The sequence below is a fragment of the Rattus norvegicus genome, chromosome 14 (genome assembly GCF_021556685.1).
Source record: "Rattus norvegicus strain SHRSP/BbbUtx chromosome 14, alternate assembly SHRSP_T2T, whole genome shotgun sequence".
NCBI classification, from domain to species: Eukaryota; Metazoa; Chordata; class Mammalia; order Rodentia; family Muridae; genus Rattus; species Rattus norvegicus.
Genome location: NC_141547.1, coordinates 87,243,058 through 87,377,500, shown reverse-complemented (window position 1 = coordinate 87,377,500; position 134,443 = coordinate 87,243,058). Strand labels below are relative to the sequence as shown.

Sequence of the window (134,443 nt, the reverse complement as noted above, 5' to 3'; positions counted from 1 at the left end):
ATGTTACAGCTTATGTGTTAGCCTGGAAATTGAGATTCCTTCGCCCTTAATGCTGGCCACCATGACAGCTCTCGGCCTGGTGCCTGAGCTCTCTGTTCTCAGTTGCTATCTCTCTACTTCCACTGTCTGCTGTCTTCCAGCCTTGGCTACCTTTTTTTTTTAAAAATCTTTATTAACTTGAGTATTTCTTATTTACATTTCGATTGTTATTCCTCTTCCTGCTTTCCGGGCCAACATCTCCCTAACCCCTCCTCTTCTATATGGGCTTCCCCTCCCCATCCACCCCCCATTACCACCCTCCCCCCAACAATCCCATTCACTGGGGGTTCAGTCTTGGCAGGACCCAGGGCTTCCCCTTACACTGGTGCCCTTACTAGGCTATTCATTGCTACCTATGAGGTTGGAGCCCAGGGTCAGTCCATGTATAGTCTTTGGGTAGTCAGCCTTGGCTACTTTTAAAGCATCTGTTTGCTGTCAAGCAGCCCATTCACAGCCATGCTTGCTGATAGCTTTCACTATTACAACTGCTTTAACATCTACTCTTATCAGCGCTTCCTACGTGTGTTGCTTTTTGTCTTTATACGAGCAGCTCAGCCCACCCTGTCGTTTTGGACCCTAATGTCACATCACCAGGAGGGACGGTACCAGGGAGAATCTCTCAGCCACTTGGCTAAGAAAGCTGACCCTCTTGTCCGGACAGCTGAAGATTGCATTTTTCAGATCCATCACAGTCTTGCCTCCTTACACCAGATAAATCATCCCTCTGCTAGGTTGTGACCTAGGTGGAAATGGTACAGAGTCATCTAGAGTTCACCAAGGCTCGAAATAGCCAAAAGTCTGGTACAAACTGTTTCAAACAGGCCTGGCTCAGGCTGTGCCTTCAGCTGCTGCAACTGCTGTGTTATTCTCAAGGGGTCTGTGGAGTGTGTTCAGGATGACCGATGCTGGCACCAGGGTAGCCTGGCTGGCTGTTTGACTGACAGTCTCTTAGAAGGGGGAGTCCAAGAACTACTAATGGGAAATGGGAAGTCAGATTTCTCAATGCCCCAGCGTCTTTGCTTATTTATAGGAAAGCAAACATCAAGAGTGCTTATAATAAGAACATAGCATTTTGGCCAATGATGGTTTAAAGATAATTTTAAGGATGCTTCTCACCTGCCCAGCATTCCAGGGAGTGGTGGGTCTTCTTCACTTGTCATACAGATTTTTGGCTTTGGTTTCTGAGATTTTGGTCAGGAAATTTTACCATCCCAAGTTTGTGTCAGCTTCATTCACCACAACCATTTCAAATTTCTTCTCTTTGCTCAGAAGAGTTTGAAAGAGCTAATTCTCCAGATTAAATATTTTGAATGTTGCCCAGAGCTGGGTGGGAGTCCCAAGGGTTTGTTTCATGGGGTGCTGTATCACTAACCAGGAAGGTATGGGGCACAGTGTAATCTTCCAACAGACAACAGAAGACAAGAATTTGCAAAGTGTCTTTGTCAGGATTAAGCTACACATCAAGTTGCTTTGAAAGCTGGATTTTTCTTCTTTGGGAAGGTGGAGTGTGATTTTTGCACTACCCTGCCTAAGCTCTGGGATCAAGCCTTGCTATCAGCCGCCTCCTAGCTTCCCTTGAATCCATGGATAAAAGACACAAACACATAGTTGTTCATTTTCAACTTGCCTTCTTGGCACAATTTCTGGGCGTTTCTATCTCCCACCTAGGAAAATGTGCCCTTACCTTAGCTCTGCACCTCTCACCTACCCTAAACTTTAGTCCAATCTAACACCTGCTAAATGTCTCTGACCACCTGCCTACAGAAGCAACGTGTGTGGCCACTCAGTTTTGAGATCTCACATGGCTCGCCATCCCTTCTCCATCAGAAGCATGGAGAAGCTCTCCTCTCTTCCCTTGTGTCTCTCTGCTTCTTCTAGGGACTCAGAAGTCTCACCTATCCCTTCCGGCCAGCAATTGGCCCATGGCTTCCTTTACTGAAAGATCAAGAATTGGACAATAGGACCATAGCATCAGAATCACCTCTATTAGAAGAATTTCTTCTAAGCAGGTATGTTAGGGTCAAAACCACACAAGTGTAGGGGTGGAAGCTGCTGTCTCACTCATGACAGCTGAAGCTCTTTCAACTGATTCTTCTGTTTCAAAAAGGAAACAAACCTGAGTGGTTGAGTCACTCTGACTCAGCTTTTCAGGTAACCCAGAACCAACTTCCTCAATATAATAGTAAATTCTTCATGGAAGGCACTCCTACTGGCCAATTTTTAAAGAGATATGTATGGAAGATGCCTGATTTTGAGCTTAGCATGCTCAGAAATATGTCTGCTTTACATGTTTGTCCTATATGAATATACATATGTTTTCTGACAAAAGTCCTTTGTTTTGTGCTTTCTGGGACACACTTGTTTAGGAGTTCAGACAGTGACCCTTGCTTCAGTTTTCTCTCCTCATTGTGTTCAATGGCCTTGCACTGGCTAAGGGATGGCCTGTTCTCTTCTGGTACAAAGGACTGATGGTGTCTGATGAAAATTGCAGCTCTAATCATGGTCTTTATAAATGGTGATGTAATGACCAATTTTGTTTACCTGTTCTTTCAAAGGCCAAAATCTTTGTAAAAGAACTTATAGATTTGGATGAACCTGTGATCAAAATGTCCTCTGAACTTTGTCATCTCTCTGATTAGTGCTAGCACCTGTACCTTAAACACCTGTCACTGTGCCCTGCCCCCATATCTAGTGATCTTCCTAGATTTCACGGAGCACTGTGAAGCCTCAGTGTATACCTAACCCTATTTAAATTGTATTGCCTGTTTGCAGACCCTCATGTCTGTAGATTTTATCTTCTTAAATATTTTTCTGGTTAATATTTTATTTTTTTTGGCTTTGAAGATGGTTCCCATGTATTCCTTCCAGAAATATCCATAGTCCTCTATTGTAAACATTTCATAGCTGTTTGATTGACATCTCCTTTTATAACATTTCATTCAAAAATATTTTCAGGAGAACTTCTGCCCTAGAATATCTTATAAAAATTATTCTTCTTAGTCTAAGATAAAATTCTTTGGAGTACAAATCAGTGAGTATAGACTTCTCATTCCAGTGTTTGAATATCATTTGTGCTTTCATTATTGGTTAGTTGAGTGTATTTTTCCCTTTATAGTAGACATGGGGTCAAACAGCCTCATAATGGTGAAAAAGCATATAACTGTAATTTCAACATTGTCTATTAGTTTTCCATAGCATAAAAAGTAACTGGGATCATCAACTTGTTGTAGGCTTAGAGTTTTGAAAATCTACTTTAATAAGAGTTCCCAAATGCTTCACTGCCCTACCCACTCCACCTTTTAGCCCACTGTTCAAAGGTAGAGGAGAAAAGATGTGACCCCATTTAGTAGTAGTTCTTTGGAGCAATTTCAATCTCCATTGTCAGGATACCAGCAGCCCAGGTAAGTAGTGTCAGGACACCAAACATAATCCATAGTGGTGGTACAATTCAACAGAACCAACCAGGTATCTGCTTGACTGGAACCAGCCAGGATGCCAGAAGTTCTCTGTGGTGCTTTCATAATAAAGTGGAGATGCGAGACCAATGAAGCACTGCAAGGCTAGCTATGCAAGCACCCAGTCACTATCCAATTGAGTCCTAGTTATACTTTCTTGAAACATCATGTGTCCTTTCACGCATCTTGCCTCAGCAAAACACCACATGAATCTGCATCACATGACACAACCAGGAACTTCCACTTCAACTTGTAAAGAAATAAAAGCTCATTTTGACCCATGGTTTTGGAGGATCTAATCTATGATCAGTTGGTGTGCGGGCAGATGAGAGAAGGAGGAGGAGCAAAACTACTCGTGTCTCAAGCTGGAGAGAACAGAGATTGAGGAGGGTGCCTAATGCCTCATTATCTTCTTTAAGACGCATGGCAATGACTTCAAAACACCTCACTAGTCCCTAGCTCTTACAGGTCTAGTCATTCCTCATTAGCACTATTCTGGGGACAAGTCTTTAACTCATGGGCTTTTTGAAACCTTTGAGAAGGGGCCTTGTTGGGTTGTCATTTAGATGTTCATTAACATGCCCATCTATAAACTTTGTGACATTGTGAGAAACTTAGCTACTTCAGTCTCCAGTTTCCTCTGTGTGCTCTTCCTCCTCTCCAGTGAAGACACTGAAGATTTTAATAGACGAGGTAATAGGACTGGTAAAGAAACCTTATTTATATAAGACAAAATATTTAAATATTTGGTAATATCTTAAATAATCCCTAATTTTTAGTTTATATATAAACACCTTTGTATTAGATTAACAGACATAAAAACCTTCAAGACTTGTTTGCTAACTGTACATTTAGAAATATTTCTAACCAGAGGACCTTACTTCACAGACCTCTTTTGTATAAATTATAACCTTCTGCGCTCACCTGTCACATTTCACAGCATGGAAATTAAATCTTACATGCATAAGTGAATGTAAACAATGGTTCCATGGACAAGAGTTCTCTGGGGTGTCTGTACCAGTTTGCTCAGGCTGCTGTAACAGTTACCCATGAACCATGTGACTTAAACAACTGGTCTCGATTGTCTCTTGTTTCTGAAGGTTGAGAGTGGGAGACCAAGGTAGGGGCAGGTTGGGTCCTTCCAAAGCCTTGCCTCCAGGCTTGGGGATAGCCATCTTCCCCAGTGTCTCCTCACATTCTCTCAACTATCCACACCTCTGTGTCAGAATCCCCTCTTTGTAGTGGATTAAAACCATAAAAGTAAAAGATAAAAACCCTATTTTAGTTTGATTCCTGCTGACAAGACCCTTCTCAAAGTCCAAAGCAGTTGGACCTCAACATCAAAGGTTAACCTACAACAGGATCTCCATTTTACCAATAATGAGGTTTACTTTCTTCAACATTGTACTTGTATAGATATTTAAAAGGGTCTCTAACATGTAACTTTAAGATTATTTATTTTTCAATGATAGGAAGAATGCATTGATACTTACAATGATAACCAAGCAAGAAATATCTGTTCTGCTGGGTCACAAATGTAAGCCTGAGAATCTACTGACTGTTTTCATCAATAAACATGATAGGATAGCCTTACTTGAGAGTGAATTCAGGGTTGTTTGAGGCAGGTAGGCCCTCTGCTCTTTGCTTTCTATTGTTTTTGATGCTGTGGTTTCTGCCTTCTTCTATCCCTGTTTGGTTTGGGCAAGGTTTACTGAGTTGTTTCCTCCTCTTGAAGATGCAGACAGGAAAGGTAGAAAGGAATGCAAATACCCGTTGTCTTCTTCTTGGGTGGATGGAGCTTTCTCACTAGTGAATTGAAGGCAGGGGAGCCTAAGACAACAACCTACATGTTTCTGCTGATGTGGGGCCCCACAAGGCCTTGTTAGATGTTCTAGTGAGTTACAGAGAAGTAGGCAGACAGATCAAAGCTGATCCTCTCTTTGCCTGACTGTTGGATATTGGAAGTTCGCCTCACTCAGAGACAACCTTGCTTTCAGCCGCCCTCCTGGAACGCAGTGTATAACTCACTTCACCCTCATCTAAGGTCCCAGATGCAGGATGAAGCCTCCCAGGGAACAAGACTATGTTACAGCCTGCGTTCTCTACAAAGGGGGAGGCTGTCACTTGTTCCTATTATGAGAATGGAGTTGAAGCAGTCAGCTTTCTTCTCACGTGGTAGAACCAGGGAAATTCTGATGGGAAAACTTGCACTTGGGGAAAGGGTCTTAGAGCCCATACTCCATGTCACCACACACTGCCTGGTAGGAGTGATGCAAATCAAAGAGAGTAGAGTTTAGGCCAATATCTTCTTGTGATTCTTTTTGCTTTATTTTCTGTATTCGTACACTAAAACATCTGGGATTAACCCTAAAAGGCATGGCTATTGCCTCGATGGACAAGCCACCTATGTGGGAGTTTTTCAAGTGGAATCTATGTATACCAATGAGTTCTTCTCCCTGAGATGCTCACACAACCACTCTGCAGCTGCCTGTTCAGGGTTCCATGCTCTGTAACCAGGCTGGCCCCTGAAATGTCAATTATGCTCTGCATTCCTCAGCTTCTTTCTCCAGTAGAAACCACAGCAAAGGTCACTGTTCAGACCTGCTGCCCTCTCTCTGCTGCCTGACTAGGTGCTAATATCCCACAGTGGCCTTGAGTGACCAGTACTGGTCCTTCTTTTATTAATGGACACACATAGTTTATCTTCAATGGCAATTGTCTCCTGACCTGTTGATCTCATTGTACAGTTTCTGGTAATATACTATAGTTTACAACCTCAGCATACTAGAATTACAGGACATCACTAAGGCCATGTGTCCAGAAAGTACCAGGGCTTGGTCAGGTATGCTGCCTGTCTTCAGGGACTCTCTCACCCCTCTAGTTTCTTTCTCCGAGGACACTCAAGGATTCCTTAAAAGGACTTTTGGACTTCTTTACTCCTGTAGATCCATTCAGCCTCCTGGCTATCACAGAAGTTGGCAGATTGTTTTGTGTTTATTACATCAGTGTTTTCCTAGCTTAATCAAGGTGGGAATGAAGTCATTTTACGGATGGCCCCAGATAAACCTCTCTGGAGGTAGAAATGTCCCAGAGTCTCCCTCACAGAGAAGGCTATCATCTAAAGTGTAGAGACACCCAGCTTGAGATTCTCAGGAGATCACAAGTGATTTCCTAGGTAAATCACTGAGATGTGAGCACAGAGTACATTTTTTATTTTCCCAGCTCTCTGTTCCCATCAGTATGTAGCTTGATGTTTTCAAATAAACACAAGCCTGGAGTAAGTAGTAAAGATTGCGGTGTGACTGCAGTGTGCCCCACCCCTATGTTAGAGGAACTCTGTCACCTATGTTTACTCAGGGGAAGTAATCTTGTAAACATGCTACGGAATAGAACATCTCATGTTCCCAGAACCATCAAGAATAGGGGCTGGGGATTTGGCTCAGTGGTTAGAGCGCTTGCCTAACAAGCGCAAGGCCCTGGGTTCGGTCCCCAGCTCCGGAAAAAAGAACCAAAAAAAAAAAAAGAATAAAAGCAAGTGTGTGTTTTCTTCTCTAACCACCTTCCAACCAAGAAAGAGTGTTGAAATCTCGCCCTCATTATCGCCCACATTGAGGCTGGCTCTGAGAATCATTAACCCTTTCCAGGGAGAAAATCTATCCAAGGGCTGTTGCAGCTCATGTCAGTATGTGGAGCCATCAGTCAAGTCCTAAAGAAGCCAGAGGACTTTTAGGTTTATGAGGAAATTAATTTTGTTCATATAGAGATAAACCTTTGAGTAAATGTTTTAAAAAATGAAAACAGTGAATTATTTTTGCACATAAAAGTGCCCGAATTTTGGTTGCTTGTAGATATCCAGGTGGCATGGGGGCTGGAAAGTGAGATTCTAGAGGGGGAAGATATACCAGCTTATCATTTAGTTAAATAACCAGAACCTAGTTATTGTAGGTCTCCTTGGTGCTGGTAATAGCGGAGAAACCCGGCATCAGGTGTTCTAATGTGGTTGATAAGATGTATGCACATTGAAAATGAAATGTCACGATGAAGCATTTCTTGTTATCTCATTAGATGTCTTTCCTAGAAATCCTTCAACATTTCAGTTCTCAGATAAATGACTTTGCAATCTCATGATTCTGACACAGTGGGAGTCTCCAAGTTGAAAACAGAAAGTGTCCAAAGGGTCTAGTTTCCTTTTCTTCTTCCTTACCATCCACTCTTCCTCCTCCTTCCCTTAAACAGAAACACAATTTCCCATACATGTGACTAATATAACCTAATTAAAACACTAATTGGGAGCTATGTTAGGAAGAGAACAAGAGAGCCAACATGTGGGTGTTTTTAGGAGAAGTGTCCAGTGTTCGGGCAGACAAATTATACATGTGAAAGTGTAGGGTGACCATTATCAATGAGCATGGCAGGGTAATTAACTGACAGTGTTTGAGATCTTCAAGTGCCATGTAATATCAGGGGTATACTTACAGTAGCCTATTGCTTTCTTTTTATATATTCTTTATTTGTAACCTTTAAGGCTGTGGGATTTCCTTGAGAATGGAGGTTCCTGACTCGACCTGCATATTGCAGTGCATTTGTTATCTTGACTGAAGAGCAACTAACTCTCTGGTAACAGGAGGGTGCTGGCTTGCATATACCAGTGCTGTCCTGAGGTCTAAGGCACAGCCTGCTTATGCTACATCTTCACAGACATCCTTGGGGATGCTAATGTTCCTCCGTAGGAGGGAAATTGCTCTTCTCCCAGGAACGACAGAGGATGACCGACCATTGTACAGAACAAATGAGGAACTGTGACCATTCTAGAGGCATTATTTTCTGGTTCTTTTTCCTTGTGTCTCCTGAATAGAGTAAGATGTGTAAATTAGAAACAGGCTGTGGCCCCTGCAGTCAGCTGGGCAGAGTTTCATGAACAGAAGATTTAGAGCACTTTAAAGATGCGCTCTGAATTCTGCTGGGAATTAGTTTTCATTAAACTCTAGATTGGGCTCATTTCATTGCTCAGCCTCAAGATGCAGGGGAAAAAAAAGACAATAAAGGATTTAAATTTAAGTGATTTTCTGCAATTAAAGTCTTCTGGAATTTTAAAAAGCCCCAATTATATTGACATTTGCCAAATATAAATGTATTTTCCATTGACTTAGCCAAGAGAAGCTAGATGGGCCATCAGATCATCAGATTCTCATGGAGCTGGTGGTGGCTTTGTGGTCCCCACCTTGGGAACCAGGGCTAGCCCTTCAACTGCTGGTGGCACAGCAGGACCTTTAGAAACTTTCTTTGGAGAGAAATGTCCTGTTGGCAGGTCTACTGTAGTAAACTCATGCTCTCAAACCTGACAGAAGTGGTCAGGTACCTGGATGGCTTTCCCACAAAGGGTTAATCGTCCTCCCAGCAAAGTCCGGCCTCAATGTTTCCTCTAATCATGGAAGATAACCAGGAAGTTCTTATATCTGCCACCATCCCAATGCTGGAGCTAAGGGCACAATAAACAAGCCCCAGGGTTCTCCAGAGCCTGCCCAGGCAGAGGTAGGAGGTGTGAAAGCCTGCCTGTGGCACAGCCCTCCACAGGATTCCACTCCACTGCACTGTAACCTGCTTTGAAACTTTACACACACCGTTGGGTCCTTCCATGTCTCTGTCTTCCAAATGTATAAAATGGGCGTGTGTGTACGTGTGCGTGCGTGCGTGCGTGTGTGCATGTGTGTGTGTGTGTGTGTTATAAAGTAGTTCGCAACATTTTGGAAACATTTAGAACTCATGCACATAAGCACAGACTGTCACCTGGTGCCCACTACCACTGTAGGACTGCGGAGGTACAATGGATGAGATGGCTTATTCGAGACTCTTACAAGGGTGACTGATTCTGACTAACGTGCTACAGCAGGAATGCTGCCTGGCTGTCTTGGGATGGAAGGATCAAAAGATGTCAGGAAACCTGGGTGTTTGAATGGTCAAGGAATTTGACTTGTCTTTACTTCCTTTCTGGATGGCAGGCCAAGTTCAAATAGACCACTGCTTAGAAAATCAACCATGAGTTGTGATTTCATTTTGTTTGCTTTTGTTCATTGTGCTCCGCTTTATATATTCATTTAATATTATTTTTTTCATAAAATATATTCTGATTACAGTTCTCCCTCCCCCATTTCTCCCAAGTCTTCCCTCCCTCCCCACCCACCTAACTCTATACACTTTTTTCTCTTTTTAAAACAAACAAACAAACAAACAAACAAACAACAAGAAACACACCTTGAAAAAATAAAACTAAACCTAAAACACACACACACACACACACACATGCACGCACGCACGCACGCACACACACACGCACGCGTGCACTGAAAGCCACAATATACAAGCAGAAGACCAATAAGACAAAAATGACCAAATGAAGCCATAAACACAGATGTTAAAAAAAAACTTCCTTTGAATTCATTTCGTGTTGGCTGACGACTCCTGGTCATGGAGCCTACCTCAAGGCGTGGTTAATGTGTTCAGAGACATTCCATTGGAGAAAACTAATTCTTTCTCTGCAAGCAGGTACCAACTGCAGATAGCTTCTTGATTAAAGATAAGGGTATTCTGTTTGTTTGAACTTACTGATGTCTGCAACTACAGGAGGGGAAGTCCAAGGCTCTGGGTTTCATTTGGCACTCTTAATAAGTTAGTATCTATTTTTATTTAGCCTTTTCGCATTACAAAACTTTCAACAATAGATACTTTTGTCCATTTTTATGTATGTGGGATCTGTGTTGCATGGTATAATATCCTAAAATCAAAACCCCTAGGAACAGAGTTTAAGAAGTCATTTCTTTTTAAAACTTCACTTTCATAGTCCTCATACACACAACAACAATGGCAGTGGTCAAGTGGGTGAGAAAATATAGATTACTTTGAAGCATTTATTTCCAAGTTAAGGAGATTACAGTATGGGTGAAGGAAAGTTTCAATCAAGAGAAAAACGGATACATTAAAATGGAAATTTATATTGTATTTATTATAAATCTATTCTCCCTTCTCTTCTAGGTGATATTGGGCGACAGGACACTTGGGTGCTAACACTACACACTGTAACGAAGAGGCTTGTGACCAGGCTGTAGAAACCAGATGGAAAGAGAAGTCCGAACTTCAGGAGCAATGGCCACCATAGCAGCTGAGCAAAGAGTTCGAAGCTACCAAGCGCGGTTTGTCTCGTCACAATCTCCACCTTCAGGGGTGAAGCAAGAAACTAACTCCTCTGTAGCTAGAGAAACAGAGGCTCTTGGACATCCAGGAGAAATGATAGCCTGTGCCTCTTTTGTCTGCATTTACAAACATGTAACAGAGTAAAATAATTGAAGACCTTTTTGGGTCCTATAAAAGATGTGACGTTCTTGCTGACAAGCTGCCTTGAAACCCATTCTGCTGATGCCGAAGAGAACACGCTCCTCACGGTGCAGCACAGGTCTTGCCTCTGCTCATCCCTAGCTGAGAGCCCGTGGAGGCTCGTCTGGTTCTGACCAAGCAAAATTAGTACGGATGTGGTGTTATCACGGCACTGAGAGAACTTCACAGGATTAGTCCAGGGTGGACCAGTGAGGAGAGCAAGGAAGGTTCCATCAATCCCTGTTATAGTTGAAGTAACTTCGTTTTCCTCTTAAGTTACCCCTAAAGGTAAAATGATCCAGTCCATGTGAGATCCGACGTTGCCATCTCCCAATTATCTTCTTTAGCTCCATTAGCAGCAAACCATGCGTTTACTTCCCCAATACTCTGACTTCCAGGGAGCTCCCGTTCTTTCAGATGACACCTTGAGGGTTGACCCCCACTCTGTTATAACTCAGATTTTGTTTCTGTCTCCAGAATTGGGACATGATTCGTCATGTAGCTGTAGCTATTAATAAAGTTTCAGGCTGGAGACAGTTTTCCTCCGTTTTAGTAAATAAAACAAAAAGGAAAGAAGCAAGCCCGAGAGGCCACACCCCGGCCTCTACACAGACTCCGTGTGCTCTAATTCTTTGATTTGCGCTCAGGCTTCCTGTCATTGTTACCTAGAAACTTCCCGTGAAATGGACAGTAAAGCCTTTTAGGGCTGAATATGGCAAGGTGCTGTCACTGGAGTCTTTCCATTCTGTACTTGGTTGTCCTTCATCCCGACCTTGGAGGGGTTCTACTCTATGAGGGACTGACACCCAGAAGTATTGCCTGAACTCTGTGTGAAGAGAGCACCATATGCAATCCATTTTGTTGTTTGAAGGGCTTCCTAATGAGATACAGCATGGCTGGGAATGCTGGTACAGGTTCCTCATTTGCATGGACTATTTAGTCAAAAGCTAAGGGATAAAATTGGAAACGAGCACTCCCTAGGGTAATCACGGTTTTTATTTATCCTGGAGGCCACTGGGCATCAAAGAGCAGCTATATCCGAGCTGTTTCTAAATCGGGAAGACAGTTCGTGACTCTCTTCACAGGAGATGTTATGGTCAAACCCTGGAGATTGCTGGTCAGCTGAGTCAGATCTTCTCTCTCCACAAATAGGGCATAAATATTCTTCCTTCACAGAAGCAGAGTGAAATCGTAAATGGAACTAGTATACAGACACATGGTGACATAGTTAAAAAGAAAGGCTGTGCAACTACCTTTTCCCCAGCACTTACAGGTGCGTCCATTGGGTCTTTTCTGTAGCCTTCCATTATTTATGTGTCTGAGTGATTTGCCTGCATGTTCATATGTGCACCACACACATACCTGGTGTTTGCAGAGATAAAAAGGGGGTATCGGAGTCCCTGGGACTAAGTCTATGGATGGTTGTGGGCCATTAAATCCAGATGTTCTGCAAGGCGGCAAGTGCTCTGAACAGCTGAATTCTTCCTCCAGCTGCCATTCGTCCTCATCTTTCAGTGAACAAATAAATCTGAATATACTAATCTACAATGCAGTATGTGGGGAAGAACAGGGCTTGGTCTCATGTTCCAGTTCAAGAAAGAGCATATAATCAGAACAGATATACACATTGTGATCAGTGTTTATGGTGCAGATGTACTGTATACCGCGAGGAAATCATCCACGAGACACACACTGTTGGGTAGAGCACCGGCAAGGAGCAAAAAGGGGGGCCTAACCTCTCTGGGTTAGAGGGCTTTCATGGCAAAAATTTGGAAAAAGTTCTCAACTATGAAGATGAGACAACTGAAGTTCAACTGTTTCTTCACAGTCTGTGTGGGTCTCTGGGGATGTGAGCATCTGTACCAAGGCCCTGCTGCTGATGCCAGCCGAGTGTTACTCCTCACTGTGTGGAGACACCCTGGGCAGGAGTTCCTGGCCTTTGGAAGTAGTGTCTGGGGGGCAGAGCTTAGGAGAGGAGGCTTCTGGACTGCTCCGTCTGTCAGGCAGTTTTCTTTTTTCTCAGGACTAGCTCTCCAAGGAAAGACAGAAAGACAACACGAAATATCTTCTTTTTCTTTTCCATGCTTCCAACAGGACTAATTTACTATGCATTTTCTATTTTTAATAAAGCCAACACTGTCTAAGATTTCGCTGGTATGTTGCTTCGGCTCAAAATCTCTCCCAGGTATTTGTATTTCATGGTTTACTCTCAGCAGCGTGGTTCAATTGGACACTTTTGCTCAGTGACTGATTTCTCTGAGGTATGCAGAATGCCACTTAATCTCATTGACTGTAAATTAAAAGGTTTTATACTGTTGCATGATATGCATCTTCAAGTTTAATGACATGGGATTATATTTGATACTGACTATTAGTTGTGCTTTTATAAAAGGAATTAATTTTATTTTATGTATCCGAGTGTTTTGCCTGCATGTGTGGATGCACACTGTGCTCTTCGTCAAGTAGATAACTGAAACAACAACACAAACATATACATATGATAGATAGATAGATAGATAGATAGATAGATAGATAGATAGATAGATAGACAGACCGACCGACAGACCGATAGACCGACAGACAGTTGAGAAGAGAAGATGCATGGATAATCTGAGTTTGTGTCTAGAGTCCCAAAGAAAATTTTACCAATTCAGTCTAATATTAGACACACCAGTGACATTTGCTTTGCTGCTTCTCTTTCTGAAAGACGTCAGCAGGGTATTGGTGGGGTGCTGGGCATGGGACCCATTTGTGTTCTCATGTACCATTTTCTGGTATGAGTTGGCTGTCAGCTTTGCAGAGTCCCTGTGTACATTCTGTCATCAGGGATCCATAGGAACTTCGATGTGACTCTCAGTTTCTGTGGGCCTCACTCCTAGAGTCTTTTATCAGCAACTCTGTCTCTCTGTCCAGAATATGAACATTTCCCAGGTGTTTATTTCTGTAGCCTGCTCCCAAGGCTTCTAGAAATCCTAATGATGGTCCAATGTCCTCTCTCTCCAGATAAACATCATGAACACTGCTTGTGCCCCACTGCTAGCCATGAAGCTGCCAGGCAGCTCCATTGTATTTGCAGCATTCTGTACTCCTAACGGTGCCTGTGCTATGCTTTTGTCTACACACTGCCACGTTTCCTAACATCCAGCTCTCTCCTGTCCCATCTCTCCAGTGTCTCCTCTCTTTAGCTGCTCTCTCTTCCCCTCTTATCTTTTAAGTCTCTTTTTTCTATGTGTGTTGGGTTTTTCTTGGGGTGAGGAGGTATGTGTATTTGATTTAAAAAAGTATCCTATCTATATTTTAGCTCAAACATTTAAAAATGCAGTCCTTTAAAAAATCTTTTAGAATAAATCTTACTTCACATCTAAATGTGATAAATTTTGTATTGCTCTTTAAGTTTTCATCTGTGATAGTTAATATTTAATTTTACTGGATTCATCTGAAAATTTGACTCTACTTATAAACACATTTGCCTCTTAAACTTGTTCTAATTGAATTGTATTTCTGATCATCTCAGTCCCTGGACTGACTGTGGAAGTCTTACCAGTCTGATTGATCGACAGATGCTCTTGGCTGGTGATGCTGCTATGAGCCCAGCATCCTAGAGCATGTGATCATGACGAGCACATTGGGCTGAGTTTAAACATGCATGGAAATGTGCAGTCACACTTCTGAGTTCTAATACCCTTCTTTGAAGTCAGCTTCTGAAACATTTCTAATTATAACTATGAATGTACATGGCAGAGTTTACCTTCAAAGGCAGGTAGACTCTTCCCAAAATTCATCTGGGGCCTTTTTGACTCCACAGATGTTATATTTAGGGTATGGAAAGTTCCATTACTGGCATAATTGATATCCCTGGGGAGAACAGTGCCTCCTGGAGTCACCTAGCTCCAAAGAGCTAAGAAAGGAGACTGTTCTGGGACTCATTGTGATTGGGGGTGGGGTTCAAGTGAGGGTTTCCACAAGTGGACACACTCACATGGTCTTTATTTCTCACTGATCTGGAAAGAAGAATACTGACTGGACTATCTCCTCCCCTAACCCTGCTTCCCTTATGGACAGAAGGGAAGGCAGATGGGTGCCAGCCACTGTTCTAGTTCACATAGCTGAGTGGTGATCACTACTGCAGTAAGATGCTGTGAGCATGACTCCCTTTCAATGACAAAGAAAGCACACACAGAGGACAGTGCCAGATCAGAAGAACCACAATAGTGTTTATTTTATGCTGACACCAATGTCTGTGATAGTTCTTCTTTCTCCTAGATACGGTCACAACCCTCTCAGGTAACAGAGTTCTCCCCAGTATGGCTAGAGTTGAACTTACTTTACTTGGATGTGAAATCATCAAACATGAAATAACACGTTTTCCATTATTTCAGAGCTATTTTACAATTTTTTTGGCCATGGGGAGATCTGGTGGTTTGACTGAGAAAGGTCCACATAGGCTTGTATATTTGAATGCTTAGTCATCAGGGAGTGGCACTACTTGAGAAGGATTAGGAGGTGTGGCCTTAAGGGAGTAAGTGTGTCATTGGGTCTTGGCTTTGAGGTTTCAAAAGCCCAAGCCAGACTTAGTGTCCCACTCTTCTTGCTGTTGTGGATCTGAGTGTAGAACTCTCAGTTACTTCTGCTGCTGTACTCCCTGGTGTGATGATGATAATAAACATGGCCTAGCCCCAATTAGCTGCTTGATTTTATCAGAGTTGTGGACATGGTGTCTCTTCACGGCCTGACTAAAACAGAAAACTACCACATTTTATGACTTTAGCTTGTTCTGGCTCCAATATGTGAAGCAGTAATGTCCCGAGAGCACTCGTCTAGCACAGTAGAGAACAGGATTAAAGCACCAACATTGAGTGAGGAGAATTCACAGTAGCTTCATCGTCACAAAAACCTGATTGAGTGGAGCTGTAGTTGGAAGCCATGAGGAAACAGCTCCCAGATATTAGGAGAGTATGAGACAAATGCCCAATTTTCAAACATTCTGAGTTGGTGCCGATGTATCTAAGTTAGGCTGGTTGCTCTGCAAACATCACTAGCTCATCCATGTGCTCTGAACACCCCACAGTCCTACTGCTTTTGCCCACGTGTACTCACAGTCAGATTCACATTTCTGTTCAGGCATCATCAATCTTTAGTGCCTTTCACTTCTAAAAACAAACAAACAAACAAACAAACAAACAAACAAACAAAAAACCATTCAAGAGGCAGGGCAATGAATAACTTAGTCATTTGAGTTCTCTCTAAAAGTCCAAATTTTGGTACCATTTCAAAGTTATAGTTTAAGAACCATATAATATTGCTAACACAATCACAGACAGGTCAAGGCAAATAGCATAGATAAGGATGAAATTATTAAAAAAAAAACCCACTGAAATGTTGTAGTCATAGTGAAGCCATTCTAAGAATGGAGGTTGACATTTAGAAACTAACAATACAATGTACACAACAGTAAGCAGAAGAGAGCCAGGTGTTATGGCCTGAAATCTCAGCACTTGAGGCAGAGGCAGAGGCAGAGGCAGAGGCAGAGGCAGAGGCAGAGGCAGAGGCAGAGGCAGAGGCAGAGGCAGAGGCAGAGGCAGAGGCAGAGGCAGAGGCAGAGGCAGAGGCAGAGGCCAGAGGCCAGAGGGCAGAAGGTAGAAGGCAGAAGGCAGAAGGCAGAAGGCAGAAGGCAGAAGGCAGAGGCCAGAGGCCAGAGGCCAGAGGGCAGAGGCAGGTGGATCTTTGTGATTTAGAGGCCAATCTGTTCTATATAGTAACTTCCCAGCCAGAGAGAAGCACATCTAATAGAAATAAATACCCATTGCATGTTTTAAAATGTGTAACTAAGACTTTAAAATATCAAACACAACTCTTTTAAAATAGGGTTCACAAAATTCTATAGTAAGCATCATACTGAAATTTAAAACATTTATGGTCAGGAAAATGAAGCAAAAATGACTCATAAATTTTTTTTTATCCAGCATGGAGCTGGAAGTCTAATAAGACAGCAAAGTATGTCTTTTATGAAACCAGATGTCAGTGACTTTTTAACTTAGGTATACCACAGTGCATTCTCTTAAACTCTTATACAAAAGTTTCTATTGTTCTGATTCCTTGCCAACATTTGGATTTGTCAATATTTTAAATTAGTTATTCTTGTTAATGCTGTAACTCAGGAATATCTGATTTTGCATTTGCTAATATCTAATGAGCTTGGGTACATGTTGAATTCATTTTCTATGTACTTCCTTCACTTGACATGTTCTGGCCTCATGTATAGTTTTCCTGTGTATACTTTACCATGGATGCATAAGTTTGTTTTGCATTCTGGATACATTGTCTTTGCTGCTTTTATGGCAAAAGGGATATCCTCCCACTCTGGCTTGCTTTTCCATTACCCTTTCCTTGTTTAAATGAGAAGAAGTTCTTAATTTAATGTGGTCAAATTTATTGTTTTTTCTTCCATGAACTTCTCTTTGTGCTCTGTTTAAAATGTTTCCACTTCTCCAGGGTCATAGGGACAGTTTCACTGATGCCATGCACAGAAGCCATTGTTCTGAATTTCAATCCATATCCATAGCCCTCTGTGCTGTCCACTGCTTAGAATCTTCTTCTTATGTTTATTTGTCTCAGTGTATTCTGCTTTATTCACAGCTCTTTCTTGTCTGGACAGGTATAGCCTGCCCTAGTGAATAAATGCTCTCTGTACTTTAAGCCCAAAGTGTCATTGGCATGGGCGGAGAGCTACAGGCTGCAGAAGCTGGACCTGCAGTGCAACGCCACCCAAGAGATCAAATTTCATCATGTTTCCCATGTTAATCAAATATTTTGGTTGAAACGAACCTTCAGTCTAACTACAATGCACTGAGTGACTCAGAAGACAAAATGCCAACTTTATGTGTAGACTGACTTCATCTTCCATCATACTTCAAAAGTATTCTATGTTCCTCTAAGATGTTCACCAGTTGCTGCTGTGAGGTCCTGTGGGAAGAGCTCACTCCCCATGTTTTACCACATGTGTGATTTAGGATTCTCTAAAGCCACAGAATTTACAGAATGAATCTCTATGCATAAGGGGAATTTATTGGAATGCCTTATAGAATGCAGCTGGTCTTCTGTATAAGCTGGAATCCTGAAGAAATAGGCTGCAATAGATGTGCCAGCAAGTGACTGCAAGCAGGCAAACAAGTGTGAGTCTTCCTGCTTCCATTGTCCTTATGTTAAAGGAGTGTGTGTTGATCAGGATTAAGAGTGTGTGTAATGCTCACGTGTGCTAACCTCAAGATCTGGAGAAAGAGCTCGTGTCTTCCAACCTCAAGAACAAGGTCACAGGTATGCCCTCCATTTCTGGATTGTAGTTTATTCCAAATATAGTCAAGATGACAACTAAGAATAGCCATCAGGTCCTGTTTCTCTCTGCGAGGGAAGGCTTAGTTTCTTCACAGTCATAGCAGGCACATATAAGGATGACTCTTGTTGCCGAGTCAGAGGAGAGTCATAACTGACCACACTCTAGACACAGACTCACAGTGCTTAGCATGCATGTGATCCGTGGGTGAGTGGCTAAAGGGCCATTCTTTCTGCTGTGGTGCTTAAAGCTAATGCATTTTAGAATGACAAACTATTCAAAGGATAGTATGTGCTTCAAAGGAGAAGAAACAACAGGATAAAAACCATGCCCGTGCTTCAGGGTTGCAAGCCTCGTATCCAGCTAAATGATTGTTAAATAGTTTTTCACTGAAGTCCAGAAACAATTAACTCATAAAAAGGAAAGGTGTGTTTTGATTCCTAGTTTTGGAGACTTTAGTCCATGGTCCATTGCTGTGAGCCTGAGCCCAGGTAGCAAAACCATGGAGTCTTATGGGTTTGGTTTAATGTTTTTGTATTATGTTAGTCTGAGTCTCCAAAATCATATGAGAATCCATATATCTGATGTAAGACACTGAGGAAACTATGTTCCCAGTTGAGTTTGATTGGTAAATATAGTTGTCAGTGGTCAATGACTAGGCAGATAGACAGAGGGGGGACTTTTAGGATTCCCAGGCAAGGGACCAAGGGAAGAAGAAGAAAGAGACATGAAGGAGAGGAGACATCACACCTGAGAGAGTGTAGACAGAGAGCATAGTCTTTGTATTAGCTGGGAGATTGAGGCCCAAGAGGGCTCATGTCTGGCTTTAGGGCAGCAAAGATAAAATGTAGATTTTTAGTAAATAATAACTCAGGAATATTGGAGGGGACTAGATTAGTCATGTGGAGGTTAGGAAGTAGCCCAGTCATTGGGCTGTTTTAGACATATCAAAATATAAAGGCTATGTCTCTCATTTGAAAATATAGAACGTTGGGAGTTGGTAGCAGGAACATGCCACCATAGCTGCCAGGATCACTTGACTAACAATAATTAGATATGGCTACAGATGGTGACCAATGTGTAAGTGAGAACTCACTCTTTAAACTTAGTTGGAAATTCCCAAATGGAAAACACGCACCATGCCTTAAGATTAGGAGGTGAGGAGAATTATTTTCTTAGCAGAGCTGCCAAGTTTTTGCCCATGCCACCTGAGTTTGGGACTAGGACACACACATGATAAATTGGTGCACATAATTCTGGGGTTCATGGCATGAGCTGGGACATAACTATACCCCCCAGCCGACATGGACAAAGCTGGGTTGTGGGTTCAAGATTTAGTCTGAGCCCTATTCAAAGGCTTCAAAACTACCTCAGAGAGCTTGAGCTCAGAGGTGCTGGGAGCCCCTACTATACAAAGAGATAAGCTACTCAGAAGGCAGCCTCCTACAATCAGATAAAAAAAATAAAATTTTTAAAAATCAATACTTTCATATGTAACGGGGTTCTTTGAATGTGGGCTCCATAGGAAATCTGAGATTACTTAACCTAACATATGACACATTGATAGTCTAAAAGTAAATGTACACAATAAATAAAAAATTTAATTAAAATTAAATTTAAAAGATATTAATTTAACTCATATATAGATAAAGGTGATACACACACACACATATATATTCACAGATATTAATCCACAGAATAGAGACTGAATGAAAATTGTTTATTTTTAAACATGTACAAATATTAAATAAACTTATGCCTTTGAACAAGGGCAGGGGATATCTCAACAAAAGATAAATAACTTTAAATCTCAAATTTTATGGATTTCTAAAGTTTTTGAAAACCATCTACCTATATAAGACAATCTGGACTGTTGTTGTTATATCTTAATATTTTCTTGAAAGTATTCTCACAAAGTCAGCAATATGTTTGCTATTTGACCCTTAACTCACATGTGTAATCGACTCAAGTTCTTAATGACATCAATAGAAGGACTGGCTCTAAAGCTTGTACTTTTAAACTCTTTTAAAAAATAAATTCTATATCAAAGCAAAGATAAGATTTTAGCTTAGTTACCAAATGAGATTATGACTGTATAATTCAATCTAGCTAATTCCTCCCTGTTAAATTACAACCAGTTTTAAATTCCTCATAAAGACAACTTTAGAGTAACCACTTTCAGCCCCCCACAAGTCCAGGGAATTGGGGCGACGACTCCTCCATAACTTCTTCAAGCTGTACATGGGCATTGAGATATCCTTGAGGGTAGGGGTTAGGAAGAATGAAGCAAATGCTGTAGCTGGTGTGTCCTGACTGGATCCAGCTGAAAGTCCTTGAGACCAGGAATCCAAGTAGGCACACTCTGTACAATACAACTCTTAAGACAAAAGTTTAGAATCGAGATAGCTTTTTGATTCTCCCGAATCAATTTTTTTCAGGCAGTCTACCTCTATCAAATCTAATCAGTATGACTCTGTGAGGTTTCCAGAGCCTAATCACACTTTTTAAAAACACAAAGACAAATCTTTCTCCCAAAATACTGTGTTCCTTAGTCTGTAACCAGAAAAGCTTGTATCTTGCACTCTCTCCCAAAGTAGTAATATAACCATAAAACTCAAAGTCACACCCATTATGAAGATTAAACAACTTTTTAAATACTCTATAATATCAGGAAATGAACCCAAAATTCCCATGGAGCCCACATTAAGAGAATCTGAGCTTCCTGTTGTGGTAAACATCAAAAGTAATCACAAACCCTCGCTACCTGGCATCAACGGGCCATATGGCCTTTAGCGGGATAATTCATAAAACAAACTAAATACCTTCTATCAATTCTAATACCAATAAGCAACATATCAAACCAGGACTTTAGCCCAAAGTATCTCAATCTGTCAAGCTCTCTACCTGGAGCCACAGATTTTTCTTTAACCTTAATAACCTAAATATTTATCCATCTGTTATGCTCTCTACCCGGAGCCACAGATTTTTTACTTAACCTCAATAACTTGTAAATATCACAATACTCTACTTGGAGTCAGTGACTAATTGTTCCCTATCTAAGTTCCGAACCACGGATGAAAATCCCCATGTGATTCGAGTAATCTCTTTATTCTCCTTACAACAAACTTAAACACCTTCTATCAATTCTAAAACCAATAAGCAACTTAAAACTCAGGACTTTAGCCCAAAATATATCCATCTGTTAAGCTTTCTACCCGGAGCCACAGATTTTTCTTTAACCTTAGTAACTTCTATAATATATGTCTGCACTCACTCTGCCTGGTGTTACAGACATCCATCACAACTCTCTACTTGGAGGTAGTGACTAATTTTTCCCTATCTAAGTTCTGAACCGTGGATGAAAATCCCCACCTGATTCAAGTAATCTCTTTACTCTCTTCTTTCTAAAAACAAACTTAATCACCTTTTAATAATACCTGTATTTAAGAAGTAGCTTGTGTAACTAGGATTTCAACCCAAAATTTCCATGGAGCCCATGTTAAAAAGAATATGAGTATCCTGAAAGACTTTATAAACAACTTTCTTTAGAAGCAGCTTTTAATCTCTAACTCTCTGAGCTGCCATTATTTATCACACAGCCTGGGACGTACAGCCTGCCAGCCCAGGCTGCTTCCCTCTTTCTTTGTTAAATTCCGGTGCTTAAGATATCACATGACTTAACATGGTGTCGGCCTCCTCTTACTTAGAAAATAAAAACTTACTCTCAACTCTTAGGATTACTAGTGGATTCTTGCCCATCACATTGGTTCTCCATCTGTTGTTGTAAAAATATAAAAAAAAAATTAAAAAAAAAAACGTAAGGTTGTCTTTTACCCCGCTAGGTCACACTGCAGTGCCCCAAGATATCTGCTAGATATCTTGGCAGAAATACATCCCAACTTCGCCGCGGAGGCCCAGTGTCTCCAACCACTGCACACTTTCCTACCCTGAAACCCTCACATAAATGAACACACAGAACAATAATCTTTGACCCAATTGGTAAGATATAATTGCCCACTTAAACATACAAAGCCTGGTACCATCCATTCCTTAAGAACATTGATAACAACCTGTAAACACACAGAGGGAGATCTTTACGTCAGCCTCCATTGTCCTGCCCGAGAATTTTTACATATTAATCAAGTCTAGTTTATCAATTATTCCTTTCCAAATTACACTAGTAATGTTCTCCCTAAAATAGTTACCCAAACCCTTCGTGTTTTCTCCTGTGTAGTCTTCCAGTAGCTTTATAATGTTCATTTCCAGGGAGGTCAGTGCTTTCTTTGAAGTAGGCAGAGGAACTCGTTCAGGTGCTCTTGTGCACACAGGAGTGAGTATCTCTCCTGTTTGCTGACCTACTATGATTGTGTTGTCTGCTCCTCTATTTTTGTAAGTCTCCATTTCCCGAGTTCTGGTCTATTGCTGTTTTTTCACTGACGACACACAGCCTTGGTTACTGTAACTTTACACGTAGACATTTTCTCCTTCAGTATGATCCTGGCTGTGTGCTAATATTCTCAAGATCACCTACAGGTGGTTCCTTGGGATTGTCCTGCATCTGTATGTTAAATTGAGAACAGCTGCCTGGCATCATGGCAATACTGAGTCTTCCCGTCCAGGATTTGGACATATTTCCTTTTGTTTGTTTGTCTGTTTGGTTTTTCTTCCATTTTTCATCAATTCTTTACTCTTCCACATTTATATCTTATAAACTCTTCATTGGATTTGTTTTCAACTTTCATTTTGTGGATGCCAATACAAATTATCTGTCCCATGAATTTAGCAATATTGTTAATTAATTCTTTGCTGAAATGGATTCTTTTTTTTTTTTAATGTTTTGGCCTATTTGGATGATCTTTTCTTTGTGTGGAAGACAGCTGGTAGTTTGTTACTGCCAAGAAATTTTTCTTTTTCATGTAGATATGCAAAATTGCTTATAGTATTCTTTATTGTCATTTTAACAGCCATAAAATTGAGGTGGCTTTGTTTACATTCCTGATAGCGGTAACCCGTGACTTCTCTCCATCTTTTTCTTACTTTGCCTAGAATCTCGCCATTCTTATTGGATCATCTTTTGAGTGTATGGAATTCATCTCTAGCCCACCTTGCTTAACTCCACTGACTTGTTTTCATGTTCACTGTTTCTTTTCTTGACATTGTTTTGGTTTGTTTTACAAACTTTAATCTTTTCTACTTTTCCTGGTTTCCTGAGTCAGAAACTTAAGTTCCCTACTTTAGATCTTTCTTCTTTAGCTGATGGGTTCAGTTCAAAAAGCTCCTCCCCCACCTCAACTCCTCCCCCACCTCAGCTCCTCCCATCCCCCACCTATCACACCCAACCCCCACCTCCCACCTTTCCACCCATCACCCCCACGTTGCTTCCCTCCAGCATCTACAGCTTGTATCTTTGTGATGGTTTATTTCACAATATCTTTCACTTACTCCTGGGAGTTCTTGGTCCCACGAGGTACTTAGAACTGTGTTGTTTAACTTTCAAGTATTTGGGGGTTTCCACCTCTCTTTCTGGTGCTGATTTCCAGCTGAACTCCACTGTGCTCAGGGAGCAGACAGTGTATAATTTCAGCTTTAAAATTTACTATAGTGTGCTTCGTGACCTAGAATGATTTAATGTCTGTTAGCATGTCCCATGGGCTAGAGGAGAATGAGGTGGCATTTTTTCTGGTGTTAACTGAAACACAATTGCTTAACATTGGTTTTTATTTGGTATTTTTATTTATATTTGAAGTGAGTTTATTTTAGACAGCATAGAGTGGGGTCTTTCTACTAAACTTTGATGATATGTCTTTTAATTGGCTTATATATACACCATTGGTCACTAGTTATTTCTCAATTGATTTCTTTCAACTATAAGCTCCCCCTTCTATTATTATTCTATTATTCTATTATTCTTTATTTGATTCTACATTTGTTTTCTAATCTTTTGGATATCATTTATTTATTTACCTTGCTTGCTTGGATGAGAGTCAAAACTAGGGCTTCATGTATATTGAACATTTATACTATGGCTGAGCCACACCATGCAGCCCCTTCTACAGCATCAACTATGTACTTTATACTAGCCTAGTTTCCTTATCTCTTTTTATTATATTATAGTCATTCATCTTCCACAGTCCTCTAGTGGTCCCCCTTGTGTGTGCAATATTCCTTTACCTTAACGCCAAACTCATCTTCAGATTGCATTGCCCTTCTTCAAGGGTGATGCAAGTAGCTTGCAGCAAAGCTTTCCTCATTCCTCTTGCCTGCAAATAATTAAATTTCATCTAATTATCATTATCAAGTGCAATGCTGCATTATTATTTATCAGGTTAATTAATTTTAAAAATTCTCTGCTTATTTATACCAATGCTCTTCATTTCTTCACAGAAGTCAGTGTTACTGACCCAGGTCATTTTCCTTCTCTCTGAAAGATTCCTTAAAAATCCTTTAGTATAATATTTTTTGTCTCACTCATGTCACTCAGTAAAGTGCTCAAAGTCTTAGCTAGAGGAATAGAAAAATGAAAGGTACATAAATATAAAGGAAAGATGTCAGAGTATCCCTATTTGCAGACAGCATGATAGTATGCTTAAAAGACCATAAAAGCTCTGTCAAAAAAGTCTTAGAATGGATAATAAACATGTTCATCAAAATAGCATGATACTAATAAACAAGCAAAAATGAATAGCCTTTTCCATACCAGTCACAGACTCACTGAGAAAAAACAATAACAACAAAACAAAAAGTTCCACTCAGCTTCCTGAGAAGAAAAATAATAGATATCCTAAAACAAACTGAAGAAGGTGACAGAAAGACCATCCATGCGCATGCAAAATTACTGTGAAATGGTTATTTTACCAAAACTTGCCAACAGATAACTACAGTTCGACACAATTCATGTTAAAACCCCAAATGAGGTTCCTTTCACAAACAAAAACAGAATCTCAAAATTTCTGTGGAAGCACAAATGGCCCCAGATATTCAAAGCAATCTTTAGCAGAAGGACAGATGCTGGCCGCGCCACAATATCTGTTCTCAAATTATATCGTAGAACCATAGTGACACAGACATGACAAGATTGGCATTAAAGACAGACACACAAACCAATGGGATATAATAGAAGACCTAGAAATAACTCATACAGCAACAGCACCTAACTTTTGACACTGGGGGAGAGCAACAAATGCAATCTGGCGTCACACATGTAGAGAGAAGAAAGGTCCATCTTGCCCTGAACAAAAATCAGTTTAACCTGGATCATGAACTGCAATGTAACATCTGAGACTCTGAAACAGCTAGAAGAAAACGTGAGGAAGGGGCTTCAAGATAGAAGCATAGGCAAGACCTTTCTGAACATGACTTCAATAGTAAGAAGTTCAAAGCTTTAGCATAGCACAGGGAATAATCAACAGAGTGGAGAGACAGCCTGAAGAGGGGGAAATATCATTATTGACTATACTTAAGACACAGAATTTAATTGTTGGGAATGGTTTTGTGCCCTGTGCATTAAGATGTTGATTTCTATGCCTGGACATCTCTCTGCAGTCTAGATGTTGGCATGGTCAAGCATCTCTGGTCTCAATGTTATGTAAACTTATTTTCCATCACCTCTGATTGGTTAATAAAGTTCCTATCAGCCAGTTATTTGGGAAGAAGAGAATGAGGCAGGATTTCTAATCCCAGTAAGGGTCTCCAAGTGGGTGGAGAAAGAGAGAAGCAAGAAAGGGAGATGGACCTGGTGGAGTCACCAAAAGGTTTTAATGAGAGAGCAGCCATGAGGACACACATAGACCAAAGTAAGCAAGGATAAGACCAGATGGAAAGCAATGGGGCATACGGATCTGTAGTAACAGCCTAGTTAGGTTAGACCCTGCCCAGCTTAGAGCTTGTAGCTTTTTAATAAAAATACTCAGTCTTTGTGTCTCTAGTTGGGAGCTGAAATGGGTCAGGATGGGTCTAGAAACCCCCTGTAGTTACTTAGGAGTGTAATGGTCTGAAAATCACTGAAGGAATATTCCAGACTCAGGTAGTATACAAATCAGAGCATTTATTCTGCAGAAACAACCAGCATGCATGGAGTCAAGCAGTTTTTGAAATGGCGACCCTAGACAAAGGCACCCAGGCCTTCTAACTGGGAACTGGGGGAACTCTCCAGAGGTATTGGGTAATGTAAAATCTCACTGGTGGGTGCTCGGGGGCCACAGGTAGTCAGTGGTCTATGACATGAATGTTTAACCATAGAATGACATAGCGCTGCCCAGCACAGATGGCTTGTTCTGCGATAAGGTATTTCCCCATTTTTGTGATTATCTCCAGGCTGTTCTTCGTGGGGCGGGGTTTTATGATCTTGTTCTGGATTTTATGGTCTGTTCCTGGGGCTGGTGTCTTAAGGCCTAGTTTCTGGGACTTACGGTTTGTTCCTAGAGCTGGTGCCTTAAGGCCTTCTTCTTAAAATTAGGTCCGGTCCTTAAATGGAAAAAAGTGGGGTTTTATGTCGCTCTTTCATTAGCCAAAAGGACATAAGCAACACCTTCCAGAATTACTTCAACATTTAATACCTAAAGGTGTGTGCAGAGTTGAAAATAAATACCAAAAACCCCTACTCATCCAATCAAGAAATGGGCTAATGAACTAAGCAGCGCTCTCTCTGATTCCTCCTGTCCCAAAGCAATCAGGTGTCTCATATGCCCGCCCTCAGGGATAGCGGCCCCTCTGCCACACATGCTCTACTACCTCAGTCTGAAACCCTCTGAAACTATGGGTTAGGATGGGTTTTCTACCCTTGCCTTGCTTCTACCATGTGTCCACAGTGGGACAAAGCTAACCCACACTGTACTAAACCGTAGTGAAGCTTTGTGCATCATCTGCACCCCTGTTTGGTGTCAATTGTTAACCTTGGCATATTATTTTCTTAAAGATGCATTTATTCATTATTTATGCATATGAGTACACTGCAGCTGTCTTCAGACACACCAGAAGAGGGCATCAGATCCCAATACAGATGGTTGTGAGCCACCATGTGGTTGGTGGGAATTGAACTCAGGACCTCTGGAAGAGCAGTCAGTGCTCTTAACCGCCGAGCCATCTCTCCCGCCCAACCTCAGCATATTCTTGAACGTTGTAGTCTTAATTTTTTTTCTTCACAGTTTCTTCCCTTTTTCCTTCTTCTGGTATTCTAATTATGCCCAGATTGTACATTTTCAAATTATCCCCTCTGTATTCCTTTTATTTTTTATTAGCTTCCCTCTGTTAATTATGTTTGGGAAATTTCTATTAATAGGTATTATTATGGTTTGAATATGAAATGTCCCCCAAAGGCTTGTGTGTTTGAACACTTGGTACCCAGCTGATGGTGATATTTTAGGATACTTTGGAAGCTTTGGGAGTGTGGTTTAACGAGTCAACTTTCCATGGGGGCTGGGCCTTTTAGATGATACACTCTGCTGGTTTTGACAGTCTAGATTTTTCAGTTTTCTGACCTGACAAGACAAATGCCATGGACAGAACCACCGAAGTCACCATACCATCTCCACCAGGATACTCTGAAATAAAAGAAATCTATTTTCCCGCAAATTGCTCTGTCATGGGTTTTGCTGCAGTGATCAGAAAACTAGCTACTATAATACATTCAAAATTACTGATTCATTTCTCTACCGTATCTGTTTTATTAATCGAATTTTAATTGATATATTTTAAGTAGCTTTTATTTTTGTGGCATTTTCATTTCTATGTCTGCAGTATACACATGCTCTTATATTTCCTCTGCTTTTTCCACTGGTGCTGCTGACTGTTGACATATTTGGATCTGGCTCTGACACATTTCCTCATAGTGTGACGCTTTTTACCTTTTCTCATGTCACGCCCTCTGTAGTACGTAGACAGAGAAGACAAAGTTTTCTATTCATTTGCCTTGGCTGCGGATGTGCTTGAACCCTCTATTAGCTGTAGAAGTCAGTCAATTCCTTGGGATTTATTTTAACTCTTGTCTTTGACTTTTCCAGTACATTCCTACTCAAAGTCTAGATCAGCTCTTTAAGCAGCACCTCCTTTCCACATGATGACTGAACACTGTCAGTGAGGTGGAAAAGACCTATATCTCATGACTAAGTCTCAGTGTTTTAATCTCTCCACATCCTTAGACTGTGACCTTTATACTTTTTTCCCCCATTTAAATAACGCAGGAATGCTCACAGGTTCTAGCTTGGGGGTAATAATCCTCATGTACTTTCAAGGAGGCTCTCACAAAGTTCATTTTCTTTTATTTTTACCTTGGAGACGAAGCTTTTATGGAGAGCACTATATGATTATTTACTAAAATTTTCTTTATCTCTTGTCCAAACCATGAAGGGGTCATTCTTGAATCTTGGCCATAACATCGCCAGGGTTAGGGTTACAGGCTCTAACGTTTGTCTCTCTTCAACCTCTTGATTGCTGAGAGTCCAGGGGTATAGCACTCCAATGCTTCCTTTTTTTGTTAAAACAGTGTTTAATGCGCTTAGTGTAGGGCCTGACATCAGCTCCAAACACCCAAAGACCAGGTTCTCAACACAAAGGAGATTTATTTGCTCCAGAGGGACAAAGGAAAGAGAATAAAAGGCAAAGACAGAAAGAGAAAGAGGATGAGGGAGAAGGGAGTGGGGGAACAAAGAAGAGGAGCAGAGGTATTTGTCTGGAAGCCAGACAAAGGTCTGCCTCTGGATAGAGAGGAGACAGATGTGGCCCATAGGCAAACGCCAGTTTATAAAGGTAAAAGGGAAACCCCACATTAAGATGAGATGTTTAATTTTAATTGGTCATGTCAATTAGATGAACCAAAGGAGGCTTTTGTTTGCTGCACTTCAATACTTCCATAGTTGGACCTTTGTAGTCAGCCTTAGGAGGCAGAAGTGGCCAAATAAGGGAATAGACCTTCATGGCGAGCTTCCGGAATACAATCTAATGGTTTTTTTGCAAGGCAGGGGAACTGGGGAGAAGGGCAAGGCCTGCCGTGCTCAGATTGGCTAGATTCCCTTTGCTAAGAGGCAGTATTGCTCTTTTCTTGACTATAAACAGGTCTTGGATTTGGTGGGGGAGGATTGATCTGGTGTTTTACTTCACAACTTTGAGTCAGCTCCAGAGGGCGTGCTTTCCCCTTTTGAAGCTACAAATGTGAGATTTGTGCTAATTTCTTTCTATATTCATTTCTTTCCTTCTCTAATTCTTAGAGAAAATGTTCAACAAGCATTTACTTTAGTTTCTAACATTCCTCATTAATGACTGATTCATTTGAGGAACCTCTGTTTTTTAATTTGAGTGATTTAAGTAAAGTTTGCCACAAAATTAGTCAAAAATAAGTATCTTTGGGTCTTTAAACAATTAAGTACCCTCATTTTTTTCCCAAAAACAAACAAAACCAGAAATTACCTTTGGGTAAAAACTAAAGATGGAAAATTTCAACCAGAAGAAGAATTATTTATAAAATTCAAGTGTTCTCAAATTGAAGCGTATAGTGGAAACTCTTTCCCAATTTTAATTGTATTGGCCATCCTCCCTAACGTTTATAATGGGTTACAATACCTAAAGTGGATCTGAAAAGCCAAGGACAAAATGTCGAGCAGAAAAACCACATGAAGGCTCTTAATATTTTGCTAGTTTCTGCTTCCCTTCAGGCATAGGTTGTGAAATGGAGACATCTTCTGCAGGCAGCTCGCACACCCACACGAGAGTCCCCAGCGGGCCCTAGAGAACTTTCAAGAGGTAAAAAGTTCTTTCTCTCTTCAGTAACTAAAATAAGAAAAGCTCTACTTTTTTTCTTTATAAATTGGGACACAATAAATGCCTGTGTTTGGGGATGTGTTGGTGCCACAGGCACAGGTCAGCTCAGCCTACTGTGTCTATGTCTGTGTGCAGTCTGCAGAAATAAAGGGATGGTTTTGGTTCAAAGGAGAAGCTGGTGTGCAGGGGGAAGTCTGCTTTTCTCAGACACTCTGCCACAATTCTAGTTGACCTGGAGCTTTGAGCACAGAAGTTCTTTTGCGAGCTCTAGTCTATAAGTAGATTTGGATTGTAAAAGGAAGAAACTGTTGAGTTCATAATCCACAATCATGCTTCATAACCCACAATTAATTAGCTATTCTCTTCTAGACCCTGACCTGACCTGGTTTGCTGTCCACTATCACCTTTATTATAATTTAAGGAGCTAAATATAGTCCTTCTTCTGTGAAGACAGCTATTAGCAGGTCAAGTTTTATTGACTGCTTTTAACCAATGGGATATCTCTTCTAGTCAAGAGAAAAGGCTCTCTGGGAAAGCAAACAAATGGGCTCTAAAAGGGGAAAAGACCAATTCTAACAGAGTGAGAATCGCCTCTTGAGAGATCCTCAACATCACCCTGACCTACCAGCCATGCATAGGCAGACTTAGTAATGCAACAAAGAACCAGTTCAGTCAAATGATCATGGCAAGGTCTTCTTTCTGATTGCGCCAGGACAATTCTATTAAACTTGGGGTTACACAGGTGTACTGAGTGCTGGAATCTTAGTTACTGTTGCTGTGATGTTTGGCTGGCTTACGTCAAACTAGGGCCTTCGCCGTTCGTTGCTTCTTTAGCAAAGAAGAAAAGTCCTGACAGTTTTGAACCAGAAAGTAATACCCTTCCCAGGCAAGATTTCTGCATTATCTTTGGTCCTCCTACTTCCTGATACCTGTAAATTTCTATACTTCTGAAGAGTTTGTGGGTAAGATTCTAGGGAGACAAGTAAAAATTAGTCTACTTTTCCAACCATGAGAAGATTGGATGGGTTATTTGGAAGATAGTTTTCCCTCTCTTCCTCTGTGGAAATGCATGATTTCTCATCTGCTGCCTATTTACACGTATGAAGTATGCTGCAGTTGTCTATTGCCTGAAGACAATAGTGTAGCCTGGCTCTGTCTACCTTATGATCAGTATTGGTAGACAATATAATGTGGAAAATATCCTGAACATGTCAATTTTATCGACATGATAGCCCTAGTACTCCTTAACTGCAATTGCTTCATATGGACATCACACTACTGGATCCAAATTTCTACATGTTTTCAACATGTAGAAATGGAGACCATAATCCCAGAAATCAAAAACCCAAATAAAGAGTCAAGGCAAAATGAGAATAACAAAACTGTGAATGCTGTCTAGGGAAATGGAACCTGCTAGAAATGATTCTAAAATTTACTATTGAACTCTCTGATGACCTAAAAGGAAAAAAAACATAAAAAACCTCAGACATGGACAGACAGACACACACACACACACACACACACACACACACACACATCCATGTGTATATGTAAGCAAATGTATATATGTGCACATATATGTATGTTTATAGTCATTTAGACTAGTGACAACAGTTTATCATTTTTTTTAAAAAAAAAAAACATTAGTTCCAAAGAAAATGTGAAATAATTTTTGTTAGGCTGCAGATGATGATATAGGAGAGTAAAAAGTGTGAATTTAAAACAATAATTAGGAAGATGCCTTGTGCTTGAAAGAAAGGACTTGGGACAAATTCCCCATCGGCTGAGCTTAACAAGCAAATCACAGCATCCTTTCACAGATAGCCAAGATGGTAGTCCGTTACCTTTCTAGTTCTTTGTGTTTTAGTTGGGGAAGGGAGCCCAAATTCCAGAAGGCAGGAGACAAGACAGTACAAGCATGTTGCTCTGGCACTCAGGGAGGCAGACCTGCCTGTGGCTGCAAGGGACTAGAAGGAGACTGCAAGACCACAGTTGCTCACATTGCTTTTCAGCTCTCTTTCTGAAAAGGCACAGGCTGTAGGGAGGGAGTGGGAGCAAATTTGGGGAGCAAAATTGAAGCAGCCAGAGAATCACAGATAATGGAAGATGGTTCTCCTGTTGGAGTTTTGTGCAGTTATTTGCAAAAATATATTCCCCTGTCGTAGACGATGGGGAGATGGAGAAAGCAGCCTGGACTAGCAGTTGCACTCCTCACTTGGGATTCTGTTTCTGGAGAAACTCTGTGTGAGTCTTTGATTAAAACACAATTTCTGTTTCCTTTCTCTTATGTGCCCTTCAATATAGACTCAGTTCACCTCTCTATTTCTAGCCCCATTGGTTATGTTCTAGAGTATAAGCATGTGCATAGTAAATAGATATTCATATGTCTGTTGATCGATTTGATAGGACAGCCACAGATTTATAGCACATAAGTGTGAAGGGTGAGTGTTGAATAGGACTCCCATTGACTGTGACAGGGCCATCTGTCCATTCTTTACCTCATAGCTTTTTCAGTCATAGTTGCTTTGTTAATGAATCTGTCACCAGGTATAATTGTTTTGAAGTTCAGATCTTCACCTTATGACCCTGGGGAGGTCACAATGCAGACAACATTTAGGAACACCAAGGAGTACACGGGGCATCCTGGTAGTTCAGCCAATGAAAAGACAGTCAGTCCTAAAGTAAGTTGTCAGTAAGGCAGGGGAAATGATGATCCATGCAATGCCAATAAGAAGTTTCCAGAGTGCAGTATAAAGCTGAAATCTAATTGTTAAATCCCAAATAGATTTTTAATCAAAGTTCTTTTAATCCAGGTATGTACGACACATGCAGGAAAAAACCCAATTGCCTCAGTGTAATAATGTATTTATGAGAGTGAGTATATGATTTTCATCTTATTTTCCCATTGCTCAATATTATGATCCTTCAATGGTTAGCATATTTTGAAATTTAGAAAATGTTCTAAAATTTAAATGGGGCCATAAAGTCCAAACAGGAAAAATTACCAGTTCCAACTCAAAATATTTGAAAGTTAAGAAAAGCAATAGAAAAGATGAAAAACAATCCTGATTTTTTCTGCCAATTAGCATAATTTGCCCAAAGTTGTTGGACATCACATCTTACTCTTTGGTCGGTTCCATTACTCAGCAAGAGAGATTCCCATTCCCTTCTTTTTTGACACGTTGGTTTTTCACTTGGCTCCTCCAGAATGGTCTTCTATTTGTGACTATATCTCTTAAAATCAGCCCTTTTTCTTCAGCAGGCATTCCACAGAAAGATTTTAAATACCAGCACTGCACCACTGTACAATTGCTTCTAAAATTTGTATCCACAGATCTCAGTTCTGCAAGCTCTGATGTTCCACAAGCCACTGCTCCATGATCCTTCTGTTTGTCTTTCAAATAGACACCCAAATACACCAAATTCCAGACTTCATTCTCAAGTCTAGTGCAAAGTACTGGTGGCTGAAGTCCAACCACACAGAGTCCCGTCTGGTTTCTTCCCATCAGCTCTTTAACACAGCATCACCTCTGCCGTCTGTCTATGGGTGTGTGCTGTGAGCAGCTGGAATCCCAGCCTTCCTCCTGCACATTTTAAGGCTCAGGGTTTCTTGATTACTGAAGTTATAGAAAACAGTGAGAAGAGTTGTGACTGATGTCTTGTCTATGTCACAGTACATTGGACCCATCCTATGTCCACAGTACTCATGTCTTAAAGCAGAAAACCATGATCCCATGTCCAAGATGCCCTCAGGCATTATAGAAATATATATATATATATATATATATATATATATATATATGCATAAAGTCCAATTACTACTTGATATACAGGGGTTGACAGATTAGAGTTCTGTTGTAGGCCAGTTTTGACACCGCAGATACATAGAAGAAGGCAGGAAGGTGTGGCGTTGACAGTTGGGGTTGGTGTTGATAGCAGCTGAAGGGGCTGGAAGGTGCTGATAGAGACAGTTAATTTATGAGGTCAGCACTAATAGTGCTGTTGGGAACAAAACTTAGTTGTCTGGGGCTAGGGCTGGTATGGTGAGAAAACCTGAGTTCTTTTAACTCTTTTTTTTTAAACATTTATTCTATTTATATGAGTACACTGTAGCTGTATTCAGACACACCAGAAGAGGGCACTGAATCCCATTACAGATGGTTGAAAGCCACCATATGGTTGCTGGGAATTGAACTCAGGACTTCTGGAAGAGCAACCCATGCTCTTAACCACTGAGCCATCTCTCAATGAGCCATCGAGAAAGAAAAAGGAAGGGAGAAAATCATACACACACACACACACACACACACACACACACACACACACACACACTGGATGAAGCAAAAAGGGGAATTTCCAGTGACCTTTATTTTTGCTCTAATCTTTTTATACCTTCTCAAGCAAAAGTTTTCTAGGTAAGAAAAATTTACTCATAAATAAAAAGTTACACAAGAGGGAGTTATAGCAGGATGTTGATTATAAATTCAAAGTAGTCATTTTATCTGTTTCATTTTTATAAGCTCAGTATAAGTTCAAAGCAATAGTTTTTCATGTTTGTGGACTTATTCTATCATTGTGTACACCTGTGGCCTCATCCTTGGACCTGACCTAGAATGTTTTTCCTTGATCATAAATCTGTCCCAAGCCTATTTCTTTTCCCTAGTGTAATTTATGTGCTTGTGGTGCATGAAAGCTCACTATAGTCATTTTCGTGCAGCCTTTACTTATTCTATGAGGAGAGGGCACACTCTATTCTTGATTCTAACTTTATTATAGCTTTCTTGAAAAACAACTAAAAGCATCTCTTTGAACTTTCTATCAATTATTTTAATGTCCTAAATTATTTGAATCAAATCAGGAATTCTACAAAATCATTTATTCATCTAAACAGCGTTAATCCATGAAAGTTCATCAACATGTTGATTTGCAGGAAATATGCCCAATAGGGTGGGTTAATTCCCAGGAGTCAATCATAACAGACTACAGGCAGAAAGTGACTGCCTTTCCTCAATCAGACTGTGTCAGAAAAGTGAGAATACAGCAATGGCAAGAATGGAAAGCTATATTAGAGCAAGAAACAATCCTGGAATGAAATTCCTGGGGTCTGTATTTCTTCAGAGCAAACCCATTGCAGCCATGCAAAATGATGGACCATCTTTGAGAAGTTCATTTGCTTGCCACGACCTTTTCTGCATGACTTCTGCCAGCATTTACCTTAACCTTAGAAAAGACCATGGCCACTCGATTCATTCAGTCTTGAAACTGTTAAAACTATGGGGACGCTCAGAATCAGATTTAAACCATTTACATTCTGAGGTGGCCATGAGCCCTCGGAGGCGAGTGACAGAATGCTGGGATTCAAATGTGAATTGCCACCCAGTGTGTGAGTTCATGGCCTCCAGCCTGTGGCAGAGTTTTTGGAAGCCATGAGAATTCTGCAATATGGAGCCGGAATAGCTGAAGCAGCTCACTGGGAGGCAGGCCTTAAGTATTATACCCACTTGTTTCAGTATAAGATCAGACTTTCCTGGTTTGCTATGATGTAAGAAGTAGTATGCACCTGGTACTGCTATCATGACTTCCCTGCTACGATGGGGATGTTGTGAAACCTCTGAAACAATGAACCAAAATAAATTTCTCCTACCTTCCGTTGTTATTTTCAGATAGTCTGTCACAGTGACAACAAGAACTGAAAACCCAATGTTTAAAATACGACATGGACTCTACTCTTCTCCCACCTGCTCACCATCCAAACGGGGAAGCTGAGCTTTAGCAGAAGATAAGTAGTATTTTAAAACCCCAAAGCTCAGCATCAGAGAGGTTCCTGCAGCAAATACAGAGACCCAAAGCCAGACAATATGCAGAGATTAAGAGACCACAGAACATTCAGCCCTGAACTGGATGTATGCATCAAATCCCTTCCCTCAATGTTCAGGGAACCCAGCAGAAGAGGAGAAGGACAGAGAGTATAAGGATCAGGGTGGGTGGAGGACACCAAGGAAATAAGTCCCTTAAAATCAACATCATCAAAGCACATATGAACTCATGGAACCTGAGGCCATGTGCACAGGGGTGGCATGGGGTTGTATCAGATGGGATCCTAGAGCTAAAAGAAGTGAACCACACCCGTACCCAACTGTTTTCAATTGACAACCACTTGCAAATGAAAATTTTGTTTTCTCCAAGGGAGTGTCATTGACGAAACAACTATTTTTAAGGGTAGGATGCATGTTCAGTAGTAGACAACCAATAAACAAACAAACAAACAAACAAACACCACTACCATCTTTGGAGATTCCTTCTCTCATAAACTTGTGCTAGGATATCTTAAAATCTTACTTTTTATATTTATTGGTGACTGGTCCAGCCATTGACCATGCCATGAGAGGGACTAACACTGCCTGGATGGCCAGAAACAAGAGGCAAGGCAGCCCAGAGACTGAGGATAGAACCAAACACAACTGGCAAAATAAAATGTTAATGCTGTATTCATAGATTGGCGCCTAGCCCAATTGTCATCAGAGGGGTGTCATCCAGGAACTAATAGGAGCAGACGCAGAGACTTCCCTAGCCTAGTGTTAAGTGGTGCCAGGGAAACCCCACAGAAGAGGGGGAAGAAGAATTGTAGGAGCCAGAGGAGTCAAGACTCTAGGAGAATACAGCCTACAGAACCAGCGAAGCAGGGCTGGGACTCACAGAAACTGAAGCTATAAACACAGACTCTGTGTCTGGGCTAGCTATTCTGCATACAGCTTATGGTTGGTTAGTTGGAATTCTTATGGTACTCCCAACAATGGGGGTGTGGGGTATATATAACTCTTCTCCTGTACTTGGGACCCTTTTCCTCCTATTGGGTTGCCTTGTCCAGTCTCGATATAAGGGTTTGTGTCCAGTCTTACAGTATATCTTGTTAGGCCATGTTTGGTGGATAGCCTTGGATGGCCTGCTCTACTTTTAAAAAAAAGAAAAAGAAACAGAAGAGGAGTGAGTCTGGGGGAGAGGTGATGTGGGAAGAGAGACTAGGAGAAGTGGGGGTTGGGGTATAATGTACGTAAAAAGAATAAAAGTTTAGAGGGAAGGAAGGCAAGACAGCAGCTGGAGAGTGATTCTCCCTGGGTTCCTTCAGGGCTGAGGAGAGACAGGGGTAGGGAACCAGCTAGTGTAGCACTGCTGGCCTCCTCAACCCTGCCCCGGGAGCCTCCCCTTTCCTGTCCTCCATCTTGGGAGCTGGCCAGCAACTGAAAGTCTTTCTGCTGGGAGATAGCACCTCTAGGAAGACTTCCTTAGCTATGTGTTTTGCTCAAGAGACATTTGGGAAACAGTAAAAGAAGACTATAGGACCCGATTTTCTTTTTGAGAAGGAGTACCTTACATGGATATTTGAATGCTACTCTTCAAATTTGGGATATAGGAGGGCAGACAATAGGTGATAAAATGTTGGATAAATACATTTATGGATTACAGGAATCCTCTTGGTATATGATACTACAAACTACCAAAGTTTTGAGAATTTGGAAGATTGGTATTCTGTGGTGAAGACAGTAAGTGAAGAATCAGAAACTCAGTCCCTGGTTGCTTTCGTGGGCAATAAAATTGACTTGGAGCCTATGGGAACAGTAAAACCTGATAAACACTTATGATTTTTCCAGGAAAACGGTTTTAGTAGCCATAGTGTTTCAGTCAAGACAGGAGACTCTACAGATGCTTTAACTAGGGATTGAAACATGTTGCCAGATGTTCACCAGAAAGATGAAATTAACCTATTCTTTTCCTAGTATTATAAGATTGCTATGTCACTGGCCCTTGTAATACTGAGGATTTAAACCTTTTAAAGCTTTGCCCCAGTGGTAGAGCAGTACAAACAACACACCAATTTACAACAATAAAAATCTTACTAATTTTGAATTTCTTTTGTGAGAGTCTAGGTTGAAATTTATTAAAATTTACTAATGATTCACTTTCTACTTAACCACTTATATTTTTTATTGGTTAAACAATACCATGTCCACATTCATATTAGAGACAATAATTGGTTGTTATGACTCTTGCAACTATTTGTCCAGTGTTTTGTTCATTTTTTTTCTCCATCTTTATTAACTTGGGTATTTCTTATTTACATTTCGATTGTTATTCCCCTTCCCGGTTTCTGGGCCAACATCTCCCTAACCTCTCCCCATCCCCTTGTCTATTGGTGTTCCCCTCCCCATCCTCCCCCCATTACTGCCCTCCCCCCAACAATCATTCACTGGGATTTCAGTCTTGGCAGGGCCAAGGACTTCCCCTTCTTCTGATGCTCTTACTAGGATATGCATTGCTACCTATGAGGTTGGAGCCCAGGGTCAGTCCATGTATAGTCTTTGGGTGGTGGCTTAGTCCCTGGAAGCTCTGGTTGGTTGGCATTGTTGTTCATATGGGGTCTCAAGCCCCTTCAAGCTCTTTCAGTCCTTTCTCTGATTCCTTCAACAGGGCTCCTGTTCTCAGTTCAGTGGTTTGCTGCTGGCATTCACCTATGTATTTGCTGTAATCTGGCTGTGTCTCTCAGGAGAGATCTACATCCCATTCCTGTCGGCCTATACTTCTTTGCTTCATCCATCTTATCTAGTTTGGTGGCTATATATATATGGGACACATGTGGGTCAGGCACTGAATGGGTGTTCCTTCTGCCTCTGTTCTAAGCATGTGTGCATTTCTTGCATAGAGTTGCTCCTGTATTTTCTGAGAATCAATTAAAAGGCAGTTCATTGATACAGGATAATAATTGAGGTTGCTCAAGTCCTATGTATAAAATAGCTGCTTATATAGGAACTTCGCATGCCTGTTATACACTAAATCATCTGTAGGCTACTGGTCATCCTAATTCAATGTAGTAGAACATCAACAGGTTGCTCAGAGAACAGTGACAGGGGAATGACCATTCAGTCCTGAGACAACTACTTTTTTCTGAATAGTTTTAATTCGCAGGATTGTCTGTAGACGTGGGCTGTGGACACAGAGGGCCTGACAGTTCTTCTTCCCTCTGCCCCTCTCCCTAAGACAACATTCATTAACGTCTACCTCCCCTTTGACTCCTAGCCATCCACTTTTTTCCCACAATTCCACCTCTACTTTCATGTCATACAAACATCCCTGATTTCATGTTCCAGTTAAGAGAAATGAGAGGAGACATGTGCTGTTTATCTTTCTGTCATTGAGTTAAATCATTTCAGATGATTGCCTCCAGTTGCCATCATTTTTCAGGAAAATTTTATGAGTTCTTTATAGCTGAAAAATTGCCAATTTGTATACATACTGTATTTTCCTTATTTGTTTCATGGTTGATAGGCATCTATGTGGGTTCTGTAACATAGGTATGAAGAAGAGCATTGATAGAAACACCCACGTGCAATTATCTTTGTGATATACTGACTTGGAGTTCTTCAGGTAAACACTCAAGTTTGGAACTGCACGCTCATAGGTTAAATCTATTTTTACTATCCTAGGAAACTCCACACTAATTTCAGGAGTGGTTAGATGTGTTTACATTGGCACTAGAAATGTGTAAGGGCTTTCTCATTCTCCACACCCTCCCTGGTGTTTGTACCTACTTGTTTTCTTAGTGACTGCCACTCCCAAAAGGTAAGATGGAGTCTCAACAAAGTTTTAATTTATATTTTTCTGCTGACTACTGATGTTGGACATTTTAAACACGTTTACAGTTCATTTGTAGTTCATCTTTTGAGGGCTGTTTGCTCACTAGATTAGTTCCCTCACTGAGTTTTCGAGTTTTTGATATGTAGTGTTTTGTGCTCTCTGTATACTCTTGAAACCAATTCTCTGCTGTATATATCTATCTATATCTATATCTATATCTATATCTATATCTATATCTATATCTATATCTATATCTATATCTATATCTATATCTATATCTATATCTATATCTATATCTATATCTATATCTATATCTATATCTATATCTATATCTATCTATCTATCTATATCATCTATATCTATATCTATATCTATATCTATATCTCTCTCTCTATCTCTATCTCTATCTATCTCTATCTCTATCTATCTCTATCTCTATCTATCTGTCTATCTCTATCTATCTATCTATCTATCTATCTATCTATCTATCTATCTATCTATGTATCTATCTATATCAAATACAGATGCCTATTTAGCAGAGGATTCTTTTACTTGATTTTTTCTTTTTCTCTGAAGAAAATTTCAGTATTGGGAAACCCAATTTGTTAATTTTTTAGCATTATTTCCTGAGCAACTAGAGCCCTTTCCAGACCCCCTTGTTTGTACCTGTGTCTTGAGGCATTGCCAGTTTTAGTTCTTCTAGTAAGGCCTTTGATATACTTGGAGTTATTTTTTCAATACATGGTGAGATATATGGATCTAATTTCATCTCTTTCCAAAAAGCATTACAAAGTTTGTCTTTCTAAAAGCATTTTGTGTTTATACCTTTATAAAAATCAGGTGAGTATAGCTGTCTACGTTACATAGGATTCTCTCTCCTGTCCCAGTAATTTGCTGTCTTGCTGTGGATTCATAATAAAACTTGAAGTACTTCCAGCAATGTTCTCTTGCTTGGGATTGATTTTATTATCTTGGGTCTTTTTTACTTCCATATGATTTTTTTTTAATATTTCAGAGATAGATTACATTATAATTTTGATAGGAACTCTGTTGAATTTCTAGATCGCACTTGGGAATATAACTATCCTTACAATATCGAGTCTTTCAAAACACCATCACAGGAGGCTGCCCCAAGTCTTTCATCTCCTTGGTACATTTCTTCAAAGGTATTTTATTTTATTTTTTGAGGGAATTTTGAATGGGATTATTTATATGATTTGTTTCTTAGCATACTTGCTATTGGCATGTAGAAAGACTACTAAATATTGTGTGTTAATTTTGTATCATATCACATCTCTGAAGACATTTGTGTAATGGTAAGAGTTTTATGATAGATTTCTTAGGCTTCTTTTTAATAAAGAATTAATTTATCTGCAAATAACAGTAATTTTATATCTCCTTTTCATAATTATATCCCATGGATGTTTTTTCTTTTGTCCCAATGTTGTAGTTATGACTTCAAGAACTATACTGATTTCAATGGAAACACAATATGAATTTGTTATTTCTATTTTCATCTCCAATTTTGTTCAGTTGGGTTTTCTCTTGTGCTGTTATTAGTTTCATTAAGGCTTCACGAATCATGTTACCTTTCAGAGAGCAACGCTTCCGGTAATTCTCTCTGTTTTTCCCCATTTCATTAATCTTTTCCTGGATTTCAATTGTTTCTTTTCAGGGAAGAGAGCGGATTACCCAGGAATGCAGAAATCCTGAGACCACAGCACAGCACCTTGGGCCACATCCCTGGTCTAAGGCGGAAACTGTACAGTGCCTCTGGACATAAGGATATAGGAACAGACCGCCACAGGTACCCAGGGTTCTGCTTTGCACCCAGGACCAAACTGAACTGGAAAAACAGCTCCCTGCACCCAATTCCCATAGGGGAGAGAGCTGAACACTTAGGAGTGTGGATACTTCTGAGAAGTCAGAGGAGAATACTCTCTGCCCACAGTCCAGACCCAGGAGGGAGTCACATAGTGCCAACTGTGCCCTCTGGGTGCAAGAACCTACAGGAGCAATCAGGGGCAGGACCCTTTGACTCTTTCCCACGCCTAGAGCTTAAAAACAGTCTCCAGGAGTGCCGACACACCTGAAATCAGAGCACCTTTTCTCAGGAAAGGCTGAAAGAAAACAGGAAAACAGTTCTCCAGGAGTGCTGACACAGAGGCCCACAGCTGGGTCAAGTCACTCTCAGAAACAGCAAGACGACCAAACACCAGAGACAACCCAATGACTAGAGGCAAGCGTAGGAACCTAAGCAACAGAAACCAAGACTACCTGGCATCATCAGAGCCCAGTTCTCCCACCAAAGCAAACACGGAATTTCCAAACACACCAGAAAAGCAAACTTTAGGTTTAAAATCACATTTTTTTTGATAATGATGGAGGACATTAAGAAGGACATAAAGAACTCCCTTAAAGAAATGCAGGAAAACACAAGTAAACAAGTAGAAGCCCTTAGAGAGGAAACACAAAAATCCCTGAAAGAATCACAGGAAAACACAACCAAACAGGTAAAGAATTGAAAATGGAAATAGAAACAATAAAGAAAGCACAAAGGGAGACAACCCTGAATATAGAAAACCAAAGGAAGGGACAAGGAGCTTTAGATAAAAGAATCACCAACAGAATACAAGAGATAGAAGAGAGAATCTCAGGGGCAGAAGATACCATAGAAAACATCAACACGACTGTCAAGCATAATGTAAAAAGCAAAAAGTTCCTAGTCCAAAACATACAGGAAATCTGGGACACCATGAGAAGATCAAACCTAAGGATAATAGGTATAGAAGAAAGTGAAGACTTCCAACTTAAAGGGCCAGTAAATATATTTAACAAAATTATAGAGGAAAACTTCCCTAACCAAAAGAAAGAGATGCCCATAAACATATAAGAAGCCTACAGAACTCCAAATAGATTGGACCAGAAGAGAAATTCCTCCTGTCACATAGTTAAAATACCAAACGCACAAAACAAAGAAAGAATATTAAAAGCAGTAAGGGAAAAAGGTCAAGTGACATACAAAGGCAGACCTATGAGAATTACACCAGACTTCTCACTGGAGACTATGAAAGCCAGAAGATCCTGGACAGATGTCATACAGACCCTAAGAGAACACAAATGCCAGTCCAAGTTACTGTATCCAGTAAAACTTTCAATTAACATAGATGGAGAAACCAAGATATTTCATGACAAAACCAAATTTACACAATATCTTTCTACAACTCCAGCCCTACAAAAGATAATGGATGGAAAGCTCTAATACAAGGAGAGAAACTACACTGTACGGAAATAGAATATAATTCCTTGCAATGAAACCAAAAGAGAGACAAACAAACATAATTCCACCTCTAACAATGAAAATATCAGGAACCATTATTCCTTAATATCTCTCAACATCAACAGACTCAATTCCCCAATAAAAAGACATAGACTAACAGAATGGATACATAAAGAGGACCCAGCATTTTGCTGCATGCAGGAAACACACCTCAGAGACAAAGACAGACACTACCTCAGAGTAAATGACTGGAAAACAACGTTCCAAGCAAATGGCCCAAAGAAACAAGCTGGAATTGCCATTCTAATATCAAATAAAATTGACTTTCTACCAAGAGTAATTAAAAATTATAAGGAAGGACACTTCATATTCATCAAAGGAAAAATCCACCAAGATGAACTCTCAATCCTAAGTATCTATGCTCCAAATGCAAGGGCACCTACATTCATAAAATCACCTTACTAAAGCTCAAAGCACACATTGCACCTCACACGATGATAATAGGAGATTTCAACACCCCATTCTCATCAATGGACAGATCATGGAAACAGAAGTTAAACAGAGATGTAGAGAAACTAAAAAAAGTTATGATTCAAATTGATTTAACAGATTTTTATAGAACAGTCCATCCTAAATCAAAAGGATACACCTTCTGCTCAGCACCTCATGGAACCTTCTCCAAAATTGACTATATAATCAGTCACAAAGCAGGCCTCAACAGATATAGGAAGATAGAAATAATCCCATGCATCCTATCAGATCACCATGCACTAAGACTGGTCTTCAATAACAACAATAATGACAGAAAGCCCACATATACATGGAAGTTGAACAATGCTCTCTACTCAATGACAACTTGGTCGAGGAAGAAATAAAGAAGTTAATGATTTCTTAGAATTTAATGAAAATGAAGATACAACGTTCCAAAACTTATGGGACACAATGAAAGTGGTACTAAGAGGAAAACTCATAGCTCTGAGTGCCTGCAAAAAGAAACAGGAGGGAGCATATGTCAGCAGCTTGAGAGCACACCTAAAAGCTCTAGAACAGAAATAAATAAATAAACCCAAGAAGAGTAGAAGGCAGGAAATAATCAAACTCAGAGCTGAAATCAACCAAATAGAAACAAAAAGGACTATACAAAGAATCAACAAAACCAGGAGTTGGTTCTTTGAGAAAATCAACAAGATAGATAAACCCTTAGCCAGACTAACCAGAGGTCACAGAGAGTGTATCCAAATTAACAAAATAAGAAATAAAAAGGGATACATAGCAACAGAATCTGAAGAAATTAAAAAAATCATCAGATCCTACTACAAAAGCCTATATTCAACAAAACTGTTACATCTGGAGGAAATGGACAATTTTCTAGACAGATACCAGGTACTGAAGTTAAATCAGGAACAAATAACCCATCTAAACTACCCCATAACTCCTAAAGAAATAGAAGCAGTTATTAAAAGTCTTCAAACAATGAACCTGGCTTTTTTATTTAGTGCTGGGAGAATCATCCTTGAGTAAGACATGCTATACAATGCGGGATACCTGGGCCACCAGGGAACAAGGCGGGCCTTGCTTTCAATGTGGTCAGACTTGGGAAGTGTTGTCTTAACGTATACAGTAGAGGAAAGACCACAGTGGTGTCTATACCGCTCCCCATCACTCTCTGGCACCCCTGGATGGGTGGTTTTGTTTTGAAAGAGAACAGCCAAGCACAGTGGAGCACCTCTGTAACCCCAGCACTTGAGAGGTGGGGAGGAAGGATCCTATGGAGTCTATGACTATGTCTGCTATACAATGAGTTTGAGCTGGCCTAGGCTGTTCCAGACACTTTTAAAAAAGAAAAGAGGAAAGATTACTGCACAGGCTAAGTAGATCCTCTGGGGAAATAACTTGCCCCCGATATTAAATCTAAAGATAATTTTATTTTCACATCTCTCCCCCCCACCCCAAGAAACAGCTATTTGTCTGGAAAAAAACTAACGCAAAAGTCTAATTTGTATTTTAATTCACACTTGGAAGCAGAATTTGCTAGCATGCTGAGTCATACGTGATCTGTTTGTCTCCCATGCCCTGTAGTGCATCTCTGCATTGCTACACAGGGAATCACCACATTGCCCTATTGTCCCAGCAGACAGGAACCACAGGACACCTGAGCTTCAGGCCCTGGGTGTGGGGTGGCTTTCCCCACAATGATGCTTGTGACTGTCATCTTTCATTTTTGCACATAAAGTTATGTTTGGTTTTGACTGAAATAGTGAATTAAAAGTTGCTGAAATAAATGTGTGTAGAAGCAAAAAAAAAAAAAAAAAAAAAAAAAAAAAGGTCCAACCAAAAGGTCCAGATGGGTTCAGTGCAGAATTCTATCAGACCTTCATCGAAGACCTCATACCAATACTGTCCAAACTATTCCACAAAATTGAAACAGACAGAGCACTACCAAATTCCTTCTATGAAGCCACAATTACTCTTATACCTAAACCACACAAAGACCCAACCAAGAAAGAACTTCAGACCAATTTCCCTTATGAATATCGATGCAAAAATACTCAATAAAATTCTCACAAACTGAATCCAAGAACACATCAAAATGATCATCCATCATGGTCAAGTAGGCTTCATCCCAGGGATGCAGGGATGGTTCAATATATGAAAATCCATCAATGTAATCCACTCAATAAACAAACTCAAAGAATAGAACCACACGACCATTTCATTAGATGCCGAGAAAGCATTTGACAAAATTCAACACCCCTTCATGATAAAAGTCCTGGAAAGATGAGGAATTCAAGGTCCATATCTAAACATAGTAAAAGTAATTTACAGCAAACCAGTAGTTCACATCAAACTAAATGGAGAGAAACTTGAAGCAATCCCACTAAAATCAGGGACTAGACAAGGCTGCCCACTCTCTCCCTACTTACTCAATATAGTTCTTGAAGTTCTAGCCAGAGCAATCAGACAGCAAAAGGAGGTCAAAGGGATATGAATTGGAAGGGAAGAAATCAAAATATCACTATTTGCAGATGATACGATAGTGGACTTAAGTGACCCAAAAGTTCCACCAGAGAACTACTTAACCCCAATTGTTTCTTTCCATCTACTGGTTTGGATTTAGCCTTTAAATTTTTCAATGTCAGTGCCCTTGGCCCCTTTAAGGACTGCCTTTATTGTGTCTCACAGATTTTGCTATTCTGTGTTTTCATTTTCATTTGATTCTAAATGTATTTTGATTTTTTCTTGACTATTGTGATAAACCATTGATTGTTCATCACCCTGATGCTCATTCCATTAAAAGTTTGTGCAGTTTCTATAGGTCCTTTTCCTGCTGATTCCCAATTTTGTTCTATTGTGAATAAAGAGAATATTAGAAATTATTTCAACTTCCTCGATAAGACCTGTTTTGCACACTGTTGTGTAATTTGCTTTGAAGAAAGTTCCCTGGGCTTCTGAGACAAATGCATATCTTTCAGTTTTTGGATCACAGGCTCTGTAGACGTCTGTTAGGTCCATTTGATCTATGATGTCATTTAAGTCAAACACTTGTTCTTTTTGTTATGACATAGTTTTAGTATGGTGTCGCCACTATTATTATGTTAGTTTTAATCTATTTCATTAAACTTAGTAGTATTTGTTTTATGAAATTGGATGGACCTCTGATTCAATGGATACATATTTAAAACTATCATGTTCTCTTGGTATATTCTTTAATCAATTTGTTTTGGTGTTCTTTATCTCTCCTGACTAATTCTGATTTCAAGTGTACTTTTTCAGAGATACGATAAGATATCGTATGAAACAATAAAAAACAATCTACGCTCACACTGGCTAGGCACGGACTGGCTGTCTCAGTCTGTTCCCAGCCTAGCGGACAGGCCAAGACTGTATTGTTTTCCCTTCTGTCAAAGCCTATCCCACCAAAGTTGGCTCTACTTCTCCAGAGCCCCGAAATAGCTCTCTTCTCCCCGCAGCTGGCCACTAGTTGAGGTGTGCACTCTCGAAATCCCCATGCTCTACCCTGTGGAGGTTACATTTTCCTCTAGCTCAGAGAGAAAATCCCCGAGAGAAAGAAAACACCAGACAATCTTAGTGTAACATCAACAGATAACACAATCGTTGGGCGCAGAAACTAGAATCCTAATTTCACCAACTATTCTAAGTTAGAAATCTTCCTGACCTGGTTGATATACCATCTGAACTAACAACCTCAGGTCTACATCCTGTCTGCCTTGCCACCTGCCCCTCCCCACTTCCCACCCACCTCCCGCCCCTCCCCTCCGGTCCCTTCCCCCACCCCACCGCCGCAGTCCAAAAACAAATTCCTCTGTACTACATTCCCTCCTGCCTCCCCCGACCCAGTGATTAACTTCTTGTCTGTATTATCTAATCAATTATGGGAAAATTCTGCTACATGAATAGTTTATACCATTCTTTGCCTAGCTCCATTTGCTTAGAATACCCTTTCCCGTGGTTCTAGCCTCACGTTCTATCTGCCTTTGACTGTGGGGTGGTGCTTTTCTACAGATGCTATGCCTAAATTCTATTTTCTTAGGTCCCGTTTCTAATGTGATCTGCCACTCCCTGTCTTTTATTACAGAACAGAGACCATTTTATAAAGTCGTTATTGAAAGCACACACTACTTTCTACCATTGAGTTGGTGTTGTCGTGTTTGGCGACTGTCCTCACTTACTAACTGGTGGTCTAATGTGCTTTGTTCTTTTCTGTAGCTTCATGGATGTGTATAGCTTTCGGTTCACGCTGAAGGACATCTTCGGCATCTTTTAATTGAGCTGTTTCATTAGTTATCAATTCTGTGTTCTCTGTGACCTGTTGTGTTTGTGTGGCTTCCCACAATGCTTTTAATGAGATTAATTGACTTTTTATTTTCAGCATTTTAGAGTTTTCGCTATTTTCTTCATTAAATATCAGTTTCATTTCCTGTTGTGTTGTTACCTCCCAGGTGTGTGCGGACACACATGTGTACACATGTATGGATGCCTGTGGAGACCACTTTAAGTTTTGGAATCCTCTGGAACTGGAGGTCCAGATGGTTGGGAACTGGGAACTGAACATAGGTCCTTTCCAAGAGCAGCAAGCACCCCTAACCACTGAGCTATCGTTCAGTTATTTCTTCCATTTCCTTCAATACAACCACTCTTTCAATTCTATTTTGGAATCTGATTTCATTCACTTGCACTGGAGGAGATTGTAATAGGATTAGTGGGTTCTGGAGGAGTCAAGATACCTTGAATTTTCAACTGTCTTGTGGGTTTTGTTGTTGAGACTTGCAGATCATGGTTAGGCTGTTGGCTGGGTTTTGTTTCCTCCTTCCTTCCTTCCTTCCTTCCTTCCTTCCTCCCTCCCTCCCTCCCTCCCTTTCTTCCTTTCTTCCTTTCTTTTTCTTTCTCTTCTTTTCTTTCTTCTCAAACCACTTTAATTAATTCAGTAACTGTCTTTTCAAATTTCGAGATAGTGTGAGGTTTTCTTCACCCCCTCTATACTAGTATGTTACCCACCCCCCTACTGGATGCAAGTACCATATTGGGAACCAGTTTGATAGTGTGTAGTCCATTAAGATGTTCGTTACTACAGGTATGAGAGAAAGAACAAAACTAGAATAAGTTGAGTGTTTAGTATTTGGGTGGCAGTGCAGGGGATGTAAACAGAAGGAGGGCTGGCAATGGGGCAAGAGGGGTCGTGAGGCAAGTTCTGCCGAAGGTGGAATAACAGAGAGTTAAGGAAATGCCATTAGATATCCTGAAAGTGTTCCAAGTCTCAGGAAGTTGAGGCATGAAGAATCCACACAGTAGTCTAGACTTTTATCTTTGGAAAGCTTACTAAAAGGAAAAATTAGATTGGAAAGGGGTGTAAGGAGATAGGTAGCAAAATGGCTCAGTGGGTGTTGGCTGCCACATTGGATGACCAATGTTCCAGTCCAGAATCTGTATATTAAAGGAGAGAACTGCCTCCCACGATCCTACAAGTTGTCCTTTGACTTCTACACATGTGCGGTGGCATGTGCATCTCCACACAAACACACCCAAAATAAAGGAATGAAATTTTAAAGCAAAGAGGGTATGGGGAACAGAGTAGAGCTGGCTTGTTAAATTGACAAGGGACATGAAACAACGGATAACTGTGAAGGATAACTATGAAGATAAAATGCTGGATGGAGGTTCAGTGTTGGAATGGTGTCTCATCTGACTCTTGGCTGGGGCCTGGACTCTCTTGGCATTCCTTTCCTGACTCCTCCCAGATGCCTGCTGTTTCCCTGGTTGTTTCTCCACAGGTCATGTCCTGTCAGTGAGTTGTCTTTTACAGATTGGATCAGGTCACACATGCTGCTAATGCCCTAGACTCTACTGTCATGAGCACTGGCCCTGATTCTGGATGCTCCTTCCCGGTCAGGCAGCCCACTTGGGACCTTTATCACTATCTTGTGAAATGCAGTGTAGTTCTGCCTTGTTTCCCCCTGGAGTCTATGGGTACAATCTCCTGGCACCTGTTGTCCAGCTCTCCCCGGTTTAGTTCCTGGAGGTTCTGGTAGACCATGTGCAGATGCCACTTGTCCTCTTGGATCTCCTAGTTTTATGGCTTTCTGTTCACATGTCTGAGAAATCTCTCCTCTGTAGAAGTCACTGCTATTTTTGTTGTCAGCTAATATTTATTCTAATTTTTTTTGTGAAATACTGTTTGAATAGAATATTGGGAACTAGCTTTGATAGTGTGTAGTCCATTAAGATGTTAGTTACTACAGGTATGAGAGAAAGAACAAAGCTAGAATAAGGTGTTTAGTATTCTCTGTTAGTAGGTTGTGGAACTTCTATATACCCCAAAGATAACTTTATTCTTTTATTACACCTTCTATTTTGTTAACTTTTTTTCTTGAGAATGCAATCTGGCCTTGAGTTCTCTAGGTATCTGGGGGATGACCTTGACCTACTTCTCCTGCTACCTCTCCCTCTGCAAGACTGGGGTTATATAGTGTGACACAACACTCCGTTTTATGTGGTGCTGAGGATTGAACTCATGGCTTTGTGTATGGTAGGCACGCAGTCTACCACCACTCTACTCCCTTGCTCTGGATTCTTTTGGTCTATGCTTCCTTGGCATTACCTGTAATATTTTCCTAGCAAAAGTGAAATTTTCATCTATGTGACAGAGATAAGTGCTGATAGCATTAAGCATTGTCCTTCAATGTCGTAGTTAGAACTTTGGGTCTTGAGATCAGGCTGACAGATAGCTATTCTGCTGGTTTTCATTTCTTGGCTGGTTGATACGCTTTGTTCCCCTCCTCTTCCCCAACTCTCCATAGATGGGGACTTATAGAGGTGACAAGAGAACAAAAGAAAGCAGACAGGCATCTCCAGAAGCAGAACTCTTCTATAACCAGAGCAACTGAAGGGCTGCAGGCTCTGTGGACGTGGGTTGCGCACTCATGGCCTGGGGTCCTGGGAGTTAATTGGATAGAAAAAGAGGAACTTTGGAGATGGACGATTCCATCTGCAGGTCAGCTCCCCCACAGTCTGGAAGCAGGGGATACCAGCAGGATTGCTGTGTGGATCACACGGCAGAGGCATCCACCTGTGTCCACAGATCCACAGGGGTCATCTGTTGAGTCAACTTCCCTGTCCAAAGGGCCACAGCCCGCTGGAGGCTTCCAAGTCATAAAACCACACCCTCACATTTTAACCCTTCTCAATTACTTTGTATCACTCATGATTTTTGTTTACGTATATAGTTACATTTATATTTTATTGATCAAAATTTGCATATATACACATATACATATATATGCGAAAGACATGGGCTATGAAAGAGGGAAATAGTCTAGAGGGGAAGACACAATCAGGGAGCAAGAGCAGCTGTGATGTGAGGGAGGAAATGCCAGGACTCCATTTGTGAGACTACTTCCTGCTGGCACGTAACACCTTAAAGGCTGACTGTAACAAGTCCAAGCAAAAACAGCAAACCGTTCCCAGCTCTGCTTTGCTTGCTCTCAGTTCCTGGGTATTTTTTAATTAGGACTATTTTGTTACCGTTTTTGAAGTTTTGGGTAGGCTGTGGTCTGTTCACCGTCGGGGTATGGAGAAGGGTTGGGCTTGCTGTATGTTTCCCTCTTGGGCTCTGTATTTTCGTGTCCTTGCTGTCCTCCTTCACTTTTTAAATTGACCTTTCAGGTTTTTGCTATTGCTGGCTAGAGCCCTTAATACCAACCTGCTGATTATAGATTAGTTTTTCTCTCCGTTTTCTTCCTTTCTACTTTTCTTTTCTTTTGAGCTTATACTGTAACAACAGTCTTTCTCCTTTCCCTGCCTCCAAACCCCTGTCTTCCACTTTCAGTTTGTATCTTTTAACCAGATCCCCAAGGATGGGTCTGACTTGGGGTACAGGCTGTGACCCCTTCGTTTAGTACTCTTTCTTATTGAGTCTATCCTCTTACAGGCAGCTTGACTTTTTTAAAAAAGATTTTCTGAGGTAAACTTGTCTTTTCCTTAAATTTCTTTCTGAGACCAACTAAATATATATTTTTTTAAATTTAAGTCTATTTTACCCACTTAATTTTTTTTTTCAGTTTCTGACTCAAGGCAATTTTCATAACTTGCGTGTTGCTTAGAGGGTGTGAAATTATGTTTAAAGTATTGTGCTCACATCCTGGGAAGAAGGTTCCCCGATGAGTATGTTCCCCTACTGGGCTTGGCAACACCTGTGAGGCTGATGATTTTCCAATCCCATAATGAATGAGGGACTATTGCTCGGAAAAACTATTTTACAGATGTAATTAAATTACTCAGCTGACTTCAACCTCAGTAGGCCTGTGCTAAGGAAGCCTTAAGAGGACAGAAAGGTTGCTCAGCTCTTTCCCCCTGGCTCGCAGGAAATCGAAAGCCGAGGTGCTGAAAATATGTGTGTGTTTTTCAAACTGAACAGTAGGGAGGAGGTGGAAGCATTTTGAGTGGTGTGCTGAGAGAAGGGAAGTGCTGTGCACAGTCTTGACAGTGGCAATATGGACCTTGAAGGCACTGCCTGTAGCGGCTCGGTATGAAGTGATAGGCTCCCCCGACACTGGAGAAGGCAAGATCTGAAACCAGAAGTACAGAACTCCTAGAACAAACAATCACCAATTTCGCTCTATATGTTAGGAAACAGCTTGCTGAAGGCGCCGTCTGGTTTGTTACTGTTGCTTATGGAAAGATCAGGGCCAGAAAGCTAATTGGAGGAAACGGCTGCTAAGGGGGAACCAGAACCAGATGAGGCGGTGGATCCTTGGTCTCTCTAGATGACAAAGGATGCTAAAAATAAGAAGTAGACGCTGAAAGCTTTCATCTAGAAAAGGCTTAGTATGCATGAGAATGTAGCCTTTTGCTAAAACTGCAGAATGACCAAAGATTCGCCTATTCACTGCACACAAAGAGCCCTTTCAAGAGATTAGGGGTGGGATTCTCTCAGGAAGTGTAAGCCCCTTGTCTCTCAATGACCTCGGCGGGCGCCAAAGGCTGACTCATGATTATCTTAAAAAGAATTGTGGCTATGGCTTTTGTTTAATGGAGTCTAATCCGTGGAAAACCCACAAAGTTTTTAAGAAATTATTTCATCAGAAACCAGCAAGTTTGGACAACTAGGGACCAAGAGAGGACAAAAAAGAAAAGAGACTGATAAAACTCGAGTAGCACTCTGTCTACCTTTCATGAGACCTAGAAGGGAGGCTGAGGCAGCAGGACCAACAGTTTAGGGAGGAAAAAAATCTCAGATTTTTCTAATCTGAAGCCAGCCAAAGCCCTCACTGTACCTGATGGCTTTTGTCCTGCCCTAGAGACCCTTGTCTTTTCCACTCTGTTTGTCCTACTCACTGCACCCTGGGGCTATTAAAGACATACAGACTCTAGTTTTGTAATTCACATATAGTCTTGGGAACAGGAGGTTGAAACCGGGGTAGGCACTGAACCTGACAGCAACAGCTTTGAGAATACCTTTGCTGAAAGTCAGGAAAACCAGAGAGAGTAATTGTTTCTGTGTCTTTGCCATCTCCTAAATGAGCTTTGTCTAAAGGGGATGCACTTGACTGGGAGACAGAAGCTGAGGTAGGACACCTGGACCTCTTGGCCAGGGGGGCAGCTGCACTGGTCCCCCCCTCCACATACCTCACTCCTGTTTCTGCCCGGAGTCCTTTAAAAATTCTCCTGACAGACAGCTCAATCAATGATGCCCCATTTCCATCTATACAAGAGCCACCCCCCAACCCCTGGCCCACACTCCTACCTATGAATTGATAATAAGCCTCTCTCTGAAACTCATCCTCTGTGACTTGCGAATTTAATTATTTTCATTTGGAGGACAAGAATGACCTTGGCTTAGGGAAGCTTTGACGGTCATCGGTCATCGTATTTGACCCCAAACTCCTGGAGACAGCTCTGTTCTCCAAGACACCTCACTATTCCCACGTCCAGACAAAGGACTCATTGGATTTCAGCCAGGAGCTTCTTTGGAATTCCCTCCAGATCCAATGGAGGAGCGGAATTTGGAACTCGAGCTGAGATGACAAGACACAGACTAGATGGGAAGATTTTTAACTTGGGGAGATTGAGATGGAACTTAGCTAATCCTTGCTTAGACTCCTGACCTTTAGATATTACAGATAATGAGTACTTGTTATTTGAGGCCAGTGTTGTGTGTGGTAGTTTACTCAGCATGGTAGAAATGAATTTTCCATTGCTCGTGGTTGGGCTTTAAGGGGGAACCTATTTTAGATTACTTACGTGAAACTGTATTTTCTATAGAGTTTTTTATGGACTTGATTTTTTTTTGTTTTAACTTTTTATTATTTTATTTATTTGCATGTGTATGCATGTGGGAACACATGTGCCATGACGTGTGTGTAAGTTAGAAGATAATCAAGAGGATTCTCTCTCCTTCCACACCATGGCTCCCAGGATCAAACTCTGGTTGTAAGGCTTGTGTCAGGCATCTTTACCCACTGACTTTCTATTTTTAGAATATTGTTTCTGCCTCAATCTAGTATTACTGATGCCTGCACATTACAGGTTTTCAAACAGGATAAGGAGAAACAGTTACATAACTAATCTGCTTCGTTTGTTCTGATGGGAGGAATGGTGGTGAGACCCTCTCTGACTTGGTCCCTTTCTTTTACCTTGCAGAGGTTGAATTAGCTCAACTTCTCTGCTGTGAAGTTGCCAGTGGATGTATCTTCTTTCCTTTTTGGTAAGTCTGGAAAGATATACAAAACAGATCAGCAGTGATGCGGTCAGAGAGATCCTTTTCTGATATTATTATTATTAATGTGTGTGTGTGTGTGTGTGTGTGTGTGTGTGTGTGTGTGTGTGTGTGTGTGTGTGATGTATGTGGCACATGAGTGCTACAGAGCATGCACCTAGGTCAAAGGAGAATGCCGTAGAGTTAAAGTCAGCTCTCCCTTTATTCCTGAATGTAGGTTCTGGGGATTGAACTCAGATCTCCAGCCTTGCAATGCGAGTACCTTTTCCAGCTGAACTGTCTCACCATGCAGCCCCATTCCAAGCGATTCTTATTAGTAGTTTTATTTAAAACTTGTCTCCATCGTTCATGCCTTAGTAATATAACACTGTTAACAGTAACGGTGACATTAATATTAGCTACTGGCTAATATGGGCTGCTCCTTTTTGTTTTCATTTCAGCTCATAATAAATGAGTTATGTAATAGCATACCAAACAAAATATTTTACCCAAATGATTTTACTGTGCAATAAAATTTCTTAGGTAAATATTATAATTCTCGTTTGAGATTAGTTCAGATAAATGTCAAAATTGTTGTTTCATATGTCATAAATCAAAAAGAAAATTTACTGGAAATTCAGTGAAACTCCTGGGGTAAGGGTTCATCTTCTCCTTTGATTAGCATCTCATCGTATGATGAATATGTATTAAAAGTTCACCATGGGCCCCACACTGTGGAAAGCACTACCCAAACATGATCCAGTATGGTGTTTCTCAAGGCTCCATAGAAGGAAACCTACAGTTTACAAAGGGATCACAGCACAACCAGAAAGGAAACCTATGTTTTCCATATAGAGTCTTAGGTACTCCAATTGCAACCTCTATCCTAAGCATTTGTGAACATCCTGACTATTGTCTCACAGCTGACTGGGTGAGAAAGAAGAACCTTAGCATTGCAGGACTCAGCTACAGTCAGATGACAGGAGACAAAGCAGACCATGCTAACTAGTTTCTCAAGCTGCTTTGTATGAAGTAAGAAATACAGCGACCCTTGATAGAACCTACCTTTTTGTGTGTTTTGACTTACAACGCTCTGCTCGGTTGACTGGGGATATGGTAAGTAATTTATCTACTCAATGTGTCTCTTGGGTCCTGTAAAGCCAAATTATATTCAGTTTTGGATTAGGAAAATGTTTGATTAGGCTCGGCTTCCTATTTCCTCTTCCTTGGTACATTCCACTCTGGGATTGCTCTTAACAGGAGAGTTTAAAAACAACTTTTTAAAGAGTTCCTCAGTCTGGGTCAGACCCTATTCATGGCCCTACACCTGGGATGTGGCCCACATTTACCCAACATACCAGGCCCACTTTTAACCAAGGACTTTTAAGCATCTATTTGATTACACCTACCTCTCTACTGGCATGCCCACGGCCTGAAAAAAAATCCAAATTTGTTTTCAAGACAATTCATGTTTTCCTCTTCTTGAGGCTGGTGGGACACAGACAGTATTTTCTTTTTTCTTTTGATGGAGGCATGATTTTCTTTTCTTTTCAGAAATCATTTCCATGTTGCCACTTCAGAAAGGTAAACATAAAAGAGAGGTGCAGAGAGCTGTTGACTTTGCTGTTGCGTTGAGCAGGGGCTCACTGTCGTTTCTGAGCAGAATCCAGATTGTGGCCATGGCTTTCCAGGCTGCCTAGCCGGTGGCTGTCTCCCTCTTTTAGTCCTGGCTTCTCCTTCTGGAGAACTCAGCTCATTACTAAAAGTCTCCAAAATGAACAACCTAATTTTTGTCTCGTCCTGAAGTGATATTTTAATCCTGAGTAAACAGTTATAAGGTTCAGTGATTGAATGCAGTGCAGATGTTATTAACTGGCCTCTTGAGCCTCTGAAGCATTTCATGCTTTCAAGAGACAGAGTTCAGAATTACCGAAAGCTTTTTATAAATATAAATGAATCCAGGAATATCTGGAAAAACACATTTTCTTCCTTTGAAACTTTGTTCTAGGTCTTAAAAGATAGAAAACTAATTTCTACAGAATGGTAGTTTCAAATATCTGTTTAATAAAATTCACAACCTAGGACTTGGATAGATCGGAGACTTTTTTTGTGTTTTGAGACAGGGTCTTATGTAGCCAAGGATAGCTTTGAGGTTCTGATACTCCCACCCCCATCTCCTAAGGGCTGGAATTTCCAGTGTTTACAACTACACCCAGCTTTTCCAAAAGAAAATCATTTCTTTTCCTCCTCCTGCTTCTTCTTCTTCTTCTTCTTCCTACTACAGTGTGTATCTGAGTCAAATAGAGAAACACTCAGTAGCATCAGTCGCAGTACTGGAAGGAGGGTCTCTAAGCTGCTTTCATTATTCAGGGCAAAAGATAGGGGTCACTAAATTTAGGAAGAGGGAGGACAATAATGAAGAATGGGATGTTGCGGGGGCATAGAGCTAAAGATGAAGGATGCAAGGAGGTTTCTGAGACCTCATTCATTTAGCAGCTAATGGAATGGACCACACTTTCTATGCTCCCCATGAACTGAGTTTTCTGAGCTTGACTCTGTGTTCTTCTTAGCTTTATGGGATCACTCATTCAAAGCTATTCCATTAGACGTTGAGGATCATTTACAAGATATCTTATTATGTATCCAGGAGGCCATTTTAGGTGCCCTTGGAGTTGTTATGGTCCTAACAACATCAAGAGTCTTCCATCAACATTTAAGACCAAAATCATGTGTCAAAGATTGGAGCATTGTTGCCTCAGAAATGATCACCTTCAGGATACTAGAGAGGAGCTCAGAATCATGAAGAAGTAGACCACCAATTGAAGTGTCTTCACAAGGTTAAATTTTCCTCTTGACAGGAGGGTGCAGCTGCTCACAAAATTGGAGAATCAAGCACAAAGAGAGAGGAAGGGCATTTGCTTTTTATTGTAAGCAAGGTGTTTACTATGTTTCTTTGCCATTGGCTGGGATCTGACCTCAGAGTCTTTTGGGATTGACTAGTCTATTAGGGTTCTTTAGAGGAATAGAATTGATAGAATGAATCTATGCATCTATATCTATCAATATGTATAGAAAGGGAACTTATTAGAGTGGCTTACAGGCTGTGGTCCAGCTCGTCTAACAATGGCTGTCTACCAATGAAAAGTCCAAGAATCCAGTAATTGTTTAGTGCATGAGGCTGGATGTCTCAGATGCTCTTCTGTATATGCTGGAAATTTCCAGAGAAGTAGCTTAATGCCGGTGAAGGAATGAACTTTTCATCCAGAGTGAGAGAAAGCAAGTAAGAAGACCAAACTTCTTTCTTCCCTTCTCTCTATACAGGCTGCCAGCAGAAGATGTGGCCCCGATTAAGGATCTTCCCACCTCAAAAAATCTGGATTAAAAGATCTGGTCTGCTCACTTCAAATGATCCAACAAAGAAAAAAATCCCTCACAGGTGTTCCTAGACACTTGAGTTTTAGTTAATTCCAGACACAGTCAAGTGGACAACCACAGATAGTTATCACTACTAGTTTGCAAAAGAACTGATGAAAGAAAATGAAGAGGGCAGGGGTCAACTGCTGCAATCCAGGACCTTTGTATAAACAATAGTTTTACTGAGTGAACAATATTAAAACATTTACATAAAAGTCTTACAATATGTGGGAGACAAAAATTGAATTTCTTGCTATAAAAGTTTTATAATATTTGATAGAAAAGACTCACATTTAATTTTCTTACAAATACCTACTCTTGTTTTTAAACATTCTTTTCTCCAAACTCATTGAGATGTTGGCTCTTTATTTTTGTCCCATCTTGGAATAAAAAGCTGTAATAGGGAGGGGGTGTCTATTTAATAATACTTGACTCAGTAAGCTGGAGTCAGGCCTTGAGTACAAGGAATTAATTATTTCATCTAGTTCATTAGCATGATTTAAGGTGAGCCTGCCTTTCTGGGAGGAAGGGTCCCTTGGCCAGGAAATTGACCTGGCCCCATTGGAATGTTGGGTCTGCACACAGGGCGAAACTCTCCTCTCTTCACCAAGAATGCTCTCTTAACGGGCCTTCGTTGCTGCTTTAATGCTCATATTAAATTTTCTTACTCTTATTTTTAAACATTCTTTTCTTCAAATTCACTGAAGAAACTGCTTCCCTAAAGACTAGAGTCATTTAGGAACCAAGTTAAAGATCAGAGCTCTGCAAACACCATGTTTGGCGTCTGACAAGGATGAAACTGCCAAGAGTCCCAGTGGCATTTTTTTTTGCTTCTAGTGAAGAAAGAAATAGATTATTTTGTGGTGTGTGTGTGTGTGTGTGTGTGTGTGTGTGTGTGTGTGTGTGAGAGAGAGAGAGAGAGAGAGAGAGAGAGAGAGAGAGATCTTTTTTTAACCTTACACTGCTCATTTCTACTTCCTGTCCTTTCCATACCTCTCCTTCTGAAGAGGCAAGCCTAACTTTTTCAAGCTGAATTTTGATTGTTGGGTGTGGCAGTGTGGGGGGGTTACCCCTTTGGCCTGTCTATCTAAAAGATTCAAACTATTAGATGAAGCGATAAAAGGAAGTCCTTGACTGGAGTCTGGAAAAAGATGAGAGGGAGGGGCAAAAGAGATAGTGATTAGGATGACAAGTTCCAGGCAGGGAACCAGGAGAAGCTAGAACACAAGGTATTTTTAAACATCTAATCAAAGTTCATTAAAATCTCTTGATGGGTTCATAAGAACCTCTTTTATTGGGCTCCTTATTTGTCCTCCCCTCCCCTCCCCTTCCCTCCCCTCCCCTCCTCTGCCCTCCCCTCCCCTCCCCTGTGCTCTCCTCTCCTTCCCTCCTCCCCTCACCTCTAACACTGGTTCAGTGTAATGAACCCATGATCAATTTTTAAGCCCTTTGATAGTTGTTGGAGTGGCTAAAAATCAGGGTGACATCCCTTCCAAATGATTTCCAGGTCAGAAGAGAGGTGTTTTTTTAGACATCACTTAATATTTAGATTGTAAGTTGATGTCTATATGCAATTGAGGGCTGGTACAATTTAGGTCAAGGCCATGATTAGACAGTAAAAAAATAAGGCAGGGACAAAGCTTTTATGAGGTGGGAGAGAAGGAGAAGGAGAAGGAGAAGGAGAAGGAGAAGGAGAAGGAGAAGGAGAAGGAGAAGGAGAAGAAGGAGGAGGAGGAGGAGGAGAAGGAGAAGGAGAAGAAGGAGAAGGAGAAGGAGAAGGAGAAGGAGAAGGAGAAGGAGAAGGAGAAGGAGAAGGAGAAGGAGAAGGAGGAGAAGGAGAAGGAGGAGAATCAAGACGGATACTGAGAAGGATGACCCAGATCCAGGTGAATTGGAATGTTTTTCTTTATCTTATCTTGGTGGGCGGTTTATTTCCTTATCAATTGGTTGTGAGTTCATTGTTGGGATATATTATAGATTGAGAATTTAACATATAAATCTGATTGATAAATTATAGTTTACTGAGTCATGATTTCACTGGCCGTTGGGATTGTGAGCAGAGTCCCTGGCAGGGAACCATGATAGGCCAGCCTATGCTGGACTTCTAGAGCCCTGATTTTACCTGGTAGCTGGAACCAGAGAGTTGGTGGCCAGCGGAGAGCTGCTAGGAGACATACTAACTAGGGATAAATCGTGGTTAAGTTCCATTTGGCCCCACAGGTGCTGGATCTAACACTAGAGACCAGAATGGCATCTGGTCATGCTGGAATGGCCTGTGGACTGTCTGGGTCAGAGAGTAATTGGGGGTAGCATGGAGCTGCTGAGATAAAAGTACCACATAGTGCCATGTGGCCTCAAGGGTGCCAGCACTAGCGTGGGATAAAAGTTGCAGGTTCTTTTTTAACATTTACCGCAACATTAGGTAAGTATACTAGTGGACCTATTTTTCTTGGTTGTAGGTATGTCTTATATCTGACCAACAATTTCTGCAAGAAGGAAATGATATAATTGTCTAAATAACATCTCATGTCAACTTATGCCTAACCTCTGAGGAGAGAAATCCCTTGGATTGTTAAAAAAAATCTTCTCAGTCATTTTTTCCTGCTTGGGTGATTAAGATCATACAGGTGACTGTTGTTAAGGCCAACTGAAGGAGTCTCTTGGGCTTGAGAGACTTCTCTGGCTCCTCCAGCCTTCCTTTATCAGTTGTTCCATGTGTGTCAACAGCTTCACTCAGCAGCATTAAGGAAAATTTCCAGTGTTGACCTGCCTCTCATCCGGACTGAGGGCATTCCAATTCTTATTTCCTCCATGCATGTGACACTGAAGTTAGAAGGTGGGACATAGAGTCACCCAGCAGCAGCTTGCTTATGTGACTCTAAAGGCCAGTGGAGGAGAGGATGCTGAAAAATATCTCAGGGCAAATAGAAGTGAAACAGAGCTGGGTAGTAAAATCAGCTGTGTAAGAAAAAGTAACAACCGAGAAGAAGGCAGAGGAGCAGCCATTATAAAAGGACAAAAAGAGGCGTTCTAGAACTAAGAATGGCAGCAATCTGACCTGAGAACTTTCTGGAAGGGACTGCCAAGAAGGCTCAGTGGGATGCAGTGGGTACCATTCCTGGAGGTATATGTGGCCTCACAGAAGAAACTAAATCCCAGCCCTAGGAATGTAGGTGACATCTCAGACTGGGGACTACAGACAGCTCCACCCTGGTCTCCAGGTCCACCCTGGTCTCCAGGTCCATCCTGGTCTCCAGGTCCACCCTGGTCTCCAGGTATCCTCCTCTAGCTCATTCCTGAAATGGGGTCTTGTGGCTTACATGGTCCTACAGTTTTGCATTTGCTCTGGCTTGTGTGACTTTCAGGAAGGACTTCAGGATGATTCATAGGTAGATAATGATGACTTCCTAACAACCTATGAACTTCTAGCTCTGAGGAGAGATACTTGCATGTGTTAGAGTTGTCTAATTCAACTCCCTTTTTCAGACTTCACTGGTTTAACAATGAACTGTGAGAAAAGTCTGCTAAAAGTCTACCATTGACTGGATAGCCTTCTAGGTTTTGGCAGACAACAAGGGGACTCCTTCCATTAATGGGGTTCTCCTTCTATGACCTTGTCTGGAAAATTCTAAACCCTCGCACATGCCTCTATCTGAGGAATGTCATGTAGCTTCAATTTGATTACAGGATCAATTCCTTTGTCTTGATAAAACCTGTTCAGCTAGTACCGGAGATTCCTGAAATCCTTCCCCATGCTAATGAGGCACTTCAGGTACCCTAAGTCCTCGTCCAATGACCTTTACTTATTTTGAATTTTCCTACCCTCAGTCACCTCAAACTTCATAAGGCTTGAATCACCCTAAGTAAAGTTGATCTGCCTTCTGATAGCTGGTCTTGGTATGGTTATACTATATGTACTCACAGAGCTTCTGAGCTGCCTCCCCTAACTCAATGTCTCTGCTCCCTTTGCCTGCTGATGACCCACGAGAGTGGGGAGACTCACAATGAGCAGCAGAGGGAATGTTGACCATCACTACAGGGGCATGGTCTAGACTAGAAAGCCATCCTTTGGAAAAAAAGCTACAATTCTTGTAACTGTTTAGTTTCTGTTTATAATCACAAAACAGTTCTTAGTTGGAAGGTCTAGGACTGCGATTCAACCCCTAAACTTGTTTTCTTTTTACCTCATCCTGGGGGTACTGTTTGGAGATTGCTTTCACACTGCAGCTGAAAGATTGAGTGTGCAGTCCAACATGGTCAAGTGATAATGCTGGGATTGAACCTCCTGGATATTTTTTCATGTCCCTGTTGTTAGGAGCTCTGAAGGGTGGTCTCACAGGTGAGCTTGTCCTCACATATGACACCCACCCATTCCCTTGGCCAATTGACCTAGTATCTTAAGACTAAAATGGTTCTTTTGAGGCTGCCTTTTTTGATTTTATAATTAATTTTTAAACTTTTATTTTATTTATTTATTTAGAGAGAGAGAGAGACAGAGTGTGTGTGTGTGTGTGTGTGTGTGTGTGTGTGTGTGTGTGTGTGTGTTGAGGGGAGTGGTATAACATGCCACAGCCCACGTGTGGCAGCTTAGAGGACAACTTGTGATACTTGGTCCTCTCTTTCCACCATATAGGTCCCAGAGATCAACTTCAGGTCATCAGGCTTAGAGACAAGTGCCTTTATCTACTGACTCATCCTGGCAGCCTGAGGCTGACTTCCAGACAAGAGAGATGCTTTCTACAGAGTGTCTGTGAGACAGATTTCATATTCAAGGATAGCTAAATATGGAAATAAGTTTAGTCTAGGGTCTTAACCCTTTAGGGTACCAGAGAATGGGTTCAACCAACCCCTCCCCAGGCATCCCATGAGGGTGCAGAAGAGCAAAAGACTGCAATCCCTGATTCCTTTTTGTATTACCACACATGGGTAGCTCAAGGGCTCTGTAGTCCCATGAGCCAGTTAGGCAAGAGTGGAACATCTTCATCATTTGGGGACTGCTTCCTGGGGAGAGCCAGACATAGGGAAGAGACTAGAGACTGCAGAGATGGTGAGTTGGGGGATATTCACTAGGTTCAAGAATTTTTGGTGACAATTTATGAATAAATGTTATGTGTGAGCTTGCTATAACATTTTATTTTCACTTAAAACTTACTGGGGAAGGGCAGAAATCTCACAGTGATTTATGTGTGCAAGATTCTGAATCTTCTCTCAGAAGTATATTTGATGAAACCTACTCAAATTTTGTTGAAAATTAATGCTTCTAAAAACAGTCAGCAGAAAAACCTAAGACATTGATGAAGACTTTACCAAGTACTTAGAATCCCTCTGTTCTAACAGACAGGGTCCATCCAGATTTCCTCATGCTTAGCTTCTCTGTGACCATGAAGGGCATGCCAGGTGCTACACTACATGCATTGTCAAATGGAGCTGGCAGCTGGCTTCCTCTTGTCATGTCTGGGATGGATCGGGTGTCCTGTGGAACCCATATTAGATTTTCTCACAAAGACAATAAGGGGGAGATTTATGCCAGCTGTTGAGAAATTTTCATGGTTTCCCATTCTTCGCATATAATTTTGCCATAACATTTCAGAATTTTACATAAAGGAGAAGCCTCCTGCTTATCAGATTTTTAGTTTCAGACATGGTGCAAGGGGACATAGTGATCTTGGCTGGTACACAGCCTTGAGGAGCTACCCATCTGGTTTTAGTAACATTCCACATCATGACATTTTTTTCCCTCTGGTGCTTAAACATCACTGTTTTCGAAAGTGAATCCTGGCTAGCTGAGCATTCGCTTCACCACAGACAATTTATAGGTCTCCTTCTCATGTTGAAATACAAACAAACAAAAACCAAACAAAAACAACACTCTTAAAAGAGAAGACATAAGTGCCTGAGGGGAATTCTGGGTGAAGATGGCAGCTACAATGGCAAGAGCTGTGTGTCAGACCCAGACTCAATGCTGGACTGCAGATGGGAGTTCACCTTTGATCATACATATACATATACATATACATATACATATACATATACATATACATATACATATACATATACATATACATATACATATACATATACATATACATATACATGTACATGTACATGTACATATACATATACATATATCTGTGTGTGTGGTATGTGTGTGTGTGTGGTATGTGTGTGTGTAGTATGTATGTATGTAAATGCATATATAGGACAAGCAAGATGGCTCAGTGGATAGAGACACTTATCTCCAAGATCAAAGACCTGAGTTCATAGTATGAACACAGAGAATCAACTTCCCAAAGCTGTACTTGACCTCCATAATGCACACCCACCTGGGTACACACGCCACACATGAAAGTACATGTTCATAGAATCCTTCTGTGATATTACTATTCCGTTGAAATCAGAGCACTTCCCACAGAACTATAAGGCATTTGTATTTGCAGAATTTACAGTTTTAACCAGGTTGCTGCCTCCTGGTCCAGACTTGTCCCTACATCCGTAAGCTCTGCTAGGTGCTACCCAGAAACATGCGCACACCCACAGAAAGCCTACAATATCCTTGTAGATTCTTGTTTTGTGGAACCTGGGCAGGGCATCCTGAGCTCAGGAGAGAAGGCCTCAAGAACATTGACCAGCTGTACACCCTTCAAGCTCTAGGGTGTGGGAGCTCTGATGCTCACTGAATAGATCCTCCACTTGATGGCGACAGAGACATAAGACTCCTTCTATCTGCCACCCAGCTGAGCCCAGCAAATGCCTCCCTAGGAAGACAAAAAGCCTACAGTTCAAACTTGCTTCTTTGAGGATTTTCTATGTTCTTAAACTAAACTGTTAATGAGATTTTCCTCGTTTGTAAGATTCGAGGTACCTTTGAATGAAACCAATTTTTAAATTCTAGTTCCTAACAACGTGATTATTTAATATTTGATTGTGGATAAAATAATTTTATGCTTTTCTCTCGTGGACTAGTGATGTGGTAATGTGCAGGAAAACATGTACGAAATGAAGTTTTATATTTATGTTACTGAGAATTTGTGCCACCCTTTCTGCTCGTAGCTGTTCTAGGCTTAAAAATGCTAGATTATGAAATTGTGCTGAATTCTTACATTTTCTGAAATATCAGAAATAACTATTAGACCTAAAGGGTGGTTACACCTTTCTACGTTATTTTTATTTATGTTTTAAGACATTTCACAAAGACCTAGTTATGTTTTTAAGTTTAGTCTTCAAAGTGCCAGCTCTTCCCAATGCTCCAGGAAGTTTCTGCTGAGTAGCTGAGAAACTGCGGTGACCCTGCCTTTCCTTCATATGTCACTGGTTCTGAGACCTACAGCAGCAGACCCGTCCTTGGAACATTCTAAGTCCTTTGGACCGTTGGGTTCTGAGTGATAGCACAGTGGCCATGCTCACAGTCTGCACAAAATGTGCACTTGAATCTGTTCAAAGGGCATAGGCTACTCCGTTCATTCCTCTTGCTTTTTTTTTTTAAAATGCAGGTTATTTGTGTTTTTCTGAAAATGTCACCAAAGCTATCCTATTCTTCTGTTGTTGAGAAACCCTACGGTTCGAGATACATGGTCTAAACCAACACCATTGCCATGTCTTATTCATAAAGCAGATATTATAAAATAAAGGTCGACTTAAAGCAATTCCCACACCATCCCTCCCCTACAATGTGCAGTCTAGTCTGATTTTCAAAGACAGATTCCTATCAAATTCTTTTTTGGGTTCTGGAAAATAGCATAAGGCAGGACACTATTTATTAAAGATGTCTGAAGTGAAGAAAGGAAATAGAATGGCTTTCAGTGTTTCTTGTGCTCCTTAGAGAAAGAATTGTGCTTGTCAACGAAAGGCACAAACCTTGGTATCAGCAGGGTTGTCTCGTGTATGGTGAGGAGTGTGTAACCCCCCCCCCCCTTTAAAGCTGGATCCCAAGGCCAGTACCTGTGATGCTGAGCTTTTCCCTTGTGTTGATGTCAGAGCTCCAGCTGCTCTAGTAATAACATCCACCCCTCAAAAAAAAAAAACCCAAAAAACAAAAAACAAAACAAATAGCAAATATTCCTACAGAGAGAATGGAAAAGTTCCCAATTGTCCCTTTCAGGCATTAACAGCCTGGGGGAAATGTACCTAGGCATAAAGAACACAGAATCTTGTTGAGTGATTCTCTCTCTCTCTCTCTCTCTCTCTCTCTCTCTCTCTCTCTCTCATTTCTATCTTGAGAACAATTTTATCGGAGTTTAAAAGAAAAAAACCCAGGGCAAGTAATAAGTCTCAGCAGATGCCCAGAGGAGGAAAGTGGTGAAAAAAAAAACAAAGAAAAGAGACAGAAAGGCAAGTATGCTGTTTAAATAAAGACAGCATGGAGATCAAAAACACGCTGGACAACAGCCATTTGGAGCTTCAGAGGAGAAAGACTAAGGAAGCCCAGGGTAGCAGAAAAATCACACTTAGTATGCCATCCATCCTAGCACTTGGAAGACACTGGCAGGAGAATCCCTGTGAGTTTGAGGCTAGATACATAGTGAGTTACAGACCAACAAAGGGCTACACAGTGATACCTTGTCTTCAAATGGAGAGCAAGGGAGAGATAGGAAAGTGACTAGGCACTGGAAATTGTGAAATCTCACTGAATGGCCCTTACAACTAGCATTTATCCTGATGCTTTCTTGTACTGAAAGCCAGTAGGTGAGCACAGCCTTAATCCCTTCATGAAGAAGGGGAGGGGGACAGAGAGCAGTAGCAGCTGCCATGCCTAGTCCCTTAAGAAGGGAGGGGGACAGAGAGCAGCAGGGGCTGCTGTTCCCTGTGCTCCTTTCTGACAGCTACTCTTGATATGAAAGGCTGAAACTCCCTTAGCCTCTTTCCATGCTGAATGGAAAGTCTTTATCACTAAGATTTCCTCATCAGCTGCCAGACCCCATTCTATCCTTTAGCACCCTAAATGCCTGTGGATAATATTAATACAGCATTCACATTCCAAAGATGTCTTGGTTGGAATTGAAGCAGCTAAGTTACATTCCTAGTCAAGAGGGGAAAGAGAATAAATTCATGTACACTTGTGCCCAACCTGCTTTCTCCAGTCCTAGGCAGTTCAGGATCCCTACTGAGTCTTCCTACGTCAGTTAATAAAATTGAGATAGTTCCATCTATATCTATATCTATATCTATATCTATATCTATATCTATATCTATATCTATATCTATATCTATATCTATATCTATATCTATATCTATATCTATATCTATATCTATATCTATATCTATATCTATATCTATCTATATCTATATCTATATCTATATCTATATCTATATCTATATCTATATCTATATCTATATCTATATCTATATCTATATCTATATCTATCTATCTATATCTATAATCTATATCTATATCTAATCTATCTATATCATCTATATCTATATCTATCTATATCTATCTATATCTATCTATCTATATCTATATCTATATCTATATCTATATCTATATCTATATCTATATCTATATCTATATCTATATCTATATCTATATCTATATCTATATCTATATCTATATCTATATCATCTATATCTATATCTATATCTATATCTATATCTATCTATATCTATCTATAATCTGCAGGCCAACCTTACCTAGACACTCCCTCATTGAGACCTCTTTACAAGATGACTCTAGATTGTGTCAAGTTGACATTTAAAACTAACCAGCATAAGGGGGATGCTAAATCAGAAAGGTGGGAATGGTAGGTGGGTGGGGGAACACCCTCATAGAGGCAAAGAGGAGAGGGCATGGGATGGGAGACTTGTGGAGGGGAAACCTGGAAGGGAACATTTGAAATGTAAATAAATAAAATAATCTATACAGACAAAAGAAAACAAAACAAAAAACCTAACCTTCACATCAGGCTACATGGTAAGACCACCTTCAGTATCTAAGTTTCTCAGTGTTTAAATGAAGTCTGAAAATAGAAATATACTTTACTGCAGCTTCACCAGTGAAATTCAATTGTGCCAAATGCTGTGACTAGAAATTATGGCCCATGCCTCCTGGTGCAAACCTCTCATCCCAGGTATTGGGGATTGAAGTAGGAAGCTCTGAACCCTGTCTCAAAGTAGAAAGTATAAACGGGAGGTAAGGATGAATCTCAGTGAGAGCATTTGTGACCAGCTTGTGGTGGCACCAGTTGCATCCCCAGGACCACAGAAGCAGAAAAATCAGTACAAGAAGTAAAACTACTGTACAGCTGAAGAGGTAAAGGTGAGTCTATGCAGAAATATTTATAGGAAGCAATCCAGATGCCCTGACATTTGCAACGAGGGTCCTGAACAGCAGAGACTGCAGCCAATGGTCACATTCTACACAGGCCTCTCATCTCCACACAGCTGCTATTTCCAATCTCTGACATGGGAATGGCTTCCACTAACCCTGCTTTGTACATGAGAGAAGTGTGGGAGAAAGGGTGGCTATGAAACTCAGAAGGATGGGGCACCCATCGGATGCTGTGACAAATCTCAATTTCAAAACAGACCCAGCCTGAGACACAAAAAAGAGTGTGGCCATTTTCAGTTCAGCCTAACTTTGAATTTGCCTTTTGAAACATCTATAATTCACTTTACATTTATGCAGAGTTTTCTTGGCTCCCGTTGTAACTGATGGCCATGAACTCTAGTTTTACACAACCAAGGCACAGGAGAGAGGGGGACCACAGCAGCAGGGATCTACAGCATGGGATCATTTCCATGATGCTCTATTTGAACAAATGAGGTTTGGTTTAGGGGACATAAACACATCCTCGTAGGAGTTGCCCAACGTCTACGCCTTCATTTTTAAGGAAGACTTCGTGACACGCTCAGCTTGCACCACAAAGTTTTACCTGTAAATAAAATGGTGTTTTGCAAGCTGTTAGCACAGGAATCTATCTCTTGGGTGCCTGCCTTTCCTTTTCATTAATAGTCTTGTGGACTAGCATTGCTTTTAGTCCTGGGTCACAGCTCAGATTATACCTTCATTGCCCTTGAAAAGTCTAACTGGGATAACTCTAAGTGTTCTTGTCACTCTCCTTCCTTCTCAGTGACCCAGTCTCCCCTGCTCTGGGCTTTAACATGGCACTTAGGAGCAGACCCAAAGGGCACATTGGCAAGGAATTGAGCTGTGTTTTCTTTTTTATTGCATCCACATCTTGCCTGTATAGCAATCTTCCATCAAGATCCTTGATGCTGTTGATTACAGGATGTCACATGATTTATGATATTATCTAAATTCCACAATTTAAAATTGGCAGCTAAAATAACAAGTAATCTAATTGAATAATTAATTAATCCTTTTGGAAAGGCCTGAGAAACTGACTTAGCTGTTGGCGCTTAGCTGACGGCTCCTAGCTGATGTGATATGGAGGTGCTATCTCTCCCCTTCAGGGGTCTACATGCTCCAGACTAGACTGCTGTCACTAGAAGTTTTTGGTAGTCTCCAAGAAACAGGTAGCATCTCCTCTTTCCCATTTGTTCAACATCTGTATGCTCAGCTTGCCTGCCTGAAGATTTATGGGAGCTGGGCTCCTTCAGTGAATCCTGGAAAACACAGAACCCATGATTGTAGGAGGGGTACAGAGAATGCTTAGGACCAGAGCAGAGGTATGTCCTATGCAGCTTGACATGCTTTTGTTGGACGCTTGAAAAGAACAAGTGAACTTTGCCATGAGACGAATGCCATAGGTGTCTTCATTGCTTTAAAGGGTCTGGCCAGATGGTGAGACACAGCAGGAGGAAGGGTCTTGAGGGGGCAATGGAACATTGCTGTAAAGCACAGTTTTCCTAAAACTGTCCATATCTGACTCTCATGACAGCAGCTAAAAGCCTTCATTAGTTCCCTGCTTTCCAGACTTGGATGTGGCTTTTCTAGGCAAGTCTAATGACTAGTTGTCACCCCAAGATGGATGGAAAGGCTCGGGAGAGTCTTAAGGTCCCCACTGTCAAAACGGAAAGCTTCCTGGTGCAGTCTGAAGCCTACAGTACAGCTACTCCACCTTGGGTAAGAATCAACATCATTGCACCTCAACCCTCATCTGCAAAATCAGTGGCAAAAAATAATGGAACCATCTCATAGGGTACCAGGTAGATAATGGTAGACAGGATGACATAAAAGAAACATAGTGCTAGTGAGGTAAGGAAGAGAAACAGGCTTCCAATGAAAGCAGCTTGGAGTAGAGATGCAGAAGGAAGGACCAGGACACACAGGTCACCAAGTCAGATCTTGTTCTACAAACTGACACACTTTCTTACAAGCCTTTAATCAGTTTCACCTGGACTGATTTAATGGCCAGTCTCAGGCTATAAAATTAAACATTCTAATGTAACCAGCCTTTCTTGGTGACATGATAGCCAGACTGGAATTTCCTTAGATACCATTTTCTCATTCTTGACGTTTTATGCTGATGAGCTTCCTGCTCCAAAGAATCCTATCTTAGGGTCACTCTGACTTTCCCACCTTTGCACGTGTGAGTCCATCTGTACGTGTGTGTGTGTGTGTGTGTGTGTGTGTGTGTGTGTGTGTGCTTCCAGTGTGCGCACTCCCATTGCATGAGCTGTAAATGCTTTTCCAGGTCTAAAGGCCCGCATCTTAGTCAGGGAGGATTCACAGTACAATCTGTCTGCCATTTTGATGAGTCAGTGTCTTCACTTTTGAGAGTTGCTTTGGAGTCTCATTTAAGAAATCCCACTTTCATGAGTGAAGATTTTCTTCCATGTATTCTTCTGGGAGACTAAGAAATTTTCCTTTTGAAGTGAAGTCTTCACTTCAGATGTCAGCGTCCACATCTGGAGTTTGTTCTGAGGCAGGGTGCCTTAGAGCAATTTATTGCTTTTTCATTATGGGAAGTACCTAACCATTGATTCCTCTCTCTTTCTATGGGAGGTGCCATTGCTATTGTGCATAACGGTCCTCCTCCTTCACGGCAGGGCTCACTTCACTGAGTAAGGCCTGAGGATGCTAGGCATTTCACCTGCTTTCAACAAAGCCCCTGTCATGTGACCATGGCACCCCATGGAAAGGACCAGGATAATCAGCCACATAGGGGCAGTGCTCCAAAGCTCCTCCATATGCAAATGAGGCATCACTAATATCTCAGACCAAGCCAAGAGAAAGCATTTACTTTTAGACCCCAACCCACCCCAAAATGTACAAAAGACCCTGTCTACAAGGAATAAAGTTGCATGAGAATTATTTCACCAAAGATTGGGAGTGTCTGTTATATAAGAGCCATAACACTGTTGGGAAGAGAGTTCTTTCCTGAAGCTTTTGCCACTGGAAGCTGCCCTAGACTACTGCAATTACTTTCTGCTTGGTGGCCCCGGTCTTGGCTCCTAGTCACATTGCTCTTGCAGGTCATATACATATGTTAATATACATATACATGAGAGAGAGAATGAGACTTTTCTCTGGGCAAATTGTAGTTCAGGATGGTCAGGAACATGTGATGCCGTGATCCTCCTGCTTCAGCTTCTTCAGTAGCTGGAATTCTAGATACGTCACCACATTTGGTTGCCATCTTTCATGTACAATAAACATTTTGAGCTTCATTTATGAGAGTGTGCGTAAGTACTGTACATAAAATTACATCTCTTTGTTGGGATTGGTCTAATGCTCTTATATATGCAAATGCTAAATGCTGTATCCCAAGACCTGGTTACCTCAAGACAAGTGAATTCTCCCATACTCCAGCTTTTGTTGTGCAAACTTTGCCCCCACCCCCCAAGTTATCCCTGACTGGTTAATAAAGATGCCTACATTCTATGCTTGGCAGAAGAGAGGGGGTAGAGCTAGGATAGAAGGTGGTGCAAGATTCCCCAGCCTGGGGTCTCAGGAGGGACGAGAGAGAGAGAGAGAGAGAGAGAGAGAGAGAGAGAGAGAGAGAGAGAGAGAGAGAGAGAGAGAGAGAAAGTTGCTATGGGGTAGGTGGGTCATGAGCCCATGGCCTTGTGGGCTGGCCTGATGGAGGAGGCATGGCCAGGCAGAACTTGGCAAGTGATGTCTCTGGGATCACCACAGGAAAGTGGACAAACTAGAAGAGAGGGTTGATATCTGCCCAGTGAACTAAATGATCTGAAAGGGCTAGAAATCCCTAATGGATAGTTAAAGGGCCTGTAGCAAACTCCTAGAATAATAGTAATCACAACATCTCTTCACTCGGCTGTATCATAGGATTTTTTGTGTCATTGGCTGATGAACGTCTTAGTTGTTCAATGCATTAGCTATGACGAACAATGCTCAGCTTTATAAGGAGCCATTAAACTGCTTTTGCATGAGACTGTACTCTTTTACCTCTCTCTCTCTCTCTCTCTCTCTCTCTCTCTCTCTTTCTCTCTCTCTTTCTCTCATTAGTGATACTCATGTGAATCTCGTTTTGTGTTTATTGGTATTGCCCTAGTTGATGGACACTTGCAACTTTCTACTGAAGTCATTAGTCATTGTAAATGTGGGCTCTGTTTTCTCATTGATATAGAACAGTTCTTCATATATTTGGATACTAGACTTTTTTGAGTCATATGGTGTGTGAACATTTTGTCTCATTCTGGGGTTGTATTTCCATGCCTCTGAGAATGTTGTTTGACATGCAACACTGTAATTTTTATGTTAATAATTTTCTAACCCAAAATCACACAGACTTAGGCCTCTGAGTTGGAACCCTACACACAGATTTGCTGTGTTGAAGAACATTTTGGCTATTGGAATTTACTTAATTTCATGTGAACTTTGGGACAGCTAGTCTATTTTCTCAACAAGACATAGTTTGTGATAGTAGATCAATATGGGGAATATTTTCAACTTCTGATTTGTAACACAGATATCTTCCCATTTTTTATGCCTTTTAAAATGGTTTACGTTAATATTCTCACTTTTAAAAAATGATTGACTTATTTTATGTATGTGAGTACACTGTAGCTGTCTTCAGACACATCAGAAGAGGGCATCAGATCCCATTACAGATGGTTGTAAGCCACCATGTAGTTGCTGAGAATTGAACTCAGGACCTCTGGAAGAGCAGTCAGTGCTGAGCCATCTCTTCAGCACCAATATTCTCAATTTTAATACTATTTTATTAATTGAAATGATTTTAAAGCTATCTATCTATCTATCTATCTATCAATCATCTATCTATCATTGATTTATTGAGATGGGGCCTCACTATTTGGCTTTATCTGGCTGGGAACTGGCTATGTTCAATGTGCCCTTGAACTCAGAGAGATCCACCTCTTTCTTCCTCCTGAGTGCTGGGATTAAATGTGTGTGTGTCACCATGCCCTGTGTTTTTGTATTTTTGATGTTATTGAAAGTTAAATTGCTTTCATAATTTAAGTTTTTTCTCTATTTTTGAGAATCTTGTACATAAATGATATTACTACTACTACTACTACTACTACTACTACTACTACTACTACTACCACCTCTACTACTACTACTTTTGTCAGTCAGGTGTATTTTTCCAGAGGACAGTACAATGGAGTAACATATAACTGGTCATTGTGCTGACAATGAGAGATGCTCAGCCCTCTATGGGACATGGGACATGGGACATGGGTGTTAGACATGCCCCTTCACACCAGCGGGGCACAGGAAAACCATAGAAGAGTGTAAGAGCCCACGGCTAGACAGGAGTGCCCTGTAATGCTCTCTTCTGAATGCAATGTGGCCTTTGTCCCCATAAACCCCCAGAAACTGTGGTTCCCAGCACATGAGTGACACCAAATCAAGCCAGCCAAAAAAGTCCATCATAGAAGGGGAAAATGTTTCCCTAACTTTATTTTTGAGTAATTCAGAGATGCTGTTCAGAAGGGAAGGTTTAAAGTTTTATTAGATACTTTATTTATTTACATTTCAAATGTTATCCCTTTTCCTGGTTTCCCCTCTGCAAACCTCCTACCCTGTCCCCCCTCCCCTGCTTTGGCATTCCCCTATATTGGAGCATCGAACCTTCACAGGACCAAGGGCCTCTCCTCTCATTGATGTCCAACAAGGTACATATGTGTCTGGAGCCATGGATTCATCCATGTGTACTATTTGGTTGGTTGTTTAGTCCCTGGGAGGTCTGGGGATCTGGTTGGTTGATATTGTTGTTCTTTCTATGAGCTTACAAACTCCTTCAGCTCAGAAAGAAAGCTTTTGTGTTTAGCTTTTCTGCTAGAACTAAGCTGACTGTATTTTTGTGTGAATTCCTTCCTTTTTGTTTTCTTTTATTTTTTTTTCTTTCAAGATAATTCATGCCAGGAGAGAAGAGTGGTTTAGCTTCATGCATCCAGTCTTCATGGCATCTTCTGGGCTCATGTTCAACAGAAGCAGGCTGTTCAGGGTGGCCTAGCTTTGGTGCTGACCTCACAAGGGAAGCCCTTTAGATTTTTACCATTAAATTGGACACAGATGGGCTCAAGATGACTATTATTATTATTTTTTTGTCAATTTAGTTAGGTTGCAATACCAGATATGCATTTTTCTACTTAAATCAGTAAGCTTTAAGGAAAGCACTTTACATAATGTGAGCAGGTCTTGTCTAATCAGGTGAAATCTGTAAGAAACAGATAAACTGAGGCAGCATCCCACAAATATCTGAGCTAATCCATCGGCTCTTCCTGTGTGTGTACTCACCGTCTCATGACCGTAGTCTCTGAAAATACTGGTTAATGTGTCTCAGCTTTGGGTTCAACTCCACCATTTTGTTCAATATACAGGCCTGCCACACTCACAGGGGGTTTCATTTTAAGTTTTCTTGCACTCCTTTTCTGCCTTTGGTGTGAAGAAAGGAAGAAAAGAGAGTGATCAAGTCCTTTCGTTCCCCGTTCTAGAATGGCCTTAGTGCGCATCCAGGTTTGCTCCTAACATATTTGTCACAATTCAACTGCAAGGCCACATTGTCCTCAGTTTTAATTTGCTTTGCTTGTGTATGTTAAATGTCCATATGTGTATGCATGTTCGCATGTGTTTGATGTGCATTCATGTATGTAAACATGTACACAAAGGTGTAGGCACATGCATCTAGAGGCCTGAGGCTGGTGTCAGTGGTCTTCCTTGATCATTTACTGGCTTACTCATTGAGACAAGGTCTCTTAGCTAAACCTAGAGTTTTTGGGTCCAGCCAGTCTGGCTACCTGCCTTGTTTTAGGTTTCCCCGGTCTCTGCCTTCCGTGTGTTGGAATCTCAGGCCGACCATCACACTGCTTGACATTTTCACGAGTGATGGGATCTGAACTCTTGTTCTTTTGCTTCATAGCAAGATGTTTATCCACTCTACCATCTTGCTAGCCCTGAATTTTATTTTATTAGATTTAAAAAATGACTGATTCATTTTTTTTGCTGAATTTAATTTTTATATTTTCATTAAGTCAATTTTTTGCAAGGTCTTTATCTCTTCTAAGTTACCTACTTTTTTTTAACATGTACTTTTATATTTAATTTTTAATTTCTTTTATTTCAATAAGGTCTTTGATCATGTTGACATTTCATTCCTGGATTAGTAAGATGGGCCTTCTCTCTCTCTTGTCTACTTGGTGGACTTCCTGCAGAAAACCAGCTTTTGGTGTCACCCATCTTTTGCAATGATTTTAAGATGTCTGTTGTGTGAATGATGATTCATGTCCTTTTGTGTGTAGGTTTGCATACTCATGAGAGGGAGGATGTTTGTGTGTGTGGGCATGTGCATATGTGTGGAGGTCAGAAGTCAACACCAAGTGTCTTCCATATTTGTTCTCCATTCTATCCATCCATCCATCCATTATCTATCTATCTATCTATCTATCTATCTATCTATCTATCTATCTATCTATCTATCTATCTATCTATCTATCTATCATTTGTCTATCCATTATCTATCTATCATCTATCTATCTATCTATCTATCTATCTATCTATCTATCTATCTATCTATCATGTATTTAGAGAGGTTCTCACTGAACCTGAGTTCTCAATAATTTGACTTATACTACACAACAAGCTTCCAGGATTTACCAGTCTTGGCTCCCTGCCCCAGCAATGAGGTTATAGATGTGTTTTGCTGAGCCTGAATTTTCAAAGGTGTTGAAGTCTGAATTCAGGCCCTGTGTGTGTGTGTGTGTGTGTGTGTGTGTGTGTGTGTGTGTGTGTGTGTGTGTATGTTTATGTGTGATTGTGTGTGCATATGTGTGTTGTGAGTGTGTGGCATCTGTGAGAGTGTGTGTGTGTGCTTATGTATGTATGTGTGACTGTGTGTGAGTGTGTTAAAGTGTGAACATATGTGTATATGTGTGTGTCTGTGAGTATGTATGTGTATGTATGTGTACATATGTGTGAGTGAGTGTGTGAGTGTGTGAATGTGTGTGAAAGTGTATGCATATGTATGTATGTTAATGTATGCCTGTCTGTATGTATGTGTTTATATGTGTATGTGTGTGTTTATGTGTGAATGTGTGTGTGAGTGTGTGTGTATGTGTATGAATGGGTGTATATGTGTGTATGTGTGAAGTGCTTCACCTCCAAGTCATCTCCTCAGCCCTTGCTATAGTGTTCCTTTCTTTACTCCTCTCTCTGTCTTTTCTTGGGTTTGGTATATTTTTCTCATCTCAGGAAGAACCATGAGATGGTAAACAGAGACTTCACTTTTTAATGTAGGCAATCACAGATGCATACTTTTGAGTCTTGACTGCACATCACCTTGTGGATTTCTAAGGCTTTCTTTTGGGGTAGCTTACAAGAAGAATTCTTAATTTAATTTACTTGGAATATTTAAACTTTTATTTAGAACTTTTAATTCCATTTAATACAACCAACATAATAGAGATAATTCCACAGTTGAGGTACCCTCTTCTCAAGTGACTCTAGTTTGTGTCAAGTTGACAAAAGCTCATCAGCACACAAACCAACCTACCAGCTAACCAACCAGCCTTTCTTTCCATCTTTGTAGAGAAACTCTACATGTACTGGGGCCTGAGGGTATACACACACACACACACACACATTTCTATACATACGCAATACACACATAAACATATGCATTATACACATACATACACATATAAACGATATGTATTATTCACACATATACATGCATATATATACACACAAACATATATACACTATACACACATATGTATATATAATGTCTGCTTTTGCTGTCCCAAAGTCAGCAGTGATACAGTGTTAGAACTCTCTCTGTCTTCCCTGAACTTGCACACATCTCTAAGTGCGCACGGCCTTCCAGATTCTCATGAGTTTATACCCCTTTGCAAATTTATTCATTGCTTTCTACAGCAACAAAAATATATGTGTTTTTTGTTTTGTTTGTTTGTTGTCTGGTTTGCTTTTGTCTTAAAAACATCTTCAGGGGACCCCAGGTGGTAGCTTCTGAACAGGGGGAATTCTGAGTGAGGCAGGAGAATGCTACATTTTTTAGTAGACAGGCTTGAATAGACAATACATTTCTTCATGCTGTCCACTATCCTCTCTGCAGTAGTGGGAAAGCACTGTGATTTTTAAGGTTGCTGCTAAATTACAGAATGTTGTGTGGGGATGTTGTGTGGGGATTGTATATGGGGCATAGTGTTTGCATGTGTGTGTATGTGTGTGGGGGGAGTTATGGTGTGTGAGATGGTGTGTGTGTGTGAGTGATGCAAGTGGACTCTGTTTGGGGACAGTCTGAAGATGACACTGAGGAAAGGTAACCCTTCACAAAGCTCCCCATTCTTGCTGAAACAGGCTTATGATTTCGAAAAGATAAGTCTGCTTTAGTTTTTGAAACTCTTGGTTGATTTCCAAGTTACTAAAGTTAGATTCTGACAGTTTTACCCATATTTGCGATTCTGTCCAGAAAGCTAAGATTATGGTTCCTCCTTCCAACTTCACTGACATCACTTAGAAACTCTCCTGAGCTTTGCAAATCAATATGAGTATGTTAGAATATGATCCGTTTCCAGTTCTTTGCTTTGCAAATTGTTTTATTGCAGTTGCTAGCAACTGAATTCAATGATAGCAACAAGTTGTAATGTGTCTTACTTCGTGGAATGGCTGTGGTTTGGGTGTGGTTTGTGTTCCCAAAGGGACGTATGCATGAGGCTTGGTTTCCAGTTAACAATAGCAATCGGAATGGCACCCTAGAGAGCTTAGACCATCTATGTATTTGTGTTTGGGGATGAAAAATGGCTCAGTAATGACACATGTTTGTGGTTCTTGCATAGGACCTGAATTCAGGTGGTTCTCAACCATTTGTAACTCCAACTCCAGGGGATCTGGTGCTATCTTTAGGCACTTTCATATGCATGGCACGCACAGAGAGACGTACACACCACCTCATGAATAACTTTTTAAAATTCTGTTTACACCCATAGGTGGCTGCTTCCATGGCTTTGGCAGCTGAAGACATGTCACATAACAGCATAGTTGGAACTTCTACACCACTCCTTCCAAAGCCAAGAGAACATGATGGAAAGCTTGGGAAGCAAGAATGTAAGCACTGGACAACAGAATTAAATGAGGTAGAGCATTGTCTTTGTGACACACTATCTTTGTTGTACTCTTGCTTCCACAGCAGATGTGATAAGAGCAGGAGACCTGGACAACTTTGGACCTATTAATATCCTGTCTTGGGGAGTGAGCAGGGAGAAGTGTATTTTATCCGATGCTTCCTTCCGTGGTGGATACACTATACATGCATTTGTCAAACCCACAGAAAGATGAAATTAAGGAGTAGTCCTTAATATAGAAGAGGGCTTGGTGAATGTGTTTCTTAGTTATTTCTCAACATCATCCAAAGTAATGGAGTGGCTCATGACAGCTCATGACAGCAGCAACAGATACTTAGGAGATCCTGAAGCAACTGGGAAACTGGGAACTCCAAAGCATAGAGTAGGCTCTGTGCATTGGCTGCTCCATTTCTCTGTAAATTAGGCTTGAATAGCATCTAATAAGCAACCACATTCATTGCTCCAGTGGGAGCTAAATAGGCCCCAGTCAGGTACACTCTCCTGAGTAGACTGTTGTATTAGAGACACTGTGTTAGCATTCTCAAGGGTATCTTAGACCTTACTAGGTCTTTCAGAAGTTAATGTGTCAACTCATTAGTTAACACAAAATATGATGATTATTAAGTCATTAAGACCCTCTTATTGCTTCTTCTCTTACAGGACTTCCTTTCTTTTGTGTATTCCTGTTGCTGGTTCTATTTTCCGTCAGAAACTGAGCTACTGTCTGGTACTCTTTGGTCCCCAGAACTCTGAGATAAAAAGCCTTATTTTCTTTATAAACTTCTCATCCTTAAGTATTTAACAATGATTGGTTAACATTGGCATGTGCTCAGTTTCCAACTGAAGATTAACCAAGACAACAAGGTATCCTATGCAGTTCATGAAAGCTTCTGATCCTAAGAAAAATCAAAGTAATATTATAAAAGAAGACTAACCAATTGATTTAAAACATGGTTCTTCCATGGCTCTGTTGATGATCTTAGTGCTCCAAATTGATTTTGCTGTATCAATCAATTTATTTTCAAAACTGTCAATTCTTTTGGTGTACTCTTAATAGATGTAAGCAACCAGGGCCAGTCATATCAAAGGGACAGAGTTGTATAATGGTGTTTAACAAGGCCCCTTTCATTGGCTGTCTCCTATGTTTTTCTCAGGTTTAATTTCCTTTGTGTATTTCTATGCTTTCTCTTGGAACTGTATTAAAGGGTTGCAGCATTAGATAGGTTGAAAACTACTGTTTTAAAAGGTTTATGCTAAGTATCCACCTTTGGAGGTCAAAAATTTTTGATCCGAGTCAGGGAGAATTAATTGTGCAGAAAATGCTAGTCAATAAAGTCAGAGGAGGCACTGCAGTATTAAATATGGCAGTCATCGAGTGGCCATGAACCTTTTAAACATATTTATTTATTTGTTTATTCAAAATAGATTTTTTTACACAACATATTCTGATAATGGTTCCCACCCAACTCTATACTTTTCCTTGCTTTCTCTCTCTCATTAGAAAACACATAGATATATAAAAACGAATGAAATTAAAATAAGATAAAATTACAAAAGTCAAATAAGACAAAAGAAATAAACAGAAAAACATTAGCTCCAAAGAAAAAAATAACAGAATCAACGACACTGGTAAACACAAGAAAACCATAAACAAAGTTGGAAAACGTAATATATAAGCCAAAGATCTGTAAGGTAAGGGGGGAATAAGAAAGAAAGAAAGATAGGAAGGAAGAAAGGAAGAGAAAGGGGAAGCCTCAGACAGAGCATCTGAGATACAAACACTTCCTGAAATGCCACTGATCTTATTTTGTGTCGGCCATCTACTGCTAGCCTGAGACCTGGTCAATAGTGTTTTGTACACTCAGCGAAACTGTTGAAGAAAACTAATTTTTATTGACTATAATTGGAGGTAGCTTCTGGGTTGGGCAGATAGGCTAGCGTCCATTTCCACTCTCAGCACTGGCACCCATCTGGTGCAGACCCATACAGTCCCTGTGCATACAGCCATAGTCTCTGAGTTCATGTGTGCATAGGTCCCGCTGTGTTTAGAAGGTCTTGTTTCCTTGATAGCCTCCATCTCCACTGACGCTTACAATCTTTCCTTCTTCCCTTCTGCAGAGTTGCCTGAGATTCAAAGGGAGGGAATTGATGCAGACATCCCATGTAAGACCAAATATTCCAAGGTCTCTCACTTTCTGAACATTGCCTAGCTGTAAGTTTCTATATTTGATCCCATCTATAATACAAGGAAGTTTCTCTGATGATGGCTAAGCAAGACACTGATCTGAGTAGAGCAGAATGCCATTGAAACGCATTTTATTCTAGGTTCCTTTACCAGTAGTACTTTTTTTATTCCTAGGTCCATGGGCTATCTAGGTTAAGGTTCTTGACCACTAAAGTTGTATTGGAGGTAGGTCCATGAATGGGCCTTTAATCTAATCTGATATCAGTTGGTTAGTTCCACAAGCTGTGTGCCAATACTGCACTAGAACATCTCGCGTGCAGGTTACCATCGTAGAGTGAAGGGTTTGTAACTGAGATGGTGTTTACCTTTATCTTTTGGTAGCATGTGGAGTGCCTTCTAGTACCCTGAATGCTAGACAGTGAAGGCTGTAGGTAGGGGTCAGCTTGGCTTCTCCCTGTTCAATGAGCTATGTAGCTGTTGTCTTTAGCAATAGAGCCTTAACATCAGTTTGTGGAGAGCAACCCATAGTTTTGTCAATAGCCTGGATCATTTAGGGGGTTCCAATGAGGTAGATTTGGCGACAACTCAATGAGATGTAAGCCATCCTCAGAACTAGAGTCTTCATTTGTCAATGAGAACTGTCCAGCTGGGGCTTTGTCTCCACTGTTATTTGGCAAATCTTTTTAGATAACTCTCATATATGTACAGATTTTAGGAAGCTTCTACTATATTAGGATTCCATATAATCCGTCGAATGGCCTTTAATTTCATCTGTGCCTCTCCACATTTCCTCCCTTTTCCCTCATTCCTCCCTCTCCCTCTTCGATCCTTCATTTCTAGTATGATTTTCCTATACTCTATAATTGTCCATCTATAGCTAACCTCTATGGTTATTGTAGCATTCTCACTGAAGAATTAACAGGTAACATCTACATATAAGTGATTTTATACCATATTTGTCTTTTTATCTGGGTTTCCTCACTCAGGATGACTTATTTATTTCATACATTTATCTACGTTTTAACAGCTGGAAATATTTCATTATGAAAATGTAACCTATTTTCTTCAGTCATTCATCCATTGGTGAACATTTTTCCATTGTTGAACATTTTCAAGGACTTTTGTTTTAGAGGGGATATTATAAGTAAAGCAGCAATGAACATGGCTGAATAAATATTTCTATAGTATGATAAAGTGTTTTTAGGGGTATGCCCAAGAGTTGTATAATTGCATCTCGAGGGATATTGATTCCAGTCTTTTTGAGAAAGTGCCACACTGATATCCATAGTAACTGTACATGTTTACACTCCCACCAGCAACGGATAAGTGTTCACTTTCTCCACATCACCTGCAGCATGATCTGTTATTTATTTTATTCACCTTGGTCATTATGACTAATTTTAAGATGAAATTTCAAAGTAGTTCTGATTTGCATTTTCCTGATGATGAAGGATGTTAAAGGAAGTGCTTCGCAGCCATTTGTATTTTCTTTTTTGAGAATTCTGCTTAGATTCATACTCCATTTCTTAAGTAAGTTGTTTGTCTTCTTAATGTCCGTTTTTTTAATGTTTTTTAAAAAATATATTTTGTATGTTAGGCCTCTCCCAGTTTTGTAGTTGATAAAAATCTTTCCCTATTCTTTCTACCTGTCACTTTGTCCATATGGTGCTATCTATTCCCATACAGAAACTATTCTGTTTCATGTCGTCTCCTTTATTAACCTTTGTTCTCATTGCCTGTGCTGAAAAGTTCTTTCCTGTGCCAATGAGTTGAAGGCCTTTGCCAACTTTTTCCTCTCTCAGATTCAGCATATTTGGCTGAATATCTCCTTTAGTTGTCTTATTTTTCTTTTGTTTATCTTGGATATTTTTTACTTACATTTCCCAGTTTCCCATCCATAAACTTCCTATCCCAACCCCCCTTCCCCTTCTATGGGGGTGTTCCCCCACACATCTACCCACACCTTCCTGCCTCCCATCATGACATTCTCCCACACTAGGGGCGTCCGGCATTGGCAGGACCAAGGGCTTCTGATCCCACTGGTGCTAAACAAGGCCATCCTTGGCTGCATATGCAGCTGGAGCCAGGGGTCTGTCCATGTGTTCCCTTTGGATGGTGTTTAGTCCCTGGGAGCTCTGGTTAGCTGTTACTGTTGTTCACAATAGGGTTGTTGGAAACCCTTCAGATCCTTCAATGCTTTCTCCAATGGGGACCTCATTCTCAGATCAGTGGTTGGCTGCAAGAATTCCCCTCTGTATTTGTCATGCTATGGCAGAGCCTCTCAGGAGACAGCTATATCAGGCCCCTTTCAGCATGCACTTCTTGACATCAGCAATGTTATCTAGGTTTGGTGGCTGTATGAACATGGGCTGGATCTCCAAGTTGGGCAGACTTTGAATGGCCATTCCTTCAGTCTCTGCTCCAAACTTTGTCTACATATCTCCTCCTATGAATATTTTTGTTGTTCTCCTAAGAAGGACTGAAGCATCTGCACTTTAGTCATCCTTCTTCTTGAGCTTCATGTGGTCTGTGAATTATATTTTGGGTAATCCAAGCTTTTGGGCTAATATCCACTTATCAGTGAGTGAATACTGTGTGTGTGTGTGTGTGTGTGTGTGTGTGTGTGTGTGTGTGTGTGTGTGTGTTTGTAATTGGGTTACTTCACTCAGGATAATATTTTCTAGTTCCATCCATTTGCCTATGAGTTTCATGATGTCACTGTTTTTAATACCTGAATAATACTCCATTATGTAAATGTACCACATTTTCTTTATCTATTCCTCTGTTGAGGGACATCTGGGTTCTTTCCATCTTCTGGCTATTATAAATATGGCTGCTATGAACATAGTGGAGCATGTATTTTTGTTATATGTTGGAGCATCTTTTGGGTATATGCCCAGGAGTGGTATAACTGGGTCCTCAGGTACTAGTACTATGTCCATTTTCTGAGGAACATTCATACTGATTTCCAGAGTGGCTGTACCAGCTTGCAATTAACACCAACAATGGAGGAGTGCTCCTCTTTCTCTATATCCTTGCCAGCATCTGCTGTCACCTGAGTTTTTAATCTTAGCCATTCCAACTGGTGTGAGGTGAAATCTCAGTGATTTGCATGTCCCTGATGACTAAAGATATTGAACATTTCTTTAGGTACTTTGCCAGCATCTGCTGTCACCTGAGTTTTTAATCTTAGCCATTCCAACTGGTGTGAGGTGAAATCTCAGTGATTTGCATGTCCCTGATGACTAAAGATATTGAACATTTCTTTAGGTACTTCTCAGCCATTTGATATTCCTCAGCTGAGAATGTTTTGTTTAGCTCTGTATCCCATTTTTAATAGGGTTACTTGGCTCTCTGGAGTCGAACTTCTTGAGTTCTTTGTATATTTTGGATATTAGCACAGTATCAGATATAGGATTGGTAAAGATCTTTTCCCAATCTGTTGGTTGCCATTTTGTCTTAATGACAGTATCCTTTGCATTATAGAAGCTTTGCAATTTTATGAAGTCCTATTGATTGATTCTTGATCTTAGAGCATAAGCCATTAGTGTTCTGTTCAGGATATTTTCCCCAGTGCCCATGTGTTCAAGGCTCTTCCCACTTTTTCTTTTATCAGTTTGAGTGTATCTGGTTTTATGTGGAGGACCTTGATCCACTTGGACTTGAGCTTTGTACAGGGCAAAAATAATGGATTGATTTGCATTCTTCTACATGCTGACTGACAGTTGAACTAGAGTCATTTTTTGAAAATGCTCTTTTTCCATTGGATTCTTTTAGCTCCTTTGTCAAAGATCAAGTGACCATAGGTGTGTGGGTTTTTTTTTTTTATCACAATTACTCTGTAATACAGCTTGAGGTCAGGGATGGTGATTCCCTCTGAAGTTCTTTTATTGTTGAGGATAGTTTCACTCTCCTGGAATTTCGTTATTCCAAATGAATTCGTAAATTGTTCTTTCTAAATCTATGAAGAATTGCATTGGAATTTTTATGGGGATTGCATTGAATCTGTAGATTGCTTTCAGAACGATGGCCATTTTTTTTCTACTATATCGATCCTGCTAATCCATGAGCATGGAAGACCTTTCCATCTTCTGAGATCTTCTTCAACTTCTTTCTTCAGAGACTTGAAGTTTTTGCCATACAGATCTTCTAACTTGCTTGGTTAGAGTCACACTGAGGTAATTTGTTATTTGTGACTATTGTGAAAGGTGTCGTTTCCCTGATTTCTTTCTCAGCCTGTTTATCCTTTGAGTAGAGGAAGGCTACTGATTTATTTGAGATAATTTTACACCCAGCCACTTGGCTGAAGTTGTTTATCAGGTTAGGGAGTTCTCTGGTGGAAATTTTGGGGTCATGTAAGTATACTATCATATCATTTGCAAATAGTGATATTTTGACTTCCCTTTTTTTCAATTTGTATCCCTTTGACCTCCTTTTGTTGTCTGATTGCTCTGGCTAGGACTTCGAGTACTATATTGAATAGGTAGGGAGATAGTGGGCAGCCTTTTCTAGTCCCAGATTTTCGTGAGATTGCTTCAAGTTTCTCTCCATTTAGTTTGATGTTGGCTACTGGTTTGCTATATATTGCTTTTACTATGTATAGGTATAGGACTTGAATTCCTGATCATTCCAGGACTTTTATCATGAAGGGGTGTTGAATTTTGTCAAATGCTTTCTCAGCATCTAATGAGATGATCACGTTTTTTCCCCCCTTTGAGGTTGTTTATATAGTGGATTACATTGATGGATTTCCATATATTAAACCATTCCTGCATCCCTGGGATGAAGCCTACTTGATCATGATGGATGATTGTTTTGATGTGTTCTTGGATTCAGTTTGTGAGAATTTTATTGACTATTTTTTGTGTTGATATTCATAAGGGATATTGGTCTGAAGTTCTCTTTCTTTGTCGGGCCTTTGTGTTTTAGATATAAGCATAATTGTGGCTTTATAGAAAGAATTAGGTAGTGTTCCTTCTGTTTCTATTTTGTAGAATAGTTTGGATAGTATTGGTATGAGGTTTTCTATGAAGGTCTGATAGAATCCTTCACTGAACTCATCTAGTCCTGGGATTTTTTTTTTTTTTTTTTTTTTTTTTTTGGCTGGGAGACTGTATAACTGCTTCTATTTCTTTAGGAGTTATGAGACTGTTTAGATGTTTTATCTGATCCTGATTTAACTTTGGTACCTAGTATCTGTCTAGAAAATTGTCCATTTCCTACAAGTTTTCCAGTTTTGTTGAATATAGGCTTTTGTAGTAGGATCTGATGATTTTTTGAATTTCCCAAGATTCTGTTGTTATGTGTCCCTTTTGATTTCTGATTTTGTTAATTTGGATACTCTCTCTGTGCCCTCTGATTATTCTGGCTAAGAGTTTATCTATCTTGTTGATTTTCTCAAAGAACCAGTTCCTAGTTTTGTTGATTCTTTACATAGTTCTTTTTTTGTCTACTTGGTTGATTTTAGCCCTGAGGTTGATTATTTCCTGCAGTCCACTCCCCTTGGGTGTGTTTGCTTCTCTTTGTTTAGAGTTTTCAGGTGTGCTATCTGTTCTAGACCTTTGGTATGCTGTCTTATTTTTCTATCTAATACTTCAGGTACTATATTGAATAAATATGGAAAGAGTGAACATCTTCATCTTGCTTCTGATTTTAGTGGAAATTCAAGTAGGTCCTTTGTATCTCTAGTGTCTCAAGTACTTTCATCCAGAAATTTTGTTAGATTTGGTCAAAGGCCTTTTCTTTCAGACTGCTTATATGACATTGATCAATTTGCATATGTTGAACCATCCCTTTATCTTGGAATGAGACCTTCTTGATCATGGTGGATGATCTTTTTGGTATGTTCCAGTGTTTGGTTTGCAAGTATTTTATTTATACTTTTGCATATATGATTTTTAGAGAAATTGTTCTGTATTTTATTTGTTTGATCTTTGAATGGGTTGTATATTAGGACTAATGTAGCCTTGTAATAAGAATTGGACTATGGTCCTTCTATTTCAATTTTGTGGAATAATTTGAAGAGTATTGACAAGTAAAGGATATTCATAATCCTTATGATTATCTGGATTTTCTTGGTGTCTGTTATTATGTCCTAATTTCATCTCTGTTTTGTGAATTTGAATATTCTTTCTCTGTCTTTAAGCTAATTTATAATAAGGGTTTGACAATTTTATTTATTTTCTTCAAGAACCACTCCTTTGTATTGTTTTGTTTTTGTTTATTTCTGTTTTATTGATTTATCCTTGCATTTTATTATGTCGTGCAGTTTATTCATTTGTGTTTTATTCCTTTTTATTCTACATCTTTCAGGTGTGTCATTGAGTTACTAACATGATGTATCACTCCTCTCTGTCTCTGTCTCTCTGTTTCTCTCTGCCTCTCTGTCTTTGTCTCTGTCTCTGTGTCTCTGTGTCTGTGTCTATGTCTCTCAGGAGACAGCTCCTGACAACTTAACAGATCTTTACAGAGCATTTCACCATGTCTCTGTCTCTGCCTCTGTCTCTCTGTCTCTGTCTCTCTCTGTTTGTCTCTCTGTCTGTCTCTGTCTCTCTGTCTGTCTCTGTCTCTCTGTCTCTCTGTCTCTGTCTCTCTGTCTCTCTCTCTGTCTCTCTCTGTCTCTCTGTCTCTCTCTCTCTCTCTCTCTCTCTCTCTCTCTCTCTCTCTCTCTCCCTTTCAAATATAGGCCCTTAAATTCTATGAACTTGCCTCTTAAAACTATCTTCATTGTGCCCCATCAGTTTGCCTACATTATGTTTTCACTTTCATTTAATTCTCAAAAGTATTAAATTTCTGTTTTGAATTATTCTTTATTCCTTAGTGAGTTGTTCAGTTTCCATGACTTTGTAAGCATTCTGTTGTTTCTGGTGTTGATATCCAGCTTTAATCCATGGTTGTCAGTTAGGATGTGAGATATTCTCCCAATAGTCTTATATCTTATGAGACTTGCTTTATGTCCAAGAATGTGGTCAGTTTTTAAGAAATCGCATGAGGTACATAGAAGAGGGTCTATTCTTTTGTGTTGTGGTGAAATTCTCTGTAACGATCTGTTAGGTCGATTTGGCTTATGATGTCAGTTTCAGCATTTTCCTGTTTAGTTTTTGTGTGGATGAACCATTTCTTGAGCGGGGTATTGAAGTTATCAACTGTGATTTTTGTGTAGGTCGATATGTGATTTAATCTATAGTAGTATTTCTTTATGGACTTTGAGTACTCTTGTAAATACAAAATATAAATATTTAGAATTGCAGTGTTCTTTTGATATACTTTTTCTTTGATTTGCATATCTTTCCAGATTAGTTTTGGTTTGAAGTCTATTTTGTCAGATATTTAAATGACTATTCCAGCTTGTTTTAAGGGTCCGTTTGTTTGACATGTGTCTTTGCATTCTTCGATGCTGAGATAATGCCTAGCCTTGATCTTTACATATGCTTCTTGGATGCAGCTGAAGGATGGATGCTAATTTCATCTGCAATTTGTTAGTTTCTTTTGTGGGGGGAAGTCAAGACTCCTAAAGTTGAGAGATATCAATAAGCAGTGCTTGTTCATTCCTGTTATTTTGTGGTTGTGGTGTGTATCCCCACCCTTGGATTTGCTGGTCTGAGATAATTTATTCCTTGTGTTTTCTTGGTTGTGGTTAACCTGTCGAGGTTGAAGTTTTGCTTCTATTGCCTTCTGTAGAGCTGTATTTGTGTACAGATACTGCTTAAACATTTTTATAGTGTAATGTCTTTCTTTTTCTATTCTTTGTGACTGAGACTTTTTCTGGATATAGTAGGCTGGGCTGGTATCTGTGGTCTAATAGAGTTTGTAGAACATCTGTCTATGTGCTTCTGGCTTTCATAATAGCCATTGAAAAGTCAGGAGTTACTCAATTTACCTACCTTTATATGTTACTTGATGTTTCTCTTAACAGTTTTTGATACTCTTTCTTTGTTCTGTACAGTTTGTGTTTTGATTATTATGTGATATGGGATATTTCTTCTCTGCTTTAATCTATTTGGTGTTCTGCATGCTTATAGTATCTCCTTCTTTAGGTTAAGGAAACTTTCTTTTATGAAGGTGTGTGTGTGTGTGTGTGTGTGTGTGTGTGTGTGTGTGCATGTGAGTGCACCCTTGACCTGGGTTTTATCTCCTTCTATTCTTAAAATTCTTTTCATGGTTTCCTAGATTTCCTGAATGTTCTGTGACTGGACTTTTTTAGACTTAATATTTTTCTTTCATTAAGTTATTCATTTCTTTATCTTCAATGACTGAGATGTTCTTTTCCATCTCTTGTACACTGTTAGTGAGGCTTGACTCCGAGGTTCCTGTTTGACCTCCTATATTTTTCATTCCCAGTTTTCTTTCAGTTCTTATTTATAGATTCTGTTTTCACTTTCATTTCTTGAACAGTTTTTTTCATTTCGATCCACTGGTTTTGTATGTGTGTGTGTGTGTGTGTGTGTGTGTGTGTGTGTGTGTGTGTGTGTGTATTCATAGATTTCATTATTGGATGTACTTATAGCGCCTTTACATTCCTTTTTCATTTTCATAATAGCCGTTTTGAAGTCTTTGTCTTATGCTTCAGCTGTATTGCATTTCTCAGAGCTTACTATAGTATAGTAGGTTTGCTATGCTCAGTGGAGAAATATTGTCCTGTTATTCATTGTGGTTTTACTCTGGGGTCTAGACATTGAGTTCAGGATGATTGTAATTCTCAATATTGATATCCTCTGGGCTTTTCTTGTTGGATAGATTTTCTGCTCCTTGTTTTCTGTTGCCCTTTATGGATCTTAGGAGCATTTATGGTTGTGGGTTACCTTGTAAGGAGTGCTTCTGTGTCCTGCCAGGTATGACAACTGAAGATCCTAGGTAGAACTTGTTTCTAGGTATTGGCAGTTGACACGCAGTGTTGGGGATAGAATAGAAGGGAAGGGGTTTGGGAAGTCCACAGAAGGGAGGGAAGCTGGGTCTGCCATAAGGATAGAATTTCTTGATCAGTGAGGCCAGGAGCTTTATACACGCACACACGCACACATGCACACATGCACACATGTGCACATGCATACACACATATGGGCATAAGTACCTGCACATGTGCACATGCATACATGTACAGACTGTCTTGATTGTTGCAGAAAATACTGAGACATAAGTATGGGGATGACAAAGGAAAGATGTAATTAGGATCTGCCTAATCCCCTGAGATTAGGGCTTAGAAAGGCTGCAGCAGATGGACTGCTACAAAGCTTGGGTAAGACTAGGGGACTAAAATTGGAGAACGGGAAGGAGAGTCAAAATGTTTTATCTGATTCTCTGGCCAGTAGGTTTCCAGGGAGAGACTGCCTCAGGTCTTGTTGAGTGAGAAAAAGGGGTGGGGTGAGGAAGAAAGACTGACTTTCCATTCATGAAATTCTTAAAATACAAATGAAATTCTATTTCTCTCTGCTTATGACGTCCACTTAAACACAAGAAAACATACTGAAAATTCTCATCATGTTCTGCAGGAACCTGGGTGACTGGGCCCTGTCATTTCTGAAGCCCTTCTCCTGGACTCTGCCCTCACCCTAGCCCTGCTGCTGCCTTGCTGCTCCATGAGAAGGTCCCCTAAGAAACATCACATCCATTCTGTCTTCTCTCTAGCCTTCCTTTCTCACCAGCTTCTGCTTCACTTTATGTGGTCCCACAGCATACATCTGTAAGCTTAGAGTCCTACTTAGGCCTGTCCTTGGACTATGTATGTTTGTTGAAATCCACCCAATGCAGCCTCCTTCAGACTGAGCTGCTATTCTTGTGTTGGTGTCGGGGATACACAGACAAGAGGCATATATTCCTATTCATTGGATACAATATGACAACAGCTGTTCTGCAAGCTAAAAGCACCTCCATTTCTGTCTGTAGAAATCTGGAAACTTCCAGGAGGAAGTAAAATCAGACTGTCCAAGGCTATACTTAGAGAATGGGAGGGAAGAACATTCTAGGAAAGGGATCTATGGAAAGACACATGGTCTTCTTAGGCCTAGAACAAAAACTTACATTTAAATTCCTTACTGATGCACTAAAAATAAATTTCTAAGGTCAAGACATGTTTGGAAAAGAAATCTATTCAACCTGAGTTCAATTCACGATTATTGCAAAGTCTTACTATTTTTTTCTTTTCTAATCTTTAAGAGAGAAGACAGTATCACAGGTTATAACAGGGTTGGGACACCAGGGTTGGGACACCAGTGAGCATCTAGTCAAGTCAGAAAAGACTTAGAAGAATGGGGAAGAGAAGTTACAAAGAGCTACCTAAGACTATTGGAAACTGTAATAAGTCTTTTGTGTGCCTAGAAAATCTTCCAATGGAGAATGGCGCCTGAGAGCTAAGTGAGGATTTCAACATTTGAAAAAAGTAAGGCCAGGAATGGGTCTGGTGTCTGGTCTCATGTGCTCAAGCAGAGATATTAAAGAGGCTTTTTAAAAGTGATCGATGCTTATGGTTATGGCCCCTCTAACCTGACCTCAGATCCCTAGGCTCACATGGAAAGTTTGGTTTCTTGTTGTTGTTTTTTATTTATTTATTTTTTTGCCACTGATCCTTCTCTCTGTTCATATTAAAAAACCCATGAATCTTATTTTGTACTTTCCTTTATTACCCTGGCCTTATTGTGATAGCGGCTAGTTTTGTTTTTCTGTTTTTTTTTTTTTTTAAATCTGGAAATTTAGCTTTTGGGAAAGTTGATAAAATGTTGCATTTCTGTATTTTTGTGGCATTACTACCATACATATTGGTCAAAGGTTGGCCAATGTCTTGGTATAAGGTAAGCTTAATTTTCACTTTTTTTGAACCAAGAAGGTGAATGAGGTCTTATAGTCAGGAGTCTGTGTCTGGACCTTGCTCTGGCTCCAGAACATTTCCTACATGTCATATTACCTCTTATTCTTGTTCATCTGTGAAATACAACACTGTAATATCAAACATCTGGAGTACTATGAGACACAATAGCAGGCTTGTGTTTATACCTCACAAGTCTTGCTGGTTTGTTTCAGGGCAGAGATTTTCTATATACTCAGAAGTATGTGCTAGATTTTATCAGAGAGTAGAGTCCCGCAACTCATCATTCTTTGCTTTTGAGTCAGTTTCTTAGGAATGAATTTATTGATTGCTATACCAATGTGAGTTTTGTTGGATATTTATTTCTTTTAAATCTCTACCCTACTAAAAGTATACTGAGTATCAGATCCTTTTAATTATGGTCCCCATATGAATGAAGAATGATTTTTTTTTTGCGTGTGATGAAATTTAGATTGTTGTATCTCTGGTAATAAAATTCATTAATAGTAACCATTAGCATCTAACCATTATCATTCTAATATCTTGAGAACATCAGAGTAGAGTAGAAAGAATTGAACTTTAATAATAAGTATCCATAGGCTTCAGAGAACAAGAATATTAAACAGAGTTCATTTGTACTAAGACAATAGAGAGAGGGAAGAACATTTGGAATTGCTGAGTGTAACACAGGGATTAAGTTAGGGGAAACTGAGGTCAGGTCAATGAGTCAATGCATGAAGTAGGGTTGCACTACCCACAGACTCTCAGGCTACAGAGTTTCATGGTGGCCCAGGATTTTGTCCGCACAGGGTCCTTGTTCAGGCCATGTCTACACTGGGTTCTCATTCAGGCCATTGCTCAAGTGCTCTCAAGTGCAGTGGCAGAATTATGAGTCTGGGAATGTAAAGAACAAATATTCCTTACTCAAGGAATATGAAGCCTAGTGTGCTTGGCTTGTTCTTATCTACTGGGAAGATTTAACAGGTATAGGTAGTTAAAGTGTATGCTCCTAGAATTATATCAGAGAATTCTTCTCTAAATCTCTGGCATCATGAAACATGATGAATGGCTGTCTTTGTATGCCATTTTTATGTGGCTTTGGCTTTACAAAGGTGACTATAGAGTAGAAAGATTCTTCTATAATGACTCAATGCTTTAATAACAGAAGCCACTTTGAATGAGGCAGTAGTGGCTTAGTCTTTAGTGAACCATTTAGATACTCTCCCCAGTAGTTCAATTACCATCTACTCTGTTAGGCTCAAGAAAAGGAAGCCTTCACATCTGATGGGAGAATCAACATGTATGAAAATACCCAGAGCAAGCATTTGCTGACAACATCCTAGGTGCCAGACAATAAGCTCTCAAAGAGCTAGCAGCCACACGGATCCACTCTCCATCCTCAAAGCATTTCCTGTGTATAGAGAACCAAGGCGGATGTTGCCAAGGTTATCTGTTAATGACAGTACAGAATTGATTGTAGAGTAGGGAGGACAGGTGAATGAATGAAACCATGCAACAGAGAGAGACCCAAAGAACAGATAACACTGTGATAGATGGTGACAGTGTTACTGCAGGTTACTGTTCAAAGGAAGGATTGCATAATATGTAGAACTAAGGAAATATATTCCTGCAAGAATTCATCAAATAGATTTCTATCTCTTGCTACAGGGAAATTAAGTCCAGATGGGTCAAGAACTTAAATGTCAAAGGCAAAGCTTTAAAGTAAGTAGAAACAACATGGATGAAATCACCCTGCCCTTGAAGTTGGGAAGGATTTCTTCATCAGGACACCAAAAGCATTCATTGCAAGTCCTCAATGGAAATTAAAAGCGTTTGCTTATCAACCAATCTGAGAAAATTAGCATAAAGTGAAAAAACAGGAAGATATTTGCAATGCACATCGCTGAGGTATAAACCAGCCTACATCTTTGTCGGCCATCTATGTATGCATGTATCTGTTTCCTACCTGGATATCTTCAGTCTACATATCATCCATTTATCTGTATCATCTACCAACATAAAAACAAATGGGGAAAAGGCCTTTTAACCAATAGAAAAAAAGGACACAAAGAATGCCATTTTACTAAAGAGAAACAGATAAATATACGATTAAAAATTAAATGTTATTTTGCTTATTAACAATTATGATGCAGATTTGATTGGCAAAGAAATCGTCATGTAGCACACTGTGATAGGATAGACCACTGGAAAAATGTGCCAGAGGAAAAGCTGATATTGGAAAAATCTCATGGCATTTGAGTCAAGGACCTATGTTCTAGCCCTCAAGCTGTCCTTACATTCTTGTTTTTGCACACATTTCCCCTGTAATATTTTGCTCCCATTACAGGGTGAGAATTACAAATGACCCTGGAATGCCTTGTCAAAGTAACAGAAAGGAGAAGTATGAATTGAAAAGACAAATTAGGTCCCTATCTCCTCTCAAGTAAAATTATGCTTTAGTGTTCTTAAAAGCAACCAACTCTCCCCCTTTAGCAGATATGACTTGCAGATATGACTTGCAGATATGACTTGCAGATATGACTTGCAGATATGACTTGCAGATATGACTTGCAGATATGACTTGCAGATATGACTTGCAGATATGACTTGCAGATATAACTTGCAGATATGACTTGCAGATATGACTTGCAGATATCACTTGCAGATATGACTTGCAGATATCACTTGCAGATATCACTTGCCAGTAGCTGCTCAGTTAAGGGTGGGTTGTGATCATCCTCCTCAATGCTAGGATTTTGTCTGGCTTGTTCTCACACAGGTATTGTACATGCCTTCACACTTGCTGAGATTACATGTGTGCAATTCCCCTGCTGGGTCCAGAAGACAGAGCTTCTGTCGTCATCCCAACCTCTGGCTCTTACCTTATAACTTCCTTTTACTCTATGATCGCTGAGTCTTGAGAGGGAAATATGTGATACAGATGTCCTGTTTCGGGCTGATCACTCTGCAGTGTTATTCTCCAAAGATGGACCAGCTGTCGCCATCTACTATAAAACTAAACTTGCCTGATGTCATTTCCAACTTGTTCTAGTGCATGGCTTCACACACAAATTGCACTCATTTTTTTTTTTAAAAAAGGACAAAGTGGATGTGAATAAGATCAAAATACATTGCATGAAATGTTATAAAATTAATAAATAAAATAAAACAATCGGACTTGTAACAGCTTCCATGTAGAGATGGCATGTAAGCCAGTGATCTGACAGAATAAAGTTATTAATAAATAGAACCCCATTTCTTTGTCACTTATGGTATTATATCCAATAACAGTGATAATAAGATTGTTTTTTAAGAAAAACTTCATATAGACTCTTGGATGAAGTCTACAAGAGGTAGTTCACTCTCAAGCTGATGTTTGGCATTATTGGAGAGAACATGATTAGTGTCCTAATACAGAAATTGATCATGTTCTTGAGACACATGCTCTTGTTCAGCTTATCTGTGGAGAGCAGAAACATGAACCAATGAACACAGAGTTTGCAGTGGGGATGAGTACCATGGGGCAGAGAGGATGTTTGTCATGAAGAGAAGCACTGCTTGGCCCAAACTTTGTCAGACTTGGCACTGAAAGAGCTGAGATAGCTGAATATGTGCTGACTTATTAGAAAAAAAAAGACTTAAGGTTCATTCCATGAGATTCCATTCCAGGAAATCCTAACACTGCTTGGATTCCCAAGGACCAGAGACTAGATAACACAGGAACCCAGGGTAAAACAAAATACTCAAATACTACTGGTCCAAAACATAACATAATAAAACAACAATGAGACAGCAGTGAAATGACTCCTAATGATATTCTGCTATACTCATAGATCAATGCCTTTTGAGATCAGAAAGGCTTCCCCCTTATTTGGACACAAATACAGGGATCCACAGCCAGACATGAAAGGGTGTGGAGGGGGAACACACAGTTGTAAATCTCCACCGATCTTTCCCCTCGGAGCTCAAGGAACCCAGTACAGAAGGAGGCAGAAAAAGTCTAAGAGCCTAGGGGGCATGGAGGACACCAGGAGAAGAGGTCCTCTAAGTCAACTTAGCAAGGCTCTTATGATCTCACAGAGACTGAATCAGCAAGCTCAGGGCTTGTACCTGGACCTCTGTGTATATATTATAATTTTCAGTTTTGTATTTTTATGAGCTTCCCAAGTATGTAAAGGAGTGGGTCTCTGATTCTTGTGCTTTTTAATGGACTCTTTTGCTTCAGTTGATTTGTCTCATCCAAGTCTGCTGTGATGATAGTTGGATAAAACATGTTTCTGATAGTTGATTTATTTTGAATGGAGCTTGGATTCAGGAGACTGTGGGAAAGTTCAAGGCAGCATAAGAAGTGCAAGGGGTTCATTATATTCCAATCGGCTCTTTATGACATCTAAGGCTGGCTAGAAATTTCCAGATGTAGGACACTTTGCTAAATAGAGAGGTTAGTGGGGTGGTAAAAAGGAGAATGATTATTATTATTTTGTATCGACATGGCCTTGATGACTTCATCAAACCGATAACCTTCTGCATAAATACAAAAGGAACAGAGTCTGAACACTGGAAATTATCCCAAATATACCCAATGGTGTTAATATGGCTGGGGAATTTCTGACTACTGCAAGCCTGGCTTCTGTTTTACCTCAAGATTCAACCCTGTATGCTTTCACCTCTTTACACAAAATCCGAATCCTAAGAGCTCTGTTTTGAAGCATCTTATTTGTATTATCCTATCACAAAGGTTAAATCAGATCACAGGAGCTTGAATGATCAATAAGAAGCCATGCCACAAGCCTGACTGAGGTCAACCACCCTATGGACCACAGGCACTAGAAATCCCAGAGAAAACATTGGTGATCTCCTTCCTCAATGTGCAAGAGATGAATTACAAATTTATCAGTCAAATGTTAGTTCTTGGTGATCATGTACATGGTCTGTAGCCTTCCTCACAGCCTTGCTAAATGACACAAAGCTCCTTTGAGCAGTTTGATTTCCTCCCAGCACTAAGTGGTATCTTAAGTGTTGTAACTTCAATAATCATAGGTACTCCTCTTTGTGAAGTGTGAGGCATTTCCAGGCCACATTGTCTATGGTTAGCATGCTGCTGTATGCATGTGTCTCAGTTGTACCAAGGGAGCAGGTGTTTTTCAAGGTATTGGAAAGTATGTCAACTGGTCCATGCTTCCGTTAGGAAATATTAACCAGCTTTACCGTAAAAGAATGTCTAGACTTACACATGGATTCTCTGACACGACAGAACATTTTGCAAAAGTACTTTTCTTAATCTCGAGTGTGATCTTTGTCAAGACTAACCAGAGAGCTTCCAACACCATTTGCTTAGCCTCCTCCTCCCTTTCTCCTCCTCAGAAACTACGGATCATTTTTGCTGTCTTCAGAATTTTCCTTTCTCAGAATGTTACATAGTTAGAATAAAATAGTAGGCACCATTTTCATTTAGCATCTTCAATATGTACGTCTTTGCCATGCCGTCCCATGGCTCGATAGCTCATTTCATTTTGGCACTGAAAAATATCCTTTGGTTGGAGATACACAGCTAAAGGACATCTTTGTTGCTCCCACATTTGCACAATACTGAGTAAACATCCATGTGGAGGTTTGTGTGTTCACTGAGTTCTCATCTCCTATTGGATAAATACCAAGGTACCAAGGCATATAATTGTAGGATTCTATGGTTGGGGTGAAAAACTGCCAAGCTTTCTTCTACATGCCCTGTAGAAATGTTACCTCCATATCCTGGCTAGCTGTCAATGTTTTGGAATTTGGCCATTCTAATTCATACACGGTTGTTTATTTTCATTTTATTTTAGGTGCCAGTGATTGAAGCTATAGTCTTTGTACTTGGACCACTTATGTTAGTATTGTCAAATCAACAAAGCTAGAAAGAGACAACTTTAACTGAACCATCAGATTAGCTGTAGGTCAGTCTTTGTGGCATTTTCTTGGTTAATAATAGATGTGAGTAGTGCCACTCCTTGGCAGCTGGTCCAGGGTTGAGTAAAAGAAGCAAACTGTGTGAGCTATGGAAGGCAAAACAGTCAGCAGCACTCCTTCACCATCTCTGATTCCGTTCCTTATTCCAGGCTACTGCCATGTTTGGGTTTCTGCCTTGGCTTCTTTCAATGATAGACCTGGGACATGAAAGCCAAGAAAACATTTTACCCCTAAGTTGGTTTTTGTCAACATTTTGTCCCAGGAACAAACAGCAAACTGATACAATATTCTTCCTTTTATATAAATAGCTCCTTCCATCGTTAAAGCATCAGCAAGATGAGTTCCTTAGGAGTTTTCCTTCTACTACAGACTCAGATCCCTTATATGATGTCTTAATCAAGTTCAAATCAACTTTACATTTAATTTCTGTCTTTCACAGAAGAATAGATTCTCTAACAAGGCCCACTGCTCAACATTGTGCTTTGCTCATGAAAAGTGCTTTGGTTTCACATTAATATTTATTAAGTGAACATGGAAGTGAAGAGAATTTTCACAACCCTATTTTGCCTCTTGCAATGTGGGACTGCAAAGATAAGCAAGGCAATTGCTCATTACTACTTGGTAGTTCTTCCCAGGCCTCAGGCCGACCTATTTCTCTTTTCATTGTAAAAATAGGGATAATTTTCCCCTGCCAAATGCAAGGGTTATCAGGATATGGGATGTACTTTGTAGAGATTTTCATTCTATAAGTTGAACATGTCATTTGGGGTGTGGAAATTTGTGGTGATAAGTCATATCTTAAGGTATATTTTAGAAACTTTTAGGTTTTTCTCAAATTTCAGCTGTCATAGATTTAAAATTATAAAGTTTGAATTTAGGTTTTTTGAGTGGAGGGTCTACTCTTTAGTAATGTTATTATTTGTCGTTACCAATAAAAACAAAGGAGAATCAAATAAACTAAGTTGTTACACACACACACACACACACACACACACACACACACACACACACACACACGAAATGCCTAACTTCAAACTTCACTATTCTTCACCCTAATACTTATGACGGTGCTGAAATATTATGGTGTTGAAACAATATCTGAAGTGAAGGTGGTAGACATTTTGTACTGCCTTCTTTGAAAGTTCATCTCCTTTATTTTGTACATGGCTATGTGAGGAAAATACTCATGAAAAAGGCAGAAACTATTGGATGAATTATTAATTAGTAGAAGAAAATTCAAACTTGACCTCCAGTTAACCTAGATACAGAGCCTCATTTTGATGCCTAAAATTTCAAGCGAATGTCCTTTATTACACCCCTTATTATTTCTTATCATATTTGAATGTTCCTCCAATGTGATTTTCTCTGTAATTATGAGAAATTTAGATAAAATTCTTCAGCCTTACTTTTATCTCTCTGGAGTTTCACCCATGCCTTGGACAGCACTCATCCTTGGCCCACATCAGTGTTTGGATGCCTTCTGGATGTCCCAGAAGTTTCCAACTGGCCTCTCCTCAGAAATACTTAGCAAAGAACTGGATGTGAACTTTGGGATTGAGGAGGGTAAAGGTTCGTTTGCAGCATAAACCCTGATGAGGGCTGAGTATGGATTCTCATACTCCTGAAAGCCTGCTAGCATCAGCAGACTTCCATTGCTTAATGATGCTTGTTCTAAAGTGGAGCAGTCTTGGTGAGGCACCAGGTCCATGCCTGTAGCGGGGAGGTTGAGCAGAGCATAGAGAACCTTCTTAGGCCTCATCCATGTTTCAGGTGAACTCATAGAAACTGGTTTCTTAAGCAGGCATGAATTTCATGCAATGCTCTTACATCACTCTAAAATAAGCTTTACATACACATGCTCAGGATCATAGTAAATGAATAATGTACTCTTACAAAGGGAAGGTATTGGTGATGTGGCATGAAAGTGTCTTTAAATATGTAGCAGAACCATCCCTAACTTCTCCAAATCTCTAAGAATGCTGGCTAAATGTGTTTGTATTCCTTTTGGTCTTCTTAACTTATAATAGAGTGGGAAGCAACTCCATCTGTCCCCTTTGCTGCATTCTGGAGATCTTAGAACAAATATATTATATTCTTACTGTTGTCTGTCTAAGCTAAAATGGCTCACATTGCTTTTGTAAAGAAACAGCTTCCTTCTCGACTGCAGCCTTTAAAAGACAGTACTATGTGATATTCTGCACCACAAAAGGGAGAGAAACTAAAAATAGTTTCTTAGTGGATCCTTAAAATTCTTGATGACTACTGTATAGATTCTGATCTTCATCTCAAGATGCCCTCCTTGGGCAAGTTATGGATGTCTGTGAATCTATATTTTTCTTTATTTAAGATTAACCCATGGCTAATACCTCTTCAGTGGTTGACTGCCTATTCTTTCTAAATACTTTTAGTGGTTATTCCTTTCAAGAATATATTGGCAAATCTCAGTAAATAATATTAACCAGAGCATGAAGAAGATAATAGCATTTATAACAAAGAGTCTAGACAGGTGACCTAATAAAGAAAGGTTGACCACACGTGGATAAGCTGGTGTCCTTTACCTCACCTAGAGACTTGGAGCAAAGTCAGCTAGGTAAGTATGAAGGTTCCACACACTGGTTTGTTAAATGTCACATTGAGGCCACTCTTTGGTGCTAAGAATAGGCCAAGAAATCGTGTCCAAAAGCCTGCTCACATGGCCTTTTATTCTGGCAAATATAAAGTCCCAAGGGTGCCTTTGCTCAGACCTTGCAGGTTAGCATGGGTGCCCGGGGACAGCATTTACACTCACACTGTCCATGTACAGTATGGTACTGATAAGAATGAGACCTCATCTTCAAACCCCTAGAGCAGCCAGCCCTGAGAGAAGGTAACTGTGGGAAGGAGGGCCAAGTGTCAGGTAAAGTACTGTTATCTAAGAGGGGTGTAAGGGCTCAGTGGGAGGCAGAGATAACATAAGGTTCTGTTTACACACAGAACCACAAGTGCTGAACTTGTGCAAGCAGATAATGGTACAAGCATCACAGTTCTGGCTTCACTCTGGTTGAACAGTAAGGAGTTGGGAGATAAGCAGTTTTTCTATGAAATCTCCTTCTTCTGAAACCCCAGGCCAAATCTACACAGACAGAAGGCATGCTTTGTGACTTATTTCTTTACGTTGTAGAAGTCAGCAAACTCAACCTAAGGTAAAATGGGTTAAAGGCTCTTGAGTTGTTTATGCCAATTTGAGCATGCTAGAAACATGCAAGTGATTATGATTTTCCATTCATGATATTATTATTCAAGCTAAAAGTAATTCATTTCATGTTTATGAGCAGGGAAGGCTTCTATATTATTGCTACTGCCCATTACACTAACAGGTATTTAGTTCTTCTTTGTCAAGGGTAGAAACTCTGTGTGTAGTGGTAGAAAAGAAGGTGGTCTACAAAGCCTACATCTTATCCTGGCAGAGTGGAGGAAGGAAAGCTGGTCAGCAGGTCTCAGCTACTTGGACAGGGACCAGCCCAGTGTAGGTGCTGGACCAAGAGGGGTTTAAAATCTTGACAGTTATTTTTGCACGGAAGTCTCAACTGTGAAGGTGAAGTGTGGCTACTAAAAGAAAAAAATCACAATACAATGCAAGTGCGTTTTCAGATTGAGCAGGCCAGTGCATGACTTAATCCTAACATGGTGTTAGTAGAAAACTAGGGTAAGGTTACAAGTTTGAGGCTAGTCTGTACTACACTGTGAGATCCTGTTTCACACACACATACAAAATGAATTCTAAGGTGACATATTTTCAGTGCCTTGGTGTGCAGGAAGTCAATCACAGCAGCCATTCATGTTCACAGCAGGTCTTGGATGTTCAAAATCTGGAGAAGATCAAGACAGTTAAAATTCCCCCATGCATCCATGGAGAGGGTCCCCTGAAGTTCTCTCCCATGCTGATAAGCTATTGGCAACTGATGGCTGCTGGGAAAGGAAGTTTCTTCAGGGGTGCTGTCCCTGAGAGGCCATCTTCATTAAGTTTCTTCTGTTATTATAAACACCATGATCAAATTCAACTCAGGGAGAAAATGGTTTATACATATATGATACTATGATGAGAGTTGTAAACTGTCTTCAAGGCAAGTCATGGTTAGGAACTCAGGCAGGAACCTGGAGGCAGGAACTAAAGTAGAGACTATGGAGGAGTGCTGTTTACTGGCTTGCTTTCCATGGCTTACCCAGATGACTTAATTATATACCCTCAACCCTCAGTCCACAAGTAGTGTCTCAACAGCCTGAAGCTTCTCACATCAATCATAATCGAGGAAATGCCCCCATGAGTTGCCTATTGGCCAGTCTGATGGAGAACATTTCTTCATAGAAGTGTCCTCTCCCTAGATGTGTCTAGGTTTGTGACAAGTTGGCAAAAAACAACCAGCACATAATCATTAACCCTGCTCCAGATACCCATGCACATACATACATCCCTGAGTGGACTCTGCATTTCTTTTGAAATAATCCATGAACTTCAGATGTGTTAAAGGGAGAATAGGGGATGATTGGGAGAGTGCATGAAGGGGAATTGGATATGACCAAAATATAATATACACATAGATGAAATTCTGAAAAGATAAATTAAAAATTTAATGCATGCATTTTCATTTTTCCTCTCTTTTGTTTTCTGGTTGGTCATGTGACCCTCTGGAATGTTGATGGCAACAGCTAGGGCTCCTCTCATTGAAGCTAACCCACTCAGGGCTTCACAGACACTGGTAACATTGTATTTCACATCTGTATCTCCCTGCATAGGAACACAGTTCTCATTTCAGATCCAGCACGCTAAGCACTGGTTTCACAGCAAATACAGTGTGGTGGGTTAGAAAAGCTGTACTTTTGTGATTACCATTGCAGTTAATTGAGTGGTCCCTGGGTATTTGTAAGGACCAAGTTTATTAAACATTCCCAAAGCAGATAAGTCACGTTCCATTATAAAGACAGAGGGATGGAAGGCCACTGAGCATGATGGGCAGAGCTAGACGTGAGGAGGAGATGAGAAACAAACACAGAGCAACTTTTAACGACTTGTCTGTTCAGGCAGAGAACAAATATTTGCACGTTCTCTATTTTGGTCTTTGAACATTTCCTAACTGCCTAAAATTTACCACAGCTTGAGATTTGAATACTTTCTTGGTAGAAGTTAGTTTTAATTTCTTACACGCACATTCACAATCTTTGTGCTTCACAGAATTTTGCAGATAATGGTAGTCCTCAAAACAACTACGAAGTATATGATACAATGATTTAGAACATATTCTTTCTTTCTGTCTAGGGAATTTGTTACAGACATCCATGAGAAACAAAGGCTATAGCCCAGAGACTCCATAAGATGCACTGAAGCTAAACAAAGCTTACTATAGAAAGGGCTCAAGCATGTAAGAAAGGAGTCACTGTTGGCATCTTTACCTAAAGGAGTCACAAAACTTAGCATGCTATGCCTTTCAACTCAAATCTCTCCCCAGAATACCTTCCAGGACACTTTATTTCATACCCTAATAAAAGTTCACTTCAATTTCAGTTTAGACTAAAGATTTTTTATGATTAGCTAATGTGTAAAATTGTATTCTAAACATAAATAAACAAATAAAGAAAGAAGGAATGAAGGAAGGAAAGAAAGATAGAAAGAAAGAAAGAGAGAGAGAGAGAAAGAAAGAAAGAAAGAAAGAAAGAAAGAAAGAAAGAAAGAGGAAACATTTATATCCTCTTCTTCAGCTCTGCTAGTTTACAACAATCTCTGGGAACTATTGAATCAAACTGTTATCATATCAACTGGTCTTTGGTCTCCCTTACACAATACATGGGTCTCGAATTTTGCTCTTGGATATGAGTCTATTATGGCTCCTGGGGTTGTCCTCATTCTGTATCTATAACACCATGGTTGTATCAGATAGCAAATGGGGCCAGGGCCTTCTCAAATTCACCTACCCTCCTGACTCAGCTAGGGTGACTGCTGCTGGATGAAACTCCATGACCCAAGATACTTGGGGACAAAGGGGTTTATTTGACTTACATTTCCACCTCACACTTCAGCACTGAAGGAAGTCAGGACAGGAAGTCAAGCAGGTCCAGAAACTAGAGGCCAGAGCTGGTGTAGAGGCCATGGAAGGGGTACTGTTTACAGACTTGCTCCTCATGGCTTGCGCAACCTGCTTTCATATAGAACCCAGGACCACCAGCCCAGAGGTGGCACCACCTACAGTGGGCGGGGCTCTTCCTCATTGATCACTAATCAAGAAAATGTCTCATAGGCTTGCCTGCAGCCTGAAATTTTGGAGGCATTTTCTTAATTGAGGTTCCTTCCTTTCAGGTGACTTCATCTATTGTGCCCCTGTTCACAAGACTATCCCGCACACCTGCTAAGTCTTGTGCTAAGAATTGAGTCACAATTCTCTTTCTCTGTGTTCAGTATTCCTGTCATCTATGTGCACTGAACTCCGATTGGTCGCTTCTCTGGGTTGCAGGAGAAAAAGAATTCAGTGGAGTTGTGACTCTCAGGGCCCTCTGTAGCTTAGGCTAACACTGAACTCTACTCGTCTCCTTATGCTCATCTTATGATACACCTAGCTAAACTACATCAATTATCACTCTAACTAGTCTCAGTTCATCCTGGGTTGTTCTGACACTTGCTCTTTTCTGCATTTTGTGACCATACTGCTGACCCATCTATAGAACAGTGCCATTGCCTTCGGTCCTTATTGAAAGAGACCTGCCACCTCTCCACTCAGCTGCTGGCACTGGTACCTTGCATTCCATTTCCTTCACCCACTCTGGCTACTAGAATAGGTGCCATGAAGTCTAGATGGAGCCACTCAAAGCCTGATGCTAATGGCTTCCTTTAGACTCTGAAGCTACACAGACTTAGCCGAAAGTCTTCATGTAGGGTTTGGGGCTTTTGTATTAGATGTGGGATTTAAGGTTTCTTCACTCCAGTGTCTGATGTTTGGGTCTGGACTGAAAAGTTGAGCTGCCAGGTTTCATTCTGCCTCTCTCTGTCTCTCTGCCTCTTTCTGTCTCTCTCTCTGTTTCTCTGTCTCCCTGTCTCTGTCTGTCTGTCTGTCTGCGCCTCTCCCTCTCTGTCTCTGTCTCTGTCTCTGTCTCTGTCTCTCTCTCTCTCTCTCTCTCTCTCTGTGTGTGTGTATCTCTCATTCTCCTTTCTTCCCATCTCTGTGTCTCTCAGTGTGATCTTTCCAATCATCATTAACCTCACAGCCTTAGTGTGGCCAGCTTTAAACTTTGGCTAGATGTTGCTATGGCGTGTCCCAAGATGAGGGCCTATTTCTCCTTTAGCATCTCTGATATGGAGAAGCATCTTACAGTGTGCACTCAGGAAGACTAACTTAAATTATGGATCTACGTGAGCATGAGCGGAGAGTAGCTAGAGAAGTTCTTCTACTGGACATATCCTGTTTAATCTGACCTATAAGGAAGAGTGAATCGTGAATGAATTGATAACTCCTGAAATTTGCCTGTTGTGCACTTTCCACTGCGGTTTACAGAATGTCGCACATACTACACGGCCTGTATATCTCAGCCTCCCTTCTCTTCAGCAGGATGTTGGAGAGATCCTAGCATTAACAATGGCTGTGCGCTCGGGTCTACTGAAGTCATCTGGAATGTCATCTGCTGGTTCATCATTTCCAGACACTCATGCCATGCATTACTTTTCCTGTCAATTTTGGATCACGAAATTTCTATTATCCTGGTGAGACGCCAATTGTCCCTAAACACTGAAAGAAAGTCAGTTATAACTTAGTCCCAGACCTGCTCCTATGGGTCTGCCAGTGTGGGCATATTGCTTAGAAATGCTGTTCCCATGCCAGAGTCACAGCAGGGCACAAAAAAGAAATGCCACTGTCCACAGAAACCTCACTTCATGGAGATGGAGGAGATCAATCAAAATTCGCACATTTCTCTTATTCGTTGTCACTTTGTTATGAAGGGTCTTTGCTTTGCTTTGTGGCATTAGGATTAGCCATCAAGTTTGCTTGGAACTTGCAATGTAGACCAATCTACATTGCAATGTACTTAGCTGCCTCTTGACTGCAAAGTTCTGGGATAGAGGCATATACCACTATCCCCAGCTCAAAAGTGGAACATTCTGATAAGAATGTGGTCTCCAGTCAAATTTGCCTATAACGAATGTCCAACATCACCACTTTCTCTTCTATACCCACTAGGATACATCCAGTATAGTATCTCAAGAGATTCGCCTTCCATGATTCAGTTCATTTTATCTGGTCTGTGCTGAGTAGTAAGTTCTATTAGTAGTAAGTTCATAATATAATACTAAGTTCTATTCAGCCCAGAAATACTGGGGATATCAGAAATTAATACATCTTTGATCTAACCCTCAAGAAGCTTGTTATTGCAAGGCAAAGGCCGGGAAGGGGTTAACTGGAAGGAGAGAGAATCTCTGGGACAGACTGGAGAATCTTTGGAGAAAAGGATGCAGAACATGAAAGACATCACAGTACATAAGTGGTCAAGCAAGTCCCCTAGAAGATATGGTGCACATTAATTACATGGAAATCATTCCTTACGTGGCTATGCCAGGCAAACGAAAGAACGAGATATGCTGGCCCGTTAGCACTGTTCTAATTTTCCTTCATCGATTGTGTCCCCACTGTCTTCATAGGTACCTTGATCTGTAGATGCTGCAACCAGAACAGATCCTCATTTTCAAAAATCTGTCTTCTGCTGTAGCATTTTCTTTGGACCCAAAGCACATCACCCCTGTCCCCCGACCCCAAGGCGAGTCGGACTTTTCATTCTTAGTCCCTTAGCTTGTAATTTTAAAACATTATCAGGCTAAACCCTTCAAACATTTGAAGGGTACTCAATGCTTATGAAAATTACCCCGTTTTACTGATGACTCAACCTGGGCTGTATTTTTTTTTTTGTGTGTGTGATTAAAAGCAATTAGTTTAATTTCTCCTCCCCCGACTGCTCTTTACTCTGAGTTTACTTTGTTTAGTCGCTGTGGTTGCATTAACCTCACATGGAATGTTACTATAACTTTCGTGCTAATGAAAGATCTTGCTTAGTAATACAGGGAGGAGTGTGAGCCTGCAGGGGCCTCTCTTCCTTGCGGGGCAGTTACAGTTGAACTCATCATTTTCATTGGCGCTTCAGTTAAAAATGTTTCCAGGAAATGCTTTCCCAAACTATAAATACCTTCCTTACCTCCTTATCAGAAAGTTCGCTGCATTTTCATGCCTACATTTCATTTTGGTTTCCTTCAGGGATGAAATCCCAAGGAAGCCATGTGGATCAGCCTTAAACCTAAAACCTGAAATTCAGGCATGGGGAAAGGAAGGACTTGATAGTTTTCCTTTATCAAACAATCACGATCATTATTTCCCCCTCAGCTATTTCACTAGTGGAATCTTTCAGGATTAAAAAAAGAGATTATTTCAAGAAAGAAAGATGATGTCTTTATCTGCGCAACCCACAGCTTTCCACACTTTATCTCATGTGCTCATCCCAACGCGGGGCATTAATCGTCCGTCGAAAGGCAGGAACACAGTCAAGGGAAGGGAGGTGACCAGCAAAGAGAACGGACAACTGTGCACTCTGCAGCGAAGCCAGGCTTGTCTCCAAAGCCAGCTGTGCTCCCACTGCCCCTCAACGGCAAAGCCCTATTTCCACTTTAAGAAATGAAGCAAAACAAACAAATAAATAAATCCTCTTTTCTACCTCTGGATTCAGATGACAGGAATATTTTACCCAAGGTTGTTGAGCAATCGTAAACGACTTTTTCTCCTTCCACACTGGAAACAGACCACAACTTATTATAACAAAACTGGTCATTGCTCTCGCCAAAGTACTTCATCAGCTTCTGGCGTCCATTACATCTGATATGCTTATCCAGCATGACTGACGGCTTGCTTCTTAATAAGTAGGCTAGTTAAGAAGAACAGTTAATGACAGGAGATTCTTTTCTTTGGCTCCGGGGCTCAGCATGCATAGACAGGACCATGCACAAATTCCCCTTGTATGTGACGATAAGACACTTCCACTCTGCCAGCAGAAAGCAACTTTATTAATTAAAAACACATTGCATGCTATCACAAAAAAATGGATTTTTCCAGGAAGAATTGCCCCTGGGCATTGAGGATGAGTATGAGGAAAAGCGAGCAGATAATGTGGTTACAGACGTGACTTTATCTCAATTCAGGATGCAAGTGTTTAGGATCAGGATTAAGACTTGGGGAGCCTTCAAGATATCTGCAAAGGAAATGCTTGAGAGACTGCTGCTTTCAATTTGTTTATACCAACTCTGGGTGGGGAACATTTGCTCAGCCCTCTGGGGTATCAGCCACTTAACAGAGCTTGGTCCCCAAGTGTAAAGAGTCCTTGGGAATAATTCAATCTTTTGTGCTTTAAGAAAAAAATGCAAGTGAACAAATGAATGAGTCACTGAAGAATTTACAAAACTATCACACACTGAAAACACAAGCAGCGAAGTCCAGCAGCTCTTTGAGGGGCGATTACTCAGATCTCAACAGAAAGGGCAGTGAGGGCAGTGTTGTGACTTAAGCTCTGTGGCACCAAGCAGGCAGCTTTCTGATGTTTATGTAGATCAATAACATAAGAGAAGCTGGGACCTGCAGCCCCATACAGACCATCTTTATTGTTATCTAGTCCTCAACACATGTTTCTAACACACTATTCAGTAGCTTGCAATCTAGTGCAGACCACTGCTTTACAAAAAAATCTATATTCAATTAGATTTCCAGCCTATGGGAGCCCACCATAAGCTTCAGTAGATCCCATCTTAATTTCTTCTATACTAGTTAACATTTTTATGTAACAATATCTACCCTCTCTCATACGAGTTTTCTCACATTCCACTAAGTATCCCTATATGAAGTCCATTTTTCTTCCTAGTTAGTATATATTTCTGAATCCTTCTAAATCCCTTTAACACACATCATAGCTGACATAGCGTCTGGCTCTGTATTCCAACATGAAGAGCAGTCACAGTTTGGTGTCTTATCCATAAGCAAATGGTGTGCAGTCTTGTGAAATCTATGTAGACTTGGTGTAGATGTTTGGCTAGCATGTCTTGGATGCTTCCTCTCTCTGTGGGATGTTCAACCCTCCTGGTGCTTTCTCTATCATGGGCTGCATTTCACTTACTGTCTCCTCTGCAAAGGCCTTGCCTTATGGGAGGCCCCAGGATAAAAGTCCTCAGTGCATCAGTTACTCTTTCTGACATTTAAACATTATAAGATTAAATTAACACTAGGCATTGTGGTCATACCCTTCCTATGTGTCCTTGCTGAATCTATTAGCTTGCCTTTTGTGGTGGAATATTATAGATGCTAATGGATGGTATTCCAGAAGGCAGACTTCATCTGACTCCATAGTACTAGGTTTGTACAGAAAGGCAGAAATCTGACACCAAGCCTTCTTCAATACCTGGGACCATAAAAGAACACTGGCACATTTACATGCCCTGTGCCTGTTTTGACCCAGGGGAACCAAACTCAAAGTGAGTCAGCATAGATTATTTGAAAATAACCATAATCATGGGAATTCAGATATAATTGAGTTATTCACATCGGGCATAAAAGGAAAAATATTTTACTGAATATAAGATGGTATCAACTGATTTGTTTTGGTGCTCGACATAGCCAGGAGTTCAGACAGAAGAATAGGGTGGGGAGGGATTGTTTGTAAAATTCTAACTGCAAGAGGTGATTGTCTATGGATTTTGACTGTTTTCCTTCATCTGCCGAGTGAATTATCTTAGAGGACTTTCCTTCCAGCTTATATCTCATGACACTCATATGTCACTTCCCCTGCCCTGGGCTTGTCCTCTGAAATACACTGCTCAAGTTCAACTTTGCTATGACTTTCTTCTTCCAGAATGTTCTCCAGTTTTGGTGAAGTGTCTTCAGCCCCTTTCGTACTTAGTCTTTGCCAACTTGACTCAAACCTAGACATACCTGGGAAGATGGAGCCTCAATGGAGGACTTGCTTCCAGCAAATTGACCTGTGGACATGTCTGTGGACATTTTCTCAATGATTGAGTGCCTATTCCATAGTGAGTGGTGCCATCCATGGGCAGGATGGCCTGGACTGTGTAAGGAAGGTAGCTGAGGAAGCCAAGGGAAACCAACAAGTAAACACTATTTCCCTATGGTCTTTGCTTCAGTTCCAGCTCGGAACTCCTGCCTTGGATTGATTTGCTCGAATCATCATCTCTTCCATAGTGTGGGATAGTTTCTGGGTTAGCATGAGCTAAGTGGATCTATTTTGGGCAAGTGGGAGAGACATATGCATGTCCCACTTGATGCTGCCCTAGGTTTCATGATGGGAAATGTAGAACCATGCTCCATGGTCATCACAAAGACCTAGTACTTAGGTGATGGTTTTCTCCAAATTGTTTTTCACTTGCATAGAAAGCACAGAAGCTCCTTTTAATGAATTTTCTCTAGGTCTTTTGAAGTCAACATCCTTTTTAAGAAAGACTTTGTGCTTGGTGTCACAGTGCTTGTCATCTTCTACCCATGTCTTCGTGGAGTATCACAGGAACTGTGAGCACAGAATTGCAATAATTTGTGTCAACTTTCTCAGGTGTAAATTAGCAATAGTAATATCTTTTAAGTGCATGTGTGGTTTTGTTGTTGTTGTCTGTTTGTTGTGGTTGTTGTTTTGAGGTCATGCCCACATTTCAATAAGCTCAGAATTCTATCATGAAAATGTCAATAAAATTAACTCAGTATATTTCCTGTGGGAAATGGTTTTATAAATTTTAGATTTTTCCTTATCTTTAGTTTAGCAAATCCAGACTTTTTCTTCACACCTGAATCCTAGCTTTCTTCATGGATAAGAGCAAAGTATTTCAGCCCAGCAGATGGGAATATCAAAAACATCCATATTCCTAATCAGTTTGACTTTATTGGCTACCAATTTGTGTCTTTGTGACAGTGACCGGGGTTTAGATATCTTAGTGTTAACATGCAGACACAACTATCATGTTGTTTTGGGAAAAACATAATTCAGAAACAACTTCAATGTCTCTATTAATCCTAAACTACTCTTGCACTGTGTTAAACCACATATCTGAGCTCTTCACTTAGGCCATCCCTCTTCTATGCAGAGAGGCCACAGGGTTAGTTACAGCACACTGTGACAACTCTCATGTAGAAATTATCTTCTTCTTGGGGAAGATCAAGAACAAAACAAAACAGGGAGACATAGCAACCTTTAAAAGAATGGATGGTCTTGTCCACATGGATGCAAAGAGGCTATTTTTAACAGGGTAATTAGAATATATACATCTAATGTGTGCCCCATAAGCAGAGTCACCAGAACATGTGAGATAGGCAGTCTTGAACAGAACGTGCTATTGCAGCACATTCATGGATCCCATTTGAGGTTTAATTAAGACATGGAGGTATCTATATAGTTTAAAACTTTGGGCTGTTTGCTGGACCAGTCAGCTAGCTATCGAAACTTATCCTGACTTTTCTGGACGTACTGTGTCTCCCTGTGATTCTCAATGCTTGCTTTTAGTTCTATCACTCTCTCTTCTGCCTCCTTCAATGTCTGTCTGCATCTCCTGCCTGGAAGTCTCACCTCAGTATTCTTGCTGCAAGTCAGACCCATCAGCTCTTTATCATACAAAAGCCACATTCCAGTCTGAGCCAATCAGCAGCAGGATGACTCTGCATCCGTCTCTTTGGGTTGCCTTCAGGCACTGAGGCTTGCTCTTTAGTAAGATAATCTTAGGGCAGGTAAGGAAGGACAAACATTTACACATAGAAAACTGGTGACAGGCCATGGAAATCACAACACCAAAATCCTGCTAGCACCTAGCTCTCTGCCAGTACAATTAACAATTAAAATACAGGGGACACACCTTCATGCAGTGTGGAGGACAGCTATCCCAGTCAAGTGACATTTGTGCCCAACTCCTGAGGCAAAACTTCAATCAGTAACATCCTAAGGGGCTGGTGGCTGGAGAATCTTCTGTTCAATTTAGTCTTAGTCCGTACTTCCTAACACACACATGACTAGGATCCTTGGAGTCTCTGGATTGATAGACAGTCCCTTTGAATATTAATGAATGATGTGGTTGGTAGCTGGAAGACATTATGTCATTCTGGATTGTTAGGAGACTATTTTAACAATGGTGACTTTTAGCACCATCCCATGGAAAGGAAAGGCACCCAAGATTGAGTTCAACCATTAGTGGCCAGTGGGCTAATCAATCATATCTTCAGAATTGGACATAACCACACAAACCCTAAATTACATGGTAGATTAGCTTCCGTCCTTGAACACAGAACTGAACTGGAAGTGGAGTGCAAGGCAGCATGGGAGTCCTGCATCCTTTCCTGCTCCCTTCATATGCCTTGAGCTGTGCTGCTCTTCTACTCTCTGGTTGTTCCTGAGTGTGCACTTATAATAAACAGTAACACTAAGGCAGGTTCTGTGAGATCTTACAGTAAATTTTGGAATGTGAAGAAAGCACAAACATGCAGCTAAGTATTAAAAATGTTTGAGTGACATAGGGACCACTCCCATGATTGGTATCTGAAGTAGGGAGACAGTCTTGTAGAACTGAGCCATTGACTCATGCGATCTCTACTAACTTTTGGTCCTTAATGTCTGCTGCACTGAGCTCAATGCAGATACTCATCTGGTGCCTGCACAGAGCTGGGAAACTGGTGTGCAAAATCCACATATTTGCTCATGGACCTGTTGTAAGTATACAAGAAATAGCTTGTTTCTCCTTTATGAGAAAAGGGACATGAAATGTAATGATTCTTCCTCATTAGGGCAAACCAAATGCTGTCAAAACTGTGACTGGGAGACTGTCAATCTACTTTAGGAAGTATGTTTTAGAGCAAGAGGTTAGTCAAGTGTGTGTGAAAAAGAAATGTGTCTACCTGGAAAGAGAAGCCTTCTGAATGAGGTAACCCAATCACAGAAAAACACACATGGTATGCATTCATTGATAAGTGGATATTAGCCCAAATGCTTCAATTACCCAAGATTCACAGACTACATGAAACTCAAGAAGGATGACCAAAGTGTGGATGTTTCACTCCTTCTTTAAAAGTGGAACAAGAATACCCTTAGGAGGGATAGAGAGGCAAAATTTAGAACAGAGACTGAAGGAACACCCATTCAGAGCCTGCCCCACATGTGGCCCATACATATACAGCCACCAAACTAGATAAGATGGATGAAGCAAAGAAGTGCAGGCTGACAGGAACCGGATGTAGATCTCTCCTGAGAGACACAGCCAGAATATGGCAAATACATAGGTGAATGCCAGCAGCAAACCACTGAACTGAGAAGGGGACCCCCGTTGAAGGAATCAGAGAAAGGACTAAAAGAGCTTGAAGGGGCTCGAGACTCCATATGAACAACAATGCCAAGCAACCAGAGCTTCCAGGGACTAAGCCACTACCCAAAGACTATACATGGACTGACCCTGGACTCTGACCCCATAGGTAGCAATGAATATCCTAGTAAGAGCACCAGTGGAAGGGGAAGCCCTGGGTCCTGCCAAGGCTGAACCCCCAGTGAACTAGACTGTTGGGGGGATGGCGTCAAAGGGGGAGGGTGGGGAAGGGAACACCCGTATAGAAGGGAGGGGGAGGGACTAGGGGGATGTTGGCCTGGAAACCGGGAAAGGGAATAACATTTGAAATGTAAATAAGCAATACCCAATTTAATAAAGATGGAAAAAACTTAATAAATAAATAAGTAAATAAATAAATAAATATTAAGTTACCTAAAAAAAAGATATACAGTACAAAGGCACAAGTTTGCTTTTCTTAGTGATATATGACATTCTAAGAAAAACATACATTCAGTTCATGTTTTGGGTAACAACTTTCAGACACAGAGCTCTGCAAATCTTAAAATTATGATGTTCTCAACGAGACCCCCTGAGAAGGGAGAAAGGTGATTTCAAGGCAGAGTTGAGAGTTCTGCTAGTGAGGGAGACTGATCATTCACCCAGCCTTTGGTCCTGAGCTGAGGAACCTGAGAGGGTCTACACAGTTATTGTCCATTCTACCTCCAGCTGTAGCTTGAGAGGATATTTTACCTAAACACTAACATCCAAGAGAAGGAAGTTTGACTTAAAAGTATACATATATTATACAATAAATTATATATGGCCATACATGTATGTATGTATGTATGTATGTATGTATGTATGTATGTATTTATGTATGTATGTATAAGAAACAGAAGCCAGGTATGATGTAATATACCTAAATTAATACAACTTAGGAAGCTGAGGCAGGAGGATTCCCATAAGTTCAAGGCCAGCCTGAGCTAAAGAATAAGACCCTGTCTCAAAACAAACAAGTACATACTTACACACACACTCACAGAGAGGAGAGAGAGAGAGAGAGAGAGAGAGAGAGAGAGAGAGAGAGAGAACACTTGGGACACTGGTAGAAGCTTCTCAGGCAGTTCTTCTCCAGGCAGCACACATTACAGCCACATCATTACAGATCAGCCTGCTGCCTTGGTCGTACTTCTTCCTCACCTTGTACTTGACAGAAAAATATTCGTTCATCTTCGATATCCACACCTTTCTTTTTTTGCTGCCTTGTCTCAGTGATAAAATCTGACGCCTGAGGTCCAAGGTTTTGAAATGCCAAACACTTTGGCTGCTGTTCTATCTGTAGCTGCAAATCACCAGTCAGTCTTGCAAACCTGACAGGACGACCTCCAGAACTAGCCTTTCTTGGGCATGAGGACAGAGTAGTCTAACTAACTTTCAATCATAATTTTCTTGTGTGCCTTGTGTGGCAATTATTTATGTCAAACCCTTTCTATGCTGAGCTCTGAACTTCTTTAAGGAAGGTTCATGGGATGCCTTTCTCGGGATCTATTTAATACATTTGTTTATTCATTTGCTTGATTCTTCTCATAACCCCAGTTGAAGTGGGTTTTTTCTCAATTTACATTTCACTTACAAAAATGTTAGATTATAAAACATTTTGACATTAGTGAAATTAAAATACCACACACTGATATCAGATGGAGATCGTAAAACAGCAATTAGAGGGAATAATTTAGCATAAAGTAGGGAATAAGGGAAAGGCATAGAGTGAATGCTCTAGGCTTTCATTTTAAGGGATTAGAAAAAGTGAAAGTGAATAAACCCGGAGCCCACAGAGGGAAGGGAGTAGTGAATACAGAATGGAGAGTGAAGGAAAGAGACATCTTGCTACAGGTGGGTGAGTGCGTCTTTTAAGACTCACTTCAGCCCTACCTCCCAAAGTGATGTTTGGAGGTAATGAGGATTAGCTGAGGTCATGAGGCTAGAACGTTGTGGATGGGATTAGCAGCCTTGTAAAGGCTGTAGGTGTGCTTCTCCCTTCTCCATCATGGAAGCAGTCATTGGCAAGCTTCCCAAGGCTCTCATCAGGATGCCCCCAGGCTAGCACCCGACCTCCAGAGTGCAGCATCCAGAAGGAGTAAATTCTGTTATAGGTCACTTAGTCTATGGATGCTTGCTATATCAGCTTCAACCAGCAAGAGAATATGCACGTAAGCGAAAACAGAGGGACAGCATAGAGAAAGTGTATTTAATAAACTAATTTAATATCTGGTTTTTAAAACAAAATCTACAGAAACGTTTAGCACCATTGATAGAGAAGACACACTGGGAAGATACATAGGATATCAGTACCAAATCCACAGACATTAAACGTTGTGTGGTGGCACAGTAGTACTGGGGTGGCAGTGGAGAGTGGATATATTTGACCTTAGGCTAGTCATGGCTATATCAGAAAATTAAATGAAAGGATATTAAATATGTCATGAATTGTACATGCATAAATTCAACAACTTAAGCAAAAGAGACTTTTTCCTAAAAATAACAGGCTGCTAGCATACATGAAAGACGATCCAAATAGCATTATAGCCATCTATAAAGGAATTTCTAGTTGACCATGCAGTGGATGCTCATTCATAGCCAAATGTTTTCAATAGGAGTTAGATTAGATGCTTAAAGAAGATATCCTGTCAATATTATCTATACACTCTCATCTAGAATACAGAATAGGAGTTTCCAGTGGCAATGATACCTATTGTGAAATCAAAACCCTCAGAGAGACATGGTGGAAGGGTAGAGAAAAAGAAGGAGGTGTGAGGAAGTGGGGAAGATTGCAAACAATATTCCAGATAGATATACAAACCCGCAAACCCTCCATCAAAATAAGGAGTCAAGTCTATGAACATATCACTACACTAATACATCATAGCCAAGTGGCATTTAACTTTAATTATGGAAAACCCACATGAAACAGATTTATAAAATCTAAAAAGGAGCTATCTGATTCTATCAATTGATCTGGATAATTCATTTGACAAGACTGGACATCTATGTATATCAAAAATTCTCCTCGGAGTAGGAACAGGGGAACGTCTTAACTAGAAAGAGGATATTTATAAAGCCCAAACAGAAACTCTTCAGATGACACCGTGTTTAATGGTAAAAGACTAAATATTTACCCAGAACTTCAAAAATAAATTAAAGTTGTCTACTTTTAGCCCCCATGCTTCCGTGGTTTTGAGAATTCTAATGTGGAAGAACTGTATTCTCGCTCAGTCAGATAAACACAAGAGCAGACAGACATTAAAAGGGAATTTGGTACAATTTTCAGTATGTGGACACTGTTGAAATGAAAACTGGCCAAACATGGTAGTCCACATAAAAAAATAAAAGCAGAACCTTGTCCCTCACCCTACAGAAAACTCAACTCCAAATGGATCAAGGACCTCAACATAAAAGACCTAATATCCTGAATCTGTAGGAGAAGAAAGTAGGAAATACATTTGAATTCAGTGGCTCAGGAAAGCACTTTCTGAACAGCACCCTGAAAACACAGGCTCTCATTTAAGACTAACCATGAATATATTAGACCCCATGAAATGAACAGCTTCTATATAGCACAGGACACCAACCATCTCTTGGGTAAAGATGCAGTGTAGAGAATGGGAAACCTCAAAGAGCTATATTTGGCAAAGGAGTTGTGTGGCATAAGCTACAGTCATTTGGGAAGAGGGGACTTAAACGAGAAAATGATCTCACCAGATGGACCTATGAACAATCCCGGTACATTTTGTAATTTAGTGATTGACCTGATATGGTCCAGGCCTTTGTAGGTGATGCCATCCCAGGGCAGGTGGACTTGAAGTGAATAAGAAAGCAGTCTGAGAAAGTCTTGGAGAGTAAGCAGCACTCTTCCATGACTTCTGCCTCAGTTACTATTTACATCTTCCTGCTTGAGTTCTCGCATTAACTTCCCTGGATGAGGGAATAAACGGTAAGATGAAATAAAAACTCCTTTCTCCTCATGCTACTCCATGAGACGAAACATTTCCCTGCCACTATTAATTAGCCAAATAATCTATGGATAGACAAATCACAGGCCTTAGGGAAGAACCTACTACTATTCCTTTAAAAGTATTAAAACTACTTCTAAGAGCTTATCCTTATACCCACAAATTAATGAGTCTTTCAACCCTATTCTGATGATGAATACAGGCATCCCCAACTGGTCAAGGTACAGAGAATAAGACACTGCAGAATGCCTAACTCTAAATGGAACATATATAATTTACCCCTTTCTCCCAAGGCTCAAGGATTATTGCAGAAGAAGATGGGTGAGCAGAAGAACCAGAGGTCCTGAGCATGACAGGGCCGCTGCATATATGAACACAATGCAATTATAATAACATTAACAAGATCTACACAAGTTCAAGCCAGACAAAATCCCAGGATAGAGAGGGGAGTGTGTATAAAGCTCCTCCCATAGCTGAGTGGCTTTTCGGCAATTTTTAGCCGTTGGAAGAGGTCAGTTTTAAGGCTGTAGCCCCTAATAAGTCAACCATGCTCCGGTAGAAGGCCACACACCCACGCTCACTCATCCAGCACAAACTGGTCTTGATAGATTTTTTTTTGTAAGAATAAGAAGCTGGTTGGGTAGGGAAGAGGAGGGTTTGGGGTGAGTTGGAAGAGGGATGGATATGAACAAGACATGTACAAAATTTTCTAAGTATTTATAAAAGCTTCTTTTCAGCATAAAATTAGATAAGGACTGAAATTGTATGTACAACAGGGTAGAAACAACACTGACTTCTAAAATTGTTATTGTTTTTACGTTGCAGAGTACAGTAACAAAAGTCACAGCTAAAGAATTTTGAATTGCCTAATGAGGACATGTTTGGAATCCAAGAGGGTGGTGGAAAGGTGTTTTACTTTAGTATCACATATATTATAGCATTATGTGTAGAATTTGATAAAACGATGGTCTCTGAAACATGGGACTAAGATAGGTGATTTTTAACAGCATGGGCAATGCAAAAAAATGGTGATTAGGAACAAACTTATCTGAATGCATTGGAACTTGCCAAAACCAAAATATAAGGTATATACCCAGGAGGAAAAAGTATAAGAATGCTAATATAGGACTCTGAATCTTCCATTAAAAAAAACCTTTACAACAAAATGTCAAGACCTTTGTTGGCTTTGCCGTGGTCATTGAATCATGTAGCTCTTTGTTCACCTATGATAAGATGAGTGTACAACAAGTTGGGTATAAAAGCTGAATTTATGGAGGTCAGAAAGAAAACAGAAATAAAAACCCAGACAGATAGCAGACTGGTCATTTGAAGTCACATTCACTGAAAGGAGGTGACATGGAGACAGAATAATAGGAAAGTAAATGACTGGTTAACAGGAAGCAGTCCAGGTTCTTTGTCACATAAAGATTATTTAGGAGACATAACAGGGCTTATATACAGAAACATTCTCAGAGGCCCCGACAGCACACACAAGACCCACACAGGTTCAAAGCTGACAAAATGGCAGCACTGAGAAGTGGATAGAGTTCCATCAGTGACCAAAAAGCTGATACCTGCTGGGTAAGGGAAGCCAATTTTCTTACACTGACTGTCATAGTTGCGTATATCAACCACACTGTAGGGCAGGATCCATGTACAGGAGTAGTTGGAAGTTGACCCATATAAAATGGACTCCATGGTGTGTGTGTGTGTGTGTGTGTGTGTGTGTGTGTGTGTGTGTGTGTGTACACGTGTGCACCTTTTCTTTCCTTTGACATTTTTTTTCATTGGATTTTTTCTTCCTTTTCTTTTTCTCTTTTAGTTGGTTTCAATTTTTTTATGTTTTTATTTTTTTATAAAGAGAAAGGTAAAAAACTTAAAATCATGTAGGGAAAGGAATATGATTAAAATATATTGTATAACATTGTTTTAAATTTTAAAAAGCCTTAAAAGATTGTGACCATTGTCACAATGGAGTCAGCTTGTTTGTGACATCTGGCTCTTACTTCTCTCCTTCTGACTTACCAGACTGTGAGACAAAGAGTTTATCTTTAGCTTGGTGACAGGACTATTACTATGCATTAATCAATTACGACATTTAGTGTGGCTTCCTATGTTCCAATGACTTTAAAAAAATAGACAACAAGAATGTCATCATGAATTACTCAACTATATGTTTAGTGTGACTTATTGGGGTCCAATGCCTTCTCAAAAGGATAGCCAACAATTTTAGTTTAGTATTGAAGCACTAGTATTAGAATTAGAATTTTAGTTTAGTATCGAACTATGCTTTTAACACACACAAGTGGACTCAGGCATTTTGTGACAGCAAGGCCTGCTTATATCTGCTGAGCCGTCTCTCAAGCCCCACATTAAAGAGTTTTGAATCACGGTTGACCATAGGTAGCTAAGAACACAGAAGCAGAGACCATAGCCGAGGGTTGATGCTATCTCAATGGTTTGCCTATTTCTTCTTAAAGTTCTAACAATGTTAGCCTCTCACGTTTTGACATCATCAATTTTGTGCAACCGAATTTAAAGCTGTTGTCTGTGGAGAAGAGTTGGCCCCCATTATCCTTGTGTAAGGCCCTCTTTCTCCCGGACAATGATCCTTCCTTCCATTTCCCACCCTGTAATCAGTGTGGCTACCCACGTGCTATCTCCTTTTAGTCTTCTTTCTTTCAGGCTGTGTGAGACATCATGAACATGTAGCTCCATGGGTGGTGGTCTGGGTCATGATAAACCATCTATCCTATGTCAAAAACAGCTTTGACTTTCTGTACAATAGTGGCACCAATGTCATGTATGAGAGCAGCCAAACCTTTTATTAAAATTGAATTTAAGCCGGATGCATGAAACAGACAGAAAACAGCACATGACCTGCATGGGTTTAAAGAAGACAGAATCCCAACGCTGAGAAAGGGGGGGGGTAGCACAAGGTCCACCCTTAACTAATCAGCTGTTTATAATTGATACCTGCTGGGAAAGGGAATCTCAGTTTTCTCCAGTGCATTATCACTGAATATACCAGCTTCTAGGGCAAGGCCTGTGCGCTCTCTCTCTCTCTCTCTCTCTCTCTCTCTCTCTCTCTCTCTCTCTCTCTCTCACACACACACACACACACTTCTCCAATTTTGTGCATTGTTTATTTAGTTTTTAGTTTTATGTTTTTTAATGGGGAGAGATAGAAAAAAGGATGGGTGGGCACAGAGGAGGTAAAAAGGATGGGAGGGGATTGGGTGAAAAACATTATAAACATACTGTACAAAAATATTTTTAAGTAAAAACTAGTTTTAAAAAAGAACACATCAAACACTAATAAGCACTTCACAAAGTTAAAATTTGTTAATTAAATTGTCCTAAATTAGGAATTATCAATTTAAAATGATTATTTTAGGCAACATACAGTTGGATCTTGATTAGTTTGCAAATGTTGACAGTGTATTTTACTTTGTGACTTAGACCATTCACATTTAGGGTAATCGTTGATACTTAGATAAACAAACGTTCTTTGTTTATTTTTGTCTCTATACTTTTTTCCTGCGTTCTCTGGTTTTACAACACTTCAGTTAGAGTTTCTTAAGAAAGTGATCATGAAGATTGGAGAAACAAGTCAGTGGGGCAACACACTTGTCAGCAGCAGACCTGAAAGCCTGAATTTGATCCACCAGGAACCAGTTCTTCAAAGCCATCCTTTGACCTGAACACACTTGCGTTTGGTACACATTTGTCCACGCGCAAAAACAAATACACTGTACATAAACAGGTAGATAGAAAACAATTATGGCCTCCAAACAGCTTGAGCATGCACTTTAGCTGTTTTGTTACTGATGAAACATGGGCAGCAATGGCTGGCTTCTCACGGCGAGCAGAAGTCTTACATGAGATGGTTTATTGTAACGCAACAGTATGTCAGCTCTTCCTTATTGTCCATAAAGTTTCCCTCTCTATCCATTCCACTTACGTATCTGATATGTTGTGGTTACTACTTTTAGAAAGTTATTTTAAGTAAATGAACAGTATAAAATACATTTTCCCTCCATAGATTGGGCTAGTCCTTTCTTTACATAGAGTCTGTGTTGCTTCGAGCTCGTCTTCCTCTTTTTGGGGATGATGAACGTCTTTCCACTCTTTCCCACAGGGCAAAGCTTCTGGTGAAGTCTCGGCCCTTGGGATGCATCTTTAATTCCTTGTCTTTCAATTTTAAGGGATGATTTCCCCGGAGCTAGGATTTTAATATTTGCTTCATTTTCACTCATGACGTCAACTATTTTACCTTCTCCTCTTTCGGTTGTGTGTGCTGATGTAATTTGTAGCTCGGTTCTCCTGGTCAGATTCCCTCTTTAATGGCAGAATGTATCTTTAGTACATGTGACATTTTGAAGGAGAAATGTTCCCTATAGGCTTGTGTATTTGATCGCCTGATCCCCTGTTAGAAGCACTGTCTGGGGAGGCTTAGAACTTGCAACCTTGTCAGGGGACTCACATTACCCCTGGACTTGGGCTTTGAGAATTGAAAAATTCCTGCCATTCCCAGTTTTCTCCTTCTGTTTCATGCTTATGGTTCCAGATATGCGCTCTCAGCTTTTTGCCCTGGACAGCAGGTAACCGAAATAAATTTATCTCTTTCTTCTATAAGTTGCCTCTATCATGACATTTTATCAGCAACAGAGAAGTAGTTAGATAATATGGTATAGTGGAAATGGTGCTTTACATATATGATTTCTCACAAAGCCTTTATCATAGATTATGGGGGAAAAACTCATAAGGTAAATTCTGACAAAGCTATCTGAGCAACTATCCTCAAAACTGTCCAACTCAACAAAGAAAAAGGCAAAAAAAAAAAAAAAAAAGAGGCTTGACACCTACGTGTAATAAGGTGCCTCTGTTTTCTGCAGCTGTCCCAAAATATTAACAAGAGAAGCTGATGCTGATAAAAATGATGCCCATTTGTCTCAGAGTTCTGTGGTTCAGGAACATGGCATGAGCATCAGGTCAGCTTTCAGTGAGGTCTGCATGGTGGATGGCATCACAATGGAGGGTCTGTGTGAGGGATATAGTCATCCCATGGCGAGATCAAAAGCCAGACTCAGGAGCCAGACTCACTGCTGTTTTAGTTCAGGATCAGGATCTCGGAACTCCAAGCACTGAGGGTGGGGTCTGCAGGGGATCAAATCACTACCCAGAACAGTCACCTTCTGAAGACCTACAATTCTCAGCATCTCTGCACTGAGGAACAAGTTCTACTATCCGACCCTTCAGGGACAAACCACACCACGATCATAGCTAATCCTTAAAGAGGATTTAGTGACAGTTATTGAACCTTGACAACAATTAAGAATTATGACTAAACAGTAGATTGCTGATGATATAAAAATAAGTATCAATGATGGTTTGCTAATTATCACCTGATGGCATTTAAACATATAATTGACTAATGCATGATGACATTTTAAGAGAAAACCAAGAGTGGGCATATGAAGATTTTTTTTTCTCATGATTTTTGTGTTTTTCTTTGATTCTGAAACCAAGTAAAGCCCATTAAAAATGAGTCAGTGGAAGTGCATAGTGAGGGAGTTCAGGGAGGCCTTTCTGGCAGCAGTGTATTAGGACTCAGAGAAAGAGTGGGGGGCCGTTGGCAGAGACCCCCTGCTACAGAGCAGTCAAGTGGTTGATGCAGATAGATGTTCATGCATGAAAGGTCCCGAGGAAGAGCTTTCAGGGAGAGGCACTCCCCACAGCCACCAGCAGCCAGTTAATTCTACTGGGAGCAATGAAGCAGAATGAGGAGTGCTGTCCAAGCTGCATTGAGAACCTTCTGGACAAAGGGAAGCCACTGGAGTCTGGCTGCAGAGAAATGGCGTGATCAGACTTGCGGTTTTGTAGTATTACCCTTAAGGGTTTTAAGAAAGCAAAGAGCTTCGATTGCCTTCTTTGCTTCCACCACCCCACCCCCAACCTCCACACCATTAGGGAAGGATGGGGCTAATTCTGAGGTATCCACTTCTGAGTAACAATGTTGAAAGAAGATCGTCAGTCCTAACCGTCCTCCCTTCCTCTTTCTTGCTTGTTAATGAGTGGCCTATCACCCAAAGGCTACAAACGGACTCCATCAGGATGAGCAAGAGCCTCATCCTCCTCAGAAATCAATCCCCTTGGGCCTTGAGACACTAGTGCCTCAAGATTGTCTGCTAATTACCCCGGGGCCTTGGAAAATGGGCTGGAGCCTCCTCCACTTCAGACATGACTTTCAGTAATTAGTAATCAATTACCACTCTGCTCCTGAGACAAGTGTGATTCCTTTTCCATGATGCGCTCTCTTCGGCAAAGCCGTGCTGACAGGCAACTGACTCATGCCTTTCTCAAGCCCGCCAAGAGCCACACACTAAACAAAGCGGGAGAAAGAGGGGGGGGGGGATGAAGCGATACACACGGGATAACAGATAATTAGATAATTACCCCTAGCTGAAAGCACACCTTGCATTCAAAATGAAGCGATTTGGCAACGAAGAACGCTGATGTCAGTTTGTGGGTAATTGTATTTTAGAGATGTGTTCGGCGGGGAGGATTGAGTCATCTTTTGACTCTTGGTCCGTCCGCATCATTTGTAGCTAGCCCATTCTCCCATCATCCAAACTGTAGGATACCACCAAAAAGAATATTTTGAAACACCATGCCCCCATTACAAAATGGATATACGTGTGTGGGAGAGCAGCTGAAGGCCTGTGTATTCAGACTGCCCTTCCCTCCCACCTTACCTGCCTCAGATGCTGTAATACTCCAGCAATACTGAGCTACTTGGGTCCCCAGGCTCGACCTCGTGTTGTCACAAAACTCTGAGCCCTCCTTTCTAACTTGTAAAGTGACTACCTCTCTTCTAGGATCTTCTAGCCATTCCTGATAGCATTCCTATCTGCCTTAAAGCACCCCAGTCCCTACTGTTGCTTACGTAAAATTTGTACCATACCTTGCTCTCCCCACATTAATCTCCTCTTCTCTGTATTCTGTTCCTTAATCACAATCTCCAAGTGCTGGCGAGAGTGGTGTCTTCTTTGGGGTTAGTTGAGACAGGTAGGTCTCAGGAGAGTAGAGCTTTGGGGCACAGGATTCAGTGCCCCTAACTTACTGTCAGTTTCCACTGGAATTGAGGAAGCTTCTGTTCCTGATCCAAGATCTAGAAGCCAGGCCCACGCGCTCCCTAATTCTCCAGCGTGATGTTGGTCTGCACCAGGAGTTTCCGGACCGCATGTCATCAGTTTGAGCAGCCATGGGTATACAGAAATGAGGGGTTTTATTTGTTTCTATCGAAAAGGTTTCAAATTGTCACGCACAATGCCCTAACAAGGAATGAGAAAATAGAACAAAGAAAATCTAACCTTAGTAGAGGGACAGAAGTAGGATTATAACATAAATTCAACAAGAGCCTCGAAAGACAGCAGGAAGACCTGATGAAATGGAAAGCAGCGTTTATAGAAAATAAAGCAGGGAAATTGTAAGAAAGAAAAACAAAGAAGACAAACACAAAATAAAGAGGCGGGCTGATGTTACAGAACACAGAGGATCGTGGGGTCACCAGCAACCAGATAAACACGATGTACTGACAGGCTTTTTTCCTTTTCCTTTTACAAATTTACATGAGTTTGTAATAAATGAGCGAAGTGAGATAAAAATAAAAGTAGAAATGCCACATGGGCTGGGTGAGACATCTGTCAGGCTGCCGAGCAGTCCTTGCCGGGGTGCTCCGTTTTAGAGAATGCCAGGTTCAAGGTCAAGGTTAAGAGACTGGGATCAAGTGCTGAGAACTGAAGCAAATGGCAGAGGAATTTAAGTTTAAGGGAAGGGAAAGTTAAGAGAGGGATAAAAAATTGTCCCAAACAGCCCCTTTTCCTGTCCATGCCCCATGGCCATCTGAAGTGCATGGCTGTATTTCCAGACTAACAGAGGATACATTAAGTACTATTTATGAGAGGCAGTGAACAGAGAGGAGGGAGACTATTAGGAAGAGATGGGGCACTCAGAAAGAGGAGGTCCGAGGTGGACAGAGAAAAGCTGTGTGAGTCCCGGCCGAATCTGAAGACCTATGTCTGGAATAGAGCTCGCCAAAATGGACCGTAGGTGCCCAAACCCTTCTCTATTCTCACCAGTATGCCACATCCAACCTTCCGGTGTGCGTGCCTGGCTTTTAGGTGTGACTCCGTCTGCAGATGAGGAGATGACTGGGCAAACGTTCATTGTAAAGAGTGACCCTGCAAACTGGGAGCACGCATTCAGACGGGTTTACCGTGAAAGACCTGGGTTTGCAGCAGCTGATATAGCACATGTGGGGACTAGCTGTGAAAAGACTCAGCTGTAGGGTTGGTCTTCCTTGGGTTTAAACACGAAACCTCAAAGGTTTGCATCTCCTTCCACACCTTCTACTTGCCAGGGCAGCGATAGATCACTGACAACGGACAGATAAAGAAACTAGAAATCAGGTACAGTACCCGGAACTTCTAAGTTCAGACTCTGCAATGATTTTATTCTCTGGAACTCCAGTGACTAATTTTCCCTACATGGATCCCAAGACTTGCTTTGTCTGCCCTCTAAATTTGCGCACACTTCCAACCCCTAGGTACAGAATGTCTCTGACCAAACTCATCCATCATCTATCACAGTCTTTTTAAAAAACAAAACAAAACCAAACAAACAAAGTAAAACAAAACAAAACCCATGTTCACCACAGAGATGTGCTTGCCTTCCTCTGACGTGGTATGGAATGATAGCACAAGATGACTCATCTAGGTTTTCATAATCACCTCAATATGGAATTTATAATCACCTCCTGAGCTAAATAAGCAAAAGTCCCCATTGATATATTAATGATTACTGGATAGCAGGAGTATCTATCTATAGCCTTTGGAAGATGTATCAAATTGTTTTCTGCTGTGACTGGGTTAATTTTTACTCTAACCTACAATGAATAAGGCTTCCAGCATATCTGCATCTTTAGCCAATCCTGTAAGAAAAGTTATTCCGACTATTCTTGTCTCTTGTTGCATTTGTCTGCCTTTGAAGACATTTCTGTTCTGATATATGGATCATTTTAAAACACGGCCATTAAAGTTCAGCATGTCATGAATTTGGAGTCAGATCATCTATGTTTCGATGTCACATTTATAATTTTGAAAAGAATTACATAAAATCCATAAAACTATATGTGAGGATTACAACTTAAGTTTTCTGTCCCCTGAGTATCCTCTCTCCATACGCTCTTAAGATCTCTTTCTTTCCCTTCCCTTCCCCCTACTCCTCTTCTCTTTCTCTACCTTCTTCTCCTTTATTCCTTTTCCTTCTTGGGATAGAGCCTCCCTGTGTAGTCCAAGTTAGCCTCAAACTCGGGACTCATTCTCCTGCCTCAGCCTCCCCATTGCTGTGTGCCACCACACCTAGTGTCTTAGCTTTCCTTTAACACTTTTTCAAAATGCAAATCAAACACCTTTTGATAAAATTCAATCATGAGTATTTTCTACCTGCAATTATTCATTTCTACTTTTAGATTATGCAGTAATCTAAAAGCAGTGTATAGAAATGCAATTACCCCTTTACCCTGCAACTATAATTTTATTGTTAAAATAACATATGTATGTGTGTGTGTGTGTGTGTGTGTGTACATTCACGCGCATGGTTTCTTTAGGGCTCTCTGTAGAAGAGATAGTGCCATTTGCTAATAGTTTTGTATTCTCTTGGATAAAAAATTCTATTGTTTCTTTCTCTTGCATAAGGCCCCTGCTAGGAACTTTAGTGCTGTGCTACCTAGCGGTGGTGAGAGGGACCTCTATCCTCATGGGTTAGGTACTTAGGATTGAGGTCAAGGAGAAAGCCTCTGGCCTCCCTTTCACCATCAGATGCAATCTTCTCTGTGGGCTATTCACAGATGCACTTTATTAGGTTGAAGAAGTTCCTTCCTAATCCTAGTTTGTTGAGTGCTTCTATCATGACAGCTTATTGGATGTTGTCAAATGTTCAATCAGCATCAATTAACATAATCACATGATGATTTCTTTCTCTTTTATTCTGTTAATAGGGTGTATTACAGTTGCTGCCTAATGTCCCTTGGCCCCATATATTCCATTGCTGGAATAACTCTTTCTTGGTCATGGAGTATCATTTTTTAGCAAGTCGTTGGGTTTGGCTTGTAGTAGTGCCAGGATAGGCATGCACGGAATCAGGTAGAAAATATCCATGAAGGAAAATGGAGGAGGCAGCAGGTGAGTTGAGTTGACTCCCGCCCAGCAAAATGTCCATATCCGGTCCCATTGTGTCCCATGATTGGAGCAGTCACTGAAAGGAGGATCCCAGCTAGGACACTCTGGTTGTTCCAAAGACTTTGTTCCTGACTTCAGCCAGCTAGCTGTGCTTACCAAGGCAGGATTTTTGAGACAGCTTAGGGACTTATGTGTATGACTACCACAAATGGACAGGAGCAAGGATAGAGAGAGATAAGGGCCATTTGAATGTCTGCTACTACTCCTAGGATTCCTTATGAATTCATCCTCTAAGCCACCAGAGCTGGTCCTCTGAGGCCTTCTTGGATGATGCACTGGGTTAAGCACGCAGGCCTTGGAGCTGGTCTATAGCTCCCTCCAGTCCAGATTCCAGCTTTTACCATGAATCTCATGGGCCAAGACATGGGGCCTCATTGCTTATCCAAGAATGTCTTTATGAGTCTCTTGCTTTGAGTGCTGGCAGATGTAATTTGTTGCCTTTATTATCTTGTAAAGATGTTAATCTCCCAACCACAGTGAGGGGTTGCTTCTGTTATTGATTTTGATTTACCACTTGACATGTTAAAGGGCCTTCAAAGTCTTGATACCACCTTGCCAAGGTTCCTGCCTTCCTCACCCATCGTGGGGGAAGCGAAGAGAATAAAACCCTACATGAAGCACCTTGTCACACTCTTGCCTTAGGCATCCACTGTGAGTCATGCTGCAGAGGATGAGAGAGCATCCAGGTGCTTCATCAGCTGTTGTCTGAGCTCTGCAAAAAGAACTGGAATCCACGGGGCTCTCACTGAGCCGGTACTGTTATGGTGGTCTGTGTCCAACAGAAGACTTGACCCAAACTGTCCATGGAAAACCATGGTGGCTACAACTAAGACCTTCCCACTCCTGCCTTCCCACACAACTCAACTAACCCTATTGTTTCTATGCTCTTAACCTGCCCTCCATTCCACCAATAGTTTTCCTTTAATATTCCACCTATATTCATGGCAGTGTCTGCCTACAGACCATTTAGCAAGGACTGGCCTCAGACAGCTTTATATGATCATTCTTTAAGAGGATTCTGTCATTATTTCCCACAGGTAGAGTTTCACATAATGAATCTCCTCCTTGAGCTTTGACCCTGTTCTGCCTCCTTTTTAATCCAGAAACAGGTTGGAAACTATTCACTCAGTTATATCTATATCATGCATACATGCCTTGATTTGAGGGACGTTAGAGGTCAGACTCTGAGCAAGGTCGCCAGAAGATACAGTAAGTAAGCAAGCAGAACCAGTTGGCTACAGTGATCCTTCTCTCTGCTCTTATGTTAGTTGTCATCTGGGTTCACTATGATGTGTTTCTGTGGTCTTGCCACAATAGATAAGAATGATTCAATGAGTTCCCCAAACTCTCTCCAATACAAGGAGTCCTGGGAACAAGGACTGTGTCCACAAGATTTTCAGGTGTGCCTCTGAGTTGCCAGGGAGAGTGCAAAGGTGTAGAGGAGGATGAAGATGGGAAGACTACATGAGGCACACTTCTATGTAGGGGAAAGGGAATTGAGGACTAGAAGGCTGAGGACAGAGAGATCCCCGCATTAGGCAGCTTGCAGGACCCCCCAGGTGCAGTTTCCTAACACTTCTGTAACGTGACCACTGGGATCCTGATCAACCGTGTTTGGCGTTTCTTTCTATTGTAATGATATTCAATCCTGTTAGTATTTAGTGGGATTTCATTGTATGATTCAGATGCTATCTTTGGAGAGAAGATCAGCTAGAAACCAGGGGATAGAGGGTAAGTCTTTTAAGCTCTTGCTTCCAAGTTATGGTGTTTCCATTTACACAGCACGGCCACACACAGATGCAAACACATGCACACTTTGGTGGCACGAAATCAAAGGACCCAGCAGCTGACTCAGGTGTGAGCTGTACCTGCTGGCAGCTCTTACTGCATGGTACATGGCTGAGGGGACATGGCCAATAATACCCCAAGAAGAGAATTTAGAAACTTGGAGAATGAGCACTCCGAGTTTGGGTTGGTTCACTGTATTGTACTTGTCACTCCCATTGATTTGATGTGTTTGTTTTCTGCTTTACAGTAGTGGGAACGTCTAACTGGGCAACCATTCGGTTTTTCATGTTCAGTAAGATATTCAATCAATCACATGACATACTCAAAACTATCTATAAAGGAGGCTTTGGACGCGATATCCCTCCAACAATATGCAGGTTAAAACGAGTGTTTTGGGGCATGTTGAAGTTAGGCTGGGTTCACCCGTGGTTATATGTAGGTGTAGGTTGATATCACTATGCAGGAAGGCAGGTACAGGATAGAACGAGGCCTTTCATTGGATGAGAAGGAAGGATGGGCGGGAGAAAAGTTTTAGAAAGGAGAGAAGGCAGAGCGAGAAAGAGGAGCTGGGAGAACAGGGTGGCAGATATTAAGATTCTTCTCTGTACATAGATACAGGTTGTTATGACTATTGAGAGTGTGTACAAGATTTTGTGCCATCTAGATGGGCAAATTATTATTATTATTATTATTATCATTATTATTATTATTATTATTATTATTAGAGAGAATTTGCGTGGGATAAAGCAAGAGAGAACTATACCTATTAAATAGGGGGCATGAATAGAGGTTGAGGAGACAACATTATTTTATTCTTGGCCCTTTCCAGTTCAAGTCCCTCCTGAAACTGTAAGAAAGGAAGGGAGGGGAAAGAATGGAGAAAGTGGGAGGAGCTTGAGAGAGCTCAAGGCACTTACCTTCAAATAAGATGAAAAGGAGGAATTGGTCCCTTCCCTGGGGGTTTTAATGATCTGTCATCCTTGGGGGAGTTTTCTTTTGCGATAAGAAGATTGATAATCATTTTTTAAAATACTGCATGTGATCTCAAACCTTCCAGGGGGTGTCCAACTGTACTAGCCTTGTAGATGAAAGAGGGCAGAGATGTTTATCTCAGGAGTCTGTCAGAGCCCTCCACTTTGTTTCATCCTGTCTCTTACTCTAAGTTTTGAATGTTTGACAGAATTACTTTGGAAGGCCAATTCAATCTTAGAGTGCTCCTCCAGAGAAAGGGGAAGATTATATCCAAAAAATTATTGCAGCACTGCCATCAAAACAAAGGACAGTATTCAGATTGAAGAATGCCATACCACAAGTCTGTCTTTTTTTTATTTGCTTAATGTTTAAGATCTACATTTCTTTTTCATGTTTAAGTCACTAGATGCTACTTTTCATAGTCAAACTAATTTTATCTAACAGTTCTTGGAGATTATATCTTTTCAGTGACAAGCTGAATGGTTGTGTGTGTGTGTGTGTGTGTGTGTGTGTGTGTGTGTGCATGTGTGTGTTTAATGGGGTCCTAGTTTTATTTTCTATTGTGATAAACACGATGACCAACAGCAATTTGGAGAGAAAATGACTTATTTTATCTTTTAGCCTATATCCCATCATGAGGGAAATGAAGGTAGGGATTTGAAGCAGGAATCTGGAGGCAGGAACTGAGGCCAGGAGTGGAATGTGGCTAACAGGCTTGCTTCCCATGCCTTGCTCAGCAGCTCCCCCCCCCCCACTTGCCCAGGGGTAATACCACCCACAGTGGGCTACCCCACATCAATCATTAATCAGAAAAATGTTCCAAGAGATTTGCCTATGGGCCAATCTGATGAGGCATTTTCTCAATTAAGGGTCTCTCAGCCTAGACACCTCCAGCTTGTGTCACTAACCAAACACTAACCAGCACAAGAAATAAGTATATTTAAAGTAAGTAAATTTAAAAAGGGTCCTCTTTCCTCTTCTGCCTGCCTTCCTCAACTCCTCTTTCCTGTCCCTCCCTCCCCTCAATTCTTTTATACTACTACCACGTCTTCCCCAGCAAACACTTGTGTGGCACTTGCAAGGTGTGGGGATATGGGAATATTCTAAGGGCTTCACAGATGTTAACTCACAGATCTTAAGCCTATCTCTGAACAGTATTCTTTTCATTACCAGACAGACACTTGGTCCAGGCAACAGTGTGGATCTGGATATGGACGAAAAGGATCCTGGGGAAGAAGGTTAGAGGGTACAGGCTCTATGCTCCAAAGACAGAGTTCTCATTTGAAGCCAGGGTGGGCTACAGAAGGCTCAGAGACCAGGACATAGTTAGCAGCCTAAAGACAAGACAGGGTCTTGGGGTTCATACTGGTTTGAGGTGGAGAGACTATGCAATGGTCCAGACAGGCAAACCCTGGGGAAAAGGGCTGAAGTTATCATGTTTGCATGTTAAATTTATATAGCTGTGCATATAAAGACCTGGTGAATAAGCCAGGCCCTATTCTCTGTACTTGGACTTGGGCAGAGTAATACAGCTAAACCGATACTATCTAGTAGAGAGATAGGCAGGAACCTCCGATGTAGTTTTCAAGAAAGGGAAAATACAGCCGACTTCAGGAACAGCCAGCCCTTAATGGCTCCCAGGTGGTATTTCTTGACCTTTCTTTTAACTTCTAATTCCTGCAGAGTGGGAGCAGTACAGAAAGAGCAGTGCTTGGCATATTTGTCACACGCACAAGTCTCCTTCTTCTTTGTAGGCCTGGACTTCTGTGTTCCAACCCTCGCCTAATGAAATCACCCTCCTTCTGCATGGCTTTCCTGCAGTCCATAGTGATCAACACCCCTTTTCTTGACCTTCACTCCTTTCCAGGATTCAGCCCCTGCTCACCCGCTTTCTGTAGACACTCGTGCCACCTCCTTACTCTCAATCCCCTGTTTGAGCATGTACGTTTAGTTGACAATGGCTGTCTGGGGTTCAGGGAGTGAAGTCCTTCCTTGAGCCAGAGCCTCAGGAGTGAATCTTCTCTACAACCTGGTGCTTTCCTGGCTTTTGTCTCACGTCTCTATCGAGGTAAACTGAATGAACTACAATTTCTGTTACTCATGCCATAAAACACAGCGAGGGGAGGTTGCCAACCTTCCCCTGCTGTACTGTGGATCAGCTGAATATCGGGGAATTAAAACTCATCCCAGAGGGAGTTTGCCCTTCCCTAGTAGGAAGAAATGCTACACTTGCAAGGAGAAAAGGGACTAGGGAACCCTTGCTGAGTCTCCCCACACTCTACTACTAATAGCTCGGGCCTTCTGCTACCTGGCTGTCCAGGCCTCATTGATTCAAAGGGTAGAAGTAGAAAGTCCACTTGTGGTCTCTGGAGTTGCACTCTGAAGACTGCTGTGCTGTTTAACTGTGATTTTACTGAATTTGCAATGTTTCTTTAGTGTTGACTTTGTTATAGGGAGTTAAACGTGACCCTTTGTGAATTGTATAAAGGATCACCCCCAGTTTCTATCCCAAGCAGCTCACTCCGTGGGAAGACTGTGCAGACACACAGTAATTATTGGAAACTGATGACTGAACGGCTGACGACACAGGATCCTAGCATCCTGTCTTCCTCTGGGTGTCAGGCTGAGGGGGCGGCTGCTTCCTGTACTTGGGGTTTCTGCAATGCCTCAGGGCTTCCCTGTCTACTCATTCAGCTCTCCAACATCTGTGTAACCAATTTCCTTTGTTAAATCCCTGCTGCCTAATTGCCTGCCTGGTGTGCTTTTAGACGTGTCAGCAAGTAAGGAAGTCAGAGAGAGGGAGGGCAGAGTGACTGAACTGGGTCACGTTCACTCCAGGGCTTCAAGTTCGTTGAAACAACGAGCTCAGAAGCCCCCAGATGATCATTTTTAACACTGGCTGGAACACCTGGAACAAAAGATCATTGGAATTTCTCCTGTTCACAGATCGCTCATTTTAATACTAGGATAGGGAGAGGTCTTTTTAGACTATCTACCAAGCAGTGCTGCATCAGATTCTCTAGGGGACACTGGTCAGTACCCTGTAAATGTCCTACTCTGGCCTATTCTGCCTAAAGGTCTCAGCCCTATTAGACTATCATTCACCGGATTTCAATCATGTCTGAGCACGCAGAGCTTATGACGATGAACTAGTTACAGATGGAGACCCCTTGAACCTTGGTTAACTGGCCACATATTTTTTTTATAGACATTCTTTTACTTGGGGGCTTACTGGTTTATCTTAAAGGCTATCACGACTAGAGATACAACTGATGGATAACATCTGTAAAGACTGAGGAAGGAGGGCTGAGCTTCCGTGCCTGCTCTCGTCTATGTGTGGGCTAGTTAAAACGAAAGGTTCCTGAAGCTCCTGGGAACCCTGTCTCGTTGGCAGTAATGGGGGGAGGATGGGGAGGGGAACACCCATATAGAAGGGGAGGGAGAGGGGTTAGGGGGATGTTGGCCTGGAAACTGGGAAAGGGAATAACATTCGAAATGTAAATAAGAAATACTCAAGTTAATTAAAAAAAATCCATTACACAGGCATGATTGATGGACCAGTCCTCCAGTCATTGCCGTCTTGTTGGACTAGGATCAAAAACTTCAATCCTATATTCAAGTCTTGCTGCCTATGGTAGGCAACTAATCGTAAATCTAGCTCGTGTTATTTAGGACAAAACATCTTGTTTTGCTTTGTTTTCTAATCAAAAGCTCCTTTCACTCCCCCAAAAGTTTATACGACCTTGAGCATATAAAATAGGCATGTAGACCCAACGCATTTACTGATTAAAACCTTTAAATTTATTAATGATGAAAGCAAATTTGCATAGTCATGACCAATGTGTTTGTTTCCATGGAAATAATTAAATTTTATTGAATATTTAATATTTCAGGACGTAGAACATCTTCAGTATAGTTCCCAAGCTGATCAATATTTTGATTTATAATTATTAGAGCTGAGGCTGTCACCTATCATGAATATGCAGATTGGCAGAAGTCTGCTTCGAATAAGATTCAGAATTCTGTCCTACTCTCAACCTAAAATGCAATCAACAATTTCTTAAAAAATGAAACTCAAGTCAGCAAGAGAAGCAATTTGTAACATAAAATGATCTAGTACAGTCCAATCTAAAGATTATATTATATTCTGAGGATTGATACTAGGGAAAAGCTATAAGTGTTTGTTCTCTATAACTAAGCCACTGTATTCCTATAAGAACAGAAAAATCCGACATAGACAGTGCAATAGTCTAGATTCTCAGCCAGGCCATTTCAGGCAGTGCTCACTCCTCATTGCTAGGAGACACGATCAATGCATCTTCTCTGTGTTCTGAAGCAAGGCTACGATGAAGTTGTCCCACTCAACACTGATAAGTTCTGGGAGAACCATCTTAGGTTCATTATGCATTTGCCTTTGAGTGGATTTTGTCACTGTAATCAAACCATTTTTACTACGGCCACGTGTTTTCCGATGCCCCACATTCCCTGTAATCTACAAGCCACTCCCACAGGCCATCCTGTCGGTATACCAAAGACACATACTACACCACAGCTTTCAAGGAAGCTAGTGTCTGTGTATTACACATTTTAAGAATGAACATTGTAACAAAGGTATAAAGATGGGGGTTTATGCTATGGAACAATAAAGAATAATTGGAAGTCTGTTAGATAAAAACCCAAGAAATATGCCTTATATAGCTGACCCCAAGTACAAGGGGTCTGTCTCTTTGCATAGTATAGGACATAATGTATGAAGCTCAAGAAGAAAGAAGAACAAAATGTGGATGCTCCATTCCTTCATAGAAGGGAGAACAAAATACTCATGGGAGGAAATACAGGGACAAAGAGTGGAGAAGAGACTGAAGAAAAGGTCGTGGAAGCAGAGGGAGGGAGGAGGGGGTATGGGAGAGGAGGGAAGGAAGATAACATGTGAAATCCATCCCGTACGCAGCCAGCCACCAAACCTAGTCACTATTATTGATGGCAAGAAGAGATTGCCGACAGGAACCAGATATGGGTGTCTCCTGAGAGGCTCTGCCAGAGCCCTACTGACACAGATGAGGATGGTTGCAGCTAACCATTGGTCTGAACAAGGGGACCCCAATGGAGGAGTTAGAGAAAAGACTGAAGGAGCTGA

The 134,443-nt window shown here is 40.7% G+C and overlaps 1 protein-coding gene across 5 annotated transcripts; it reads left to right on the top strand.

Moving 5' to 3' along the window:
* The first annotated feature begins 12,937 nt into the window (after positions 1–12,937).
* LOC148001444 (uncharacterized) lies at positions 12,938–94,173 on the top strand. Of its 5 annotated transcripts, XM_087584579.1 has the most exons (7): positions 12,938–13,123; positions 40,636–40,739; positions 41,249–41,380; positions 54,011–54,074; positions 77,817–77,963; positions 92,603–92,656; positions 93,714–94,173. In XM_087584579.1, the coding sequence occupies exons 1-4, from the start codon at positions 13,019–13,021 to the stop codon at positions 54,015–54,017; spliced, it is 348 nt and encodes a 115-aa protein (XP_087440705.1). In that variant the 5' UTR covers positions 12,938–13,018; the 3' UTR covers positions 54,018–54,074; positions 77,817–77,963; positions 92,603–92,656; positions 93,714–94,173. The 5 variants fall into 5 exon arrangements, 2 of the variants coding, with proteins under 2 accessions (XP_087440705.1, XP_087440706.1); XM_087584580.1 differs by lacking the exons at positions 77,817–77,963; positions 92,603–92,656; positions 93,714–94,173 and adding an exon at positions 57,387–57,701; XR_015637122.1 differs by lacking the exons at positions 12,938–13,123; positions 40,636–40,739; positions 41,249–41,380; positions 54,011–54,074 and adding an exon at positions 58,359–59,365.
* Positions 94,174–134,443: the final 40,270 nt, after the last annotated feature.

Bases quoted from the DNA above. Each gene is read 5' to 3' on its own strand.
- LOC148001444 (XM_087584579.1), top strand. From the start codon at position 13,019: ATGTTGCTTCGGCTCAAAATCTCTCCCAGGTATTTGTATTTCATGGTT. The intron at 13,124-40,635 runs GTATGCAGAATG...TTGAATTTCTAG, and splicing joins CAGTGACTGATTTCTCTGAG to ATCGCACTTGGGAATATAAC. The intron at 40,740-41,248 runs GTATTTTATTTT...GTTTCTTTTCAG, and splicing joins CTTGGTACATTTCTTCAAAG to GGAAGAGAGCGGATTACCCA.